This window comes from Doryrhamphus excisus, unplaced genomic scaffold (genome assembly GCF_037039965.1).
Source record: "Doryrhamphus excisus strain RoL-2023G ecotype Guam unplaced genomic scaffold, RoL_Dexc_Guam_v1.1 HiC_scaffold_24, whole genome shotgun sequence".
NCBI lineage: Eukaryota > Metazoa > Chordata > Actinopteri > Syngnathiformes > Syngnathidae > Doryrhamphus > Doryrhamphus excisus.
In genome coordinates this window covers 942,407-1,065,421 of record NW_027621862.1, presented here as the reverse complement: position 1 = coordinate 1,065,421, position 123,015 = coordinate 942,407, and the positions used below count along the sequence as shown (strand labels likewise).

At 42.3% G+C, this 123,015-nt stretch overlaps 15 protein-coding genes and 1 long non-coding RNA gene across 28 annotated transcripts; 8 read left to right on the top strand and 8 right to left on the bottom strand.

Annotated features, from left to right (window-relative positions):
* Nucleotides 1-4,598: 4,598 nt before the first annotated feature.
* Nucleotides 4,599-45,471, bottom strand: pald1a (phosphatase domain containing paladin 1a). 2 transcript variants are annotated; one of them, XM_078788754.1, is made up of 21 exons: nt 44,731-45,471; nt 41,023-41,272; nt 30,733-30,930; nt 30,456-30,558; nt 28,950-29,129; nt 28,720-28,884; nt 28,477-28,637; nt 28,308-28,383; nt 26,730-26,884; nt 26,558-26,657; nt 26,373-26,477; nt 25,154-25,249; nt 24,937-25,071; nt 24,121-24,237; nt 23,860-24,039; nt 23,600-23,797; nt 22,514-22,654; nt 22,370-22,441; nt 22,142-22,282; nt 11,296-11,451; nt 4,599-5,879 (listed from the first exon to the last, which is right to left on the bottom strand). In XM_078788754.1, the coding sequence occupies exons 3-21, from the start codon at nt 30,915-30,917 to the stop codon at nt 5,721-5,723; spliced, it is 2,625 nt and encodes an 874-aa protein (XP_078644880.1). In that variant the 5' UTR covers nt 30,918-30,930; nt 41,023-41,272; nt 44,731-45,471; the 3' UTR covers nt 4,599-5,720. The 2 variants fall into 2 exon arrangements, with proteins under 2 accessions (XP_078644880.1, XP_078644881.1); XM_078788755.1 differs by lacking the exons at nt 41,023-41,272; nt 44,731-45,471 and adding an exon at nt 37,111-37,307.
* Nucleotides 42,799-46,977, top strand: ndr2 (nodal-related 2). Its single transcript, XM_058061064.2, has 3 exons — nt 42,799-43,170; nt 44,736-45,478; nt 46,825-46,977. Exons 1-3 carry the CDS (start codon nt 42,945-42,947, stop codon nt 46,975-46,977), a joined length of 1,122 nt encoding a protein of 373 aa, XP_057917047.2. The 5' UTR covers nt 42,799-42,944.
* A 533-nt stretch (nt 46,978-47,510) lies between these two features.
* Nucleotides 47,511-50,081, top strand: lrrc20 (leucine rich repeat containing 20). 4 transcript variants are annotated; one of them, XM_058061060.2, is made up of 5 exons: nt 47,511-47,646; nt 49,057-49,131; nt 49,227-49,376; nt 49,465-49,632; nt 49,712-50,079. In XM_058061060.2, exons 2-5 carry the CDS (start codon nt 49,062-49,064, stop codon nt 49,846-49,848), a joined length of 525 nt encoding a protein of 174 aa, XP_057917043.2. In that variant the 5' UTR covers nt 47,511-47,646; nt 49,057-49,061; the 3' UTR covers nt 49,849-50,079. The 4 variants fall into 4 exon arrangements, with proteins under 4 accessions (XP_057917043.2, XP_078644838.1, XP_057917044.2 ...); XM_078788712.1 differs by having other exon boundaries at nt 47,586-47,646; nt 49,053-49,131; nt 49,712-50,080; XM_058061061.2 differs by lacking the exon at nt 47,511-47,646 and adding an exon at nt 47,954-48,092 and having other exon boundaries at nt 49,712-50,080.
* A 391-nt stretch (nt 50,082-50,472) lies between these two features.
* Nucleotides 50,473-54,131, top strand: ppa1a (inorganic pyrophosphatase 1a). 3 transcript variants are annotated; one of them, XM_058061054.2, is made up of 12 exons: nt 50,473-50,916; nt 51,044-51,154; nt 51,232-51,296; nt 51,592-51,645; nt 51,714-51,833; nt 52,085-52,171; nt 52,230-52,356; nt 52,427-52,554; nt 52,641-52,726; nt 53,581-53,650; nt 53,757-53,796; nt 53,876-54,131. In XM_058061054.2, the coding sequence occupies exons 2-12, from the start codon at nt 51,094-51,096 to the stop codon at nt 53,902-53,904; spliced, it is 867 nt and encodes a 288-aa protein (XP_057917037.2). In that variant the 5' UTR covers nt 50,473-50,916; nt 51,044-51,093; the 3' UTR covers nt 53,905-54,131. The 3 variants fall into 3 exon arrangements, with proteins under 3 accessions (XP_057917037.2, XP_078644850.1, XP_078644849.1); XM_078788724.1 differs by having other exon boundaries at nt 51,040-51,154; XM_078788723.1 differs by lacking the exon at nt 50,473-50,916 and having other exon boundaries at nt 51,001-51,154.
* Nucleotides 54,132-54,186: 55 nt separating this feature from the next.
* On the top strand, nt 54,187-57,847 carry sar1aa (secretion associated, Ras related GTPase 1Aa). Its single transcript, XM_058061057.2, has 7 exons — nt 54,187-54,273; nt 55,521-55,593; nt 55,704-55,823; nt 55,942-56,007; nt 56,103-56,206; nt 56,278-56,409; nt 56,482-57,847. The coding sequence occupies exons 2-7, from the start codon at nt 55,527-55,529 to the stop codon at nt 56,596-56,598; spliced, it is 606 nt and encodes a 201-aa protein (XP_057917040.1). The 5' UTR covers nt 54,187-54,273; nt 55,521-55,526; the 3' UTR covers nt 56,599-57,847.
* Nucleotides 55,310-56,768, bottom strand: LOC144895248 (uncharacterized). The gene is made up of 2 exons (XR_013625740.1): nt 56,126-56,768; nt 55,310-56,036 (listed from the first exon to the last, which is right to left on the bottom strand). It is a non-coding gene; the product is annotated as an uncharacterized LOC144895248 (long non-coding RNA).
* A 436-nt stretch (nt 57,848-58,283) lies between the features above and the next one.
* LOC131109259 (testican-2) lies at nt 58,284-75,938 on the bottom strand. The gene is made up of 11 exons (XM_078788674.1): nt 74,513-75,938; nt 74,086-74,417; nt 64,591-64,645; nt 62,598-62,712; nt 60,909-61,017; nt 60,721-60,835; nt 59,840-59,959; nt 59,303-59,521; nt 59,147-59,209; nt 58,938-59,075; nt 58,284-58,621 (listed from the first exon to the last, which is right to left on the bottom strand). Exons 2-11 carry the CDS (start codon nt 74,311-74,313, stop codon nt 58,479-58,481), a joined length of 1,305 nt encoding a protein of 434 aa, XP_078644800.1. The 5' UTR covers nt 74,314-74,417; nt 74,513-75,938; the 3' UTR covers nt 58,284-58,478.
* A 912-nt stretch (nt 75,939-76,850) lies between these two features.
* ascc1 (activating signal cointegrator 1 complex subunit 1) lies at nt 76,851-80,969 on the bottom strand. Of its 2 annotated transcripts, none has more exons than XM_058061043.2 (9): nt 80,727-80,969; nt 80,539-80,641; nt 80,374-80,471; nt 80,119-80,297; nt 79,919-80,052; nt 79,739-79,858; nt 79,540-79,664; nt 77,980-78,047; nt 76,851-77,910 (listed from the first exon to the last, which is right to left on the bottom strand). In XM_058061043.2, exons 1-9 carry the CDS (start codon nt 80,872-80,874, stop codon nt 77,794-77,796), a joined length of 1,092 nt encoding a protein of 363 aa, XP_057917026.2. In that variant the 5' UTR covers nt 80,875-80,969; the 3' UTR covers nt 76,851-77,793. The 2 variants fall into 2 exon arrangements, with proteins under 2 accessions (XP_057917026.2, XP_057917027.2); XM_058061044.2 differs by having other exon boundaries at nt 80,760-80,966.
* A 102-nt stretch (nt 80,970-81,071) lies between these two features.
* Nucleotides 81,072-82,480, top strand: anapc16 (anaphase promoting complex subunit 16). The gene is made up of 4 exons (XM_058061063.2): nt 81,072-81,216; nt 81,408-81,552; nt 82,048-82,122; nt 82,192-82,480. Exons 2-4 carry the CDS (start codon nt 81,411-81,413, stop codon nt 82,299-82,301), a joined length of 327 nt encoding a protein of 108 aa, XP_057917046.1. The 5' UTR covers nt 81,072-81,216; nt 81,408-81,410; the 3' UTR covers nt 82,302-82,480.
* Nucleotides 82,481-84,101: 1,621 nt separating this feature from the next.
* Nucleotides 84,102-86,836, top strand: ddit4 (DNA-damage-inducible transcript 4). Its single transcript, XM_058061055.2, has 3 exons — nt 84,102-84,266; nt 84,387-84,561; nt 85,978-86,836. The coding sequence occupies exons 2-3, from the start codon at nt 84,390-84,392 to the stop codon at nt 86,463-86,465; spliced, it is 660 nt and encodes a 219-aa protein (XP_057917038.2). The 5' UTR covers nt 84,102-84,266; nt 84,387-84,389; the 3' UTR covers nt 86,466-86,836.
* Nucleotides 86,837-87,986: 1,150 nt separating this feature from the next.
* dnajb12b (DnaJ heat shock protein family (Hsp40) member B12b) lies at nt 87,987-94,204 on the bottom strand. Its single transcript, XM_058061045.2, has 8 exons — nt 93,548-94,204; nt 93,240-93,396; nt 91,947-92,092; nt 91,724-91,891; nt 91,579-91,649; nt 91,052-91,161; nt 90,813-90,985; nt 87,987-89,187 (listed from the first exon to the last, which is right to left on the bottom strand). The coding sequence occupies exons 1-8, from the start codon at nt 93,678-93,680 to the stop codon at nt 89,066-89,068; spliced, it is 1,080 nt and encodes a 359-aa protein (XP_057917028.2). The 5' UTR covers nt 93,681-94,204; the 3' UTR covers nt 87,987-89,065.
* Nucleotides 94,205-94,834: 630 nt separating this feature from the next.
* scd (stearoyl-CoA desaturase (delta-9-desaturase)) lies at nt 94,835-102,085 on the top strand. Of its 2 annotated transcripts, none has more exons than XM_058061047.2 (6): nt 94,835-94,969; nt 95,185-95,480; nt 97,054-97,184; nt 97,256-97,461; nt 99,523-99,755; nt 100,702-102,085. In XM_058061047.2, exons 2-6 carry the CDS (start codon nt 95,216-95,218, stop codon nt 100,899-100,901), a joined length of 1,035 nt encoding a protein of 344 aa, XP_057917030.2. In that variant the 5' UTR covers nt 94,835-94,969; nt 95,185-95,215; the 3' UTR covers nt 100,902-102,085. The 2 variants fall into 2 exon arrangements, with proteins under 2 accessions (XP_057917030.2, XP_078644799.1); XM_078788673.1 differs by having other exon boundaries at nt 94,856-94,969; nt 95,149-95,480.
* Nucleotides 102,086-104,809: 2,724 nt separating this feature from the next.
* On the bottom strand, nt 104,810-114,902 carry sec31b (SEC31 homolog B, COPII coat complex component). Of its 4 annotated transcripts, none has more exons than XM_058061021.2 (27): nt 114,753-114,902; nt 113,997-114,096; nt 113,795-113,918; nt 112,991-113,186; nt 112,825-112,920; nt 112,616-112,756; nt 112,145-112,287; nt 111,956-112,055; nt 111,540-111,701; nt 111,323-111,475; nt 111,009-111,239; nt 110,871-110,945; nt 110,002-110,094; nt 109,817-109,928; nt 109,568-109,746; nt 109,377-109,503; nt 109,157-109,302; nt 108,547-108,720; nt 108,346-108,474; nt 108,045-108,249; nt 107,578-107,970; nt 107,448-107,486; nt 107,077-107,135; nt 106,857-106,982; nt 106,659-106,778; nt 106,510-106,581; nt 104,810-105,803 (listed from the first exon to the last, which is right to left on the bottom strand). In XM_058061021.2, exons 2-27 carry the CDS (start codon nt 114,073-114,075, stop codon nt 105,624-105,626), a joined length of 3,654 nt encoding a protein of 1,217 aa, XP_057917004.2. In that variant the 5' UTR covers nt 114,076-114,096; nt 114,753-114,902; the 3' UTR covers nt 104,810-105,623. The 4 variants fall into 4 exon arrangements, with proteins under 4 accessions (XP_057917004.2, XP_057917003.2, XP_057917005.2 ...); XM_058061020.2 differs by having other exon boundaries at nt 104,811-105,803; nt 106,857-106,985; XM_058061022.2 differs by lacking the exon at nt 107,448-107,486 and having other exon boundaries at nt 104,811-105,803; nt 106,857-106,985; nt 114,753-114,901.
* Nucleotides 114,903-115,040: 138 nt separating this feature from the next.
* ndufb8 (NADH:ubiquinone oxidoreductase subunit B8) lies at nt 115,041-116,608 on the bottom strand. Its single transcript, XM_058061056.2, has 5 exons — nt 116,468-116,608; nt 116,119-116,245; nt 115,834-115,933; nt 115,587-115,742; nt 115,041-115,194 (listed from the first exon to the last, which is right to left on the bottom strand). The coding sequence occupies exons 1-5, from the start codon at nt 116,595-116,597 to the stop codon at nt 115,102-115,104; spliced, it is 606 nt and encodes a 201-aa protein (XP_057917039.2). The 5' UTR covers nt 116,598-116,608; the 3' UTR covers nt 115,041-115,101.
* Nucleotides 116,609-116,968: 360 nt separating this feature from the next.
* gpx9 (glutathione peroxidase 9) lies at nt 116,969-118,067 on the bottom strand. The gene is made up of 5 exons (XM_058061058.2): nt 117,854-118,067; nt 117,688-117,781; nt 117,490-117,620; nt 117,290-117,420; nt 116,969-117,213 (listed from the first exon to the last, which is right to left on the bottom strand). The coding sequence occupies exons 1-5, from the start codon at nt 117,983-117,985 to the stop codon at nt 117,156-117,158; spliced, it is 546 nt and encodes a 181-aa protein (XP_057917041.2). The 5' UTR covers nt 117,986-118,067; the 3' UTR covers nt 116,969-117,155.
* A 647-nt stretch (nt 118,068-118,714) lies between these two features.
* Nucleotides 118,715-121,291, top strand: fbxl15 (F-box and leucine-rich repeat protein 15). Of its 2 annotated transcripts, none has more exons than XM_058061053.2 (4): nt 118,715-118,848; nt 119,077-119,230; nt 119,712-120,217; nt 120,517-121,291. In XM_058061053.2, exons 1-4 carry the CDS (start codon nt 118,808-118,810, stop codon nt 120,698-120,700), a joined length of 885 nt encoding a protein of 294 aa, XP_057917036.2. In that variant the 5' UTR covers nt 118,715-118,807; the 3' UTR covers nt 120,701-121,291. The 2 variants fall into 2 exon arrangements, with proteins under 2 accessions (XP_057917036.2, XP_078644856.1); XM_078788730.1 differs by having other exon boundaries at nt 118,733-118,848; nt 119,074-119,230.
* The last annotated feature ends 1,724 nt before the right edge of the window (nt 121,292-123,015 follow it).

Here is a 123,015-nt window from a genome sequence, read left to right as displayed (position 1 = left end):
AATCTTATCAGACGGTTGTCAAGGGAGACTGCTAACAGCTAACAGCTAATGTTTACATTTAGGTAATCTTTATCAGACGGTTGTCAAGGGAGACTGCTAACAGCTAACAGCTAACAGCTAATGTTTACATTTAGGGAATCCTTATCAGACGGTTGTCAAGGGAGACTGCTAACAGCTAACAGCTAATGTTTACATTTAGGGAATCTTATCAGACGGTTGTCAAGGGAGACCGCTAACAGCTAACAGCTAATGTTTACATTTAGGGAATCCTTATCAGATGGTTGTCAAGGGAGATCGCTAAAAGCTAACAGCTAATGTTTACATTTAGGGAGTCCTTATCAGACGGTTGCCAAGGGAGACCGCTAAAAGCTAACAGCTAATGTTTACATTTAGGGAGTCCTTATCAGACGGTTGTCAAGGGAGACCGCTAACAGCTAACAGCTAACAGCTAATGTTTACATTTAGGGAGTCCTTATCAGACGGTTGTCAAGGGAGACTGCTAACAGCTAACAGCTAACAGCTAATGTTTACATTTAGGGAGTCCTTATCAGACGGTTGTCAAGGGAGACCGCTAACAGCTAACAGCTAATGTTTACATTTAGGGAATCTTATCAGACGGTTGTCAAGGGAGACCGCTAACAGCTAACAGCTAATGTTTACATTTAGGGAATCCTTATCAGACGGTTGTCAAGGGAGACTGCTAACAGCTAACAGCTAATGTTTACATTTAGGGAATCTTATCAGACGGTTGTCAAGGGAGACCGCTAACAGCTAACAGCTAATGTTTACATTTAGGGAATCCTTATCAGATGGTTGTCAAGGGAGATCGCTAAAAGCTAACAGCTAATGTTTACATTTAGGGAGTCCTTATCAGACGGTTGCCAAGGGAGACCGCTAAAAGCTAACAGCTAATGTTTACATTTAGGGAGTCCTTATCAGACGGTTGTCAAGGGAGACCGCTAACAGCTAACAGCTAACAGCTAATGTTTACATTTAGGGAGTCCTTATCAGACGGTTGTCAAGGGAGACTGCTAACAGCTAACAGCTAACAGCTAATGTTTACATTTAGGGAGTCCTTATCAGACGGTTGTCAAGGGAGACCGCTAACAGCTAACAGCTAATGTTTACATTTAGGGAGTCCTTATCAGACGGTTGTCAAGGGAGACTGCTAACAGAAAACAGCTAACAGCTAATGTTTACATTTAGGGAGTCCTTATCAGATGGTTGCCAAGGGAGACCGCTAACAGCTAACAGCTAACAGCTAATGTTTACATTTAGGGAATCCTTATCAGACGGTTATCAAGGGAGAGCACTAAAAGCCAACAGCTAATGTTTACATTTGGGGAGTCCTTATCAGACGGTTGCCAAGGGAGACCGCTAACAGCTAACAGCTAATGTTTACGTTTAGGGAGTCCTTATCAGACGGTTTGCAAAAGGTGTCTAGTGTGTACATCCTTTAGTGTGAACACCACAGTCTCACACTAATCACCTCCATGCTGTCATTCCCGGGATGGTCAATGTGGAGCAGGTGTGGCCCCCGCCCCCGCCCCCAGGGCGTCGATGAGAGGATTGAAGAGTGATCCAGCGTTGGGGGGGTTGGGATTGTGTGCATTAATGTGAGATGGAAACTAACCACGATGGAAAACATTAAAACGTCTTGTAAGAGCAAGTTTTGATGCTCTTTTTCCATGCACACCACGCAAGGGGGGTGGGGGGGTGGGTGGGGGGGGGCAGGATGACATTCCACGATGTAGCCTAGCGTTCAATTAGAAGGCAAAATGACTAGCTGCTGCTCACAGGGCGGCCACGGTCTCCAAATCAAAAACCTCCTTCAGCATTTTAATGAGCTGCAGTACAAGTACGGACATCTGTTTGGATCCCGGTTTGATAAGAAACCGGGGGGGGGGGGTGTTATCATCCATAGGGAAAAGCAGGAATGCTGCAAAAGGGAAGACGGAAAGGAATTGACGGATTGGAGATGAGGTGAGGAAATACTTCTCTTTAAAGACATTTTATGAAGGGAGCAGGTCCTCATACTTAAGGAAGCAGGTGATCGTATTCGGAAACCAACTGAGCCAGTACTTTGGCGACAGAGGCGAGGAAATACCTCCCTCTAAAGGCACTTAACATAGGGAGAGCAGGTCCTTATACATTTAACTGACTGAACTCCACCTGGGCAAGCACTTTGGTGACAGAGGTGAGGAAATACCTCCCCTCATAAAGTTTAAACCCAGCCGAACTCCGCATGAGCAAGCACTTTGGCGACTGAGGTGAGGAAATACTTCTCTTTAAAGACATTTTATGATGGGAGCAGGTCCTCATACTTAAGGAAGCAGGTGAAACATTTGGAAAACTAACTGAGCCAGCATTTTGGCGACAGAGGCGAGGAAATACCTCCCTCTAAAGGCACTTAACATAGGGAGCAGGTCCTTATACATTTAACTGAGTGAAATCTACATGGGCAAGCACGTTGGCGACAGAGGTGAGGAAATACCTCCCCTCATACTTTAAACCCAGCCGAACTCCACATGAGCAAGCACTTTGGTGACAGAGACAAGGAAATACCTCTCATAAGAGAATGAGCCAGTACTTTGCCTCTCTCTAAAGACACTTTGCATAAGGAGCAGGACCTCATACTTTAAAACCAACTGAACTCCACATGAGCAAGCACTTTCATGATAGAGGCGAGGAAATACTTCTTTAAAGACTTTTTTATGTAGGGAGCAGGTGCTCACACCTACTAAAGAAGCAGGTGATCATATTTTGAAACAGACTGAGCTCCACATGAGCCAACACTTTGGTGACAGAGGCAAGGAAATACCTCGGGTGTAATGAATGAGCCAGCACTTTGCCTCCCTGTAAAAACACTTTGCATAAGGAGCAATTTTTAAAACCAACCAAACGCCACATGAGCAACCACTTTGGTGATAGAGGCGAGGAAATATGGATCGTTAAAAGGGACAATATTATGGAAAGATATAAAAATGTGTATGGATTTACAATCCACTATCAATATGCTATTGTCTAAATAGCTGGTTGCACTCGAGCATTGCGGTGGTCTTGGGCTGCACGAGTGCTGCCAGCACTGGGCAGCTACGGTTCAACATGAATTCCAACATAAACGTTAATATTTTGAAGCAGGGATAGAGGGAAACTGGGCTGAATGGCATAGAAATAATAATAATAATAATCATCTCCAAGATGGCAGATAAATAATAATAATAATAATCTCCAAGATGATCAAGGGCCCTGCTGAGGAAACTAGAAGCGTCAGGAGTGGACCAGAAGGTCTCCTCCACACCTGAACCCCAACCGGGGACCTGTTGGAAGGGTGGTGGAGCACATGGTGGAGGTAAGAAACTACAATTCCAAGAGGATCAAGGCCGTGCTCATATTACTTTTAATGTTTTGATCATTTCAAAATTGTGACATCCACATCAAATAAACAACATAAATACGCTAAATAAATTCTTCAAGGTCGGGAATTTATGTTTCCCCTCGATGAACCGCAGCGACCTAGCGTTGGGGCAGCATGAAAGCAGCCCCAGACTCATTGACTGATCAAGTATCTCCAAGGTTGGCTCTTAAGATATAATATCATTCTTCAAAGTACCAGGTTATGTTGTTATGAAGTATTTTTTTTAAATATGGTGCCAACCAAAGTTTTTCATTAGCATGGTCAGCCAGGTGTGGAATTCCCAGCCTCCAGTGGCCAGCTTTCATTCTGGAACCAATTTCCCAACTAAGTTCAAGATCAAGGTTTCTCCTCTTGGTTTTGTTAATCACGTAAGATTGCCAAAAAAAAAAAAAAAAACGTAGAGGAGCATCGTTTAGTCTTCTGAAATTCGCAAGATCCTTCTCAATGGCGCTCTTTGTCCGTCCTAATCTTGGGATCCTTCGGAACGTCCATCTTGAGTTTCACATTGGGAGAGGATGAATTTGGGAAGGATTTCAAAGAGGAGAAAGTTGGTGGCGAGGTCGTGGGGGCGATATGGCATCCCTTCTTCTCCTCGTGTCCTCGGCCTTATCTGGACTTTGGAGTCAAGTTGTCCCCGCGTTGAAAGTGAGTCGACTTTCTCCGGCAAACTTTGACGGAGACTATTCCCATTTGCAATAATCCAGGAGAGGCCCCCTCTGTGACGTGATAACATCCAGACAACTTCCGTACTCTCCGAGATAAGGCCGCTATGCGCTAACAAGACGGGAAGAGATCTGGGATATCAGCCTTTCAAAGCAGCTTTTAATCACAATGCCCCCCCACCACCACCACCACCAATCCCCATACTCCTTAAATGAAGACCTGTCCACTTCAAAACGCGACTCAAGATTAGCCGTTTGATCCACCTAAGCTTCTTATTACTGGATAGCGAAGAGGTGAAGGATGTCCGTCCCAACAATGCATCATCTGTATCCACCGTTGGCGTGGATACAACATGAAGAGGCCGCCCGGATATACAAGCGGCTGCTTAGTATATCTGGAGCACCAGATGCTGAGCAGATAAGTCGGAAAGGGGGGGGGGGGCACGAAGGAAACCAAAAAGACCTTACTTGGCTCCAGCGCCAAATAGAAAACAGAAGAGGGAAAACACAACAGCAGAAACGGTTTCATCTATTTGATTTATTTCAGCTCTAAAAAAAAAAGTCGAAGTTAGATCAAACAATAATAAAAAAAATACTACAACTAGAACATGACATGGCTAAGTACAAGTAATAAAACGAACATCTTTCATCAACATCATACGGTCAAACGTCGGAATATGGACTAAATAATCAATGCAACGTGGAAAAGGAACAGAATGAAGAAACATTAAGACACATATAACGACAAAAATCTAAATATTACGAGAAAATATAACAGAATTTTACAAGAATAAGTCACAATAATAAGGAATAAAAAAAGGTTGAATTTTACATGAATAAAGTTGTAATATTACAATATTACAAAGTAAGATTATTAAGCAGGATAAGCATGGAATTACAATAAAAAGTTGAAATATTATCAGAATAAAGAGTCGTAATTTAAATTTAAAAAAAGCGTGAATATTATGAGAATTAATCCATACATTTATGAGAAAAAAAGGCAGAATTTGTATAGTACAAAGTATAAAGTCGTAATATACAAATAGCAGAAAAAACATGACAAAAATAAGTCATGCTACAGAAAAAAAAGTTGCCAATAAAGAGTAGTACTACGACTAGCATAAAAACTACATTTGGTGGGAATTAAGTCATAAAATTACAATAAAAGATAAAATTGTATTATTGCAAGAATGTTAGAATAAAAAAATTAGCTTAACAAGAATCAAGTCATAATATTACGATAATAAAGTCATTTTTTCAAGAATATAATTCAAATAATCTTGAAGCATGAAGATAAAAAATGATCATATAATAATAATATATAATAATAAAAAATGATAAAATTGATATATATAATAATACAAGTAGCAATGATTCAGCGTCCAGTGTTGGCATCTAAACGCTTTTAAATAGAGTGTGTTTTTCTCTGTGGAGTGAGACCTCTCACCACGGAAGCAACCTTCTCACCTGCATATCAAGAAGATAAATATGACTTTGATCAAAACGATCATTCGAGACAATTAAAGGCACGGCGACTTCTACTTTGAAACTATTTGACGGCGCCATTTAAGAAGCATGAAGTTAAGTCTTTTATTGTGAAAAGCACAGTACTGTATCGTGTGGTTCACAGTGATCCCCCTTCACAGGAAGTCCCCCCGGAAAGGAAGTGACGGAAGGTTCTGCTGCTGCCAGCGCCAGCGCAGCCGGGCCAGCGGGGTCAGTGGGGCGTCCCTCGGGTTATTGAACTCGCTGAAGCTCAGCCGGTTGAGGATGTCGTAAACTCCGGCCCGGGCGGCGACCTGTTGCGGAGACATGACGGCACGCCAACAATGGGAAAACTTGGGAGACACAGAATTCCAAATAACTACCTAACTACCCGATATTCACCTAATCAACAATACCAGTAGGGCTGCACAGTGGAAAAGTGGTTCACGTGCAGGCCTCACAGCTAGGAGACCCGAGTTCAATTCCACCCTCGGCCATCTCTGTGTGGCGTTTGCATGCATGGGTTTTCTCCGGGTAATCCGGTTCTAATATTACTAGAGCCCTCCAGACATGAAATAGCACCCCTATAGTCACTTTTACACTTGTATTACCCGGTATAGTAATGAAATAAGACAAATAACTTGTTTCATGTGGTTTGTCGTAATTGACTCCAAATTGTCGCGGGGGTGCTGGAGCCTATCCCAGCTGTCTTCGGGCGAGAGGCGGGGTACACCCTGTGGAGTGGCTAATTGACCTAGCATGTTTTTGGAATGTGGGAGGAAACCGGAGTACCCGGAGAAAACCCACGCATGCCGAGGGTGGAATCGAACCATGGTTTCCTAGCTGTGAGGCCTGTGCGCTAACCACTCGACAACGTACTAATATTATCAATAAAAACATTAGATACAATATTCCTTCCCTTTCACGGTGGATTTTTCCCCTCAGTGTGAGCCACTTGATGGGAAGAAATGAGTCGGCACATTGGAGCTATTAAATCAGCGGCTGGGACTCGCAGCTGAAGAGCGTGGATGCGTCGCCGTTAACCCGGATCCCTTAACGTGACTCATAGACTCCGTGGGTCCAGCTGTCTAAACCGTGGCATCAGCTGGGAAGCCACAAGCAGCCAAAAGAGGCGTTGGGGAAGCAAAACGGGCGGTGTACCATTTCTACATGTGACGTTTGTACTGTATTGGGAGCGGCGTTTATTCTTCTCAAACGAGCCTTGCAGCACGAAGGTTACAAAACACTGGCACGTGTGCCACGTGACCGCCGTATTGAACGGCGGCAAAGGCAATGTTTGCTATGGATAATCTGATTCTGTGACCTCAATTACCGCCACCCTTGGATGTTTTCGTATTTGATCCAAAGGGTAATCAACGCGTACAGATGTACCTGGACAAGGGTATATCAAGCCGCGGTGGAGTAGTGGTTAGCGTTCTGGACTTCGGAGCAAAGCCCTGGGTTGGAATCTCCACCAGTAAACATCATTGGTATTCATCCGGAAGAGCATCCGGAATATAAAGTGCTCAAGCCAAAACCAGTATGCGGATCAAAAGTTTCCGTAATCAGTGGAAAAAGCCCATCCATCCATTTTCCTCCGCCTATCCGGGTCCGGGTCGCGGGGGCAGCAGTCTCAGCAGGGAACCCCAGACCACCCGGCCCCCGGCCATCTCCTCCAGCTCCACCGGGAGGACACCAAGGCGTTCCCAGGCCAGCCGTGAGACATAATCCCTCCAGAGTGTCCTAGGTCTGCCCCGGGGCCTTTTCCCGGCTGGGCATGTCCGGAACACCTCACCAGGGAGGTGTCCGGGAGACATCCGGACTAGATGCCCGAGCCACCTCAACTGACTCCTCTCGATGTGAAGGAGAAGCGGCTCTACTCTGAGCCCCTCCCGGATGACTGAGCTCCTCACCCTATCTCTTAGGGTGAGTCCAGCTACCCTACGGAGGGAACTCCAAAAAAGCCGAAACAAACCAACAAGACCATGGCGTTAAAAAGTCAAAGTCTGCAGTAAAATATCCATTTTCTGTCATCCTGATGGCAAAGGCAAAAAAGTTTTCTGTCTTTGACCAAAATAGGATCGTTGGATCAACCCAAGCACGGCCAAGAACGGTTGTTATAAGACAATAATTTTATATTTCTTCAAAAATACGGAGGATTTTAGAACAAAAAGCTTTTGCTAAGCTAGCGGAATTGAACAGATGTCACTCAAAACACAAGCCGATCCTCGACCCGAATCACTGGTCCTTACTGGAAGTGTGCCGATCTGGGTTCTATGCTGCTGATTCCGATCATACATGAGTGAAATCATCAAAGGTGTCAGGAAAATTCCAAGGTACCCTGACTACCAGGGTGCCCAAATTCAGGTTTTGAGTACGGACTTCAGTCTGCTTGGTGACGGATGGGTCATTCAGCAGTACAACATTGACTCGGTCCAGATTCCAGACTTGTAAAAGAAGGACTGGCATTGGAGTTCTTGGGCTTTTCATCAAAACTCCCGTCTTTCCCAGCATTCTGGGTCACCTCATAGGCACCTCATACTGGTTTTTGGCTTCTGTGCCCCACATCCAAAACAGCTGGAATGACCGGCAGACCACGTCTTCTGCAAGCATCCCCGGAATGCAGCGTACACAAGTCCCGCCATGGTTGTCGTTTCAGGATGGGCAAACATTTCAGTTCCAATCCCCCCTGATGTTTCATGTCGCTACACGGAACCAAGTAATGATGTTCAGTGTCAATATTTGTCCGACAGCAACGCTAAATCTACAGAGAAGCATTTGCTTTGAAGATAAACATATCTACATGTGGCCCAAACCCTGTGGGATGCCAACAGTGGGGGGTACTCATATCTACATACAGTATACGCTTTGCAGTATCGCAGCGATAAAATGATATTTCATAAAGCGGCCATCAAACACGAGGCTGCCGACAGCTGCTTTGTGTACATAAGCGCTGGCGAGGACGCCCCACCGCGCCCTCACGCTTCCCTGTGTCATTAGCAATCCCACCACGGTCACTGGTGACGAGCTAACGATTGTGCCCTTGGGCAAATTGGATATGATTGGTTGGGAGGGGAGCCAGGTCCTGGAGCCACTGGGCCGGGAAACACAATACTCTATGATGCTTAAAACTTCAACTTTGGACTGAAGTTGAACACATACAGATGTTCTTCAGTGTGCATTTGTTCGTAGTTTGAAACGTTGTTGGTAGTCCTGGTGTGGGTTTTTATTGTGTATGACCAGAATCCAATCACTGGATTACTCATACTTTGACCGGATCAAAACCAACCAGTCCAAAACCTTGCTTAAGTCCCGGTCTTGTTGATTTTGATGTTGAATGACCGCAGTTCAATCTTTCAGTTCACCACTGACCACAAGATCACTGGTACTACTGTATGACTATGGCGTAAAAACCAGTTCAATACCTATTTGAATTCCTGGGTTCCTTTATACAACCTTTAGCCTCTGAATTCCTTCTACGACTGGGACCAAAACAACCAGTCCAAGACCTTGCTTAAGTCCCGGTCTTGTTGATTTTAATGTTGAATGACCGCAGTTCAATCTTTCAGTTCACCGCTGGCTAAAAGATCACTGGTACTACTGTTTGACTGTGGCGTAAAAACCAGTTCAAGACCTATTTGAATTCCTGGGTTCCTTTATACAACCTCTGGCCTCTGAATTCCTTCTACGACTGGGACCAAAACAACCAGTCCAAGACCTTGCTTAAGTCCCGGTCTTGTTGATTTTAATGTTGAATGACCACAGTTCAATCTTTCAGTTCACCGCTGGCTAAAAGATCACTGGTACTACTGTTTGACTGTGGCGTAAAAACCAGTTCAAGACCTATTTGAATTCCTGGGTTCCTTTATACAACCTCTGGCCTCTGAATTCCTGGGACTGGGACCAAAACAACCATTCGTAGAGCTTATTGGTGACATGGTTGTCTTCCATTCGGCCTTAAAAACAGTTCAAGTCCTGGTCTTGATTCGGATGTTGTGTCATCAGAATCCAACACACTTTGACCTGGGCCAAAAACACACAGGTCCAAGGTCTAAGACCTTGTTGGACACATTCATACCTATGGACGATTTGGAGTCGCCAATTAACCTAGCATTTTTTTGGAATGTGGTAGGAAACCAGAGTACACGGAGAAAAAACACACGCAATTCCCAATCTCCTGACTCTGTGGCCAACATGCTCCAAAAAAAAACCCACTAAAAATCTTCCTTGACAGACCTCTTGGTTCTTTATCCAAAGACTTACCTCAGGATGACTTCTACTTTGAATAAGACCAACACAACCAGTCTTAGAGCTTGCCGGTGATTGGACTTAAAACTCTTTCCAAAACTAGTCCAATGTTTTGTTGCTTGACTACAAACCAGCTCTTAAGAACCCAACCACCGGCTTCTGGATTACTTGTACACCAAGTCCAGGTTCGTGTTGTCCAAGAACTTTCTATAGATGTTATACACCTAGATCTACTGGCTTCTGCCAGGTGCCTTCCATCCAGCCAGTAGTCTAAGAAGGAACACATGGAGGTGCCCGAGGGAAAGGGGGGGGCCTCTGGGTAAAGGGGGCTATGGGTTACTGTCAGCTGTTTCTTCAGAGTCAGAGCTTTGCATTAAGTGCTGGAAAATGAAGACGAGGTCATGTTGCTAGAATTGCTAAATTTCCCACCAAAAAGGTCAAGCGCATAATACCGGCATTAGAAACAGAGTCAGGATTTGAGTTTCATGTCAATTTAGTCCGTCACTAATTGGCCCATCAGCATGGAATTGAACTTCTTCAATTTCCCAGAAATCTGGATGAAGCTAAATTTAAAAAAACGGTCTTATCAGATGATTATAAGAGTCAGATGCTCATTATTATTATTATTATTATTATTATTATTATACATTTACCTCGTGTAAGGTACTGATCCAAATCAGGAAATGCATATAAGTCAACTTTTCAAGAGGGTTCATTTATTTAGGGGGGGGGGGGCCAAATTACTGGGAACCACCGTTGCGCATATTCGGTTTTCATAACAGGAAGGACGTGCCTCCATTCACTGAGCATATTTCCCTGACAGCTGTTTTCTCAGCAATTGTTCCAGTCCGTTTTGGAATTCCGTGCCGCTTTTATTCCTCATCGAATGAAAAGGGACAAAGAGATATTTTTTTTTTGCATTTGGTGAATTTCAAAAATTCCTTGCATAAAGTAAGCCATGTTGTTATGAAAATGAGGTCAAAGGGTCGTTTTGGGTGGTACGGTGATACGATTATTATTCTTTTAAGATCATTTTTATTGCAGCGTGCATTTGTACCATTTACTACTCCTGTCTATGGAAAGCTCTTAAATTCTTGGCTTTACTATAACGAAAAGCACAGCTGGCCTAACAATTAATGTACACACACAAAGAATCAGGACCAAAAAAAAATAGAATGAGAACCACAGCTAGAACATTCCTGGAGGAAAGCAAACCAGCGTGGATGATTTAAGCACGTTCTCCTCCTATGATGAAACAGACATGGTGGACAAAACTGAAAGGCTGCAAATTATGGACACCTTTCACACCTTCTGTACCCTCTTTTCACCAGAAGGTGTGCAGATGTGACCTAAGCATAAACTCATTTGCAGCCTGTATATCAACTTGACATTTCAATGCAAGCTAATGATGGCGGCTACAAGGATGAATTCAAGCCCAACATCCAAAAACAGGGAGAAATAAAATAAAACGGGAAGTGATACCTGCTCCATCCAGACGCTGAAGGAACGTTGATAGGAGGTTTTCTTCTCCAGGTGCAGGTACGTGTTGAAGAGAATGAGGTAAATGTAGCGTTCCAGGTACTGCAGGCTCTTGAGCAGAAGTTGATGGCATTCCTTCTCCGACTTGCCACTTTTGATCTAAGGAAATTGAAAATGCAGAATTGTGTTATGCAGGGGATTTGGGAATTCTACTGTGTTAAGTTTCGTGTACGTTTCGAGACCCAGGAGTCAAATTCTTTCATTGACAGAAAATTTGTACTGCATTACGCAATACTTGAAGGTCTGCTTCTCAACCTTGACCAGGGGTCTCAAACTCAATTGGGGGCCACCTGAGCTAGGTTCTGGGTGAAGCATCAGGTTTTCATCAGGTTTGGCCATTTATTTGATATTTTATCATCATAGTATTGAATATCACGTTCATTCATTCATTCATTTTCTCCCAGCTGGACTGGTGGCCAGCCAATCACAGGGCACATATAGACAAACAACCATTCACACTCACATTCATACCTATGGACAATTTGGAGTGGCTAATTAACCTAGCATGTTTTTGGAATGTGGGAGTAAAACCGGAATACCCAGAGAAAACCCACGCATGCACGGGGAGAACATGCAAACTCCACTCAGAGATGGCCGAGGGTGGAACTGAACCCGGTTCTCGCAGCTGTGAGGTGTGCACGCTAACCACTCGACCGCCGTGCAGCCCGACACCGAATATAAACAACATAATATACAGCGTAAATACAAAAATACAATACAGTACTTCCAAATATTGACTGTATTTTTATCCTGTATATATTATTTTATTGTTGTTCTACATCAGGGGTCTCAAACTCAATTTACTTGGGGGCCATTGGGGCTCGGGTCTGGGTGAGACTGGGCCGCATCAGGTTTTCCAAAAAAAAAAACAAAAAAACGCATTTATTAAAAACTGGAAAAAAATAATCAACTATCTTCAATGCTTTTGCTTCTGCTATACCCTACACTTTTTCAGTACTTTGGTTCCGGTTTTCTACACCAAAATATCTGATAAAACATTCCACTGTTCTCAAATATCTTCATTTTTCTTTTTCTTTACACAAAATAAGATAATAAGAATAAAGACAATAAATCAATCAATCAGTAATAAATAAGTAAAATAATAAAAAAAACGTAAGAAACCACATACAGTTTTCGGTTCAGTATTTTGCTATTGGACCCTGTTGGACAATGAGTTGAGCGAGCAAGTTTGAGTGACTCTCACCGCCCCCCCCCCCCCCATAACTTGACCTTTCTGCCATTGACCTTAGAAGGGGCGCACTAAGGAGGGCTCTATCTGCCTGACATATGGCGCCAATTACCATTTGATGGGCTTCGCTGGGGATAAACAGACCGATCCATATTGGTTCTTCCAGGTTAGCACAAGCGGCCATTCATCACATGTTGAACACATACACACCTCATCCCACTCAGATCCTAAACCAAACCCCAAAGACCGGTCTGGAGCGTACGGGGAGCCAACGTACAGACAAGGAAATGTCAATCAGACATGCGGTCCGTCAATCAGGTTCAAACTGCAATGTGGACAATATCATATCATAATATTTGTTACACAGAAATGTGTCCAAGCTTATTCAAACACACAAAAAAAATCATAATTATGAGAACCTAAGCACAGAAACCAGTTACCCACTGAGTGACAAGTGGCTCATTTGATAAGGCGAGCGTTTAAAATGCATCAGATCGGTTCCTCTTCATTAAAAATGATACAAGATCCAACCCCAAGACGGCCTCATCATCAATGCATTATCTATTCAATATGTAATATAATAGTCGACGATATCAGATGGGATTTTTCTTTCACATCGGTTTCCTGACAATTCTCCTCACGACTCGGCCATCAATTATTAATCTTTAGAAATCTTTATGGCTCAAAGCAGAAATACGAAGAATCGGACGAGCAGAGGAAGAGACAAAGTGAGCCTTTATGATAATAGTTTCTACAGCTTCTACACCCCTTGTCCTTTTTCCACTTGCTCGGCCACATTGTCTTAATTAAAGTGGAACTCGAGGTGGGTTTCAGGAGATGGAGGCTTTTGGCAGGAGAACCACGGTACTGTACAGTGTAAGCAGAAACAAATGAATGCAACCCTGTAGCTTGTGGTTAAGGCTCTTGTGCGTCACGACCTCTGGAAGAATGTACATCTAATTATTTTAATAATTGAACCGCCAAGCAAACAAACCGGCTTACAAAAAAAAAAAAAAGTAGTATTTTGTGTCAGTAATAAGAAGAGCATTTAAATAAAAGCCGCAGAGGGATGGAGACCAGGTTCATTACAAGGCTGCGTTACGCACGTGCCTGCCAAGGGAGCGCATGGACATCCCAGGCTACCAATCAAGCCATGACAAATATTTCCTGTGTACAAAAACACCAAAGCGGGGAAAGGTTTGTTTCCCCGTCACTGAGCGTTTTTGTCTCTTGGTTATAAATTGAATTGTGTTCCGATTATCGATAAAAAAAAAAAATTGTGTGCCAAAAATCCATCACATAATTCCTATGTCGTTAACAGTGGCCATTTGTATTGAAGATATTTATATCCTTAGTGACTACCTTAGAACTGGAGAACAGGAGGTAGCAGAGATGAGGATGCTGAGGTTCTCATTGGGAGTGACCAAGATGGATAGGATCAGGAAGGAGTACATCAGACGGACATTACATGTTAGCCGGAGGTAGCAGAGATGAGGATGCTGAGGTTCTCATTGGGAGTGACCGGGATGGATAGGATCAGGAAGGAGTACATCGGAGGGACATTACATGTTAGCCAGAGGTAGCAGAGATGAGGATGCTGAGGTTCTCATTGGGAGTGACCATGATGGATAGGATCAGGAAGGAGTACATCAGACGGCCATTACATGTTAGCCGGAGGTAGCAGAGATGAGGATGCTGAGGTTCTCATTGGGAGTGACCGGGATGGATAGGATCAGGAAGGAGTACATCAGACGGACATTACATGTCAGCCGGAGGTAGCAAAGATGAGGATGCTGAAGTTCTCATTTGGAGTGACCGGGATGGATAGGATCAGGAAAGAGTACATCAGAGGGACATTACATGTTAGCCGGAGGTAGCAGAGATGAGGATGCTGAGGTTCTCATTGGGAGTGACCGGGATGGATAGGATCAGGAGGGAGTACATCAGAGGGACATTACATGTTAGCCGGAGGTAGCAGAGATGAGGATGCTGAGGTTCTCATTGGGAGTGACCAGGATGGATAGGATCAGGAAGGAGTACATCAGAGGGACATTACATGTTAGAGGCCTTGGAGATAAAGTCCTTTAGGCCAGACTGAGATGGTTGGGACATAGTCAATATATTGGTAGAAGGATGCTGCGTTTATGGCACAGAAAGAGTTCTAGATCTTCCAGAATCTGTACCTATTCAAGCTGTATTTCTTTGGATTTCGGGCTTCCTGTGAAAACAGTTTGTTTTAATTTATTCATAGTTTTTTTCTGTTATACATATTGGGCTGCTGAAACACTCATAAGCATAAGGAGTAAGCTTGTTCAGATTCATCGGTATGGTGCTCAGCGTACTTCAGGGACATTTGTTTTGATACTCTTCATAGGTTAAAGGAAATTAGTGCAAGTATGAACATAGAACAAAACAAACGTGCTGCTTTGGAAACGACTCTTGCCTTGAAAGCATTCTAGCTACGCCGCCCCTAACAGCATCCCTGATGGGAGCAGGCAGGCTGAGCGCTTTGTGCGTCAAATGCGCCCTCTTCCTGCATGTTAACTATAGAAACACTTCTAACAGTCTAATCACATCTTATTAGAATCTTCCCATATCAATCAAAACGGGAAATTGAGATGGCGAGGTTTGATAGAGGTTGACTGGAATCAAAATAGATTCCTATATATGAATCTCCAGGTGACCTGGAGGTTGCACAGCTTCAGTCTCACAGATTCACTTCAATTTCAGACCACCTGTTGCTTCTAAAGACGCAATTTGTTGCGAACGCTGATTGCTACCGACACTTTTGACACAAGTGGTTCTTTCCCTTGGCAGCTGCTACAAACTAGCCTGCGCTAACGATATGATACATTTGAGATTTCTATGCAGGAACGGCGTGACGAGCAAAGGGCGGTTCAACACGACCAACAACGCTGTGCATCTGAAGCAACACCACAAAAGGACGGAATGACGATCAGTGCGAAAACATCGGGAACGTTTTTTCCAAATGTAATCTTCTCTGGGACTGGGGGTGTCCCGGTTCTATCCTCAGGATCGAGATCGGTACTGGGTCAGTTACACTACCAGAAATGTAGTACTTTGTGTTAGCTGCTACAATAACAATATCACTGTAGCTCCATTAATATACAGGTCAGTTATGTAAATGCATTGTTAGCTAGCTCATATTAACTTGTTTTCTGGTATTATAATGCACAAAATAAGGGAAAAAAATATGTGAATGATGGCCAAAATTCCAAAAGAAATTCCCCTTTAATATTTTGACTTGGAAAATTTCCATTTCTGCGTCTTTTTTGAAATACATTTTCCAACTATATCAACATTCTTCTTGAATATTTTCTTCTCGGAAATCCCTCATTTAGTTAATTGTTTTTTATTATGATGACTATTATGATGTTACTTTGCCTGTTGCGAGATAATCCCAACCTGCAATAAAAGCCTGCTGTTTTGGCAATCAAGTCTGGTGCGTGTTACTTGCGACATTACTACAGTTCATCAACATATTCCAAGGCCTTACATTTTTGTTTCAGCCATTTTTATGCTTAAAAATGTTTAATTTAGGCCAAGAATACATTAAATATGCGTATTCTTTGACTATTAGTCGGTTGTAGTCAAGCATGAAACTGTGATTATTTACATTAAATTTTTGCTATTTTTTAGAATGTGCATCGGGCCACTGTAATACTGTTCAATTCCAGATGTACTGTATCAGTCAAGGATCGCAGGATGTTAAAGACTGTAAACAATTGCTGGGACATACTGTACTAGCATCACTTAATATACAGCTATGGAAACTCCCCCCAAAATAAATAAGCGCAGGAACACAGCAGCTGACTGATGACCCCCCCCCCCCATCCCGACCAAACACCTGTCTCACCCAAAGTCCCTAGAGATGATTATTTACCCTCGTACGTGCTGCCACACACTCGCATAAATAAACACCCACGTGAAACACCCACTTCAAGACCTTCCCCTCCTCTCCGGACTAAAAGTGACTAAAAGGCTGCACCTGGCAACACGCTGCGGCCTAAACTGCCGCCAGTCTTGGCATGTCCACGCAAGGCTGGGAAATGAAAAATAAGGATATCCAAGTCCACGGCTCGCTTGCCTCCCACACAGTCAACACAACGTTTCCATCAGCTCGTTTCCACTCGACTTTAACATTTATCAATGGTCTGAAAATCAATCAAGCATTGATTAGGGACTTGGTCCTAAGCTGCTAAAACCTTGCCTCACATCAATCAAATCAACAACCTTTACCCTTACCCCTTAGAGAACATGCTTGCAGCATTCTCCCATTCCCACTAAATATTTTTCCACCCCCCCATCCAAACCATGGGGGCCCGTCTTTGGACATACTGTGATTTGCCCCCATTCATTCTTAATTTGGCGTTTCAGCAGCAGGGGAAAAGGCATTAGCATTTTTTTTTTTTTTTTATTAAACAGCAGAGAAAGAGCCTAAAGCGGCGCCAAGGCCAATGAATGAAAAATATGCAATTTTCCACTGCGTTAAACAGATCGAGCACGCGATTTTTACAAGTGGCAAAAGATGTTGTGGCAAAAGATCTTGTGACAATTTCTCATTAAAATGTCTCATGGGAGCTAGCCCTGATACGATAATAAATTAATTGACCAACTCGATAATTTTGCCGGCCTCAATATATCGCCATGTGCAAGCGTGTCTGTTTTCCTCGTCTCTGGAGTGAGCCCTTTTGTCAGTTATACAATTTCTTTGTCTCGGCGGATGGAGGCGGGGCCGCTAGCATACACACAGTGCAAAGGAATGCAACATAATGCAAGGTAACGTCGTAGAAATAACGTGAAAATCCCGTCTCATCCTCGTAGACCCAATCTCGTGTACCGTCTGGTCTCGTGACACCCTTACTTAAAATTACAGCACAGGGTGTCCAAAGTGCGGTGCAGGTAGTCTTTTTTGCCCCGCGGCACATTTTGGAAATACACTTTAACAAGAAAACACAAAAAAAAAACACAGCAGAAAGGAATAAAAAAGAAAGAAAAAATAACAGCAAGAATAAAGTCAAAATATTAAAAGAAAAAAGTTGTAATCCAACAAGAAAAAGTCCAAATATAATATTATGAGGCCATTTTCGTCGCAAAATTATAAAAAAGTCATAATATTATGAAAAATAACAACACAATAAAGTTACATTTTTTTAAAGCATAGTCATAATAATAAGAAAATTTACAAGAACAAAAATAAAAAAAGTTATTATATTATTATATTATATTATGAGAAAAAAATAATAATATTAGCACAAAATCATTAATATTATGAATTACTGTACGTGGGCTCCAAGTGAGACAGCGTTTTGGCTGCTTTAGCTGCCGTTTGACGAATGATCGCATTCGCTTTTAAAAACTCAGATGTTTACTTATTTGAGTTGAGTCAACACACAGCCATTAGTACTACTACTATCTGGCAACACAAAAGCGTAAACCTCGCTTTGAGCCTTTCCTGTGCGTCCTTGAGAGATACTTCAATAGAAATACTATGTTAGTGTGAATGAGACAATGAGAGGAAATTGAGTGTAACAAGAAAGCCAGATCGCTGCAGCAATGATCTCAACCTTTCACGACCCAAGCTGTTAGTTTCACACTCACATCCCGGTCTACTCCATGTGCAGGAAGATTGACAGGTATATATTTCTGCAAAGCGTACGGCGATATGATGGTAATATAAAAAGGTCTTCATAGCGACAGCCAAGAATTTCAATCAAGTCCTTGACTTTTGGTGTTATTGCAATTTCTCTATTATCTGCGTACTAATCCTATGAATTCCATTCAGGTCGTCAAAGTGAGCATAATAGTACGGCATCACGATGAAAGATGTCAAAAGAAACAAAATATTTCGGGTGGATGTAAGATGCATCAGCCATATGGGGTGGGGGTCACGCCTGGTTGACAAAGCAGGGATTTGCACTCCTGGGAGGCGCTGGATGGTTGGGGTCTCAGGGAAAATATAGAAATATATTTTTCTCTATCAAAGACACATTTTCCAACCACTGTCAGAGGAGAAGAGAAGGGGGTGGGGTTTTTTTTCGGAGGGGGTGGGCTGTTCCGTTATATGAGAGTGGTGGCGAAATTTTCCCCTCTTCTAACAACATCTGGCACTGTTTATCACCTGGCCTGCTGGTTTGGAGCCAAGAGGAATGGAGAGGGGGGGGGGGCTGGGGGTGAGGGGGACTTGTCATCATGTGGCCCTGGTGGAGGGGGGGGAACTAAATCAGCCTTAAACCAAGCTGAGGTTGACTGGTAGTTAATTTCTTGTCAGTTCCAATGACCCGGGTCAACTTCCTCCACCGTTTTCGGTACATTTGTTCACTTCCTGCTTTCCTAATATATTTTAAGTTTTTATTTTTGTAATTTTTAATATATTTTTTGTCACGTACCAGGTACGAGGTGATATAGTATATATATACATATATAGTTTGATTCCACTACTGAAATGCTATGGCTTTTTAACGTAGTATTGGATGACAATTAGCTAGTTTTTAGCTACAATCACAAATAGCTAATTTAGTTAAATAGCTTATTTTTAGCCTTATGTATTTTTTAGCTGTTTGTAGATTCACTTTATCATTAAGTATTTGTGATTTTAGAAATAAGGAGTTATTATGTTCAATGTCGGCGGCATTATGAATTATCCTTACTGGCCTTTTTTGCAGTACATTTAGCCAGTGAAGATTGCTTTTATAGTTATTAGCCCATATTTCCACACAATAAGCAAGATACGGTAGAACCAGAGATACGTATACTATAACATAATGCAGAGGGGTTACTTTTTCATTATGTTTACATCCCGTCTCTAAGACTTCCCAGTCTCACCTCCAAAAAATACGTGTTCATTCATTCAGTCCCGCCTCCACGGTGCAGAGGGGTCATTTAATTCCACGTATCCACGTACCAAGCACTCTCAGAGAGATGCAATCGGGGCTTTATTACAACGGCACGGGCCGTGAACGTAGGCGAAAAGCGAGCCGGCCCGAGACAATGAAGCCCATTGATAAGCCGGGAGAGTCGGCCCGGGGTGCCTCCACCGGCGTTCTGAGAACAGCTGACGGCGCACAGAGGCGCAATGATTACAGTGTGTGTTACAAATGGATAAAGCAGAGTCTCTGTCCGGCGAAGTCCTCACGGAGCCTGAAGCACAGATCTGCTTTTGTTCTCTCGCAGCTTTGTTTGTTTGCACAGAAAGGGCAACTTTGAGAAGACGCTGGTGTGTTATGACTACATATTCAATATAACACCATTGCATCATGCGGCACACCAGCCGGCCTTACACATAAAAGTGATACAGTAATCCCAAGTTCATTGCGGTTAATTGGTTCCAGACCCAACCTTAGTAAGTGCATTTCCACAAAGTCTCAAACATGCGGCCCGCGGGCCAAATGTGGCCCGCAGGACACTAGTTTGAGGCCCGCGCCTTGATATGAAAGTTTAATGTTAAAGTTTGATATGGATGCTGTATGGTATCATGTACCCAGAAAAAATTATTACGTTTGATTCATGTTCATGTTAAAGGTTAAATAACTGTTAATAGTTATCCTCCCTGTCCGTGTGGAAGTGGTAAGTTTTTGGCTTTTTAAGTTGAAAGGAAATAACTTGAGGGCTACCGTTTAGGTGGCTAGCTCTCTAGTTTGCGAGTTAGCATGTGTCTCAAGACCCTGCAGTTGCGCAATATGTTGTAAATAAAAAGAGTATAAATGTGACTATAGTCGTGTTTTGTCATGTCTACAGGGCTCTAATAATGCTTTGTTCATTTTAATCTGAAAAAATCATTTGTCTACCCAACTATATGTGGTTTCTTAATTTTTTATTATTTGCCGTTTTATTATTATTATTATTATTATTATTATTATTATATTTATTTATTTATTACTGATTGATTGATTTTCTTTATTCTTGATCTTATTTTGTGTAGAAAAATAAAAATGAAGATATTTGAGAACAGTGGAATGTTTTATTAGAGCTTTTCTTGTAGAAAATCGGAACCAAAGCAAAGTTTATTCATTTTTCTGTTTTTAATAAATGCATTTTTTGGGGGGGGGGGGTTTGAAAACTTGATGCGGCCCAGCCTCGCCCAGACCCTAGCTCCAGTGGCCCCCAGGTAAATTGAGTTTGAGACCCATGCTCTATATATTTTATTCATTGAAAACCTGTTTTTGACTTGTTTTGCATGCAGTTTTTAACATCATTAAAGCCCTCCACACATAAAATAACACCCCTATAGTTACCTTTATATTCCTATTAACCCAATATTGTAGATTCAGTGGCAATTATACAACCAAACACCTTAAAGTTATAGTATGAGAAATTTCAAGTCACGACTTTGGTCTTCCTCCACGCCTCCTACCTGGCAGCATCCTTCTACCAATAAATTGACTATCTCTACTCTGGACATGTCCCAACCATCTCAGTCTGGCCTAAAGGACTTCATCTCCAAGGCTTCTTAACATAAAATGTCCCTCCTTCCTGATCCTATCCATCCTGGTCACTCCCAATGAGAACCTCAGCATCCTCATCTCTGCATTTTCGCTCTTCATTTGGCTATTTATGCTTGAAAATGCATAATTTAGCATTTTTTAAAAATAATAATAGGCTGTACAAGCACAAATGGATATTTGAAAAACCGTTACTTTGATCACCGTGAAACCGTGATATTTGAAAAACCGTGAAAAACCGATATTTTGCGAGTACCTGTGTGATGATAACCATAGAAGCAGAAAAAAACACTTACAGACATCCCACTTTTTCCCTGAAATTATTTTTCAGGGCATTTTCAGCCACTATAGAGACAATTTATAACAGTACACGGATCAATACTAGCAATCATTTTCTACTTCTATTGCTAGTTTTGTCTCCGGGTGCTACAAAGGGGTCAAAAAATGCCCGTGCATTCACAAGGCGGGGGGGAGGATAAATAGTTTTTCTGGATATCTGACCTTTTTTTCCTCATTTTCCAAGACCGGAAAATTGCTCATTCATTTTCCATGTTTTCCAAGATGCATAGGAACCCTGACCTACTAAGATGGAGGAAACCATCTGGCTTCTCAATGTGAGCAATTCCATATCTGTCATATGACTAGTAGTTTTATCATACAGGAGGGTTCGTTTTTTTATACAAGTTAAAATTGTTAATAAAAGTTTTATGACTTTAAGAGTTTAAGCCCGGTTATTTCCTCAAAAGAAAAGATCTTCTGAAATCCCATCAAGCAGATTGCAATCGACCACGTGGATCTAAATGAAATGACAGCGAAACCTCAGGACAGATACTGGGATCCACTTGTGCACCCTGCGACAAGCATTTCATTTCCTGCTCTGCTTCTTTTGGCTCATTCTCCCGCAGAGCCCCACAAGGAATTCCATTAAGTTACATCATAATCAATTTTTCCACGCTCGGCAGCCCCGTCGCTTGCTGAGAACGGCACATTCCTGTCTTTCGTGTGCGCTGGCGCCGAGTCGAGGTGGCGAGGGAGGAGAGCAAAATACGTTTCCTGTCCCCCTCTATAGGGCGTTGCGTGCAGTGGCGCGTATTCCACGGAAGTGGGGAGTTGAAGCGAGAGCGAGAGAGCGACTTACCTGTCTGTAGGTGCAGATGATGATCTCCCTCAGGTGGTAGTGCATGGGGGTCATGGTCTCGGAGACCGAGTCCAGCGCCATGTCCACCTCGCACTTCATCCGGTTGCCGTCGGGGAGGAGGCGTACCAGTTGCATCACCACCTGCGCACAACACATAATTAGTTATGGCATAGGAAATATGTTTACAATCTTCTAATATGTTATTAAACTGGTACAAAAAACTTGTACCTGAAACTCTCCTTTTGTGTACTTGGCATCAGGGACGCTGACTATCTCATCTTCGGTGAATTCCGGAAACCCCTGCAGGCAAGAAAATACACATTTTAGTCCAATTTGGCACTAATGTGAGCATGGACGGTGTAGGGGTCTTACGTTGAAGTGCCACAGAGTGAGAACAGAGACCACCATAGCAGTGGTGGTCCGGCCTTTGCCGTTGGAGCAGTTGAAGACAAAGGCCGAGCGAGAATCCTCGGCCAGGGCACTCTTCATGGCGTCCAGCAGCTTGTCAAAATCCTGTACATGTACAATACTTCAGACTCTAGGGGTGCTATTTCATGTCTGGAGGGCTCTAGTAGTGTTAAAAAAACAGGTAAACAAGTTTTCATTCATTCATTCATTCATTTTCTATCGCTTATCCTCACGAGGGTCACAGTGGTGCTGGAGCCTATCCCAGCGGACTGGTGGCCAGCCAATCACAGGGCACATATAGACAAACAACCATTCACACTCACATTCATACCTATGGACAATAGGTCAAGCCAAGCTAAAACACTAACACACATCAAACACGTCATTTGTCTTATTTTATTACTATACTATACTGGGATAGGCTCCAGCCTATAGTCCAAGTGACTATAGGGGTGCTAGTTCATGTCTGGGAGGCTCTAGTAATGTTTAAAAAAAACAGGTAAACAAGTTTTCATTCATTCCTTTTCTATACCGCTTATTCTCAAGAGGATCACAGGGGCGTGCTGGAGCCTATCCCAGCTGTCTTCAGGACGAGAGGTGGGGTACACCCTGGACTGGTGGCCAGCCAATCACAGGGCACATATATGTAGACAAACAACCATTCACACTCACATTCATACCTATGGACAATTTGGAGTGGCTAATTGACCTAGCATGTTTGTGGAATGGGGGAGGAAACCTACACAAGGGTATTAACCCACGCCAAGCTAAATCTCTAACACACATCAAATGAGTCATTTGTCTTATTTCATTACTATATTGGGTAATACAAGTGTAAAAGTAACTATAGGGGTGCTATTTCATGTCTGGAGGGCTCTAGTAATGTACAAAATGCTTCAATTGGATGCATTTGTGATTTAGCTCACAATAAATAATTATAATGAGAATGATGTATTTATTACTTGATCAATGTACTGATTGGCAGTATCCTTGGTATTATTATACCTGCAACAGTTTTTTTTACATTTGTGTCCCTCTTAACTTAATTACCTCCTCCCGGGGGGCGCTGCAGTCCGCCAAAGGGATGCGTTTGTAGACAAGACCCTGCGTGGAGTTTTTGTGCTGTGTGAAGATCTCCTTCACCGTCAAGACGCTTTTGAACATCTTCATTTGCTTCTCCTGCTCCAGCGTCACCTCCAGCCACTTCTGGCCTTGCATGATCTCATCCTTCAGGGAGCTCTCCAATTTCTGAAAGCAGGTGAAAGTGAGACGCCTGGAAAAGCGACAGGTGGGAATTGTCCGCTCTTCACCTCGATGACGTGCAGGTCCGAAGACGGGATGGGAATGTGCTGATCCAAGTGCGATGGCTCCCTCTGCGTGAAGATCTGTCCGTTGCCTTCGAGGACCAGCTCCTCCTGCAGGTTGACCCACAACACGTGACTATGCTTCCTCTTCTCGTCCATCAGGTGGGCCAGCACGGCTCCTGTGGCCTGCCGACGGCAAGGAACACACGTTATCCCTGGACCCCTCAGGACCTATTAGGGAGGATTCGAGCAGCTCTGAAGCTGCACCTCTGATGTCGGTTGCGCCATTCCGTACACGGGCATCTTGGGCACTCGTCTGAAGTTGACCGCCTTCATCTCCTTCACCGTGCTGAGGACATCGGGTGCCAAGTACTCGTTAGCCACCTGCCCGGACACAAAAAATACACGTTTCGATTCAACGCTTATCCTCACGAGGGGTGCTGGAGCCTATCCCAGCTGTCTTCGGGCAAGAGGCGGGGTACACTGATGGCCAGCCAATCACAGGGCACATATAGACAAACAACCATTCACACTCACATTCATACCTATGGACAATTTGGAGTGGCATGTTTTTGGAATGTGGGAGGAAACCGGAGTACCCGGAGAAAACCCACAGAGATGCACAGAGGGCGGAATTGCACCCTGGTCTCCTCGCTGTGAGGTCTGCGCACTAACCACTCGACCACCGTGCAGCCCCACAAAGCCACTTTTCCACTTTTATAAAGTGTAATACAAGTGTAAAAGTGACTATAGGGGTGCTATTTCATGTCTGGAGGGCTCTAGTAATATTAAAAAAAACAGGTTTTCTATGCTCTAATTGGATGTAATTTGTGACAATTACCACTCGGCCACCTATAGTAAATATTAATATTATTATTTCACATTCAGAGTACCCGGAGAAAACCCACACATGCAAACTTCACACAGAGATGCACAGAAGTTGGAATTGAACCCTGGTCTCCTATAGCTGTGAGGTCTGCACGCTAACCACTCGCGAAAGCCGCCATCATAAGTCCTAATTTGATGAGACTAATGTTGCATTATTACAAGCAGAAAGAGTGAAGGATCGTAATAAATACTCGCCAGGACACGGGCTCCTCTGGTGACCAGCTGGGGCGGTGCCGACAGCTCGGAAAGGTCCATACGGGCCAGGAGGCGGTACAGCCAAGCGTGGCAGCACATCCACCGGCTGAAGTTGGACACGAAGGCAAGAGGATACTGCAACGTGTAGCAATGACTTTAGCAGCTGATGGGAAATACTTTGCAATCAGCGGCGAGTCCTTCGCCGCCATCCACCCACCTGCTCATGGAGGTATGCGTTAAACACAATCAGGTAGAAGTAGCGCTCCAAGCTCTGCCTGGCTCTGTTGAGGAAGTAGTCTTTGGTGCTGTTTCCCTGAAGGTCAACACAGAAGATTGTGAGATGCCGGTTTGGAGTATGAATGGGTATGAGCATAAAAAATACATATAAAAACAAATATCAATCCATCCATTTTCTGTACCACTTATCCTAACAAGGGTCGCGTGTATGCTGGAGCCTATCCCAGCTGTCTTCAGGCGAGAGACGGGGTACACCCTGGACTGGTGGCCAGCCAATCCCAGGGCACATATAGACAAACAACCATTCACACTCACATTCATACCTATGGACAATTTGGAGTCGCTAATTAGCCTAGCATGTTTTTAAAATGTGGGAGGAAACCTACACAAGGGTATTAACCCACGCCAAGCTAAAACTAACAAGTCATTTGTCTTATTTTATTACTATACTGGGTAATACAAGTGTAAAAGTGACTATAGGGGTGCTATTTCATGTCTGGGGAGCTCTAGTAATGTTAAAAAAACACAGGTAAACAAGTTTTCATTCAGTGATTTTCTACCGCTTATCCTCACGAGGGTTGCGGGGGGTGCTGGAGCCTATCCCAGCTGTCTTGGGGAGAGAGGCAGGGTACACGCTGGACTGGTAGCCAGCCAATCCCAGGGCACATATAGACAAACAACCATTCACACTCATTCATACCTATGGACAATTTGGAGTCGCTAATTAGCCTAGCATGTTTTTGGAATGTGGGAGGAAACCTACACAAGGGTATTAACCCACGCCAAGCTAAAACTAACAAGTCATTTGTCTTATTTTATTACTATACTAGGTAATACAAGTGTAAAAGTGACTATAGGGGTGCTATTTCATGTCTGGGGAGCTCTAGTAATGTTAAAAAAACACAGGTAAACAAGTTTTCATTCATTCATTTTCTACCGCTTATCCTCACGAGGGTTGCGTGGGGTGCTGGAGCCTATCCCAGCTGTCTTCGAGCGAGAGGCGGCGTACCGGAGAAAACCCACGCATGCACAGGGAGAACGTGCAAACTCTACACAGAGATGGCCGAGGGTGGAATCGAACTCGGGTCTCCTAGCTGCGAGGCCTGCGCGCTAGGGTTAACTATCGCTCCCCTAATTGGTGACTATGAACTCGTGACTGATGTGTCCCTCAAGTCCTGGTTAAGATGAAGTGGACCAACCTGAATCTGGTAATCATCTCCAATGCCCTCCAACTTGCTCTTGTTCTCGTATATTGCTTCTTTTATGTTGTGCATTTCCGAACACAGCGCTATAGCCTGGTCCACCTTTAAGGAGGAACACATTGTTAGCCTTTTTTATTACAAAAGTGTAATCCCAACACAATAGTTTTTAGCTTGGTGTTCACCTCTTCCACTATTTGCTGTCCGTTATGGAGTCTGCTGATGAGAGACTGGATGATGCGGAAAATCGGTTTGGGCTCTGAAGACGCAGACACCTTCTCAAGTCTGCATGAAAAAAAACAAACAAAAAAGAATGTTTCACAAGTGTCGTATGTTGACATGGTGATAAGTTCTTACTGAGGCGGCGGACACGAGTCGCCCCTGAGGTGGTTCATCACCAGGGTGCCCAGGATCATGGCCAGGGTGGTGCGCCCAACGCCCACCTGGCAGCTGAAGAGCAGGGCGGGTAGCTGCCGCGTGGCGTCGTGTCCCAGAGACAAGCTGGGGCTCTCCTGGGAAGGAAAAATAATAATTAATAATAATAGTTTTTGTTCAAAAGTAGTACTATCGATAAGAACCATATGTTTGATTTAAAGGAAATATCCATATATTATAGTACATGCTGCTTGTGGAAATAGTACCCACTTTTGTATGCAGTGGCAATAATTGAATTGTCTTAATACATTCGTACACAGAAAAAAGACAAAGTGCAGAAGAGAACAGCAAGAACATCTCGTGTGAGCGAAGAGTACAAAGGAATAAAAGGACTAAATAGCAGATTTGTGCTATAAATAACTCATATGACACAAAGGAAAAGATCCAAATGTACTAGAACAGGGTACAGCCTGAAAGCTACTTTTAAAAAAAGTCCCTCGTACTATAAATGTATTTATAAATAGAAGTATTTAAGTATGTCCTACATATACGTATATAGTATATCAGGGGTGCATGCACACACTTTTTTTGGCTATATGTTGGCTAAATCATCTACCTCTAACGATAAAATTTATTCATTCATTCTCTACTGCTTCCTCACGATGGTGCTGGAGCCTATCCCAGCTGTCTTCAGGGCGAGAGACGGGGTCCAACCTGGACTGGTGGCCAGCCAATCACAGGGCACATATAGACAAACAACCATTCACACTCACATTCATACCTATGGACAATTTGGAGTCGCTAATTAACCTAGCATGTTTTTGGAATGTGGGAGGAAACCTACACAAGGGCCAAGCTAAAACTCTAATACACATCAAACAAGTCATTTGTCTTATTTCATTACTATACTGGGTAATACAAGTGTAAAAGTGACTATAGGGGTGCTATTTCATGTTTTGAGGGCTCTAATAGTGTTAAAAAAAAAAGTTTTCATTCATTCATTTTCTATACCGCTTATTCTCAAGAGGATCGCAGGGGCGTGCTGGAGCCTATCCCAGCTGTCTTCGGGGCAAGAGGCGGGGTACACCCTGGACTGGTAGCCAGCCAATCACAGGGCACATATAGACAAACAACCATTCACACTCACATTCATACCTATGGACAATTTGGAGTCGGTAATTAACCTAGCATGTTTTTGGAATGTGGGAGGAAACCCACACAAGGGTATGAACCCACGCCAAGCTAAAACTCAAACTTTACATCAACCCACATCAAACAAGTCTTATTTTATTACTATACTGTGTAATACAAGTGTAAAAGTGACTATAGGGGTGCTATTTCATGTCTGGAGGGCTCTAGTAATATTAAAAAAAACAGGTAAACAAGTTTTCTATGCTCTAATTGGATGTAATTTGTGACAATTACCACTCAGCCACCTATATTAAATATTAATATTATTATTTCACATTCACACTTGACAGATAATCAATAAACAGTGAAATAAAAAGATATAAACAGTGAAAATGTGTCATAACGACAAAGACAGACAGGTGGACTCACCCTGAGTATGTTTACAAAAGCGTCCAAGTCTTGTTCCAGTGGGGCTCCCTCTACTGGCAGTGGTAATCTGTAATACCTGAACCAAACAGGAAGCCAGATTTAAGGTTTAACGTTTTAAGACGTCATTTAGGAACATATGGACAGACTCAAGAGGAGCAACGTAGACCACCTGTAGGCTGGCATGGTGAACACGGGCCTCTTGTAGACCTCCTCGGTCACGTGGATGTCCTCCTCGCACGTGATGAGCGTCTTCTGAGGCTCGTCCTTGAGGTACTCGATGTCGTTGTAGATGTAGAAGATGTTGTCGTTGAGCTTGGCAAAATCGTGGAGCTGCGGAGGAAAAGAATAAATAACCGTTTTGTCAGATTAGCAAATAAAACACAAATAGAGTAGAAGGAACTGAGTTAGTCACCTCCTTCCTGATGGTGAGCTCCAAGCTTTCCACCTGCTCCTCTTTGTCCAGACCATGAAGGTTCTCATGGAGGTTTTCCTTCCTCCTGGGGGTGTAAGGGGCAAAGTCGTCACCCTTGCGCAGGAAGACCACAGGCTCCTCTCGCACGCAAAAGAATATGACCTCCTGATGAAAAAAAAAAAAAGGAACATCAAAAGTCTGTCTTCTTCCTTAATGTCACATGACTCCACCTCATGTCCTTGTGCTTGGAGCCTCTGCAGAACCTGCTTGAAGCCATTCAGGCTGGGCTGACCCATCCCATACAGCGGGTAGGACCCCTTGACCTGGCGGAAGTTGGGCGCCCCGTAGGTACTGGTGGTACTGAGGACGTCCGCTTTGCTGTACACATCCTGCACCATGAAGTACTTTCCCTTGAAGGAACACAAGATTACAGAGATCCATCATGGTCAAGTCTCTGCCGCCCTCTAGTGGCTTCTTAGCGACCTGCAGCTTCTAATCAGTCAGGCTGTGTGTGGCATGGTTGATTTTTTTCTTCATTGCTTTGAACTTTTTAGTGAGCGGGATATGTTGCCAGAGTGACTTGAGTTCAAACGCACCCATAAAGTAATTGCGCGGTGTAATTGTGGGGTTGGAAATACGTTAATTATCGTGCTTTTCTCCTCGTTTTTAGTACATTCCCCAAGGGTGCGCAGAAAAACGTGCAGCGTTAAAAAGAAACACTGGGAAACAGACAAGAAGACCATCACTATCATCAAGACTTTACTAAGAAAAAACAAGAAACAAATCAAAGAACAAACCAACAGGGTTCTAATAGTGTTAAAAATGTTTATTAATAAGTAATCCTACTTTGTGGAAATTCACTTATTAAAACTGCTATAAACGAGGGACTACTATATAATTAATTACATATGACTTGCATACATATATTTTTTAGGTTTGCCAACAAACTCTTACTTACTCTCCATTATACGTCTATTAGGGCGAGTAGTTTTGCTTTATTTTGGTTTTATTTAGTCAGTGACTTTATACTTGCTACTGCTAACACAAGAAAAAGTACGGCAAGCGTAGACAAATTAAGCCTGATTTATGTCGTCTTTGACATAACCTGAGTGTTAAAATAGCTTAACTTAATAAAATATGTTTTTCGTCATTTTTCTTAAGCCGCTGCTGCCGCTTCCCAGTGGCTTGACTCGAACTTTGGCTCTGTCCACATGGAAATATTTTAGAGATTTTTTTTTTTTGGTCAAGTGACATCATCGTTTTCAAAACGTAGCGGATTTGCTTGTCTGTATGTAAATGACAAACGTTAAAAATGTTAATAAAATATCATTTCAGAACGCCATTTTTATGTACATGAAAGGATGAAAGGACAAAATACTTTGAAAATGTTTCCATGTGGAAACATAACTTTGACATAACTGGAGTGTTACAGTAGCTTAGCAGGTGTGGAAAAGATGTTTTTTCGTCATTTTTCTCAAGCTGCTGCTGGCACCTCCCGGAGGCGTAGCCGTGATCGGAAGTGACTTGTCATTGCGGTGTTGGTGGTGGTTTTTTTTAGGTGACATCAAAGCACTGATAAAAGGGTGACAACATCCCTGCGACAATGCCCCCCCCCACCCCATAAAACAGCGCATGACAATGTTCCTGCGGCCCATTCAATTTGAACGAGGTGACACGACTCATTCCACGGCACGGTGTTAAGTCCTCGCTTGTTTGCGTGGTCGTGGGTATTGTACCTGCACCAGGTAGTGCTCGGGCATGGCATCCGATATCCGCCCGACTTTGTAGTTGCTCTTGCGTATGTCATCGTGAATCTGAAACTCCTGCTTGCAATTGTACCTGCATGGACACCACAGGAAAGACGCATAGCGGTCCATTCGATTATCATGGACTGTTGACAAAACCCGTAGTGACAAATGAGATGATAACAGGGGGGCGAACGCTACGGTGGCGGGGGTGATCAAAGAGGATTCGCACCCGACTGAGAGAACGCAGATTAGGGGAGGGACTTACGTGATGACGACAGGTGCAACCTTGTTGGTGATAATGGACTTGGCTTTGTTGTTGTGGACGTTGACCGTCTGAAAGGGGTTGGCGCTGAGCAGGGGCCGGCTGTCGGCCATCGTCCCGTTGCCGTGGACGCTCTCAGGCGGCGACGTGACGGGCGGCGGCGCTGCTGCGCTGGCAGTCGTACCCATGCTCCACACACAGCTGTAAGGATGGCGCAACAGGAAGCGATTAAGAAATGACAACAAAAGCTAGAAAGAGCCTTGACTGCTTTGATTGCAGTCGTGTGGAAAAGTGAAGAGGATTTGTGGCGCCTCCTGGTGGTTGTCATCAAAAATACCAAATTCCGTGGCTTAACACCCTAAAGTTACAGTGGCTGTTTTGTATAATGAGAGCGCTATTTATGACCTTCAAGATTATTACATGAAATAACATCCCTATAGTCACCTTTACACTCATATTATCCAATATAATAGACCTAATAACAGAAAGACGTAAATAAATAAAGAGGTAAAAAAGGCAATAAGTTGGAATTTTACAACAATAAACTTGTAATATTATAAGAAAAATAAAGTCATTTTTGAAGCACAGAGTTGAAATATTAAGAAAAAGTACTTCATATTTTTAAGTTGTAATGTTAGTTCGATTCCACCCTCAGCCATCTCTGTGTGGAGTTTGCATGTTGTCGCCGCCCCTAAAATACCCGTTCAGTCCGTTCAGTTGCAAATGCTTTGTTTTGATTGGCGTTTCTTTTTGTAGGGCGGGACTATCTGCGTGTCTTATCCTATCGTCGTGCCTCGCTCTGTGGGTGGGTGGGCTTAGCTGACTGAAAGAACGTAACCGAGAAATTGACCGACACTGTCTGTGACCTCGTTCATTCTGTTCACAAAAAAGAACTAATTCTTTTGATCCGTTCGTTCATGACCGATACATCGCTACTCATCATGTGATGTTGCGCTGTTGCGTCGGAACAAACGTAAACATGAGTGAACGGACTGACTCGACACAGCTCGACACATAACAGGCTAACGACCAATTGGCTGAAATGAACGGATCTTTTTACTGAATGATCCGGTTCACTGAAATGAACACTTTTGCCCACCACTACTATATGTGCCCTGTGATTGGCTGGCGACCAATCCATAGTGTACCCCGCCTCTCACCTGAAGCCAGCTGGGATAGGCTCCAGCACCCTGCGACCTTGGTGAGGATAACAGTAGAAAATGAATGAATGATTCACCTTGTTATATTATATGGTTTAAAAATGACTCGCTATAATAATGCTATTAAAAATAACACATTGTAGCGCTGTAATTATTATACTGTGCAACCGTCAAACCGTGATTTTTTTTCCCAAGGTTATCATACCGTCAGAATCTCATACTGGTCCATGCTTAATTCCAAGGATCCATAAGTCCATAAGTAGAAGTAATCCTCATCCATATACCAAAACCAGCTTCTATCCAAAGGAAAGTAAATAAAATATAATGCAATCCCCTTCAAACGTGTCATCTTACGTGAGACTAGCATTTCCCGACCCTTTCCTGCGCTGCTTGTTGTCTGCCATGGTCCCAAAATGAGTGTGAGAACTTGGCATGCCATCCATACTGAAACCTTCCCTCTTTTTTTTTTTTTTTTTTTGCCCACCCACATCCCGAGCGACTCGGAAGACATCCCTTTTTTTTTTTTTCCTTAAGATATCCAAAATGCCACAAAACGTTACTTGGCACTGAGCTTTTCAGACGCCAGTATTTGACAAAGGGGGGAGGAGGGGTGGGCCATTCATGAAAGACGTTCAAAATCTGTGCTGGGGAGGGGGCGACCGACCGCGAGGGAGAAAGAGGTAAATCTGGTGGCCACATGGCAAAAATGTCAGCTCAATGGACGATACAGCAAGGAAGCTTTCATGCACACTCAGTACCTCCAAGGCAAAATGTACTTTGATATGAAATCATCATATATGAATATTCCTTCTGCCTTGGTGGTGATTAATATCGTGTTTATGTAATAAATACTCCCTCTGGGCACCTTCGAGGCTTCCATTAAAAACACTTTTTAAACATTTCACAGCCATGTCACGATGAAAACATGCATTCTGTAACGTCGGTATTAGAGTTGCAACAATTAATCGACGAATCAATGATTAATCGACAACTATTTTGGTATTCGATTAATCTTTTTTATTTAAAAAATGTAAAAATTAAAACTATTTGTGTTTGGTTCATACTGATTTGGTCCGCCTATGGCCTACTCGAAGGCCGGGATGTCGTAGTTAGCATTCCGGACTTTGGAGCAAAAACCCCATGTTCGAATCTTCACCAGTAAGCATCATTGGTATTTGTCATTGATTCCATTAAAAACACTTTTCACAGCCATTTCACGATGAAACCATGCAATCATTAATCAATAAAACCATGATTAATCGACAACTATTTTGGTATTCAATTAATCTTTTTTTATTTATTTAAAAAAATGTAAAAATTAAAAGTATTTGTGTTTGGTTCATACTGATTTGGTCCGCCTATGGCCTACTCGAAGGCCGGGATGTAGTGGTTAGCATTCCGGACCCCATGTTCGAATCTCCACTGGTAAGCATCATTGGTATTTGTCATTGATTCCATTAAAAACACTTTTCACAGCCATTTCACGATGAAACCATGCATTCTGTAACGGCAGTATTACAGCTGCAATAATTAATCGATAAAGCCATGATTAATCGACAACTATTTTGATATTGAATTAATCGTTTTTAAATTAAAAAATTAAAAAATCCAAACTAAGTACTTGTGTTTGGTTCATACTGATTTTTTTTGTCTATAGCCTACTTGATTAATCGAGACAAGTTTCTAATTAATCGACTTTAAGTCGCAATATTATGACAAACGAAACAATGAATAAAGTTGTAATTTATGAAAATTTAGGTCGCAATCTCATGAGAATAAAGCAAAAAAAAAATACGATGGGAGGTTAGCATTCTGGACTTAAGAGCTAACACCCTGGGTTCGAATCCCCATAAGTCATAATTACAAGACAATAAATTGCGTGTCGGGATGCAACCTAGGCTTTAGCAGAAGCTGGCGCTCTGCTGATGGTTCTAGTTTGACAGCTCAAACAAAAAAACTTTATTATTAATCAGACGATTCCTGATGGGAAGTTGCTACTTTAGAAAAAAGTGCGGCGTATAAAGCTGACCTACGTACCAAAAACAGATTCACCGTTAAGTAGACTATGCTTGCACCTTGCTTGTTGACTAGAAAATGACAATTGAACATCCTGTGTTTGCACTTTGGGACAACCGCCGCTGATTTTAGCAGCCAAGGCCCGACTGCAGCGAACAGCGCAGCAGCAAGGGCGGAGGCCTGGGTAGAAAATAGCCCTGAGTCATAAACATCCTCCTGTAGAACCAATGAAGGAAACTTATCAGAGAGGCCGTTTGTCCCCGCATATCGACCGCAGCGGTGTTGCACGGCTCACGTGGGGCCAGTAAAAACTTCCTCTGGTAATATGGAGTTAGATTCACACACAAAAAACTAAAAAAAAAAAATCAAGCATTGCTGTGGCATGAATGGAGTAAACAGCACAGCTCAGCTCTTGAGTGAAACCCTTTATTCCTGATGGAATAAACACCATGGCGACAGGACCCTCCTGCCAGCATCGCTCCATTCAGGGAGCCCCCCCCCCCACATTTAAATTCACCCAGCGTCCCAAATTTGGTTGCGGTGTCGTCTTTGGACAAAAAAGGGGCGCAGGCAGGAAAGAGCACACAGCTGCAGGATGCATCTGTTGGTGGGCTGAGGAAGGATGCAGTGGACTTATTCAAAGATGCAGAGCTTGGAGACACGCGCTCCTCAATCTTTCCACGCCGCTTCCCGTATCAAAACTGGGAAAAAAAAGTCCTCATTTTCGGCCATATTAGCAGTTTAGACAATAACCAGCTCGTTACACAAATGGAAATAATGCGAATCACGAGACACGCCATTCACAAAACAACGCACGAGATTGGGTACACAAGAACGAGTATTAGTATCGATATCAACATTTTACATTTTTATGCCTTTTTGTTCAATTTTTCCACTTTTACTGCATTTATGTTTATTTTATTTCTGCAATGAGACACATGACCAATTCAAAGTTGCATCTTCTCTGAAGAACAGCAACATAGTAGCCTCAAAAACAAGTGTCCAATAACCTGAAACCAAAGATTGTTCAACATCATGATCTAGGGGAAGGATACAAAAAAGCTACTTCAGAGATTTCAAGCTGTCAGGTGAAGAAACGGAAAACCACAGGCACAGTTCTGGACTGGCAGGCTAAGAAAAATCTCAAATAAGCAGAGGAGAAAGAAAACTCAAACTCAAGCCACAGACCAGCTCCAAAGACCTACAACCTGATCTTGGTGCACATGGTGTCACTGTGCATCCTTGAACTATTTAGTGCACTTTGTCAGAAGAAGACTTTTCTGCATTTGGACAAGCTAGCTTGACGATAAGCGGTAGAAAATTAATGAATGAATGAGTTCTCCTATTTTGTGTGGAAGTGGTAACTTTTTGGCTTCTTATTTTGTCTTTCCCCACCCTCGGCCATTTTTGTGTGGAGTTTGCATGTTCTCCCCGTGCATGCGTGGGTTTTCTCCGGGTACTCCGGTTTCCTCCCACATTCCAAAAACATGCTAGGTTAATTGGCCACAAGTATGAATGTGAGTGTGAATGGTTGTTTGTCTATGTGTGCCCTGTGATTGGCTGGCCACCAGTCCAGGGTGTACCCCCCGCCTCTAGCCTGAAGACAGCTGGGGTAGGCTCCAGCACAACCGTGACCGTCATGAGGATAAGCGGTAGAAAATTAATGAATGAATGAGTTCTCCTATTTTGTGTGGAAGTGGTAACTTTTTGGCTTCTTATTTTGTCTTTCCCCACCCTCTGCCATTTTTGTGTGGAGTTTGCATGTTCTCCCCGTGCATGCGTGGGTTTTCTCCCAGGTACTCCGGTTTCCTCCCACATTCCAAAAACATGCTAGGTTAATTAGCCACTCCAAATTGTCCATAGGTATGAATGTGAGTGTGAATGGTTGTTTGTCTATATGTGCCCTGTGATTGGCTGGCCACCAGTCCAGGATGTACCCCCCACCTCTAGCCTGAAGACAGCTGGAGTAGGCTCCAGCACAACCGCGACCGTCATGAGGATAAGCGGTAGAAAATTAATGAATGAATGAGTTCTCCTCCTATTTTGTGTGGAAGTGGTAACTTTTTGGCTTCTTATTTTGTCTTTCCCCACCCTTGGCCATTTCTGTGTGTAGTTTGCAGGTTCTCCCGGGCATGTGTGGGTTTTCTCCCGGATATTCCGGTTTCCTCCGGAACATTCCAAAAACATGCTAGGTTAATTAGCCACTCCAAATTGTCCATAGGTATGAATGTGAGTGTGAATGGTTGTTTGTCTATATGTGCCCTGTGATTGGCTGGCCACCAGTCCAGGGTGTACCCCCCGCCTCTAGCCTGAAGACAGCTGGGGTAGGCTCCAGCACCCACAGCGACCTTGTGAGGATAATCTGCTTTCAGGGGCAACAAAGGAAATGAAAAAGAGGAAGGCTATTTACATTTTTAACGATAAAAAAACGATGAATTGAACACCAAAACAGATATCGATTAACGGGATAACAGATTATCAATCAATTCATTAATTTTTGAAGCTGTAGATTTAGCCTTTGAGGGCCTAAAAACACACTCGGATCCTAAAGTAGACAACCACGAAACGCAAGGCACGTTTTTACCTGAACATTTTTTTATGCCTATGCCCTTTTGAGAGTCTAAAACTGGCCAAGTACCTTGACAGGAAACACTCGGCTGTCGTCGCTGCAACTTCCTCTTCAGTTAGTCGAACATGAGCGTCAGGACATTTCAACTTCTTGAACTTCAATATGGACGCCGACAAGGAAATGACCTCAGCGTTTCCTTCTTTTTCGGCCCGAGGCACATTCCGTGTGGTTAAAGCGATACAAAATATGTATTTTTTTTTTATATAAACACACAATAACAACTATACCACTGCTATGAATATGACGTAAATCACTCGGTAGTACTTCCACGTGATGTCTTGACAGCTCAATGACAAGCTGCTAAAAAAAGGGGCAGACGCGTCTATTTTTAAAGCCGTTGCCTGTAATTTATTTCATTTCAACGCGGCAATTTTCTCCCAGCTATGATTTGACTGCAAACATTCCTGCTAGCAACCACCTGATATGTTAAATATGGTACGCTAAATACTTTAAAGAGGCTTTTGGGGGGGGGGGAAAAGCACCAGTGAAGAATATAATCCATTTATCAGAGTGGCTACCAAAATAAGCTTCTCGTTAGTGTTAGTAAACGACACAATAAAAGTATCAATGCTGTACCTAATAATCAGCTGTAGACTCCATCATCCGAAAAACGTTAGAATTTAGAAGTGGCTTAAAAAAAAATGGTGGTCTCAGTCGGACATCCTTGCTAGTCGCGTCCCTGTGTTGAATCCGCAGGAGGCGGTCTTGTCCTCAAAAAGCTGCGTCAACGGACGGATTCCTTGATCAGGAGGAGGGGTAGGAAGGCGCAGCATTTTTTTTTTTTTTGCAGGTGTTGCAGCGGCGTGCGTGTTCTACCGAGTGTGTGCTGGATGTGTAAAGAGGATGTGGGGGCGGGACCCACACAAGGCTTACTCATCATGCCGGTCGCTGTCCGTCCAATGACGGCACAATGCCTCCCACACATGGCAGAACCCTCAACTAGGAATCTCAAAAACACTTCCATTAAATCCAATCCACACCGTCAACGTGGACAACAGATGACAGAACGTCAGCCTAATCTGCAATGATGCTCTAATTACTCAATTCGTTAGGGGTTAACACATGCCACGTTAGAGGCAAACAGGCTTATAGCTGGACAAATACTCCACTTTAAGCCGCCCGAGCTTGGAGCGTCTCCCTTTTCATTCCGCTAAAACATCTGGCTTGAAGATCTCAGCGGTCTTGACGCTATATGACATTTTGCTAGCAAAATCTGGATGTAGATTTTCTTCCTTCTTTCCTTCCGAATGGAGACTCGGTCTTAGAAAAAGCTACGTAATCCATGTGAATCAATACGACGAAAGAAAGCAATCACCCTAAGTGCTTATCCACCCTCATAAAATCACAACAAAGGCCATCAGAAGATACAGTGATCACATGTAGTATTCTACGCTGGTCACTAGGTGTCAGTAATGTTGCTATAATGACACACAAACACGAGACTTAATTGCTGCAACAACAGGCTTTTATTGCAGGTTTGAATTATCTCACTATAGAAATTTCTAACCCAACTCAATTGCTAAAACTCAACTCTGAACCCCTGACGTCACTTCCTGTTCGCCATCCCCGCCCACTCAGCTCCCCTAGGACCGAAACCCATATAAAGCATGTCTATAATATTGGTTATTATGTTTGTAAAGGTGACCATAGGGGTGTTATTTCATGTATGGAGGGCTCTTATAATGTAGAACTATATTTAGAGGTTTTGCTATTTAATAGATTGCTATAAAAAAAAATAAAAATAAAAATAAAAATAAAAATAAAAATAAAAATAAAAATAAAAATAAAAATAAAAATAAAAATAAAAATAAAAATAAAAATAAAAATAAAAATAAAAATAAAAATAAAAATAAAAATAAAAATAAAAATAAAAATAAAAATAAAAATATTAGGAAAGCAGGAAGTGAACAAATGTAATAGTTACTGATTGTAAAAGTACCCGATGGAGGGGTAGGATTTAATAACTGGAACCGATTATGGATGCACTCAATTGTAATCTGATGCATGTTCAAATGAAATTAAACTATTACCATTACCATACTCTAACCACTAGGGATGCTCCGAGATACCGGAGTGTCACTGCGGTAAAAAGTCACATTTGAGTCCCGGATGACGAGAAGCTAGGCGGAAAACTATGGCTTATTATTTCTAGTTCCATTATTTCCATTTTAGGGGGAAATTGTTTCAGGTTGGAGGAGAACAGGCCTAATAAAAAGGATGCACTGCATGACAAAACACATCCTCTTGTGAAACATATCTGGTGTGTCTCAGAAGGGGAACCAGGAGCACATATTTCACAATAAATTGCTGTTTTGAAATGAATACCAAAGTACCAAAAAGCACATTTTATAAACAACAATCCCTTGCATGTGCTTAAAATGGCGCATTAATGGATGCGTTATTGACACAAAAAAGGGGAAAATGTCCATGGTTACAAGCAGGCACATTTTTAGACACCATATTCACTGAGGGTGTCACAAGACCTCACTATATTAAAATGTCACAAGATTTCTCATTCCCAAAAAAAACACCAGCATGCTCTGCTAAACTAAGCTACCTTTCACGCCAATTAACCTAGCATGTTTTTGGAATGTGTGAAGAAACCCACGCATGCCCAGGGGAGAACATGCAAACTCCACACAGAGAGGGCCGAGTGTGGAATTGAACTCGGGTCTCCTAGCTGTGAGGTCTGCGCGCTAACCACTCGTCCGCCGTGCAGCCATATTATTAACATGTGTGGCTTTAATGTTTTTAGGCTTTTATAAGGTTTTATTTGATTTTAGAATTGCATGGATCAGAGGGCTGCACGGTGGCCGAGTGGTTAGCACACGGGCCTCACAGCTAGGAGACCCGAGTTTGAATGTTCTCCCTGTGCTTGCGTGGGTTTTCTCCCACATTCCAAAAACATGCTAGGTTAATTAGCCACTCCAAATTGTCCATAGGTATGAATGTGAGTGTGAATGGTTGTTTGTCTATATGTGCCCTGTGATTGGCTGGCCACCAGTCCAGTGTGTAGTCACCTGAAGACAGCTGGGATAGGCTCCAGCACCCCTCTTGTGAGGATCAGCGGTATAAAAATGAATGAATGAATTGCATGGATCAAATACCCTCAAATGTGGACCATATCTGGCACATGGCCAGGTTTTGAGCATCCTTTAAACAGTCCTTGTCAAATAGTGGTGCACAGTACTGCAGTACTAGAACAAAGTGTAATTGCACATCAACTGCAGTAGATGTGGTGGCGCTCTCATTGTCCTCGTGTTCCCAAAGAGTATTACCTCTACTTGTAGGAGTTTTATGTACTGAGCAGTAGCATGAAATATGAAGTACAATGAAGAAACATTACAACATGACATTTTTTTTAACATGAATAAAAAGAAAGAAGAAGAGATATTCAGGAAATATGACAAAAACGTATGTAGCACTTGGCTGGGAACATAAAATACTACTATATTACTACAGAAACTACTGCTTTAAAAGCACTTGACAACATTTCACGGGAGTTTCTGTTCAAGATGAAGCAGGAATAAAAGCTCAATCATTTAAGTTGATCCCGGGGCTCGTCAATCTTGACGAGTTTCACACGCTCACGTTTGATTAATTGCTAGATAGACGCCGGTTTCGGTTCTGCCGACCCCCGTATTTGAGGGATTTGAGGAAAAGTGATACGTACATTGCCCAACACATCAAAAGAGGTGATCTGTCTAAATACTGTAGTAGTTTTCTCTGGAAATACGACCCCTAAAATGCATCATTTTATATGACTTATGGATAATTAGTTACCATGTTTTTCATGCAATCTTACTAAAATTTCATACACACATGTGCTTATCAGTCCGATAAAAGTGTGTATCAAATTTTTTAATAATTCATATAAACACATTGAAGTTTCAGTGGGTGTTTTTCAGAGCTGTGTAAGAAATTTCAAGCCAATAACTCCATAATGGATTTTAATAACAACACCGCCATATGGTGTATTTGTCTGAAAAATAATAGCACAAGCAACACAGTAGGGGTGCATATTTTGACATATTTACAGACGTTTCCGTGCGGCGCTTCAGTGGTAGAAGAGTCGGATGTATTAATTTTTATCAACATATATGAATTAAATGTAATTAAATGACAGATATATTAATATTTCTGTGATAAGGATGCATGTGAGTGATGTTTAATTGCAAATAAATGGGAAATTCGAAATGTGTTGTGTGCACATGCAAAGTAGAGGTGAAAGGTCATGGGGTGGTGAGGGGGTGGTGAGGGGGTGGTGGGTGCCCAAACACATGGATGCCCCCATTGCTTTTCCTTTTCCACAAAGCACTTTCCTTCTCAGGAAAATAGCCAAGAAGTTACAGCTAACGCACACAACCAGCGTAATATCATCTTAATAGCAATGAATTGTGTTAAAACGCTTGCTACTAGCATCTGCAAGCTAGATGCTACTTAGCTTCAAAGCGTGTATGCAAACTTTCCAAAAACAAGCGAACTCACCATTGCAGCTCCCGGCGTGGGGAAAAAAACCCTCGAAAAAACACAGGATTTGGGATTTCAACTGGATGGAGCTTTTGTCGTGGATTTTCTTTTTACGTTCCCACCCCCGGTAGTAAAACACTCATTGATTTTTTTTCGGGTTCTTCTCTGCAAAGGAGTAAAAAAAAAAAAAAAAAAAAAAAAAAAAAGACTTGGGCGAGTGGAGTCGATGTGCGCATGCGCTAAAGAGGCGCCTTCAGGGACGCTGTTGCTAGGGAGGAAAGCAGAATATTAAAATGACTTAAAACACATAAAACAAAATGAGTGTTAATTAATAATTACATTGCAAGGGGGTGCTAAATATTACGAGTTGTTGTGCTAAATATTAAGTGTTGTTTCAACAAATTATTTAAATTATTTGTACAAATTACTGTTTATGCTGTACATTGTTGTTCATATTTGATGTCATCTATTTATTCTCAACATTATTATTATTATTATTTATTATTACATTATTAATTTTACTGCTGTGTTATTGTGCAATGACAATAAAGGAAGCATCTATCTATTGTTTCAAAATTAAATAAAAAAAACACAAATAAATATTGATATTGAAATGAATTTGGTATTTGATTTTTCATTGTATTCTGCAAAAAAAATTCAGCACATATTATGCATTCAATGCAATTTTATTTGGATTTTTATTCCAATCTTCAGACAAATATTTTATACAATTTTGTAACAAAAAAATGAAACCAAATCAACATGCTATACCATGTGTGAAATAATAATAAAGTGTGTTTTATTTATTAATAATCGAATCTTTCTATGCCATAAATACAACAAAACAATATCTCGTTGCGCTCCGTCCACCCAGTCACCGCTGTTGTGTCCTTGGGCAAGGCACTTTACCCACTCTGGTGTATGATTGCGAATGGATGCAATCTGAATTTTGGAAAAAAAAGCAACAATTATTAATAAATAAAGCATATTTTATCATTATTTCACACATGGTAGGTTTCACATGTATAGCATGTTGATTTAGTTTCAATTTTTTGTTCCAAAATTGTATAAAATATATGTCTGAAGATTGGGGGGAAAAATATCCAAATTAAATTGCATTGAATTTATAATATGTGCTGAATTTGCAGAATACAATTAAAAATCAAATATCAATATTTCTTTGTGTTTTTTTTATTTAATGTTGAAACAATAGATTGATACTTTCTTTATTGTTATTGCGCAATAACACAGTAGTGAAATTGCCAACAAAATGTCGTTACCTGGCTTTCATATAATAATAATAAAAAAAATTAATAATAATAATAATAATAAAAATAATAATAATGTTGAGAATAAATGAATGTTTGGTGGTGTTTTGAGACCTTGTCGGCGCGTATTGGCAGCCATGTTTCCTCCATCGGACACCTGTGTCTACAGACGTAGTTTACCACTATGAAAATCTCAAATCTAATTCATTATTTGATTATTTTTAAATCTCCAATGTCTTAAATATGTTTACTAAGGCCGCATAACAATAATAAAATGTGATTAATTCAGTTTTAAAGACGTATAAATACAAAAAAAAATTGTTTTTCCTACATAATGTTAAATATGATTTGTGCAAGCTGCATAATAAATATTAGTGTCCTTTATTAGCCCAATGCTGGTCCCTAATAATCCACAGCAGATGCAGACTCCGTGTGGGAAAGCCTAACAATTAGCGAAGGTACACATCGTTGACTGGGGCGTCTTAATTAGCAGCTGAATGGCTGATGAGCTGTCAGGTAACACGTCTTGAGGACGCACGTCAATTTCCTTTAATGTTCTCGGCTACTTGCTGGACATGAAAGCAGGGAGGGGTGGTCGTCTGAGGGTATATAAGACACCCCTAAAAAAAATGTCCCGCATTGGAAGGGGATCGTCTTATTTGCGGGGGATTCATGGAGGCTTGGAAGTCGTTGCTGGTCCTCCTGGAGGTGGTGGCGCTCCTCCGGTGCCGGGACGGAGCCACCGGGCAAGGGCAAGTGCTGCACCGCTTGGCGCTGGTGGAGCGCGGCGCGGGGCATCACTTGCCCAGCTATATGGTGCACCTTTATCGGAACTTTTCTCGCCCCGTGGATGCTACGGAGTTAAATGCGGACACGGTGAGGAGCTTTATGGCGAAAGGTAATATTTTACGCAATTTATGCACTTTTTTTTATTATTTTAAAGTAACACCACCTTGTAACATGTTAAGGGAGGGGGGGTTTGTCGGGGGGGCCAGACGAGCTCAGTGGGCTTCAATCCACATCCCACTCAGCATAGGGGATCAGCGTGTGAAAAGACTCCTGCTTTTTCTGCCTTAATTCACAAAGCAAACCTCTTTTTTTCTCTCCCTTAAATAGCTTAAATGTTGATTGAATATCTCGCCAGACGCCCCCCCCCCTTACAAATCTCTTACCAGGACCAAATCAACAACTTCCCTTAGTTCTTTTTTCTTTCTTCACACTTGTCCTGATTAGATTAGCTCCGTGGATTTGTAACCGGTGGCACACAAGCAGCATCTCACATGGATGCAAGGTGTCCGGAATCGAACCTGGGTTTGTTTGGCGAGGATATGCACAAGCCAGCATGCAGGGAGAAATGGATGTTTTGGGTGGGGTTTTTTTTTTAAGTGACTGCTACAATTGTGTCCAATCTGTTCGTGGGTTTCGGCTGTTAATGATAGAGTGGATTAAAAGGTTTGATCATGTGGTGCCCCCCCCCCCTTTTAATCACCCCCTCCCTTTTTTTTGCATGCAGCTAGTCAAATGTTTAAAAATGCTTTAATCCTTTAGATTAATTTCAGCCACACCTGAGTCCACACCTGGACCCCCCCACCCCCTCCACACCCCCCCCCTTATTGTTTATTTCTATTAAATAATTTTTATTTTTATATTTTGTCCCCAGAGGGAAGTCATTTTTGTTGTTATACTGTTTAAAATATTTACAATTGTTGGAGTACAATGTAATATTTTAAATAATTATTTAAAAATAATTTACAATATGCAAATAAGTTTTGTGATTAAAAAAAGCAGTATTATTTATTGCATTCATATTATTACCATTACATATGTGCTGATATTTTTTTAAAATTATTGGAGTATACTACAATATTTTATATATTTTTATTTTGTATATTTATATTACAACAAGGTATTTTGTGATGTGTACAAATATGTAATACATATTTGTTTTTATGAACTTTTTAAAAAATATATATAATTAGTATTATAATGTTATATTTGATTTTTTTTCATCCCCAGATTTAAGTTATTATATTTGTATTGTTGTTGTGTTAAAAAATACAACACATTGTTGGAGTATATTACAATATTTTGGTGGTATTTTGTGATTTAATATCTTTTAAAAAAATGTCATTGTCGGTATTATATTTCTTTGTGTTGCAAATATGAATTTTTGTGACTTTAAAAAACATTTTTTCCACCAGAAGGAAGCTATTATATTTGTATTCAAGTTAATGTTTGTTGTTAGATTATTTTACATATTAATATGTATAAAATCTTACAATATTTTGGGGATCTTTTTTGACTTTATTGTCAGTATTACATTTACTTTAATTCAAAAATATAATATATATTATTTTATATATTTATATATGACATGACATTGCTAGAATTATTCGAGGTACATGTTGAACATATTCCATTCTCAAACACAGAAAAACGATTTCTGTTTCTTCCTCACTTTAGGGTTGGTGCACAAGCATCGGCACTGGGCGGCGACCTTTGACCTCCACGCCCTCCTGGCCGACCACCAGATCCAGGCGGCCGAGCTGAGGATCCGCCTCCCCCGGGGCGCCTCCAACGTGTCCCTGGCGGTGTATCACCAGCGCGGCCAGGAGTGCCCGGCGGCGTGCCAGGAGGAGCCCCAGCAGCTGGTGGGCTTCCTCACCGAGGCCTCGCTGCTCTCCTCCTCCCACAGCTGGAGGGTCTTCAACATGACGGACCCGCTCCTCAGCTGGCTCCGGGAGAAATCCACAACCAGGGTTCGCCACAAAAGAGCGTCCAGGAGGAGAAAGGCAGCGCTTTCCGCGTCCGGGAAGGAACAGGAAGTGAGCGACCGGGCTTTGCTGGTTATCTTCTCCCGCACGGCCTCGGACCAGGACTCCAAAGCCAAAGCCAGCTTGCTCCACACGGCCGAACAGTCCAAGTTCTTGACCCTGGCTGAAATCAAAAAGCCGCATTGGCCACCGAAGAGGAGGAGAAGCAAACGAGGACAGAGGGAACAGATGGGAAGAAGCCTTCCGGCATCCAAAAGAGGAAGTGGGGACAAGTCTCTGTGCCGCAAGGTGGACATGCAGGTGGACTTTAACCACATCGGGTGGGGATCCTGGATCATTTTCCCCAAAAGATACAACGCTTACCGCTGTGAGGGGTCCTGCCCGGGACCACTGGGCGCGGACTTGAACCCAACCAATCACGCTTACATGCAGGTAAGTGCTAGTTTGCTAGTTTGCTATGCTAGTTTGCTAGTTTGTAGCTAAGCTAAATCAGCTTATTGTGACGTATTCTAAAAATAAGCCGAAATTAGGGCTACACTGAAATGACAAAATAAAAGTTTATCAAACATTGGAATGTCGCAAGACATCCGGCTAATGCTAACACTAATGCTAATATATTTGCTAAACGTAGTGATACCTCGGTTTTCATCATTCATTCGTCCAAAAGGTCAAAATCTGACTTATCAAAAACGGAGAAAAAATTTTCAGTTTCACAAACAGAACATTTGGCCCCGTGGCAGGTTATATTGTTTGGGCGCTCCATTTCACACAGATTAATGTTGAACCAACGGCGGCGACCAAAAACTGAATATACAAAAACCGAGATTCAACTGTAGCCATTTTATGCTATTCTCTAACTACCTTACTTTCAACTTTAATCCAAAATGACAGAACAACAAACTACTCTCTACACACACACACAACACAGACAGACATTCTTCCAGGAAATAGAAATAATCTGTTACCAAAACGGAAGTTTGATAAAGCTAAAATTATCAAAACACTGCAAAATAATGTAAGTATTATATGTTATCATGGTGACAGCATGTTTCCAAAACCATAAAACCTTAGTGGAGGTTTTTCAGCAGGGTTCTCGGTGGGATATGTGTCCCATTACGTGGATTAATTCGCTGCCTATGAAAGACCCGTTCATGGCTTACATTAGGATTGTGGATGATGGCTCAAAATTCCCCCAAAAAGTGTAGTTTTCCTTTAAATTCAAGAGCAGAGTACAACAATGACTGCCATTTCCTGTGGGCTATTCGTCAAATGTTGGAGTTTTTCCCCCGAAATTGTTTTTTAGGGAAGGAAAATGTGTTGAAAAATCAGTAATTAATAAAGAAATAAAAAGAACAAAAAGACTGAGACAAGCAGCTTACCAAGATGGCGCACAGAATGTCCAAAATGGTCTTAATTCAGTCCATTGTTTATTTAGGCTAATTGGTCCCAGATCTGACTATACGTGAATTTCCGCTAAGTAGGATTCCTTACTTTCATTTACCTGTTTACCACCTTATAAATACATTTTTAAAAAACATTATTAGAGCCCTCAAGGTAAGTAATAACACCCCATAGTCACCTTCATACTCGGCTCGGTGGACCGAGTGGTTAGCACACAGGCCTCACAGCTAAGAGACACAAGTTCAATTCCAAGGTCAAACCGTCACCAGCTTTATTCACGCTCAAGTGTAAAAATAAGCTAAGCATTCAGTTAGCTTAGAGACGTATCCCCCTCCAAAATAAGTAAACCCAGTCTTGTCGTCTCTTTGTCTTGCCAGAGTTTACTGAAACATTACCACCCGGAGAGGGTGGCGTCGCCCTGCTGCGCCCCCACCAAAATGAGCCCGCTCAGCATGCTCTACTACGAGAAAGGCGAGATGCTTCTACGCCACCACGAGGACATGATTGTGGACGAGTGCGGCTGCCAGTGAGAACGCCGTTCCGCGGAAACGAACTTTGAAAAAATACTTAGCTCTTTGTTGTTGTGCCACGCACTGTTTTGTTAGCGACTGATCCATCGACCGAAATAGGATGAATTAAGTATTTGAAGATGTGCTGAAATACAAATGTACACACCGTTATCTCCTTTTAACTTATGAAAACATGTTGTTGAATTTTCCAGCACTATTTTTTACATGTATCTGTAAATGAATGTATATTTATTGTGAATATTAAAAAGGGTGTATTTATGTACATGTTGTTCAATGATTTATGACAGCACCAATAACTTCCAAATTAAATTATTATTTCAATATTATTCATATTTTTGAAATAAAGATTTAAATTAATTATTTTGTGTATTATCGGGGAAGCAGGTGGTTGTTTGGAACTATGATAGTCTAGATGGTTCTGTTTTTTTGTGTTTCAGCCCTGAACAATGGCTCATTGCTAAAAATGCACACATGACCACTAATTCAAACCAAAGCATTGTTGGGCAGAAAGTCCAGAAAATGCTCTAAAGTTGAAACAGAGGGCTAGAAGTGCTCCATTGTATTAAAATCCTTTGACAACAAAACAAAATAACACTGACTAACCAGAAATGAAGTTAGTTTGGACCCGGAGCTAAAGCAAGTAGTAGAGAAGTGGATCCGGACTGTGAGGTAAGACACACAATTCACTTCCTAACGGATTTAAAATAAATAACACTGTAGTGCCTATAAACATTAGACTCAAGCGGTTACATTGGAGAGTCATACAAGCGGTCAGTTTGCGCAAATGATATTACAGTGTATGGACAGTCGTCTGCAATTCCCCTGCGCAGGTTTGATGCGCATGATATAACTAGCCCATACATTTTTTATTTTGGTAGTAGCCTAGCTTGCTCATGCTGTCTACGACAGCCACGTTAAAATAAAAAAAGGCTATATTATTTAAAACGCGATTAAACTAAATAACTTAATTAGTCTTATTTTCTAACGAGTCGGTTAACATTTAGCTATCCCTTCAGAGGTGGACTAAAAATACACCCACGCCTAATTTGTCAAGCTATCTGCCAGTGGCTAGCGTTAGCTTCCGGCCATCTTCCGGGTTAGAGCAGAACTCGTCGGTAAGTGTAGTCTCCCTATTTTAACGACAAATACTCATTATTATTATTATTGTTATGGGTATATTTGTGCAGCGTACAGTTACTCCACCGATAAACGGTGACTTTCTTAGCATGTAACTAAGTTTGTACACACACACTATATCATGTGCGGTTGTAGCTAAATATAGTCGTGTAGCAACAGTACTACACTGAAGTTGGCTTCCCATTGGCCACTTAAGGGGGAATTTTTAAGGTGGAACGGCCGGATGATCTATTTTAATGTGAAAACATTTTAGGTAAAACACTTGACACCCACTGTTGTATTTGTGAAACTATTATTAGATTTGCAATACAAGCACTGTAAGACTTTTTTTAGCACCTGGTCCATATTAGACGTGGTCCAATTTGAAAAACATTAGGGCTAGACTTCTCAAATCTGGACTGGATTAATCTAAAAAAAAAAACAAAATGTTGATAAAAATACAGTTTGTGATTTGTAAAACCTTTATTCTATTTGTGAAAATGCAATCTAGTCACATGTAGACGTTTTTATGATATGCCGACTGCCTTCTCATACATTCTACACAATAGTGGCCTCTGCTGTACAAAAAGGGTACTGACTAAGTTAGTGACGGAGAGGTCATATTGGGGTCATTGAGTGTAAAGTCTCACTTGATTACGCACCCCAATCGTTTTTTGTGACCGGCTTTGAAAGCCGTTTATCGACACACCCTGATCAGTTTCCCCCCCGATATTGATCGGTGGCCGTTTTGTAAGCTAGCAGTCTGACTCTGGCTATGAGAGAAAGAACTTCCGGTTTGATTGGACTTGCTTCTGTATATGTGCGTCACTTTTGCTGAGGTTTTATGGATACAGAACTGTAAATGATGATATAATACAACCATAGAATAGGCATAATATCTATAATTAATTGCTCATAATAAATATTTATCTAATTCTATATTTAATTTCATTTGGGAGACAGAAAAAATGGCGGAGGCTGTGGTTAATGTGGCCCGCAGGATCAATGCAACAGTCGAGGAAGGAAGAGAATATCTGGGTAAGACTTCCATCATCCACGGTTGATTTCTAATTTAACCAGCAGGTGGCAGCAGTGGACTACAAATTATTATTGTATTATTTTTTTTCCCTCAGATTTGTCCAACTGTAAGCTCATTTCCTTCCCTGATGGAGTTTTCAAGGTTCTGAGCAGCGTTTCCGAGAACATTCGGGTCATCACATTAGCCGACAATGAACTGAAGGCCCTTAACAGCAAGTTCTTCTCCACATTCACGCAGCTGAGAGGTTGTTGGTTAAAAAATAGAAGCATTTATATGCACTGAGAAGCAAACCACTTGATTTAATCCCTGTGTTTAATTTGTTTACGTTGCAGAATTGGACCTGCACGGCAACGCTCTCACCAAACTCCCTGACTCTTTGGAGGAGATGAAGCACTTGACCAGCATCAACCTAGCAAATAACAACTTCTCTGTGTTTCCGGGTAAACTAACAGAAATGCCCACTTTGGAGAGGATTAACTTGGAAGAAAACAGCATCACTGGTAATCAAATGAAGTGAAGGCAAACAAAGTATCCGTTTACTCTCCTCATATGATGTCATTTTGGTGTTTGAATCCACAGAAGTCCCGCTGGAGAAGCTAGCCGCCATGCCCGCGCTGAAGTGGCTCAACGTGATGTCGAACCCTCTAGACTCAAACACGCAATCCGCTCTCAAATCTCCACAAAAGTTTGACGTCTTGTCAACAAAGGAGTCCTAAAAACGATGTTTACACGGGATGTCCGCATCCTGTGCGCGCAATGAGAACACAACCTGGCATCTGAAGCATGGAGATTTTTTAGCTTTTTTTTAAAAATATTTATAGGCCCAGATTGACTTTTGGGTGGGATATTATGGGATGTAATCGCCTACTTATTATTTTGGGTTGTATAAAAGTTTTTCTTTTCCCAATTTATAATTTGGCATGTTATTTGTTGCTGTTTTTCACTCCTGCATTGGATCTGCATTCTACCGCTTATCCTCACGAGGGTCGCGGGGGGTGCTGGAGCCTATCCCAGCTGTCTTCGGGCGAGAGGCGGGGACTGGTGGCCAGTCAATCACAGGGCACATATAGACAAACAACCATTCACACTCACATTCATACCTATGGACGATTTGGAGTGGCTAATTAACCTAGCATGTTTTTGGAATGTGGGAGGAAACCGGAATACCCGGAGAAAACCCACGCATGCACGGGGAGAACATGCAAACTCCACACAGGGATGGCCGATGGTGAGAATCGAACTTAGGTCTCCAAGCTGTGAGGCCTGCGTGCTAACCATTTGACCCCAATGAATACAGCATTTTTTAAATATCATTTTTCATGCTTTGGGTAAAAAAATCCGATACGGATATTGGTGCCAATAATTACGGACATCTCTAATTATTATTTAATATTATTTTAACTATATAGTTTTATTATTAATCAAAGCATCCTTCCTCATACATGCCTACAAAACAAATGGTAATATGGTAGTTCTGCGATGACATATTTAGCATTTATAGATGCTAAAATATCAAAGACCACAGCATAAAGGACGTGACCATGTAAGTGCGTCTGTTATCAAACAGCTGCAGTCAAATTCCACCGAGACGAGTAGTCCAGCTAATCCACTCTGTTAATTGGTTTACAGCTAACGCCTGTTAGGTACCATCTGTTTTTGTCACCAAAAGGCCCCCGGAGAGCCTTGTGGCACCGACATAAACAATGTGAAAATATACAAGCATGCTAGGATTGCTAAAAACATGCGATCCGGGCAGCATAGTGTGGCTGGAAGTGGAAACGGAGGTAATAATAGCATTGTTGTTTACATTTGATTTATACGCTGTTGTCTTCACATGCGGCTTGTTGTCGGCTTAAGCAAGTGTGTGTGTGTGTTTGTGTGTGTGTGCGTGGTACTCACTCACTCAGTCAATCTGTAGCGCCTTATTCTTGTCGTCGTGAGAGCAGTGAAAGGTCACCAAGATGAGCTTCAGCACCGAGGAGCGAGGTCGACCCAACACCAGCGACTACAGACTCTTCTTCAGTAAGACCCTTTCATCAACTTAACAACGGACGTTTCCTGTTTCGGGCATTTGAGTGACAAATGTCTCCTTGGCACAGAGAACTCCGAGGGCCGATACATCTCTCCTTTCCACGACATTCCCATCTATGCAAATGAAGCCCAGGTGAGCCCCCTTACCCCAAAATAAACACATATTCAGGTTATTGTCAGGTAATATTTTCATAATTACAGCATAGAACAACCTTCTCTGTACAGGTTTTAACATTACTAGAGCTCTCTAGATATGAAATAACACCCCTATAGTCACCAAAAGCAGTCATATTACCTAATATAGGAAATAAGACACAAATAAGACATAATATATAGACTCACACCTTAACAATGGGAGAGTACTTCCTGTGGTGGCTATTGTCTAATCATTGTAAGCTAATAGTGAGCTATTTGTATTCATCTTGCAGAATATCTTTCACGCCGTCGTGGAAGTTCCCAGATGGACCAACGCAAAGATGGAGGTATTTTTGATCCTGTTTTAGTTTCATTATCAATAATAACATTTTTTCGATGTTTCTATGGTTTCCAGATCGCCACCAAAGATGCTCTCAATCCACTGAAACAGGACATGAAGAAGGGCAACCTCCGCTACGTGGCCAACGTGTTCCCCCACAAAGGTTACATCTGGAACTATGGCGCTATCCCCCAGGTACGTCATCCCTCCCTGTCCTTTCTCTCCCTTGTGAGGCAGTGGAGCGAAAGGATTCTGTCCTAGCGACACGCCACTGTACATGCCGGTTTATTTCCAAATCCTCCATAATAATGCGGTCATCATAAACATCATAAACACCTTATAGTATAGTGAAATTTCTGCTTCTATGGTTATCGTCACATGTCTAGTTTGACTTTTGAGCGAAAGTGTACTATTGTATTACCATGATGTAATACTGCTTCGGTCAGACATGGGAGGACCCTCACCACCAGGACGCTGACACGGGCTGCTGCGGTGACAACGACCCCATCGATGTTTGCGACATCGGAAACAAGGTACAAAGCAACGAGGGACATCAATTCAATTGCGGAGATGGAAATTGTTCTCTGTCAGGTGTGCTCCCGAGGGGAGGTGATCAAAGTCAAGGTGCTGGGCACGCTGGCGCTGATCGATGAGGGCGAAACGGACTGGAAGGTCATCGTGATCAATACGGACGACCCCGAGGCGGATGACTTTAACAGTAGGAGCGACAACAGCGACGGTGATCTCCGGTTGCTACGTTTCTAGTTTGTCCTTCATCGTCTCGGCAGATATCGACGACGTCAGACGACTGAAGCCCGGCTACCTCGAGGCGACGCTGGACTGGTTCAAACGCTACAAAGTCCCGGACGGCAAAGCTGAAAATCAGTTTGCCTTTAACGGGGAGTTCAAGGACAGGGTAAATGTACCGTGCATCGTTTTGTCTCAAGACAATGCAGTGGAATGAGTGTCTTACGTTGTGCCCCCCCCCCCCCCCCCCCTTAGGATTTTGCTATAGAAACTGTGAAGAGTACCCACGAGTTCTGGAAAGCTCTCGTGTCCCAAAAGACCGACACTGGCGACTTAAACTGGTAACACAGTAATGCCACTTGGCATTTATACTTCTTTTTTTTACCATGTTGACACTGCGTAATGTACCTCAACTCAATCACTTTAATTCAAAGAATTGTAGCAGTTTACTTGAAACTTTTTTTGTAAATATTAGATTTTATTCAATTATAATTTTAATAATAAATAAAGACATTCTTTTAATTTAATGACATATTTTTAATTGAAAGAAATTTAATAATTTATTTAAAAATATAAATGCATTTAATCACATTTTTCATTTATTATTTAACAATGTATTTAAAATAAATTCTAAAAAATATTTTTTTTCATTCATCATATATTTTTAATAGACATTTTACAATTTTAAAACTATTATTAGCAAATCTAAAAATGTACTTTTTGATTTTTTATCAACAATTAAATAATTTTTTTTGATTTGTTAATAATGTAAATGTAAAGTTTTTATTGCAAAAAAATAAAAAAAATTATGAAAATAAACTAGCCGGTTTTTACACATTGCAATACTACATTTGACCTCAGGAGGCGACAGTGAGTTATTATCCTGCTGTACTATTTTTCATGTTTTTGACTGACTAAACTTTCTTTAGTCTTCTAATCTACCAATTTTGAACAGTAATTTTACTACTAGATTATTTAGCATTATTCAGTTAGTGGGGAAATGCTGCCCCCTTCAGTCTGATGTGTGTAGTGCATGCATGCAAATTCCTTGTCAGCCACTACTGCCGCCTTTCAACCTGACCAGGCATTTATTTTTCATTTGATTTCAACATTACAACACAATATTTTTACAATAAATGATTAAAGATACATTATTTATATATAATTAATATTTAACTGTATTTTTGTCGCTCAGTATGAACACAAGCATCTCGGACAGTCCGTCTTGCTTGTCTGCCCAAGACGCCGCCGCTGTTGTTGAGTCGGTGAGCCAAGTGCACTCACTTTCCGCAACATTAAGTACACTAATCTAATGTGATCCAATATAATATACAATATATAACATATATACGCTATTTTAATCCTTCACAGGCGTGTGCCTTTGGAGCTGAAGATCCCATTCCTAGTTCAGGTCAGTCAAAAAGTACAAAATGCAGTTTCTGTTTTGGGTCCTTTTTCAAACTAAATATTTGCTTCCCTTTTTTTTCCAGTCGACAAATGGTTCTACTATGAAAAGTAATGACATTTTGAATGGAAATCAATTCATTCTTTGTTATTCCTTCAATTGATTTCTACCATTAGCATTACCATTTAGCATCAATGTGTTATGTATTCAATTCTGTTTTAAAATATGCTTTTCTGCACCTATTTTAACGCTTGTCATGACAACAAAGTGAAATGCATCATAACAATAATGTAACAACTGCGTTTGCCATCACTGATCAATAAATGTTTCCTTGTACTTTATGACGTTGCACTTTCATTAAACCAACACGCCACGCGGGGGCGCTGCGATGGCAAAGTGACTCATTTTATCAAACGAAGAAGACGACTCAGCTCGTCTGTTTCCAAGGAGACAGTTGACAACCGTTCCCGTTCTGGGTTGCTGGTAAGTCGCCTGTTAAATCACTCGAAAGAAACGTTTAACGAGTATTACATTTTACGAACTTAAAATCTAAATGGGTGATGATATAAACAGTCTGATAGTCAAAAGACCGACATAATTACCACACTCGCTTGTAGGCGGCGTCAAAAGTAACAATATATGTCCAAAATATATGTACAAAGCTTTACAGCATTAATTAAAAACATTGCAAATAAAAGCTAGTACTTGTTTGGAACTACAAACATCACCAAAGTGCCGATATGAATGAAGTCCAGTGCTAAAGCCTTAAACGAGCTAGTTTATGTGGCGTTCGAATAACATGGGAAATTCAAATGACTAGTATGTTGTTAATAGGGTATTTTGCCTTCCAAAATGGAGGAGCCGTCCAATAAAATGTGTTCAATTTGACTCTGCCAATACAAAGGGAGGACAGATGACGTCACACACCCTAAAGACGAACAACGTACGTTCCAACGTCCGTTTAAGACCAGTTCAAACACGTTAGCGTTTATTTTGACTACTTCTGATAACATAACATGTAGAAAGTCAACAAACCATACTGGTGCTGGAGCCTATCCCAGCTGTCTTCGTGTGAGAGGCAGGGTACACCCTGGAGTGGTGGCCAACCAATCACAGAGCACATATAGACAAACAACCATTCACACTCACATTCATACCTATGGACAATTTGGAGTCACTAATTAACCTAGCATGTTTTTGGAATGTGGGAGGAAGTCCTGGAGAAAACCCACGCATGCACAGGGAGAACATGCAAACTCCACACAGAGATGGCCGAGGGTGGAATTGAACCCGGGTCTCCTAGCTGTGAGGCCTGCGTGCTAACCACTATGCAGGCCCGAAATAGCCATTATTTATATATATATTTTTTGGAAAACCGCAACAGAATAACGGGCAACTTAGATAAAATGTGGTTGTTTGGGAATTGAGGGTGGAATTGAACTTGGGTCTCCTAGCTGTGAGGCCTGGGTACTAACCCATTGTGCACCATGCAGGCCCGAAATAGCCCTTTTTTTTTAAAAAAAACTGCAACAGAATAATGGACGACTTAGATATAATCTAGTTGTTTGTGGAATTGAACTCGGGTCTCCTAGCTGTGAGACCAGCATGCTAACCACTTATCCACCACGCAGGCCCAAAATAGCCATTATTTATATTTTTTTTTGGAAAACTGCAACAGAATAACGGACGACTTGGATATAATCGAGTCGTTTGTGTGGTTTGTGTTTCAGAACAAGATGCCTGCAATGTCGGTTTTAGTCTACTGGGTCTCCAGGAGGTTTCATAACGTTTTGAAGTTCCTGGGTAAGCATTGTTTGGGTGTCTTTCTGCCAACAGATACACAAATTGTCCCAAATTGTAACGTCCTTGAAGGGTTATATTCATGTTTTGTTTTTTTTTTAACGTGACTGCAGGTCTGTACAAAAAGACAGGCAAGCTGGTCTTCCTGGGCCTGGACAATGCGGGCAAAACAACTCTACTGCACAGGTTGAAGGATGACCGACTTAGTCAGCACGTGCCCACACTGCATCCAAGTAACATTTGCTTTTGCCAAATAGCACATATGGAGCTAAATATTGTGCAATATTAGTACCATGTACGATGTATACGTAGGTGTACCTAATGAGTAGTTGATGTTTTTGCTCCTTGAAGCGTCTGAAGAGTTGACAATCTGCGGCATGACCTTCACCACCTTCGATCTGGGAGGACACGTGCAAGGTGAGTGTAAGACGCCGACCTTTGGTACCCTAAACAGAAGAGAAATCCATGTGTTAAGGGCATTTTTGTACTTTATAAACGTCCTATGTGAATAGCTCGAAGAGTGTGGAAGAACTACCTGCCTGCGGTGAATGCCGTGGTCTTCGTGGTGGACTGTGCGGACCACGACAGGCTGGAAGAGTCCAAGATGGAACTGGACGTAAGCGTGACACTGGCGTTATGCTAACAACAATTAAAGCGACGCTAATTCCGCCTTGTTGCGTTGGCTAGGCCCTGCTGGCGGACGACACCATCGCCAACATGCCCATCATGGTGCTGGGGAATAAAATCGACCGGCTGGAGGCCATGAGCGAACGCGGCCTACGAGGGGCGCTCGCTCTGGACATGCAAGTCACAGGAAAGGTGGGTCACACCCGAGGATGACTTTGAGCGTCTGCCATGTTTTTTTTTGACGGAACGTGACGTCCCCAACAGGGAAGTGTGATGCCCAAGGATGACAATGCGAGACCCCTGGAGGTCTTCATGTGTAGCGTGTTGAAGAGACAAGGCTACGGCGAAGGATTCAGGTGGCTGTCGCAGTACATTGACTGATGACTCGGCAGCTTTTGGACTCTTTGGAACAATATATGCATCATTGTATTATTATTATGATTATTATATATGCATCATTGACATGAACACACAACAAACACAATCTAATAATGCGGAGTACTTGGAACTGCACACTTCATTCATAGCAATACTGTCCAACAAAAAAACTCATATTTTTCTCTCCAAATTAAATAGGAAAAAATATTCTAATAATTTTATAAACATATATATACATCATATAGTAAAGATATCCAATAATTATCAACCCGATATCACCCTAAAAATGTGATATCAGTCGACATCGGGATTGGATTTTTTTTCCCTGATCATGAAAACCGATATTTAAAAAAATTCAGTATGTGTTCATTCCATCACAAGAAATATGTCATGTTACACATATCGGTCTTGGAAATTGAGAGTTGGACAATATGGCCATAAATGCTATTAATATTTAGTTGAACAGAAATACAAATACAAATTATTGCTGTCTAACCATAATTTTAAAAATATATATTTAAATCCAAAACATGAGAAAAATTCAGATTAAAAATATATATTTAGTTCCTAGTTTTTAAAATACACAGTATAAAAGTAATGGAGTAGTATAAAACAATTATAAAATGTATGTTTTACTTTGTATTGAAACCACTCGTGCGACTATAATTACAAATATTTTAAATTAATACATGTAAAAAGTATTAATTTAAAATATTTGTAATTATTTTAAGTGTATAATTTTTTATTATATTTGACAGCTTCAATAATCTAAAAATATGTTACATTTTTATCTGAATATTCATGTTTGGGATTGGGAAAAAAAAAACAGAAACAGTATTCACTATTAAAAATAATGAAACTAATTTGTGGTTAAAAAGAAGCCAAACATTTGAATATAATTACACTGTATGGGCAGTACATTTCTAAAATATACGTATAATGTATTAAAATCAGTATGATGATGCAGCAGATGCCTTCCTAAAGTAGCAGTATAATTTAATTTTACATTACGAAAATGTTTTTGTCTTGCCTATAGCGACTGTGATTAGCATAGAAGATGCAAGCGCAACACGTGATACATCCTGTAAATGAATATCCATAATATATCCAGCATGCTTTGTGGACAAGGTCGCATCCTCTCCTAATGAAATGCAGGGATTTGCCATATAACGACTTTACAGGCGATGTTGAGAGTTGTATTATGCATGTAAGCTCGTGTAATGGATGTAAAATAAATGTAAATATATGTAAAGCTGACTTGAGTTGATGCGAAGCTGCACTTAAACAACACAGCAGGTCAAAGGTGCGTGTTGTGTTCAGATGCCAGAATACAAATTTTTTTTTTTTGGGCTACAAACGCCTTAGTGTTGGTTTTTCTTGGCCAGAAAAAGATGAGATGTGAATTAAAAGCAATGACCAGAGGCGGCGCTGGCTTCCATGTTTTTTTTGTTTTGTTTTTTTTTTTAAAAAACAAGTTTATTAAAGCGCTCAGCCTAGAAGGTACATTCTTAGCTTCACTAGAACATGCAACACCACAAATAGCATACATGGACAGCCATGTTCCTTTAGAAGGACAACATAGTCTGAACCTGAAGTACGACGTACACTGTAGCTGAAATACACGATTATCTTCCGAAGCTAAAGAACCACTACGATTGGACTCCGTAAGTCAAACAATATTCAACCTATTTCGTTTTCAAAGCACCATGTTTAATTATGAAGCAAAAATGGCCACTGCAAGTTGTGTTTCCGCGACGGTGTAGCGCTTTAGAGCTTTTACAACAAAAGAGAAAAACTTCCAGTCACCTCATCGGAACGCCGCCTTGGGAGCCCGATCCCTGAACGAGGTCAGAGGCTCCAACTGGGATCTCAGTTTGGGATCTCTACCAGATATACCCTCCGTCGTCAACTTCCTCTTCCTCCTCTGCCTCGGCACCGTGGTCCCCTGCCTCGTCTTCTTCTTCCTCCTCGTCGTCCTCCCAGCCCACTCCGCTCCCAAAGTCACCAGAGTATCCCAACACTTGATCTAGGAAGAAACAGCCACAAGGACGTGTATCTATTCTATGCTGCTATCGCACTATTGGCCTGTACATGATCAGGATCCATTATTAAATTAGTGTATGTATTCAGAATGTATGGAAAACATTAACAGTAAAACTGTTTGAATACTGAAAAGCTGAAGCAAAACTGAAACGCTTCGAAAAGGTCAGAAAATCTAAATTTAAAATGAGCTGAAGCTGGACTGAAATGCTGTGGAAATATGCTACAATGTAGAATGAAACGGTAGTTTGAGCTCAAATCAGGAATCGAACCAACCATCGCTGGTCCCTTGCTGTACCTACCGCAGTCTGGCTTGCCACGGATCCTGGTGGCCATCACCTCGCCGCCCTGACTGTCCACGCACCAGCACTCCCCTGCAATTTGGTCGCACTGCAGCTCCCTGTAGTAGCCGTCCTCGTCGCAGCTGGGGACGTGCATCCCTTCGCACACACGCACACACGGTCAGGAAGTACAATAAATAGCAGTAATATGAAAATAATAACGTGTATACCATGCTTCTTTTTCGACATATCCTGCATTTGGATCCTTTCCAGCTCAGCGAGGCATGGAGGTTCTGTGATAAGGAAATACAAAATGTATGCAAAGAAGCCATTTTCTGCACACATCTCTACCTAAACGTTGGCGTAAGTCCACGGCTTTGACTCACTTTCCCTCCAGAAGCAGAGGCACCACTCGGCCATGGAGACCTCGCCGTCCTTGTAGCTGTCGCAGGAGTTGAAGAAGGCGCGTATGCACACTTCGTACTTGTCCAGGTTGATGGCCGCCAGTTCGCTTTGATCCAGTCGGAGGTTGGCGTCGGCGTCCAGCTTGAGGAACATCCAGCCGATGGAGTCCTTGCAGCTGGCTAGCAGGCTCTTATCCAACGCTGCAGAGATGGTTACTCTTTTGTGAGAGGTGACACATTGAGGGATACGACAGTACTCCCCCGCTGAGGAGAATATTTTTTAGATTTTTAGCTAAAAATAACTATTAACAGAATAAAATCATTTAAATGTCTCACAAAAAACGTTAATTTCTTTTTTATTTGTTAAATTTCTAGTACATATTACTCTTTTAGTCTTAATTAACCCAAACGACTAAGTACGCCCCTGCAACTCTGTTGCCAGAGAGACAACGGAGGTAGGCAAAATGTGTAAACAAAGATGGCGGAATAGTCAAACTGCAATGCAATCACGATATCAACCTGAGGTGGTGCGAGCGCCCAGTTTGCTGGAGTTATTCTGCTTTGCGTTTCCGTGCAGGAGCTGGAACCAATCTCGAAGACGGTCCCCCAAGTCGGCCAGGTCCTGACCAGTGCAGCTCTCTGATTGGGAACAGGGGGAAATATTGAAAAACATTTGCTCACTTCACTATAATTTTTATTTTATTTAAATTTATTTAAATTTATTTTATTTAAATTTATTTTATTTTATTTTGAATTTATTTTATTTAAATTTATTTTATTTTATTTTAAATTTATTTTTTTATTGTATTTTATATTTAATTTAATTTAATTTAATTTAATTTAATTTAATTTAATTTAATTTAATTCTTATCCTCACACGGGTTGCGGGCTATTATTTTATATTATATTTTATCATATATATTTAATAATATTCATAATTTTATAATAAAAATGTGATTCAATTATTCTACTTTATTGTAATAATAAGGACAAGAAGGAAGGGGAGTTGGTTAAAATAAGGTGAAATATTTCCGAGTACGCAATGAAATACTACACACCAGCAAAATATAGCCACAAACATAAATATGTGAATATTGGATCTGATGAGACGATGCTGGTGTCCCTAATGTTTTGTCCAAGTTTGCCCAACAGCGATGACTCCATGCAGTCTATTCTTCAGCGCTTTAATTGTGATGACGCTGATGAAATGGAGAAAGTACACTTAGTTTTTGTCCTCTGATTGATTGATTGGCATTTAGACAAAGTGTACAATCGATACTGTTTGGCTTCAAGGATGGATGATGTGAACACTCTAAATAATTAATTACACACAGTCTCAAGGGTGACATTTAGCTGAGAGTAAAGCAAAAAAAACAACAAAAAAAAAACTGGGCTCTTGCCATGTTTGGCGTCTTCCTTGGTGGAGGTAACGTGGGCGGCGACGCAGGGGCAGAATCCGGTGCACATGACCGTCAAGGCTTTCCCCGTGAGGCAGGCCTGATGCTGCAGCTTGCACTGCAAAAAGATGCCAAATATCTTTCAAGGCAGGAAAAAATACTTTTTTTTCTGAGTGGGTTTGCTCTTTGACCTTTGAGGCGTAGTTGTGGCCGTCTGAGCCGCACACGGGGCTGGAGGCGGCGGGAGGACAAGGGGGGCAGGTGGTGTCGCCGCCCCCCAGCTGCTCTCGCTGCTGGGCCCTACAAGGTGGAAAAGACTCGTGACAACATGTTCACCAACTGTTGTGATGATGGAACATGGATTTTTGGACTTTTTTTAAATGTAACACTATAATTGCTCCAATCAATGTCAACGCACCCACATTCATACCTATGGACAATTTGGAGTCGCTAATTAACTTAGCATGTTTTTGAGAAAACTAATGCATGCACATGGAAAACATGCAGGTCGTAAAAATACAGTACAGGTCATAAAATACAGTAAAAAAGGGCCTATTTCACACATAATTGCAAATGGGGATTAATCATGATTAATTAATTTGAAAAATTTAATTAATTTGAGAAAAATTTAACAACCCTAATTAAAAGTAGTTATTATTTTAATTATTAAAATTGAATATATAATAATAAAGAATAATATATAGAGTTATTATGGAGGCACGGCAGTCTAGTGGTTAGCGCGCAGACCTCACAGCTAGGAGACCAGGGTTCAATTCCCACCCTCGGCCATCTCTCTGTGGAGTTTGCATGTTCTCCCCGTGCATGCGTGGGTTTTCTCCGGGTACTCCGGTTTCCTCCCACATTCCAAAAACATGCTAGGTTAATTAGCCACTCCAAATTGTCCATAGGTATGAATGTGAGTGTGAATGGTTGTTTGTCTATATGTGCCCTGTGATTGGCTGGCCACCAGTCCAGGGTGTACCCCGCCCTCTCGCCCGAAGACAGCTGGGATAGGCTCCAGCACCCCCCGCGACCCTCGTGAGGAAAAAAGCGGTAGAATATAGAGTTATTGTGTTTAAACTGTGTGGTTATTTAAAATGTTATCTGTAATTTATGACTTATTATTTGGATATTGTATTTTAATGCATCGTTTACTCTGTTTTTACTCAACTCTATTTTTTTTCTCGACTGTAAAGTGTCTTTGAGTACTCTGAAAAGCGCTATACAAATAAAAATGTATCATTATTATTAATTTTTTTTCACTTATTTACAAGATTTTTATTTTGTGGATATTTATATTGTAGCTTTGATTTTTTTGGTATTTATTTATAATTTAATAACCATGGATATCACATATGTAAGTCGGTCAGGGCCTCTTAAATAAACACCCCAGCGATAATTAGAGCCTTTATGTTATATATATATTATATATATGTATATATGGTAATAAAACAGCGACCCTGTATCTCCGGGTGTCAATCAACCATGCTCTTCATCCAGCTCTCTTGGCTTTCATCTATCCACTTTTTTTTTTCCTTCTCCTGACAATGATGTACAAGCGGGACTGCGGGAAAGACTAGCGATGATTCACTCCATTAATTCTCTTCACACGGGCTAAGCTAGCCAAGGCTTTGTGGAGGAAGCTGCCGCCAAGGTTGCCGCCGCTTCCTGTGCGGGCCATTTGCTTTGTGGCCACATTATCGGCGTCCATTAAGGCGACTCGTGGCTTTTTGTGTGTATAATGATATCCCTCATGCCTGGAGGGATGAGTGTCATCGGTAGCTTTTCAGGGAGATCTTCTCCACGGGCGACAAGCAGTGCTACGTTAGATTTTCACTAATAGCCGTGCAGGCGCCGCATCACTAATTGGATAGCCGTACCTGTGCTCCAATTTCTTGCGACTGACACACACGGCCCTCTGGGAGCCCTGAGCCACGCACACCTTCTGGCGACTGCACTTGACGTTCTGACACAGGTCCTTGGTGGAGTCCGCGTCTGCAAGGTCAAAACAACACAAAAGGGAGAACGCTAGTTTTTCCACAACGCTATGAAGCGGTGGGCATGCACGGAGATGTCCATGAGGAAGGAACGTTTTCCTTCGTGGAGCCTCTTCTCTTAAAAGTAGAGCACAGACGTGCTCACGTTTTGTGCTCATAAATATGCTGTAGTGACAATAACATCATTAAAAAGTCCCTTTTGAATAATAGGGCGCTTTTCATTTGCAGGATGATGCAAAAACTGTTCGACCCATTTTTTTTTCCCCCCACAAAAAAGAGGCCCATTATTGGGAATAAATACATCAAAATACAAAATACCACAGTATTTTATGAGCTGAAAAAGGAAGAATCCAAATTGTCCACAATAGTAATTAATAGTTGCCGTATTATTATAGCTACACATGAATAGTGGCAAACAAATACTTGCATAATTGTGCACACTGTTGCTAACTCCTCAGTACGAAAAGTAGCTATTGGCTGACCAAGATCAATGGCTAATTTGCATATTATTTACATGTGACCTAACAAATGCTGGAGTAAAAAGGCATAAATATTTATTCATTCATTCATTTTCTACCGCTTATCCTCACAAGGGTCGCATAGGGTGCTGGAGCCTATCCCAGCTGTCTTCAGGCGAGAGGTGGGGTACACCCTGGACTGGTGGCCAGCCAATCCCAGGGCACATATAGACAAACAACCATTCACACTCACATTCATACCTATGGACAATTTGGAGTCGCTAATTAGCCTAGCATGTTTTTGGAATGTGGGAGGAAACCTACACAAGGGTATTAACCCACGCCAAGCTAAAACTCTAACTTCTTATTTTATTACTATACTGGGTAATACAAGTGTAAAAGTGACTATAGGGGTGCTATTTCATGTCTGGGGGGCTCTAGTAATGTTAAAAAAAACAGGTAAACAAGTTTTCATTCATTCATTTTCTACCGCTTGCGGGGGTGCTGGAGCCTATCCCAGCTGTCTTCAGACTGGTGGCCAGCCAATCCCAGGGCACATATAAACAAACAACCATTCACACTCACATTCATACCTATGGACAATTTGGAATGTTTTAGGAATGTGGGAGGAAACCGGAGTACCCGGACAAAACGTACGCATGCACGGGGAGAACATGCAAACTCGGGTCACCTAGCTGCGAGGCCTGCGTGCTAACCACTCGGCCGCCGCGCAGCCAAGTAGTAATTCAGTGAAGATTTATAAATATTTACGTTTTAGCGGATGCGTAGAGCTCCACTATGCTGTCAATGTGCCGCGGCAGCTGACTGTGCACTGAAGGCTTTTTTTGGGGGAGGGGGGGGGGCTCTCAGCAGTGCTCTCCAATGATTTGTCGCTTTTGAGAAAATGTCGCCAATAGGGTTTGATAATGTTGCCTGATTTAGTGCCAAAGTTGGCAACACTGATGGTTGCCTAATTAATTAGTTAACTCATTAATACATAATACGTAATGATGCATACTAATAGTTACCCTATAATTATGCATCTACTCTACATATAATAGTGCACACTAATAGTTACCTATAAAATAGTACACATGAATCGTGGACCTATAATTGGGCACGCTAATAGTTGCACACTAAAAGTAGGAATTCTCCATGGAAAAGTGTTAAACTTCTCGGATAATTTTCCCGTCCTCGTGCACAGCTTAATCCAAGGGAGCGAGGAGCAGCCCCCATGGAGGTAAAAGACACCTGGTGGGAGTTGGGAGCTGAGCTCTTGGCAACAAAGGCAATTATAGTCGGCTTTTCACACTTACGGATGTGACCGAACGAGGAAGTCTTTCCCAGCGCTCGTCTTCACTTTTACCATTATTGGGTTACATTATAATTATATTTTTATGACGCGCTGTAAATCTTACTTTCATCAGAAGCAGCGCTTTCCTCCGCATTTTTGATGTAGTCGTCCTCAACCTCCTGTCACGGCGATGGCCCCCAGAGTTTCGAGAGAGAGAGAGAGAAAAACAGAAGCATGATTAGAGACAAAATAACACTTTCATGAAGGCTGAGGAATGATTTACAGCAGTTATGGTGGCCGTTAGAGAGGAATTAATGAGATGGCTCGCCTCCACTGCAACGCTCTCAGGGGACGACACTCGGCGAGGATGATGAAGGCCTATTAATAAGGTAGTGTGATCACATACGAGGAGGACAAACATGCCTGCTAAACATTCAAACAGATAAACGCCGCTACTACTACTACTACTACTCGAAGCTGGAGGATTTCATACAAAAGGTCACGGATGGTAAGTCATGATTATGTCATCAGCGATGGTTTGCTTTTTAACTGACTCACCTGGTAAAAAAAATAAAATAAAGCTTAAAAACAAGAAATTGTGTGACAAGCATATTCATTCATTCATTCATTTTCTACTGCTTTTCCTCACGAAGGTCGCGGGGGTGCTGGAGCCTATCCCAGCTGTCTTCAGGCGAGAGGCGGGGTACACCCTGGACTGGTGGCCAGCCAATCCCAGGGCACATATAGACAAACAACCATTCACACTCACATTCATACCTATGGACAATTTGGAGTGGCTAATTAACCTAGCATGTTTTTGGAATGTGGGAGGAAACCTACACAAGGGTATGAACCCACGCCAAGCTAAAACTCTAACTTGACATCAACCCACATCAAACAAGTCATTTGTCTTATTTTATTACTATACCGGGTAATACAAGTGTAAAAGTGACTATAGGGGTGCTATTTCATGTCTGGGGGCTCTACTAATGTTAAAAAAAACAGGTAAACAAGTTTTCATTCATTCATTTTCTACTGCTTATCCTCATCCTGAGGGTCTCCTCGCTGTGAGTTCTGTGCACTAACCACTAGACCACCGTGCCGCCCTGACAAGCATATTTTTAGGAATATTTTTAAAGTAAGAAAAAAAATCAATTGTACAAGAAAAAATGTGTGCAAAAAAGTGTCAAAATAAACTTTGTATTTTACATTTAAAATTAATATTTTTAAATTAAAATTTTTAGATCAAATTAATTTTTTTTATAAAAGTACAATCATTTTAGAAATGAAAAAAAACTATTTCCTGGAAAATAAATTATTATCAGAATAAAGGCACTAATAATGCACACAAATATGAGGAAATATGAGACAAAGTGTGTCACGATATTTTGAAGTTTTAAGTCACAAAAAGGGCATTCTCAATCTCAGAGCATTCAGTTTTTGGGTGTGCTGGAGCCTATCCCAGCTGTCTTCGGGGCAAGAGGAGGACTGGACTGGTGGCCAGCCAATCCCAGGGCACATATAGACAAACAACCATTCACACTCACATTCATACCTATGGACAATTTGGAGTGGCTAATTAACCTAGCATGTTTTTGGAATGTGGGAGGAAACCGGAGTACCCGGAGAACGCGCAAACTCCACAAATAGATGACCTAGGGTGGAATCGAACGCGGGTCTCCAAGGTGTGTGGCCTGCACGCTAACCACTCATCCACCGTGCGTTCCTTAGTCTGTGTTAATGAAATTAATGTGTTACCTGGATTTGGATAGAACCGTCTCAGTCATATTTTGTTAGCTCACCTATTTTGAGTTGGATTAACATGAAAAATAAACAAGATCAACTAACACAATTTTTTTTTACTTAGGGCTCCATGTTAATTGTATGTAAATTCTGCTGTTGACCAAGTGTAACATGAAGACAGGCCACTATAACTCTTGTAAAATCCAACCTTGAGTGAACAGAGGGGACGGCAGCTTCTCTCTGGTCCTCTTTTACAGCGCTGGCTGGAGTCCAAGGACATACAGTGAAGAAAATAAGTATTTGAACACCCTGCTATTTTGCTATTTCTCCCACTTAGAAATCATGGAGGGGTCTGAAATTTTCATCGTAGGTGCATGTCCACTGTGAGAGAGATAAACTAAAAAGAAAAATCCAGAAATCACAATGCATGATTTTTTAACAATTTATTTGTGTGATACAGCTGCTAATAAGTATTTGAACACCTGAGAAAATGAATGTTAATATTTGGTACAGTAGCCTTTGTTTGCTATTACAGAGGTCAAACGTTTCCTGTAGTTTTTCACCAGGTTTGCACACACTGCAGGAGGGATCTTGGCCCACTCCTCCACACAGATCTTCTCTAGATCAGTCAGGTTTCTGGGCTGTCGCTGAGAAACACGGAGTTTGAGCTCCCTCCAAAGATTTTCGATTGGGTTCAGGTCTGGAGACTGGCTGGGCCATGCTAGAACCTTGATATGCTTCTTACGGAGCCACTCCTTGGTTTTCCTGGCTGTGTGCTTCGGGTCGTTGTCGTGTTGGAAGACCCAGCCACGACCCATCTTCAATGCTCTGACAGAGGGAAGGAGGTTGTTCCCCAAAATCTCACAATACACGGCCCCAGTCATCCTCTCTTTAATGCAGTGCACTCGTCCTGTCCCATGTGCAGAAAAACACCCCCAAAGCATGATGCTACCACCCCCATGCTTCACAGTAGGGATGGTGTTCTTCGGATTGTACTCTTCATTCTTCTTCCTCCAAACACGCTTATTGGAATTATGACCAAAAAGTTCTATTTTGGTCTCATCTGACCATAAAACTTTCTCCCATGACTCCTCTGTATCATCCAAATGGTCATATGCAAACTTAAGACGGGCCTTGACATGTGCTGGTTTAAGCAGGGGAACCTTTCGTGCCATGCATGATTTCACATCATGACGTCTTAGTGTATTACCTACAGTAACCTTGGAAACGGTGGTCCCAGCTCTTTTCAGGTCATTGACCAAGTCCTGTCCTGTAGTTCTGGGCTGATTCCTCACCTTTCTTAGAATCATTGAGACCCCACGAGGTGATATCTTGCATGGGGCTCCACTCCGATTGAGATTGACCGTCATGTTTAGCTTCTTCCATTTTCTAATGATAGCTCCAACAGTGGACCTTTTTTCACCAAGCTGCTTGGTAATTGCTCCGTAGCCCTTTCCAGCCTTGTGGAGGTGTACAATTTTGTCTCTGGTGTCTTTGGACAGCTCTTTGGTCTTCGCCATGTTACAAGTTAAAGTCTTACTGATTGTATGGGGTGGACAGGTGTCTTTATGCAGCTAACGACCTCAAACAGGTGCATCTGATTCAGGATGATACATGGAGTGCAGGTGGACTTCTAATGGGCAGACTAACAGGTCTTTCAGGGTCAGAATTCTAGATGATACACAGGTGTTCAAATACTTATTTGCAGCTGTATCACACAAATAAATTGTTAAAAAATCATGCATTGTGATTTCTGGATTTTTCTTTTTAGTTTATCTCTCTCACAGTGGACATGCACCTACGATGAAAATTTCAGACCCCTCCATGATTTCTAAGTGGGAGAAATAGCAAAATAGCAGGGTGTTCAAATACTTATTTTCTTCACTGTATAAGACATCAATACTAAGCCTCTACTGTGTGACTTTCATTATCCAGTAAAAAAGTATGGCATGGTTTCTCTCTGCTAAATACATCTCACGCTACACACACACACACACACACACCTGCTGTATACCTGTCTGCTTTGACCGCATTGTGATGCAACGTAATGAATCGTTTACAGGAGGGAGGGGCCTAAAAGGCAGTTTGATGCATGGATTAGTGGCTGACTTTCACTTCGGGATGGTTTTATATGACATAGTCAACACAATGATAATTGATAAATATGATATAAAGTATGTATCTCCAACTAACAAAACATCTTCACAGACACTGGACTGGTGGCCAGCCAATCACAGGGCACATATAGACAAACAACCATTCACACTCACATTACTAAATCATGTTGAATATTTCAAGTTAATGGCGATTTTAAAAAGTAGGGATGTCCAATAATTATCGGCATGATATCAGCATAAAAATTTAGATTTTTCCTGATCATGAAAAATGATATTTTAAAAACACGTGTTCATTCCACCACAGGAGATATGTCATGTTACACATATCGGTATCAGCTCATACCTCACACAAATAGATTTCCAGATATAGGTGTTATCTTTCCGCTTAAATTAAATTAAATTAAATTAAATGTTTGCTGCTGTAATGCTAACATTTGATGTTCATTTAACTTTCTATTCATAGAATAGTGAACATTTGCATATTTCACACATATTTGCTATGCTGAGGTTCTTATTGGGAGTGACCAGGATGGATAGGATCAGGAAGAATTACATCAGAGGGACGTTACATGTTAGAGGTCTTGGATATAAAGTCCTTTAGACCAGACTGAGATGGTTGGGACATGTCCAGAGGAGAGATAGTCAATATATTGGTAGAAGGATGCTGCCAGGTAGGAGGCGTAGAGGAAGACCAAAGAGGAGGTTTATGGATGTAGTGAAGGAGGACATGAGGGTAGTTGGGTGTGAGAGAGACAGGGTAGGATGGAGGAGATTGATTTGCTGTGGCGGGAAAAGCCGAAAAAAACACATATTTACTATGATTAATCATAATTAATTCATTTGAAAACTGATTCATTTGATTAAAATGTTTAATCATTTGACAAAAGATGATATAGTGCACACCAGTGCAGGACAGTGCTTGTTTTTGTCAGCATTTTTTCTCCCAAAATGTAAAAAAAATGTTTGTTTTTATTGAAGTTATTATTCCATTAAGTTAACATTAAAGCGCCATAAATTGAAGACGACGCATATAATTCTCCATTTCTTCCATTTGTTTTGTGTCTTTTCCGGAAATGACTTTCTTCAGGCTTCCGATTCGCTAAAAAGCACCAACTGTCTGCAGTTACAGCGCCACCTGTTGATCTGGCATGCACATGGCAGCTTGGTAATGCAATTTTAGGTGTTATATGACCGTGGAAAGGCTAATGCTATGTTAATATTTGCGTGCGTTCTTTCGACGGGGCCGCCACAGCGAGCGAGAGTGAGAATCGGGAGCGCTTATCTTGCACGGGCAGCAGTGTGACAGCAAGGACGCCTGCCTGCTTAGACCTTGGCCAAGGTTACAAAGCTGACACTGTTCAGCTCAGGCCGGGGCCAGGAGGATGGAGCCGGGGGGGGGGGGGGGGGGGGGGGGGGGGGGGCACTGGTAACACAAATACCAATATAATATTCACGGGGCTGCTTTTTGTGATTCATATCACACCCGGCACCTGTTCCAGCATTTGTCAACGAGGCTGTAAAGCGGCGAAGGGAGCCTAATGGAGCCTGACCATCCAGATGCTGCTGGGACCGTTCGCCGCTATTAAGACGGCAAAGCCCCCCCCACAACCGACCCTCCTCCATGTCCACAGGGACTCTCGGCGTCACCACCACAGTGTTGTGTGAATACAATCACGCACACATCACATGCGCACCCGTCTTGTCAAAATCAATAATAAGACTCGATTGCAACAAAACGTTACGGTATTACGGGATTAAAGTCACCACAGGAGCTGGATCCAAAATCGATCGTCTGCGTGCAGATCGAAGGCCCGCAGGCGAAGGGAGCGCGTGTTGCTTGGCGGTCCTGCAATGCAGCATGGGAGCGTTTAAACGCACACTGAAGGGCATTGGTCCCGCTTGCTGAGACGGAGATGAGCAGACTGCCTGGCAGCGTTGAAACGGTCTTCCTTTTTACTGCTCAAATGCACTCGGAAGATGCACAGGCTGGACGGGAACACCGGTCACAACATTAGGTACACCTGCAGAGTCAACACCGTTCTTCGCTTTTGATTATACCAGTGGTTTTTAAACTGGGGTGGGATATTCGGTTTTGATGTTACTATTTCAAAAGTTGCTAGCTTAAAAAAGGTAATAGATGAATTAATAAATCAGTTTATTCTTTTCACTAGTTTTAGAATATTTTACACTATTATAGAAATGATTACTATAAAATAAACTAGATGAATACTACAAAATATATTAGCTATAATTTTTGGATTTTTTATATATATTATTCGCATTTGCACTATTATTATTATTATCATTAGTAGAAGTACTTTTTAGTAGTAGATGTCACTTTGCAGGCAGGTTTCAAAATGTCTGCAGTATTATAGTTAGAATTTACACAATCATTTATATATAATAAAATATACAAATGTTACATGATTAAATGTAGAATTTTTTAAATTTGATTTTTACAAAATATTTTCATTACTTTCTCTGCGAATAATTATTGCATCTTTAAGTTCAGGGATACTCATGGGTGCCTAGTTCGGGGTGATTATTCAAATTAGGATTGTTTGGCCTCGGCAGGGTTTTGCACCCTCCTGAGTGAACTCCCACGGAGCTAAAGAAGATAAAGTGAGTACAAGCAGTACAAGCACAATAATAAACATATCATGAAAGTAAAACTACAAGCATTAATACTGCATAATGAAGGCACAATTTGTGATGCCGCGCTTGAACGGGATCACATTAAATGTCGCTTGTACAGGTGTATCACGGCTGAACGCGCCGAGAGATGCAGTAATTGGACAAGAGGAGGAGGACGACGGGTAAGGATGTAGAGAAAGGGATGAGGAAGAGGAGGAAAAGTGGATTTCTGCCGGCTGCTAGCTTACTGCTGCTGAGCCGAGCAGAACCCTGGAACGATGAAGATTGCACAGCTCGGTCGCCCTCTGGTTTGCAAAACAATGATGCGGAAAGAGGTAAAGCAGATCTTCGGCTGTCTCAGGGGGGGCGGGGGGGCTTGAAGCTTATGCAGGGCTGCTGCTGAATACAACATGAGCTCCAGACAAAATACCCCACTGGAAACACGAGATGTACAGAAACATAAAAGCTCAACGTGAGCTTACATCGTCTTGTGTTGGATACTTTGCTCGATATCGAATGGGTGCAGAGAAAAACAAACAAACCCAGCATCATCAATTGGGGGCTCCCGTATTTATGATCTGTATCCAAGAGGAGACTGAGGGCAGCAAGAAAACGGAACCCCTATATTGAACCCCCCTCTGACCAGCTGACACAGCTGAACTACGGCTCAGTTCACAAGCTAAGCTAAGCTATTAGCATGCACGTATCCTGCAAATTGCGTCTTCCAGAAACGGTTCCGTCCACTTTGCATTCCGGTGCGTTCACATGCATGCGTTCAGTCTGCGGCCGTTCGCTTCGAGACCAACAATGCACCGTTCATCGGAGGCCAACTCCACGACTTTGATTGCCTCAAGTGATGGATGCATTTATTAGGAGTGACGAGTGGCTTTTAAGGCCTAAACGCATCACTGCAGATAAAATCCACATCCTCAATATGCATGAGGTGAAGGAGAATAGTGCTCTGAGCTTCAGCATTTGTTACCTTGATGAAATCCCCCAAAATAACATTACAAGTTCATCATTAGTTGTTATCACTGACAATGCTAACACACTTATGTCAGTCCAAATAGCATCCATGTTAGCATGTTAGCAAACCCCCGCCCTCCCAAAACAGCCAGTTTAATTACGGGATAGGAAGATTTATTAAAGTGCGCCATTGTGGGGAAATATCACAGGGTTTATTTCTGGATTAGGAATGAATCGGGAGCGTGGGGATTGGAAATTAGCGCATGAGAGGAAGAGTTCAAAGTGTGTATTCCCCGTGCTTTCCCCGGGATCTGTAGACCACGGCTTGTTGCACTCAGTCGAGTTCAAAGCGGATCCCGCTTTGATGTGATTGGCGGGCGGAAACGGGAGAAGAAAAGAGAGCCTTGTTGGCTTGCCGCCGTGAGTGGAGATGTTGTTTGTCCACAGAGGGGGGGGGGGGGTAGGCTTCCTTGGAGGAGGAAAAATGAGGAACGGCAGATCACGACGAATGTTCTGAACTCCTGTTTCAAGGCCATTGTTCTACCAAGAAGAATAATGCAGTCCACATGATACCCGGATGTACCTTGCTAATCACCCTCATACTGTGTCAAGGACGTCCATGCGTGCCAGGTGATGGAGATGTGTTTGTGTGTGTGTGTGTGTGTGTGTGTGTGTGGTGGCAGACTGCAAAGTCATAATGAAATGACCTTAATCAACCAATAATAAATTATAACAGTAATCTGGCTACAGTAAATGACATTAGTAGTACCAGCATAGAGTGTACTTTTGTGACAGTCAATAAAAGGCCAGTTAAAGAAATACTAGCATTCAATGCTGCAATACCTTATTGACCAATTGTCACACATCGCTACAAAATACTCAACAAACCGCTTGGGAAGATGTAGTAACCAATGCAAGTACTACAATCTTTTCTAATGACACCCTTATTTTGTTTACACAATGTGTGGCAAAGAACGCTCTTATTCTGAAAGGCGGAAGTGGCCGTTTTTGGTTAAGACGAGCTTGGAGCAACAATAAACGAATAATAATCGGACTTGCACGACGTCAACAGGCATCGTCGTTTACATTTAACAAGCGGTAAAACACAAGACGATATAAACAAACTCATACAGCCTAAACTAAGCTAACCTCACTAGCTTTCAAAGTTTCTTGACCAACTTTTCCCGGTGTTTCAAGTCGCTGCTTCAACATGTTTAGTTCCAAGACTGGGCGGGTTCGTCTTTGTGATGAGATTCCACCATGACGGAGGAGTCCACCGGAGAAATACTTGCCAAAAATCACAGAATTTTGCTGATGTTACGTCAATTTCTGCAAGATTCTGCATTAAACAGTATATTTCATTTTTATTAAGCAATTCCGGAAATCGCAGGGCCCTAAATTAACGATATTCCAATGGGAAGTGTAATGCTGAAAATGTTATTAAACAAAGTCAACAACTGCCCCCCCCCCCCAAAAAAAAAGTTCCACATGTCCAAAAGGAGTAGGAAGAAGCAAAGCTTATTAAATCCTACCCCTCCATCTGGTACTTTTACAATCACTAACTGTTACATTTGTTCACTTCCTGCTTTCCATAATACAGTTTGGGTTTTGTTTTATTTTGTCCATATAGTATTAAGATTTCACATGTTTTACAATTGCTGTTTTAATATAGAGTTTCTATGAAGTACTACGGAGCTTGTCAATACACAAAATGTTTCATTCTTGGGCCGGTTCTGACGGGTTTTATCACAAGTCATCTACTGTGACTTCGCCATGCTCTGCTTATGCGCAATGACAAAAAAATCAAAATGGGTCCTCCATCTGTCTCATATACATGGTTAAAATCTGATTAAACACCTCCATCAAAGTGGTCTTTCAACCTAGCATGGGATTACGGGGATGAATTTTCCCCCAAAATGCTGAGGGACAAACTCAACAGGTACAGGTACAGTATGGTCCGAGCTTATTGTACTTCATTTGAGGAGAAAAGTTTGTGTGTATTGTGCGCTATACAATGTATGGCTGATCAATAAGTACAGTCTGAAACATGAATCGCCTTCTTATACAAGCAGAGAAAGTGATAGAAAAACTCCAGTTTACATCTCCAGACTCCAATTAAGTGTCACAAACTGGACACGAGTGAAGAAAAAGGCACTCACGTCTCTGAAGCGATTCCAGTGCTTGCTCTTGCTGCTGCTGTACTGCGAGACGGTCGACAGCCACCGCTGGTCCATCAAATTGGCGCCTTTGGCTGCCGCCTCGCTTCCCCCCCTCTCCTCTTGATGCTCTGCCTCCTTCCCGACTCTGTCAGCATCCAACTGCAGGGAGAAGGAGCCCAGCAGCAGGCAGAGGCAGGCGGCCGTGAGGGAGCTACCAGCCGCCACCATGGTGCTCGGGGACTGGAGACACGTTCCTGGTCCTGGTCCTGGTGATGCTGTGTAGATGCTGATGCTGGAGGATACTCGGGCAAGACTGCTGCCGCCTCACCGCTCTGATTAGAAAACAGGAAGGAGGAGGAGAAGCCCACAAAGGGGGAGGAGCGATTACATGCCGTCTTCATTTCTGCTGACTTGCCGTCTTTATTACCTCCTCCAAGGATGAGGCTTTGTTTGGGTGCCACTTCCTGTTCAACTCTTCCTCTGCGGCGCTAATTTCCAACCCCCACACTCAATTCATTCCTAATCCAGAAATAAACCCTGTGGTAGGTAGGTAGTAATTCATGCAAGGTTCAGGTACATTCATGATAACATGTCATACTTGTGTTTAGTAGTATTTTGGTACTTTTAAGTTACTAGTACTTCCTTCCTGGGAGCAGTGATTTCACATAGCTGCATAAAAACAAACACAGGAAGCAGAACTGGAGGTAGCAGAGATGAGGATTCTGGGGTTCTCATTGGGAGTGACCAGGATGGATAGGATCAGGAAGGAGTACATCAGAGGGACATTACATGTTAAGAAGCCTTGGAGATAAAGTCCTTTAGGCCAGATTGAGCTGGTTGGGACATGTCCAGAGGAGAGAAGGATGCCAGGTAGGAGGACATGAGGGTCGTTGGTGTGAGAGAGACAGGGTTGGATGGAGGAGATTGATTTGCTGTGGGGATCTATTATATTATATTATAAATCCTATTATATGCATTCTTTGCTCCGTCTTTTATCTGTTTGTATATCTTTACAATGAACACAACATTGAAAGACATACTGTATGTGTTCATGGCTCACATAAGGATTGTAGATGGCCAATTTTCCTTGAAGTTGCATTCATGGTCATGTATTTACTATAATATGGCAAAAGTCCAACACTTTTTTCTTGTAAATACTCACTGGAAATGTGGTTTGTAATTGAATCTGCAAAAATCAGACACTCAATTAAGCGGTAAATTCGAATGGAATGCACAAGGATAATTTAACTAATTAACTTCAGTTAAAAAAAAGGAGATGGTCCAACAGAGTGCACCCAAAGACCCCCCCCCCCCCGAGGGTGGTAAATGAGGTTCATTTTAGTCTGAAATGAGCTCAATTTCACCCACCATTTGTTCATTACGACTCACCTTCATTCCTATTCTCGTCTTTAGGATTTAGCCATTGTACGATACCACAAATACATCTTCCTGATGCTGCACTGTATTTTCTTTATACGTACCTCAAATGAAGAATTTCCGTCAGACAGGGTAGCCACATCTGAGAGAAACATAACTACAGTATAGAAGCTAACAATCGCCAGATGATTACCATGTCACGGTGCTTGCTTACTCATAGCAGTACGGACAAATGTCTTTCTTTCAGTATGTGCAAAAAGGTACTCCACGAGTGCATTTTTCAACTCTGAAGTACTTTTTTTCAGCTTTCACAGAACCGAAGGCTGTAGTGATGTACAAAAAAAATGTCTATGGAATTTAACACTGAAAATTAATCTATTCTATTAACAGTAGGGGTGTGATGAGACACTCGGTTTACAATACAAGACAGGATTTTAACATTAAAAAAATCAATTACATACCTTTCTGCACACTGTGTGTATGCTACCGGTCCCGCCTCCACCCACCAAGACAAAGAGACATGCCGTTGTTCTATGAAACCAATGCACAGAGTGAACGGTCGTCCTGCCTGTTTGGAGGTGAAATACGAGGAAAACAGACACACATGCACATGGCAAATATATCGAGGCTGGCAAAATGATCAAATTTATTGTTATTGATTTTAATAGCCAAATTCCTGTGATAGTTTTTTTTTCTGAACGGGAAATCTCGCAAGATCTTGTGATCTGATATGGAAAAAAAAAGTCTATGGAAATTACAATGGGGAGCTTGAGGAGGCTTTGTTTCATCCTCAGCGATAATTCGATTTGCAGCCGGTTAACCAAAGCTTGATTTTTGGACTGTGCTAAGATAAGATTTTGGACCCTGATGAAGGGGATTCTGATTCATGTTTGACTTCAGTCAATGCTGGGTTTTCTCCCGGCACCTCAATGAGCTAAACAAGCGTGCCGCTATCTGAATGATGAAGCACTGACAACACATTTTGCATCCCATCGCCTCTGCTTATTCATCAAAGCCTTGCCATTTTATGATTAGTGTGATATTTCAAAGACTTTTTTTTTTTTTTACACCGGAGAACGAGGCGCCCTGCCATACTCCACTAATGATGACATTCACCTTTATGACTTACCATGTTTGATCAGGCTGGAATGCGATCGTCAAGATTCAAGCTTGTTAAGAGAGAAGAAATATATAACAGCACGGCAGCAGAGGGAGGCATCAAAGTGAAATGTCATCCTGCTGCCTTAGTGCTGTCAAATCATCGCCTCTGCATCCATCACTTAGCTGACATCGGCTTAAAATAGTAAAAAGCCGTTGTTGGGCGAAGCCTCTCTCGCTCTCTGTGCTTAAAGGCTCGCGGGTAAAACAACAGGCGACCTTAAACGGCATTTCGCTAACAACCGGTGCTTTTACTTTTTTTGGACAAATCACACATCTTTAAAAAGGTCACATTCTGCAGGAAGCAGATATTAGTTATTCATAATAAAGCTTTGGCCATTGCAGAGTGAGGGTCTGCGTGCCCGAGTGTGACACTGATCGAATAATTTGAAACAGGCTCTGTATTAAAATGGGACATTTGGAAAGGTGGCATTGAATTGAATATGCAAATTGACTCCTGGTTGATGAAGTTAAAGCACAAAACAAAAAGGTGATGTCTAATCAAAAAAAAAGTTCTGTTTTTGCAGTAATATATTGTATAAAAGCTATTATTATAAAATTATAATGGAATATACTCATTTTTTATTATTAATTTCACTACTTTTCACTGCCTATACTCAAAGTGGGGTACACTAATTGTAATAGCGGGTATGTAAATAAAAATGAGCAACAATTTGCACAATTTGCATGTGTTCCTTATATAAACAAATATGTAAGTTTGATGATTATTTTGTACATTCGTCTGGAAAATGTGCTGCACGGTGGAAGAGTGGTTAGCACGCAGGCCTCACAGCGAGAAGACCCGGGTTCAATTCCACTCTCGGCCATCTCTGTGTTAGCTTCATTGACGATAGGCGATAGGTATGAATAGTTGTTTGTCTATATGTGCCCTGTGATTGGCTGGCGACCCCCCAGCCTCTCGCCCGAAGACAGCTGGGATAGGCTCCAGCACCCCCCCCCTTGTGAGGATAAGCTGTAGAAAATGAATGAATGAAGTTCTAATTCTGACAGCCTCCATACAATTTGTTGATTTACAAACAGAACCAAAAACAAGAACGTTGCTGCCCCCTACTGGACAGAACACTAAGTGCAAACATCCGCTGTGTGACAGCCCATATTGTCCGATTCCCTAAACTCCACTCTTGGAACACGCAGTCTGTGGGCCGTGATACCTCAGGAGAACTTGATGCTTCCTGCAGAGGCGTAGTAGCCCGTGCAGTCCGTTGAGTATCTTTGCGACAGAGACACCGTGTTCAGCTCCACGTCTCCAAAATGATAGGCTGCGAATATCTGCACAAAAAAAACCAACATGTCTTCCTAAATGAATATATTACAGCATATTGGTTCATTTGCTCTAACCTTTAAAATGTTTCTGCCGTCAAAAGCCTCTCGTTCGTACGCGGTTTGTCTTCCCACCTCTTCTTCCCCTGGGAAAAACAGCAACAGCAGGCACGGAATCAAGGTGAGGGTTATTTCAGTGTGTGAAATAGAGGCCATATTTGATCTGGATCCACATGCTGGTAAACATGCGGTGTAGCTGCTCAGCCCAGGACGTGCTTGGGAGAGATGGAATGAGGGAGGCGGCGAGGAAGGGAGGGCTTGATCCTTGGCCAAAATGAATGAGGTCTTTGTCGGTACTGGTAAACATAGCCGCGGCTGCCACAAGTGTCTCTTCAGGAATTTTGTTGTTGAGGATTCAGCAGCACGGAGACGTTGGAAAACATGTTCAGCAGCAATTGCACAATATGTTTTGTGGCCTAATGCAAATGGCTTTTAGCTTGTTTTTGGTTTGTTTTACCTGTGTGACCTGTCAACACCAGCATGCAGTTTGACTCTTCAATATACGTATGCTTCTATGCTCTCCAATTTGTTGCATTTTGCTGGTTTCACAAGTGTTGTGAAAAAAGCAGGCTTCACTACACGTCTTTAAATAAAGCTCTGCCAACTATCCGTCAGTCAGTTACAGACGTGGGAGCTGCAAGTTTGATCGTTTTGTTTTTTTCGTCAGCGAATAGGCTAACCAAGGATGATGTTGCTGTTAAAATGTAACCGTAATGTTTGCACCTGAGCGCACCTGCTATCGCTAGGCTAGTGATGCTAACATTGTAACATCCTCCTGTCCTTTTTCCTCTCTTATCTAATAAATCAACAACAATTTTGGTCTTCAATTAACCATTTTTTAATAAGAAAATGTAAATATCCTATTTTAAATATTCTTAGTCATTCATAAAAGCGGGCCTATTATTTTTGTTTTTTAGGCAAAACAATAGCTTTGACTTTGGAAAACATGGACATTTTGGTCAATCTAGGGCAGGGGTGTCCAAAGTGCAGCCTGGGGGCCATTAAAAAAAACAACAGCAAAATGGGAAAAAGAGCAGTAATTCTACAAAAATAAAGAAAATAAATGGATCATATAGTAATAATATTAAGGGGAAAAATGCTTCAAATAAATAATAATAAATTATTTAAAATACAGTTGCAATATTTGGAAAAAAACACATTCGGTAAAAGTTAAAATATTACAATAATAAAGTCAAAATATTATTAGAATTAAGACAATAATATTTCTTAATTAAGACAAAATATGCATGAGAAGAAAGTTAAAACCTTAACTTCAAAAGCTGTTTTTTTTACTTTAAATATAAAAAATGTCTAGGCATTTCTACCTAAGTTGGTTTTAAAAAAATTGGGGACACCCCCTGGTTTTGGGCCTAATCAATTACTCGATTAACAACAAGCTTTAGATTAATCACCTCTAAATAGCCCTAAAAGTGCTGAGGGTCCAGCACACTATTGGGAGACCTCAGAGACTTAAAGTGGGATCTTTTAAGACCATATTTGGTTGGATGGATTTATTTGCTTATTATTTTTATGTTTCTGTCTTATGAGTTGGCTGGTTTGAGTTTATGCGAACTTTACCCGTGGAGTCCTTTCTGAACAACGTGTTCATCACGGTGGCGTGCAGCTTGACTCGGTCCCACTGTCTCACCATCAGCCCCACGGAGACAAAATACTCCACCAGGCGATCCGCGACAACCTGCAAACTGTGAAGTAGTTACACCTACTGAACTTGTCAACGTTCATAAAACTCAACAGGAATTTTAATTAGACGCATTACTTATCAGAGCCGTCTTTGATGTTGACTTTAGCGTACAGGACGTCCACCATGGCCGGATCGTCGTTCATATATTCCAGCCCCCTGACCTCTAAAGGCATAGGCTTACCTCCTGTGATGTCCCTGGTGGAAGAAGTTCATGTTGACTTCAGATTCGTCACTCAGAGTGTTTCATAGCAGTACCTGATAATGTTTTCACACTCCTGGAGGTGCGTGCACGCGTTCCTCACTTCCGTGTCACCCAAGAGCGTGAGAGTACCGATGGTCAGGTGAAGCTTTGCAGGGTTCTGAAAGATGCTCTCATCCACTCTGTGATCCTGCACATTCAAGCACTGTATTTCAGGCACTGTATTTCCAGAATGATATACACTTTATCCTAGTACCTGTGAACACTTCTCCAAGACGTCATCTTTAAATCTCAGGAATCCGTCTTGGATTTTGGGATCGTTGATTGGGAACGACAAGAAATGCGTAAACGGTTGCTTCTTGCGGAAATTGTCGACTAGGATTTCAATTCTCGTGATGGCAGATGAAACCGCAACTTTGTGTGAGCCTGTAATGACTGTCAAAAGGAGAGTCCCGTGAACGCAACATCTTAAAACACACTTGGATTTACAGCTTTGGTTTTTCATCCTCACCAATCTGTCCTTCCACTCCTTGTTTTGGGATGGTAATGGATGTTTTGGTGTCAGACTCCAGGCGTTTTCGTGTTTCTCCTTTTTTCCCAATGATGTATCTGTTAGAAACAAACGGAAATGATTATGTAGAACACTATCACAACATGTACTTTTTGCATGACTCACTTGTATAGAACACTTGGCACGTCAATGGCACTTTGGAAACCGCTATCGGTCTGTTCAATTACATGTGTGTCACATGATTCCTCTGTGTCAAACTCCTCGCTTTCTAAACACACAAAAAGCACAAATGTTTACATTTATTCTCACTTTATTTCAGTTCAGGAATGACAAACCCAACAACACTGACTCGCCTGGTCCGAAGACGCACGGATAGATAGATTTACCTGGTGGTCCAGGATAGGAGAAATCCTCTTCTTCTTCATAGTGCTCTTCTTTAGTGATGTTCTTTCGGTATAATCTGCCATGTATATTTACCAGGGGAGGTCGTAAAACATCCATGTTGGAAATGTGTCACTAACTACATATGCTAGCTTAGCTCGTGAAGTAGAATCAGTTGCTAGGACGTTTTAGTAGATCTACAAACCAAGATGGAGTAGCCATTTTGAAAAGCCTTCCCGCCATCCACATAGCTGTTAGATCTATACACGGTCGCACTTTTGGGTTGTAAAGCGGAAGAAGCACGTGTTTTGACCAATCACGGGCTACTTAAACAGAAAAAAACGCACTTAAAAGACTTCAGCCGTAAAACCTCCAGTCACTGTCGTAAACTGTTGCAAAGGAATCCAAACAAACATCATCAAGCAGGCGGATCAAATCAACGTTTTAAGCTTTTTTTTGACGGTAAGATATATTGCCAGCTAACATGGCAACTGTATTACCTGTCGTGTTATCGACAGGCTGATTTGCTAGCATTATTTCAGAATAGCTATCAAAGGAGGTAGCTCATGCTAAGTTGTTATCATGACAACGCTTTTGCATTACTTGCGGAGCTTCAATTATAGATATTAAAGTGACAGGCACAATCTTTTAAGGTCATGGCGGCGTCTTCTTCGTCCTCCTCGGCTGGAGGCGTAAGCGGGAGCTCGGTGACCGGCTCCGGGTTCAGCGCCTCGGAGCTCATCCCCCCCAGAAAGGTGCTGTATACTTACCCCAAAGGGGCCGGTGAAATGATGGAAGGTATGTGTCTAAATACTGTATGCGCGCATAATACAATAAAACATAGTAGTTATCCCTCGCTACATCGCCCTTTGAACATTGATCCCTTACTTATCGCGGTTTTTTAAAAATCAATGCATTAATAATCTCTGTTTGTGGTTGAATACGTTATGTTAGTTATGTCTTATTTTCTCTGATTGTAATATACTGGGTAACACAAATATAAAGGTGACTGTAGGGGTATTATTTCATCTCTTGGGGGCTCTAATAATGTATAAAACATATTTATAAGATTGTTGACAGGTTTTTTATGTCATAACTACAAATTCAATGTATTAATTTTGAATCATACTTTGTAGAAATTCACTTATCATGGCCAGATTTGCATTAACCGCGATAAACGAGGGATGACTGTATCAGTTTTTACACAAATAAATGTATCCCACTAAACTTCATTTTGCCATCACTGAACTTTTTCTTCATCTGCTCAACTTTTTAAAAATTATTTTTTTTTAGATGGCTCTGACAGGTTTCTATGCGAGTCTGTATTCAGCTACCAAGTGGCGTCGGCACTCAAGCAGGTCAAACACGGTAAATAACACAAAAAAAAAACATGAAATGTATTGAGTTTCATGAGATTTACCTTCTGGTTCTCGGCAGACCAACAGGTGTCCCGGATGGAGAAACTAGCGAGCTTGGTGGAGGAGCTAGAAGCGGACGAGTGGCGGTACAAACCCATCGAACAGCTCCTTGGATTCACGCCATCCTAAATAACTTGGGATAAAAAAAAAAAGAATGTTTTATTCAGCTAATATATGTGTCTTTTTAATGCCAATATGAGTTGAAATATGTTACTGACACAAACTGTCCACAACAACTACGCATTGTTCTCACTGCCACTTGCTTTAACACGACAACAACATGTAAATAATAAAATCTTACTGGGACATTCCTTGTGTCAGCTGGTCTTCAACAACTATTAAGACGTCATAGGACATCATAGACGTCATCAATGAACAAACAGCGTCCCCCCCCTCCCCCCATGTTTTGCCGATGTGAGGCTTCATTTTTCTTCCAACAGACAGGGGGGAGGGTGCGGAGCGTACGGAATGTCCTGTCACAGGAACGGATTTGGAAGGACGGCCCACTGAACTTGGCAAAGACACGCCTCTGCATGGGGAGGCGTGAGGGGGAGTGGGGAGTTGAAAAGTTTGTTCCAAACTGGACATCCAGAAAAACACTTTCTAGGAATTAACACCACAGAAACTAGGACAGGATGTAGAGTTGAAATCAAGTTCATAGCATATACAGTGTTGTTTTTTTTTAGAGATTTAGACATCATCCATAAAGCAGAGTCTAGGATGAAGTGTAGCATAAAAAAGGTAAAGATAATGCTGCATTTAAGAAAAAAAAAACCCTAACAGTAAAATATGGTGGTGGTAGTGTGATGGTCTGAGGTTGTTTTGCTGCTTTGCTGTGATAAATAAAACCATGAAGTCTGCTTTCTAACAAGAAATGCTACGCAATGACCATCTGTACGTGACGACAAGCTGAAACCAACCAACACGCCAGCAAGTCCGCCTCTGAATGGCTGAAGAAAAACAAAATAAAGTCCTGAATCTTATTGAGATGCCGTGGCAGGAATTTCAACCTCCATTTTGGCTAAATTACAACAATTCTGCAAAAAAAAAAAAAAAACTCACAGCACCGTTAGAGACTCACTTCAAGGGTCCTTAGGGGGGGCTCAACGCATTATTTGATTTTTGACTATGTCACCCAAGGGTGGGGAAAGCTTGGTTTGTAGGACATATAAATATTTTCTTAAAGGGGGGGGGGTTAAGATGTCTTAAGACATCCTGCTGCAGATGTCTCAGAACACAGTGTGCTTAGCAATGTGTTTATCTTGTTCCATAACCATAAAAAAATGAGTGCAGTACAAGTTAAGCCACGCCCAGTCACGTGGACCCAAGTACTGGCGACCCCTCAAACTTCCTGCAAAACAACACACACACACATACTACTTCCTCTTGCAATGTAATACCCTGCATCGTAAACACATCAACAAAAACATCTGATAATGTCATTCTTATGTGGATTTTTTTTTTGCAATGTCATTGTTTTTTCATATGTAACAACTGTTATGTGAATTATCATGCATATTTGTGTGTATTTAGGAAGGGGGGGAGTGCATTGTGTTGTTTTCTGCTGCAGCATTTGCAGAGAAAAAAAAATCTGATGTAATGGTTTGGAGCAAAACAGATGACGTAATGCTAGCAGTCTGGTCTTTTCATACGTACGTTATCGTATGCTAGCAACCACACTAGTTTATCGGCGTCGGACGTTCATCTAAAGACTTTTAATAGTTCCCCGACAACACCAGGAAAGTCCCAGTACCTTTCCACAAAAGAGGGGTCTGCTGTTTATCGCTACTAGCCCCCCTTATGTCATTTTTTTTCCGCTTCTTTTCTCCGCCTCCTCTCCCGGAAGCTGCTGCCATGTTGCCAGGCAAGATAGGACCCTGACGGCGTGCCTTCTCTTTTTCATTGGCTGGCAGCTAAAAACAAGGGCGTGGCTTCCGAGCCTCTATATAAACATTGTTGCGGCGCAAGCCAGAAGCCGCAGAGCTCGACAGCTGGAAGAGGCAGCAAGAGAGAAGGAGGAAGGAAGGAAGGAAGGAAGGAAAGAAGGAAGGGATTGTTTTGCAGACAATAAATTAATCTGATTTCTATTTAAAGGTAAGCACTTTCATTCCTTATTTATATGCATGCAACAAATAAAAGTAAAAAAAAAGCCCACCAAACAAGCATGTTCTTTGTTCTTCAATAACATCTGAACAACTTGTCCTGATCCCTCAGCTGATGCATTTGGCCAACTTAAAGACCCTGGACAAGTCATCTCCGTGTCCAGTAGAGAGCAGTCCAAGGAGGTTGTCGTGGGGCAAAATGGTGCAAAGACTGGCTGACTTGAGCAGCAGCAGCAGTATGGAGGCCAAGTCCAACAATAGCAGCAGGAGCGACCTCTCCGACTCAGGTGAACAAAGCATCCTTTAAAGCAGACCTGGTCCTCGGACCAGCTTGCTTCTGGAAAACCACTGACCTGACGTCTATGTTTAGCAATGTAGACAGCTAAGAAAAGCAAATATCAAGTGATAATACCCAAAAAGGTCACTGAGTCGCCATCAACGCAAGCCTGGAGTTTGTTTAGCCTTGGAGCGTCTTTAATTCTACTGACCATTTTACTGCAGCGGTCTTGTTTGGCTAGCGGCCGATGTTGAATATCCAGTTTTAAACAAGCAATAGGATGGGAATGGCTCTACATCTTTCATGCTACTGTGGAACATTCCGGATAGTTCCTTTTGTAACATTCATCCAAAATGACATAACGACAAACGTCATTTTCAAATTCCAATTGACCCAAAGACAAACATTAAACTTCAACAAACGTTTACACTTTAATCCAAAATGACAGAACAACAAACGTTTAAACTTTAATCCAAAATGACAGAGCAACAAACGTTTAAACTTTAATCCAAAATGACAGAACAACAAACGTTTAAACTTCAATCCAAAATGACAGAACAACAAACGTTTAAACTTTAATCCAAAATGAACGAACAACAAACGTTTAAACTTTAATCCAAAATGACGGAACAACAAACGTTTAAACTTTAATCCAAAATGACAAAACAACATATGTTTAAACTTTAATCCGAAATGACCAAACAACAACCATTTAAACTTTAATCCAAAATGACCCAACAACAACAACAACCATTTAAACTTTAATCCAAAATGACCCAACAACAAACTTTTAAACTTTAATCCAAAATGACGGAACAACAAACTTTTAAACTTTAATCCAAAATGACCCAACAACAATTTTTTCAACTTTAATCCAAAATGACGGAACAACAAACTTTTAAACTTTACTCCAAATTGACGGAACAACAAACTTTTAAACTTTAATCCAAAATGACCCAACAACAATTTTTTCAACTTTAATCCAAAATGACGGAACAACAAACTTTTAAACTTTACTCCAAAATGACGGAACAACAAACTTTAAAACTTTAATCCAAAATGACCCAACAACAAATGTTTAAACTTTAATCCAAAATGATGAAACAACAAACGTTTAAACTATAATCCAAAATGACCAAAGGACAAACTTTGAATCCACAATAAGGAAATCATGAACTTTAATCCTTTGGTCTTAAAATGACCAAACGACTTTTCTTCTTACTAGTTGGAATGCAGCAATACTCTATTTTGAGTACCTGCTGTCCTAATTTTGTCTCTAGGTGACGTCACAGAAAGGAACATAATTCCAAAAATGCTTGTAGTTGAAAAAACATACCAGTAATTGCCCGCGGCCCGGTGCTTGGAGACCTTCAAAGTTGTGTTTTTTTGTCCGGTGCACGGTACTCATTCATCATCCCTCCGACAGCGTCCGACGTCTCCGGTGACATGTCCCCCTCCATCGAAGACCTCTTCTACGACCCCATGGAGGAGACCATCCTGAAAGAAGTGGTAGACCTCATTGAACGTTGCCTGAAGGAGGCCAAAGACTCGGACTGCGCCTTGAGGTGCACCAAGCTCCTCATCCCAGAGAAACTCCTGGAGCACATCGGGCAGGAGCTCCTCCACCTGGCGTCCAGCGAGCCGTGCGGCCTGCGGGGGGCCCTCATCGACCTCTGCGTGGAGCAAGGGGCGCTGTGTTACGAGAGCGTGGCCCAGCTCTCGGTGGACCCCTACCTGGTTCCCACCTTTCAGCTGACTCTGGTGCTGAGGTTGGACTCCGGTGGCCTGTGGCCTAAAATCCAAGGACTTTTTAGCCCCAAATCTCCCTCGCAAGCCATTAAGCTGAGCACCGGATTCCGCGTCATCAAGAAGAAACTTTATTGTTCCGAGGAGCTTCTCATCGAGGAATGTTGAAGGGACGTGGAAAAGGGCCTCCTACTCTTACTGTAACTGCCTTCTGGAAGGTGGAAGGATGTCAGACGGTACAAGAGTCACATCCATGCATTCTCCACGTATTTTAAGTGTACCTCAGTTTCTATGGAAACCACCACCCGATGATGGCAGCTAGCTATATGCTCATTTCTTTTGTATCAATTGATTGTACGCTGAGCAAACAGCTTCTAGTGTCATTCCCGACCTGTGTGGACGTGTCCTTCATGCTTCTCTCACAGTTTTCATTTCTTATTTGATATTCAAATGTTCACCACATTGCACTGTTTTTTTTTTTTTTTTTTTTTTGGTATTTTCATAGTCGCCAAAAAATAATAAATTATTTTTTTAACAAATTAAGTTGTCATTATTCCCTGTCATGGATGATGTTTAGTTTAAACAAATATTTAGATATATTTTTTTATATATTGCTATATTTAAAATTGTTTAACTCCACACAGAGATGCCCTAACGTGGAATCGAACCGAGGTCTTAGTAACATGCTAACCACTGATCCACCGTGTAGCCTAAATTATTATGAAAATATTATTATTCATTCATTCATTTTCTACCGCTTATCCTCACGAGGGTCGCGGGGGTGCTGGAGCCTATCCCAGCTGTCTTCAGGCGAGAGGCGGGGTAATATTATTATTATTATAAAATAAAATTAAATATATTATATTATTATTAAAATATTATCAAAATTATTAAAATAAAGTTCATTCATTTTATACCGCTTTTTCCTCACGAGGGTCGTAGGAGCCTATCCCAGCTGTCTTATTAAATAAAATAAAATATTATATTATTATTAAAATATTATCTAAATTATTAAAATAAAGTTGAAAACATAAGTTAAAGTGGCTATAATGAAACTAAAATATCAAAACATGAGCACAAAAAACTATATACAGTAGAAACACGCAGCAATACAAAATTATTAATATAAACAAGTTAAAAATTAAATAGCCCAAAAGTATATAAACATTACTCAGTATGACGCAGTGTAGTTTTACATCACTGCAATCTTATAGTAAAATTAAAACATTTACAAGTACAAAAAAAAATTGTCCATAGGTATGAATGTGAGTGTGAATGGTTGTTTGTCTATATGTGCCCTGTGATTGGCTGGCCACCAGTCCAGACAGCTGACAGCTGGGATAGGCTCCAGCATACCCTTGTAACCCTAGTGAGGAAAAGTGACATAGAAAATGTATGGATGGACAAAAAAAATGTCTAAAACTACCAAAAATAATAATAATAATAATAACTCATAAATAGCATATATTTTTCCAGGAACACACATAAAGGAGGAAACGTGACACTGCAGTTCCTCCCCCGTCACATGCCGCACGTCTGCCAGTAACGTGAACGTGCAGCCGGCAACGTTCTCAATGCCGCGGCGCTGCACCGTACGCTTTAACCCTCGCTCACCCTCCAAAAGTGCTGACGGGGCGCTTCACTAAACACAGCGTGTTTGTTCAGCGGCTTCCAAACAAAACAAAAGCAGCCATTCTGGAGGAACAAGTTGGAGGATTTTCCTGTTTTTTTTTATTTTTGGTTTTGTGTGATTTCTAACCCAAAGTAACAAGAAAGAAACAAATACTTTGAAAAAGACACATGCAGGTAGATCTGGGTAAACGTGAATGAAGCAGGAAGTTGCTAACAACAGGCATTAAAATGTATCAATATAGCGAAGAAACAAGGGTGTCAGAAACATGATCTCAGGGGTGTCCAAAGTGTGGCACAGGGGCCATTTGCGTTAAGCAGCTTATTTTAAATGGACCCAATGGTTCCAAGATGGATTATGGCCACAAACGCACGTGAATGAAGAAGAAATTACATTTATGCTAACAACTATTAGGCGTGATATTGTGCAAAAGTGCCTTTTTATGTGTGGTCCTGGTTTGTTTTTAAGGTAAAAAAAAAAAATCAGGCTTCGCTACACATGAAATAAAGCCAACATGTTGCAGCTGAAGACAAAGTGGGAGCTGCAAATTAGATGACTTCAGCGACAAGGCTAGCGTAGCATGTTGCTGCTGGTAAAATGCAGTGTGGATAAAGCTAAAGTGGCTAAAGTGCAGCCCAGTGCTTCGTGGACACAAACAGCTCATTAACATTAAAGATACAAACACAAAATGGCTTCTTCCCAGTTGGGATTTTAGACTGTAGATTTTGGACACTTATGTAAAAATAGAACAATATGGCACCTTAAATGCTTAGCACGCTTGCTTTGTCCTACGCTGGACCGGACACCCCTGCTGGATACAATAAAAGGATGTGGAAGTGTTGTAATGCAGCCAACAAGGCGTGGGTAATACAAAGTGTGTATTTTCACATTATTACTGCATAGTTTCCAAGGGTTAGAAGGTGCAACTTAAGCTTAACCTCTCAGTAGCGTCCACGTAGACCTGGAAGAGGCTTAGCCCTCAACTAGCGTTAGATCATTGCTCGTTCAACTAAAGCTGGTCTAAGTTCTACAAGGTAGTAGGATAGTAAGACTTCAGTGGAGGTGGACTGTTAGACCTGTTAGATCTGTAAGTGGCTTCCGGTAGACGTACGTACGGTATGTCAGGTTTGAGGACGCCTCAGCCGTGTAAGGAAGCGGTGATCTCGGAGAGCTTGGCGCAGCTCGGCGTCCTCGCCCTCTGCGCCCTCTGGTAGAGATCGGTGTCGCCGAAATAGCGAGCTCTGTAAAGCATGCCTTCCTCTGCCAAGACAGAAGATAAACACTGAATGCATGGAGATAGTTCAATGTTCAATGTTGGCATGTACAGTATTAGTACAGTAGAGGCCAATACCACACAAGACACCTCATTAGGTACACCTGACTGTACAATGATCATCATTTCTATAACATCCAACGACCATCCAACGTCCATCCATCTAATGATCCATCAACCCAACCAACAATCCATCCATCCAATGATCATTCAACCATCCATCCATCCATCCAACAATCATCCAACCATCCATCCAACCAACCCTCCATCCATCCATCCATCCATCCATCCAACCAACCAACCCTCCATCCATCCATCCATCATCCATCCAACCAACCATTCAAGGATCTATCCATCCAACCAACCAACCAACCAACCAACCAACATCCATCCACCAACGACCATCCAACATCCATTCAGCCAACAATCCATCCCCCAACCAACGATCCATCCATCCAATGATCATCCAACCATCCATCCATCCAACAATCATCCAACCATACATCCATCCAACAATCATCCAACCATCCATCCAACAATCGATCCATCCATCCATCATCCATCCAACCAACCAACCATCATCCATCCAACCAACCAACCATCATCCATTCAACCAATCAACCAACCAACCATCATCCATCCAATCAACCAACCAATCATCATCCATTCAACCAACCAACCAACCATCATCCATCCAATCAACCAACCAATCATCATCCATTCAACCAACCAACCATCATCCATCCAACCAACCAACCAACCAACCAACCAACCATCATCCAACCAAGCAACTAACCATCATCCATTCGTCCAATCAACCAACCAATCATCATCCATTCAACCAACCAACCAACCAACCAACCATCATCCATCCAATCAACCAACCAATCATCATCCATTCAACCAACCAACCAACCATCATCCATCCAACCAACCAACCAACCAATCATCATCCATTCAACCAACCAACCAACCATCATCCATTCAACCAACCAACCAACCATCATCCATCCAACCAAGCAACCAACCAACCATCATCCATCCAACCAACCAACCAACCAACCAACCAACCAACCAACCAACCATCATCCATCCAACCAACCAACCAACCAACCATCATCCAACCAAGCAACCAACCATCATCCATTCAACCAACCAACCAACCAACCATCATCCATCCAACCAACACCAACCAACATCCATCCATCCAGCATCTATCCCTTTTTCTCAGCTTATCCAGGTCCAGGTCGCTGGGGCATCAGTCTCAGCAGGCTGGGCATGCCCAGAACACCTCACATTCGGCATTCAGACTAAATGCCCGAGCCTCCTCATCTGGCTCCTCTCGATGTGAAGAAGCAACGCCTCTACTCTACTTTGTTGCTTGGAACTACAAGCTAAAATGTGATTGCGTCAATGGCACCATGGATGAAGACAAGAATGGCCTAGACAGTCATTGATTTGCATAATTCATAATAAATAAGATCAATTAGATTGCATTCATGTTTTACTGATGGGTTGAAAATGTTTCCCAGTTCCGACGATGGAGTTCCTAATGTGGTGTCCAGTGCGTGTTAATGGCCTGTGGTGGCCAACATGGCTTCCCAGTACGTACTTTGCTGTTTCTCCTTCCAGCAGTTGTTGCGTAAGTTGGAAATATAATCGTCCTCCACTGTCTGCTCCAAGCGCTTCAGATTCCCGCCGTTGAACTCTTTGGGGAACTGCTCGCCAACGTAGTAGGGCACCTTCAGGTTCTCCGTCAGCCTCTTCTGCGTGTAGCCAGCTGACCTAAGAAGAAGCAGAATAAAGAGTTAAAAAAAATGATTTCCTATCAACTGGCCGCATTTAACTCACGGGCGAAAGCTGAGGCTGTAGGCGGGGCTGTTGACCATTATTTGGCTGAGGGCGGACACGATGACCAGGATGAGGATGGGCATCACCTGCACGAAGACAGCCAGACCACCCTGTGGGGAGACATTTTTTTGAGTGCGCATATTTGGAGATACATCTTTTTCAGCGGATGTGGACGTAATGCAGTTTAATAGAGCACAGCATAAACACAATACAAAGATATTGTGGAAAATATGCCCCCTAGTGGCTAGGAGCAGCCTAGCAATGATGTCAAAGCCCTCAAATATGGATTTTTTTGTTGAGAAGGGTAAGTGAAAATATTCATCCAAAAATAGAAAACATGTTTCAAAATTAATTTAAATTAATTTATTTGAACTTTAGGTAAATAAATGTATGTATAATATAATCCATTTATTATGATAAGATTATAATATAATCCACTACTTTAAACTACACTAGGCTGTATGACTCAATGTCTCCCCCTAGTGGGCAATATTGCACATTGCTCCACTCCAAGCCAATTTACGTACATCTCTCTGTCTTTCTCGTCGTTGCGGCCTCTGGTGTCTCATCCTCCCGTTTGTGTAGGTGTGTTGACTACCTGGATGAGAGACAGGTAGACACTGGTAATACTCAACAGGTGACCAAAGGTGATAGGCTATGATGGAGACACACTTGCAGTGTAACCTCCTCCAAAAAACATATTAAAGAGGTCCTCGGGTGAAATGTCCGCATCGATGTCGCCCGGGCCGTGTCTGGAAGGATGCTTCCTCTCCTCGCCGCATTCGTCGTACTGTCGTCGTTTGTTGACGTTACTCAGCACGCCGTACGCGTTCCCAATGGCTGTTGGAAGAGAACATTTAATGGCATCATCCTAGGAGACAATATTCCAGTTTACCTTTGAATGCCTCCGTGGCACCGGGAGCGTGATTCTTATCCGGATGGAACTTTAACGCCAGTTTCCTGTAAGATCTTTTCAGTTCGTCCTCGGCGGCATCTTTGGGGACCCCGAGTATCTCGTAGAAGTCTTTGCATTGCTTGATCCTGCACACAGCAGACAGCATCGAACCACTGCTAGTTGATATATATAGATATACATAAAATAGTAATACAAGGGACATATGTAACATTGTTATCATACCATTATATATTGTTATTCATTTGGGTGCTGGAGCCTATCCCAGCTGTCTTCGGGTGAGAGGCGGGGTACACCCTGGACTGGTGGCCAGCCAATCCCAGGGCACATATAGACAAACAACCATTCACACTCACATTCATACCTATGGACAATTTGGAGTTGCTAATTAGCCTAGCATGTTTTTGGAATGTGGGAGGAAACCTACACAATAATACCTACCAAGGGTATTAACCCACGCCAAGCTGAAACTCTAACTTCAAACAAGTCTTATTTTATTACTATACTGGGTAATACAAGTGTAAAAGTGACTATAGGGGTGCTATGTCATGTCTGGGGGGCTCTAGTAATGTTAAAAAAAACAGGTAAACAAGTTTTCATTCATTCATTTTCTACCGCTTATCCTCATCATGAGGGTTGCGGGGGTGCTGGAGCCTATCCCAGATGTCTTCGGGCGAGAGGCGGGGGAACACTCTGGACTGGTGGCCAGCCAATCACAGGGCACATAGAGACAAACAACCATTCACACTCACATTCATACCTATGGACAATTTGGAATGTTTTTGGAATGTGGGAAGAAACTGGAGTACCCGGAGAAAACCCACGCATGCACGGGGAGAACATGCAAACTCCACACAGAGATGGCCGAGGGTGGAATCGAACTCGGGTCTCCTAGCTGTGAGGCTTGTGCGCTAACCACTCAATAACTACAACAGTAAATAAAAACATTCAATACAATTGTAAAATTAATAATGCTTAAATAAATAAATATGGTATTATATGGTATATATGGTATGAACAAGGGGAACAAGGCAGGAAGCATGAAGTTGTTCATTGCTTTGTGTGAATCCCATGAACAAATTAAGTAAGTTTGATGATTATTTTGTGCAATAAGAGAGTTTGTTTCATCATGAAGAAGTCATTTATATTGGTGTTCCAATCTTTGCACATCATAGTAGTGAAAACAATTCCACCCAAAATGATATTAAATGAATATTCAGATATTATTCAGCATGTAATACTGATGGGTACACAGGTAAATATTTAGCTAGATACCTTCTGACAGCATCCACCTGGTCCGCCGTGTAGGTTTTCTCTTCAGGTGTCCTGGTGTCATCACTTTGGGTCTGTCTAGGTCTTGGTCCTGAGTCTCCGTTCAAGTGTACGTCTTGTCTGGGGGTGAAGCCGTTCTTGGAGATGAGGTCCAGCAGCACTATAGGAACATTACAACAACATAGATGTTACTATAATGTGTTTACGGTTAGCCTGCTAGCTGGCTGTGCTGCTACCAAAGGCCCTATAGCTTTATCCTCCATCCATATCTGCACATAAGCAGGTGATGCGTTCACGTGTCATTCACTCACCCCTCGCTTTCTCCGTAGGGAAGAGTTTCTGGGCCTTCTCCAAGAACCTTCTCGCCTTCTCGGGCTGCTCGCTGCTCAGCGCTGCGTTAGCGATGTCAATGCAGCGATCAGCCTCATCCCGGTTCACCTCCATGGCGGCGGGGTGGAGGAGGGCTGCTGCTGCTGCTGCTGCTGCTATAGTGATGCTGATGATGCTGACTTCAGCTGGACCAGGTCTCCACCAACAAGACGGCAGATAACGTCATGTGGGGGCTGCAGCTGCACGGTCAATCCGCGTAGTGTTTTTTTTTTTATACCCAAAAGCTGGACAGACAGTAATTAAATAGGTTGCAGCAGCACTGTTAGCATCACACGGACTGAGAGCTCGGGTGTGCTAGCCTACTTTGGCCACTAGAGGGTGCAAATGTCTCTTTTTTAAAGAATGACGGTCAGCACTACATTATTACTATTTTTATTATTATTATTACATTTTATTTACATTTATTGTACATTTTTGTGCAGCTATTTGTGGACAAAAGGTCCTCTCATGGAGCGAAGTAAGGAACCAAAAAATAAATAAATAAACACAAATAAACAAATATAAAAGAAAGAGATTATAAAAGTAAGTCAGCAAAAAGAATACGTGATAATTTTTGTTAATTTATTTCGGCTTTTTCCAGATTTCTGGGTCATATTTTGGCTTGAGCACTTTATATCAAGTTCGTTATTATGAGGAAGTCATCACAGGTTGCAGTGGTTTCATGTCAATACTTCTAACAGCCACAAGAGGGCAGAAAATATAGCATTTTTTTTAGTTCTCTTTAGTTCTCAGCTGTATGTAAGAAAATAAGTGTTTTGTTATTTAGCTCACATTGTTACATTGTCTTACGTAAAGTACGTTTATTTATGAGCTTGACAATTAATAAGTAAATCGACTAATTGTATTGACTTGGTATCGATAACAGAATTTGCAATATATAGTCCATCCCTACACCCGGACAGGCTCGTGCAAGTGTACCTAAACTTGTATGTCCATGACGTGAGTGGGCGTCACTAACGTCTGCGTGATGGTGGGCTAGTGTTTCTGATTTAAGTTATAATTTAACTCACTTGTTGCTTATTTATGTAATTTTAAACGTGAGTGGAATTTTTTTAGCGAGGGACGGGTTGAGGAGGGGGGGGGGCACGGGATCAGGTCAAGATAATACATCTGGAATAAGAGGTGGCGAACAGCAGATGGTGGGGCAGCCAATTGGAAAGCAGAAAGTGGGCGGGACGTGAGCGCCGATTGGCCAGCGAGCGGCAAAGCGCTTCAGTGTCTCATTTTGATGCGCTCGCTGCGGACCGGACTCATCTGTCTTTCTTGTGGCCGACACACAGCTGTACGGCGTGGTTACAGCGCAGCTTCACAGCCGTTGAAAACTCTCCACGGCGCCGTGTTTGGTGAGTTTTAAAAAAGCGCCTTTCATGCTCTTTGATGCGGCTGCTTGTCACATTAGGACGTTACGCAACTGAGCGATCTTCCACTTAGCATCACCGCTGTCTATGTAGCCTCCATCCAGCCTCCATCGCACCGCTAGCCAAACAAAAGCGCCGGCCTTTTTCCTGCCTGACGTTTACAGGTGTTTGTCTTTCCCTGCGTGGCGGTGTGCATCAAGAACACCCGACAAGGCCCCAGACACCACCGCGATGACGGAGGCGGAGGAGAAGAAGCAGCAGCAACAGCAGCAGCAGCAGAAGAGGAAGAAGCAGGAAAAGGAACGGACATCCAGTAATGGAGCCCCGGAGGCCTGCAGGGAAGATGTTTTCGACCACACGTACAAGGAGAAGGAAGGCCCCAAACCTCCGCTGCTCATCGTGTGGAGGAACGTCATCCTGATGACTCTGCTGCACACAGGTGCCGCCTACGGAGTCTTCCTCATCCCGGCAGCCTTGCCAGCCACCCTGCTCTGGTGTAAGTACATCAGATGATTGTTTACCTGACATGACGTCACCATGGATGACTTCTGCATTGATTGTCATGAAGTTTCATGTCACGGCGTCCTCTCTGCCAAACTGTCACAGTTTTCGGACGCACTTTATGTTTTTAAAGTGTAAAAATAAGTCAACCGCAACATTGTCAACATGTTCACTCATTGGGCAAACGATATTATTAACTCTCACACAAGTGGAAAAAGAAGCTGAGCTCTAAATGCCCCGCCATTAAAGCGATAGTATGACTTGACCCACTATTGGTCCCGTGAGCCCAGTCCTGGTCCTTAAGTCCTACCTATATTCCATCCGGTCTAACCGCTACACTACACAGAAACAAACACTAATGCAAGATGGTGCATGGTGGCAGGGCGTGGCGCACCCCGTGTAGGGCTAGTTTTGTCCAATTTGGTAATCTGGTAGACTGGGCTGCGCCGGACATGGACATGACGGCGCACCAGGGGGAAAGTGTCAAAAAATTCAGCTTCGCACAGTGACAATTTTGTGACGAAGCGGTGCACTGAAAGCTTGCCGGCTCCGACCTAGTCTACTCTCGGCGCAGGCGAAGCGCGCCCGGCACAGTGGTAGTTGAGAGGTGCAGAGTGCACACGTCACCAAAATCTCACAGGCAGGTTTTTTTTTTTTTTTTTTTTTTTTTACAGTGTCGTGCACATTTCAATGCAATAAACAATCACAGCCACCAATGTACGACTTACTTGAGTTCACATGGCAGCCATCTTTTTACATGTGCTTGAATGCAACACTGCACATCAGAGAAGATGCTCACTCTCTTCTGTGTTGCAGAGTGAACACTCTTGTCATCCAGCCTGTTTAGCACACAACTTCTATATCAATTTATCAAAGGATGAGGATGATCCAAGAGCCACTGCAGGAAGTACGCTGTCAATACTAATGCTACATGTCATATATTTGTCTACTATATTGGGTAATATGAGTGTACAAGTGACTATAGGGGTGTTACTTCATGTCTAGAAGGCTTTAATAATGTTAAAAACTGATTTAGAAATCAGTTATTGGAGTGCATTTCCTACAAAAAACGAGCTAAAGTAAAAGAGAAAAATACACGCAGTCGTTTTGATGTATGCTAAAGACTTGCTTGTGAAGACTTGTTGCTAAAAGTAACTGAGCACGGGTGAATTTAGGTACGAGATTTGCCGACAGTTCGTCATGCATGATGGCGGTTCAACCTCCCAAATGAGAATGTTTTGCATGAAAAGCTAAATAATTGTTGCTATTTTTCTCACTGTTCAGTGCCTTAATATATGTAAATACATGCTAGCGCGCAAGAGTCAGTACAAGATGAAAGTGCAGCTTTGATTGGCTGTCAGAGATGTTCCTGTTGGCTCTGCTGGGAAATATCAAGGTTGAAAGGTACACATAATGTATACAGTGTGAATAAATGATGCAATAACCATGCGCTCGGGCATGAGTCAGTCACAGTGCCGTGTGACATGCCTTGACTCGCTGCTTATTTAATCGCATGTGAAATGCTAAGCGCTAAGGATGACATGATTGTTATGCGTGTTTCTCCGCAGCCGTGCTTTGCTTTTTGGTAAGCGCTTTAGGAGTGACGGCAGGAGCTCACAGACTGTGGAGTCACAGGTCGTACAAAGCGTCTTTACCGTTGAGGATCTTCCTGGCCGTGGCCAACTCTATGGCCTTTCAGGTAAGCCTAGCCTAGCCACCACAGAAATGACCTCTCTGTTATAATCTTCCGTTTTTGACTTTGACCCTCAGAATGATATCTTCGAATGGGCCCGGGACCACAGGGTGCACCACAAGTACTCCGAGACGGACGCCGACCCACACAACGCCACGCGGGGCTTCTTCTTTGCCCACATTGGTTGGCTTCTGGTGCGCAAACACCCCGACGTCATTGAGAAAGGACGCAAGCTGGAACTTAACGACCTGCTGGCTGACAAAGTCGTCATGTTTCAGAGGAAGTGAGTATGCCAAGACCATCTCGCTGGTTGGTAGTACGAGACCAATGAGGTTCACTAGCAGTCTTCACCAGAGTGGATGATTTATACGGATGTTGTCGCCGTCTTCCTGTCAATGAAGGCAAGGCGACAGCGCCATCCCAACTTCGTTCGGACAATATCACGGGTGTGAAAGAGTGCAAAGACCCCCTGGTCCCGGTCTATGGTCCTATGGGCGTGTTTCTGCATCTGTCACAAAGGCTGATAAGGATCTCCGATGGCAAAGCTTTCTGTCTGTATATTTGTTCTTTGTATTTGAAATATGTAGAAGTGGAATAAAAAGGTCGTAGGTTCTAAACTATGCTGAAGGGGACATTTCTGGGCATGAACTTTCTGCAAAAGAGAAAACCACAATATGGATTGGAATGGCGAGAACACCATTGGGACAGAGGACAACAAATGGAACCACCGATGCAACAAAGAGGCAATTGGGATTCGGAAACATGTCCGTAGAACCATAAACCGTGACGAGGGGGCTTTAGTACACTGTCACAAGCAAGATGGAGGCGCCTTGTGTGGGCTTTCGATGGTGCTTCAACTTCCGGTCAAGGTCAGCACTCGTGGTCCATTTGTTGGCAAATCTCTGTACCGTACCGGATGTGCAGATTCCGGGGACTGGGAAGAGGTTCATACGTGGCCCTGATCCGCCACATGACGGCCCGTTTGATGGTTCTGATTACAACAGCCTCCCATGTCGTCCAGCTCCCTTGCTGTTGCTGGTTGACGGTCTTGATTTTGTTACCCTCCTCCAGACCAGGTCTTTGCTTCCTTGTTGCCTTGGACCACATCTTGGGTGCTCATCCCCATCCAAGGCCGGGCTTGCCTTACTGTTGCAACCTGACAACTTGTTGTTTCAGGCCGGTAATAGGCTGGTTGACAGCCGGTGTGGACTTGGGTCCACTTGGACTTGGACTCGAGTCTCGCCTTGTCCTGTCTGTAGGCCAAGCTTATATATTTCAGTGGTTCTCCCAAAGAAAGCCGTGGTGGAAAGGCATTGGGGAACCAACTACCTCCGAATGTCGGTATAGTGTGATGTGTTCACTGGTACAAGGTGAACTGCTAACACTTTAGCCTTTAGCTTCCCCAGTAGGAGGCTCTGGTTGATCTTGTTTGAGCCATCCAGGAGTTGGGAACCAATCGAGGCAGCCTTGTGCTTGTCAGACAGATCAGCAGTCTAAAGCCTTTCAAGTTGGTCCTCCAGAAGTGGGGTCTTCTCAACGTCCACTGAGAAGCATATGTTGTCTCTTTGTACCCCTTTCCTGATGGAAGGACTATGCTAGCATCTCTTCTAGCCTTTTCAGGAGTCTGGAAGTCAGGAGTTGTTGTCCTGACCGAGATCTGATGCCTCTGATCATCTCCCTTCCACGATCAGATTATTGATCAATGTAGCCCATTGCTATCCCATTTTCCGGTTGAGATATCCGTGGTTGTGTAGCACACATGGAAATTATCAAAGTATTTTGTTAATACCACTTACGATCCTCTGTCTGTATTGCTCTTTAAATATGAATCATGGAATCGATGAACTGCCACACACGTGAATATGGCTGACATTTGCGCTGGAGCACTTCCACCCCCCTGCCTTCCTCCCCTGGTGCAAGTCCTAGTTCTTACGTTGGAAGTGTGCTTATTTGTGCCTATATTTCCAAGTTTTGTTTTTTACCAGTCTTACACTGTACATACTTTGGAGTTGCTTTTAGTTGCTTGGAGTTAATATGAACCAGCTAACAAGTCACATCACGGATGCCCTCACAAAAATGTGTGTGCGTGCCAACATGTATGTACAGTATAAAGTGTACCGTCTTCTGTACTAGCATAGCCAATGTTGATCATGCAGAGACTGCAAATGTTTATGCAGCAACTAGCGGGAGTCGGTCTGGTTTAGCAAGGTTCAACAACAAAGCACACTGCCATTGACACACAATGTGGAAGTAAACCCGCCCACACACACACACACACACACACACACACACACAGAGAGTACGCACACACTACTAACAGTGCCCCATGTCTCCCTCTCTGCAGGCACTACAAGTTATCGGTGCTGCTGATGTGCTTCTCCGTCCCCATGGTCGTGCCGTGGTACTTTTGGGGCGAGACCATATGGGTGGCGTACTTCATCCCGGCGTTGCTGCGCTACACGCTGGTCCTCAACGCCACCTGGCTGGTCAACAGCGCCGCGCACATGTGGGGCAACAGGCCATACGATAAGAGCATCAACCCCCGGGAGAACAAGTTTGTCACGTTCAGTGCCATAGGTAGGAAATAATACATATATATATTTAATAATAATAATAATAATACATGACTACATATGACTACAGAACAAATGTGTCAAAGGATTCAGTTATTACCCTGCAGCTAGCGCCAAAGTTAAGAAGTAAAAAGAACATTCTGAGCCGGAACACCCCCCAAAACAAACAAAATATATATAAATATGATCGGTCTGAACCAAAAACTACTAAAATATCATTGTGAACATGACCCCCCCCCACTAGCTTAAAGGTACCAAATACCACCCAGAAGTTAATAATACAATTCTACACAAGTGCCCAAGCCTTACTTACTTAACCGTTTAAAGCCAATGTGAACATTACACTTGTCAACACTTAGCGTTAGCGAGCTAATGCTAACAGACCAACAGGAGAATGCCCAACCGCAGAAGTAAACAGCAACTAAATGCCGCCCAACAGAATAATCTCCCGGTCAAACTCCGCTATTACGGCATATGAAAGTATTTGTTCAAATTAATTTTTCCTAAAAAAAAAAAAAAAAAAAATTATTGATGCCGTTCGGAATACCGTATTCAGGTTCGGCTCCACCCGTATAGCATAGCTAGAACCCTAACATACACTTTTCCATCGAGTTGTCTTGAACGCAGCATAATCGTAGGATTGGACAGTAGCGGTTTGGGGGGAGGGGCTTGGTAATAGCTGCGTTCAGAGCCCTACCGCATGGCTACAATGAGTTTGTGTTTGTCTGGGTCCGGAAAATATTTTTTTTCGTTGGTCATACTGAAACGCACGGTGTCGGAATACTTTACTTTACTGACGCATGGCTTGGATGCAGCTTCCCGGCCATGGAAACCCATTCCATTAGGATACCTGATTCTGAGACAATACTTTTGGTAATAGAATGTACTTTAAACGGATATTTCCAATGTGCAAATCTCAAAATAATCGAAATTGTTGTATTTCGTCGCAGGCGAAGGATTTCACAACTACCACCACACGTTCCCGTACGACTACGCCACCAGCGAGTTCGGCTGCAAACTGAACATCACCACCTGCTTCATTGACTTCATGTGCTTCTTGGGCTTGGCCAAGGACTGCAAGAGGGTGTCCCACGAGATGGTCCTGGCCCGGATACAGCGGACGGGTGAGAGTAGCTACCGCAGTGGCTAAGCGACTCGGGCCGCCGAGTCGGGCCTCTAGCGGCTGCAAACGGAAAAACCTCCACGAGTCTTTTTTTTGACGGTGATTCCATCTCAAAGTCAAGTCAGCTTCACGAGGGCCTCGACCACATTTTCTGCTTGTTTTGTGTGGTTTTTGTAGCTTGTAACTAATTTGTGAAGCCGGATCATTACAATAAAAAAAAATAAAAATAAAATAAAACCCCCAGCCTTTTTTAAAAATCAGGCTTAGGTGTTGCATATGTTTTGAATTTGAAGTGAATTCATAAAAAACAAAAAAAAGTTAGTCATTGGTCAGCCATGTTGTTAGGTACTCTTCGCGAAAATCTTTTGTCGCAAAATAAGGACTCATTCAGTTCATCTAGTGCCAACTTTGTTATTTTTACACGGTTGATAGTTAGTGCTTTGTGGACGTTTTTTTTTTTTTATTTTTATTTTTATTTTACCGTGGCTTCGCTTCCTCTCAAGACTTTTTATGCAACATCTTGCCACTCGATGTAGCAGCCGGGTCATGTGACCGTGCCATCCATGCATGATGATAGACGATGTACGTGTTGTCAGCGAGCAGAGGTGGTGGTAGCGACTCAACCCCCCCCCCCCCTCCCCCCCTCCCAGCTATATGAGCATCAGGTTTGCGCAACGCTTCTATGATATTATTATTTATATGTATTGTTTTCCTGAGCGGCTATTAATAAATAAGTGTCGGTCTGATCGGACCCGCAAAAGCCTTCTAAACCTTTTTCGAAGCTTCTATCTCAAAATTAAACCCCCCCGCACACACCCCCCCCCCTCAAGATGTGTCAGGAAACTACCAAATGCCTTATGACTTGCAGCCATTCTCACACTTAATTCTACAAAATATCCAAAACAAAGCAAAACGAGCTCCGTGTTTACAAGCTGAGAAGCGTTAGCATCGTTGATATTTATTTCTAATTAAAAACGTGGTCAAACACTGAAAAAATGACAAGAGGTTCGTTCTACGGCAAAAAAAAAAAAAAACGCAAAATGACCCACCTGACCCAAAACTTTATGCTAACTTCTTAGCCGTGCGAACCTCTCCCCTGGAAAAATCATCTTGGTTCTCGTAGAGACAAGAAGGATCTAAACGGTTGTAAATGGTTGAATTGTTTTGTCAACTGCTCAGTTCTATAAATAAAAGTTCACAATATTTTCAAATAGACTTGTCATTCTTTTTTTTGAGGGGTGTTTTGTTTTGTTTAGCTACAGCTAAGTCATTATTTAATACCGGCGGTTTATTGGCGCTGGCCTGCTAAGCATGGAAGAACTAAAAATGGCCCGGACGGTTTGCAGAGGACAGAGAGGAATGTGAGGGAGGGCAGGAAGGTACGCTCTTAGATTTTTTCCACTTTTCTGACATATAAATGTAGCTAGAATGTTGCATTCTCGTGTTAAATGATGCTAACGTTCCAGATAATTGAGTTTGTACAAGTGGAAGTGATACATTAAATAAGTTTGGGAAGGATCTGAACGCTTGGTTTCAGAGTTTTTTTCTAACATCGACTCACTGTGACATCACAGGGAGCCGGGTTTCCTTATATGGTCTTTCCTGGGTAGCGCTGTGCTCACCATGTTAGCGCGAAGTATGACCAAACACAGTGGAGTGGATGTACCTGGAGGCGGGATGTGGATGGAATGAATCCAAAGAAAAAGTGCAGATTTCTATGAAAGTTAGCATGTTTAGCTAACTACAACTCAACACAAAAGGATAATAGGTCCACTTTACAGAAAAACTGCACTTGTTTTGGAAGTTTTGCCCATCATAAGTGAGACATGGACACACGTTTCTCTTTTCTGTGCGTTCTAAAGATATAAAAACAGCTAAAAAAGGCAACACATTATGTGAAAAATGCCAATAAGGAATCTTTCACATAATGTGACGTTCATAAAAACCTGGTTACACTGTTTACCTAACAATTGTTAGAAATTCTTACAACCGGCACATTAAGAGTATTTTGCCGTATTTTGGTCATTTTCAGTACTTCCTGGGCGCATTGATTTCACATAGCAATCCAATCCAAAATATCAACTTTTTAACTTTTCAATGATGGCTAGCTTGCTAACATTTATTGTTATGATTAACTGTCTTGGCTTTACTAGTTTTCGTACTTTCTTATCCTACTACAAGATTTTTTTGTGTTTTTAAGTAACTGCCACAAATAATTTTGAGTCCTTCCTTTTGCTTGATATGGACTGCTTGGTGGTTACTGTACATGATTACATAGATTAGAAATTATGGAGAATTTTCATAGAATGCATTTTCCTTGCTAATTAATTGAAACAACCTTGGCTAACGTTTGCATTTAATTTGTTTAATTTTGCAGTGTTTTTAGTGCTTTTGATCCCTTCCAGGATTCCCAGTGCAGTCCGGCAGACGCATGACTCAGGATTCTGGGGTGTGGCGTGATGTTTGGGAACATTGCCACCCCCCCCACCCCCCCAACCACCTCCATGTCTGCATGACCGGAGGTTACTGCAGTTCAACTTTCCCCAACACACACACAAATCATGTGAGATCACACAGCGTCTGACTGCAAGCAGCCAATCAGAGACAAAGTGCTGACTTGTGATCCCGGCCGGCACCCAATGGCGACAGAGGGGGGCGCGTTAAGCACCTGTGTGCTAACACGGTGAATGGGACATGTTTGCGATGCAACAGTCAGCACTCAACTATCCTGCGAGGGAACACACAAGGTGGTGCGTTTAAGGGCCCGTCCAAGAACTGGGGCGGTTGGAAATTTAAATAATGCATCTTAAGAAGACAAATAGTTGGAAGTATGAATATCACCCTTTATGAGTGCCAAATAAAAATACATTATTTACTCTCAACCACATAAAAAAAAACCATGACAGGATAGTACGTGTGTTTTTTTCCTTGCTTAAAAAACATTTTTTGATTAATTAGCCAATTTATTGGCAATGGTAATGGTTTCATTTTACTTGAACATGCATACAAGTTACAGTGGAATACACGATGTAATACAATTTGCAGTTATCCTAACTGATATTTCATGCAGTACATTTTGCGAGTGTAATAAGTTAGATATGTTTTATTCAGTATAATATATATATTTTTTTACAATTACAATACAATTCATACAATGCATTTTTATTCTTATTAGGATGAACTAATATTTATTATTAGGATTTCAATTGTGGCTTTTTAAAAATAATATATATATATTATAATATTAAAGTAATTATATTAGTTATATTAATTATGGCGATAGCACCATTTTATATTATATATACACTATTCAACCCTTTGTATTGACTCCTATAGAGCAGTTACATACAATAACCCGCACGGAAAACGTCTTAGATTTGGCAGAATCTGCACCAATTCCAGCTGGATTTCCTTTGACGGTCTGTTTGAATTTATTCCACCCACGCCGGGCGTGCCCACTCTGCTGTGATTGGCCACACATTCCGCCCCTCTGTGATGTCACAAAGGAACGATCGTACCACGCCTTTTCAAACCGAATGTTTTGAGTCATCTTAGATGTCTTTTGGATCTCACTTCCAAATGCAAAAACCTCGTTATGTGAATCTTTGGCAATGTTTCACACGAGAATACAACATTCTAACTACTTTTTCAGGTGAGAAAAGTGGAAAAAGAATATCAGGTTCCCTCCTTTGCAGTTTCCTCCCCTCACATCTGGCAACACTGATGACCTGGTTGACTTCTACAATAACACTCTGTCCTCTGTCTCAATTAACTATTAATAATTATTTTAAAATGCTACAATACTATATTTAATGATGATGTAGCATGTGTGTATGTATATATATATGTATATATATATTGTAAGTGTATATATGAGAAAGAATAATGTAACATAGTATGCATGTCTGAAATAAATTAAGTAAGAAATAATTAAATTAAATTAAGAAAGATAACACGAGGTCAACCAAATGGCCCCATTTGCACCCACTTTTGTTACCAAATAGAGTTCCACCTTAATGCAAATATTTGACAGTCTCATACTGCATCGCAATAACGCTATGCAAACCTTTCATGCAGAGTAGTTTGGCCTTGGAATTGAAGGTACATTTTATTTTGGAAAAAAAACAGTTAAATAAGCAACATGGATTGTACTGTATAAACATCTGTGCAACCAAAAAAAAAAAAAACAAGCACACAAGGAGGCACTTTACTGCCTTCTGCTGCCGTGATAGAGCAAACTAGCCTGCGACCAATCCCTGACTAGAATGATTTAATATTTATGGGATCTGTTGTAAGAATGCTTTACATAAAAGGAGAAGACACGGCCGCGATAAAGCAGAGGTGTTGAATGAATGAAGAGTCGTCTAGCAATCATTCACCCAAGCCAGTAGTGGTAAATAAAGGGGGGGGGGCTAAAGGACGTGATGGCACAGTTGACTGAACTTAATGACAGCCGGTGAAGAGCATCAGTCAATATATTATTTTTTTTTTTTTTACCATGAAATATTTGACTACATCTCTCGCAAGGGTTACAAGGCATGTACCACCTCGTTAGAAAAGTGTTCACATCCAATGTCTGATAATGTGGACTACAAAAACGCACCCATCGCTTGAAGCACGCATTTTGTACATCGAGTAAGTTTTTGCAGCATCCCGGCTTTCTGAATACATTCATCTGCCCCCCCCCACCGCGCCCGTTTTTTTAGGAAACATGAGTGAAGAAAGGGAAATAAATAGTGAAGCGGTCGGTTAGACGCCCAGCTTGTTGGCGATGGTCATGACTACTTTGAGGATGGGCATGAAGGCGGAGATCTCGCTGAAGTTGCTGCTGCTCACCACCTGCGTGTGGACCTCCAGGCCACGCTGGTAGTTCTGGCTCGCCACGCAGCGCCCGATTTCGTGGAGGCCGTTCAGGATGTTGTGGGAGAGCTGGGGGAGACCCGGTGGAGAGAAGAGATTTGAGGGACAGTCCGGGTCGGTGGCCAAAAAATGTCCCGGCTCGAGGATTAAATTGTGTGGAAAATTAGCCGGCTTTTAGTCGGCTTTTTCAAAAGAAAACTGAATCCGGTCCGTCATCCACGATCCTTATGTGAGACAAGGACTCTTCGAAGACAATCCAAACAGTCCAGTTGCGATCCATTCGGTGCCGTGAGAATATTAGGACTACATTTTGACAGCTATTGTCAAATTGGACCCGTTGTCAACATCACCAAAATTGAAATTATACCGTAGAACCCAAGTTAACGTCCTCCCTGGTTAGCGCATTAACTTCATTTTGGTTAATAACCAAAATTTTGACTTGGGTTGGCCCACTTGTGTAGCATCTAAAGTACAGTCCGGTTTGTTTACGCCACCATCTTGGATCACACACACACACACGAGATGAAATAGAAAAATACATACAACAATAAAAGCTAATTTTCGAACCTTCACTCACAGTACTGTGCGGGGTGTAATTGGAACACCGTTCATTCCTTTTCTACCGCTTATCTTCGCACCAATATGAATGAACTCTTCAAGACAAAACACTCACAATGTAATCTCTTTGAATGCAACACGAGTAGCAGCTATGGGAAAAGAAAGTGTATACTTTCCACCTTGTAGCGTTTGGCGACACAATGTGGCATTTACTTACCGACTGCTCTCTCAGCTTGTCGTACAGGCACCCCAAACGCTTGGCGGCATCATCGAGCTTCCTTTTCGTTTGCTGTAAACGACATGCGTTCGTAAATAAACACCACATGTAATGCGTCTCAGACAACGTAACGCTTTAGGAGATTTTACCGGGTCCCCCGCTGCAAGCTGGCACCGTTGCACCAGGCTGTCGAAGGTGGATTTCAGCACCATGTGTTCGGGGGGGATCTCCTTCTGCTCTACTCTCTCTGCTGGAAGCTGCTGGAGGAGCTGAGGAATGGGGGTGGGGGGGTAAGGTGTATGTAAGGTGTAATTTGCTCTGATGATAATACCTTTTCAGACACCTACCTGCACGCTGGGCTCCTGTGGGGCTCCAGGGGGCACCTGGGCGTGGTTGTGTTGTTGAGGGGCCTCCCCTGGGAAGCCCATGACGGGGGCAGTGATGGGGGCGGGTGGTGTGTAGTTGTCAGGAACCTGCTTTTGAACGTGGAAGAGTTACTTGAATAGAAAAATATGTATTTTCTTTGAAATTGCGAGGAGATTTTTTTTTTAGCAGATATCAATATACCTTCTTCTTTCTGGGTCCCCCTCGTACCGCTGGGGGGTCATTCCAGCCTTCTTGGGGCACTAAAGAAAAACACGTAAGTATTTCATGTGGGACCTTTCCCTGCCAATCTCATTGCTCACACACAAGCAGTCAGAGAAATAAAATTAAAAGCATTTCTGTTAGTCACAAGCAATTAAAAACAACAACAGCGACCTCTAGTGGATGGTTTAAAATGCCTCAATTCATGCCTTATTTTCTGATGTTCATACTTTTTGCAGCAATTAAAAGCAAAAAGCATACATGAGGCCGGAAAAATACACAATGCAGCTAATAAAGAAATAAAAAAGAACTGGTGTATTTCCTATTATGCCATAGGCATTCCTAACTGTCACCTTGGTCGTCACACTGAGAATTGAGCCAAGGAAAGAATCCTGCAAGTCACATTAGGCGGTAATGATGTGTGAGGAATCGGATCAGAAAGAAGAGCTCATAATTACATGACATCAGCAACATGGCACCAACCTGAAGGTGAAGGAGCCACGGCAGAGCCTGCAAAGGGCTTTGCACCAGGAGCTCCGGGTCCCCCTTGTGGGTAACCTGATCCGATAGGGGCATAGGGACCGCTCGCCATGGGGGGCATGGGCCCGTGGTTGTGGAGGCCCCCGGGGTACATGGGTACCGGCGCTCCGGGCTGGGAGCCGGTCGGCAAGGGACCTGGCGGCATGGAGGTTGGAGGCATAAAGCTCGTCGGAGGAACCCCTGGGCTGGGCATGGGGGGGAGCCCCCCCGGAGCTGTGGAGGAGGGCTGTAGCGGAGGTCCTGATAAGTTGGTGGCAGGCATAGAGGGGCCAGGGGGGGTGAAGGTGGAGAGTCCGCCCATGGGTGCAGGCTGGAATGGCTGATGAGGAGCGAAACCTAGAGAAGGCACAAGAATACTGTAAGCACACTAAAACGGCAACAATGAGAGATTAATTAACTTCTAGCCACACCTGGGGCTGTAGATGGATTTTGGGGGTATGTGGGTCTCATGGCCGCGCGGGTCCCACTGGGGGGTAGCATGTAAGAAGAGGGCGGCAGGCCTGGCTCGGAGCTACTTGGAGGAACTTGGGGCTTGAACACCGCTGATGTCGGCATGGGTGACTGCTGCTGCTGCTGATGTTGATGATGATGAGAAGGAAGGGGCTGATACTGATCCTGAGGTACCATCAAGAAAGAAACATGACAGGCAGAACAACACTAAGTATGTTGGAGCCATTCCACGGGAAAAACTGTCCCACTCCAGTCCTTTACCATAATCTGTGCATTCTGTGCAGGAGTATGAGCGGCAGCATTGGGCTTGGCTGTGTTGGCAGGCTGCCGTCTGCCTGCAGCCTCTCCTTGAGCGTGGAACAGTCTGTTTCGCAGCATTTTGATCCCGGTCTGGGAAGACGGAAGGCACAAATGTTCAAAGCAAATGCGGGAAAAACGGAGACAAGTGGCTTGAAAACTCACTTGATTGGAGTTCTCAGGAAGGTAGGCCATGGCTGTGGCCAGGCTGCCCTCTGCAGCCAGGATGCCGGCGTAGCAGGTCAACTTCTCGGCCAGGATGGGGCTCTGGACCGCCACCTCGCTGTTGCGAAGGCGCTCGATGGACTTGCGCAGCATCATGACTTTTTCTACCAGATCCTGGGCAACAAACACACAACAGAAGTCAGAGCGGGGTATTAAAAATTAATTAAAATTAACAGCAATAAAAGGCGATGCAGTCATCCCTTGTTTATCGTGGTTCGTTATGTCTGTGAAAACCCACGGTGAGGCAGCATTCAGCCACTATGGCCCCCCCACCTGTGGAACAGCCTGCCTGAGAGCCTCAGGACTGCGGAGACTGTTGATATTAAAAAAAAACGCACCTTTTTAATCAGGCTTTTAACTAATATTTTTTTAACTTTTCTTATGTTTTTATCTTTTTAGTCCTATTTTATGGGGGGCTTTCTTAGTATTTGTTTTTCCTTTTAATTGTGGTAATTGTTTTTAATTCTGTAAAGCACTTTGTCTTTGCAGGAAGAGTGCTATACAAATAAAATTGATTTTATTTAGATTTACATTTTTTTTTAAATTTTACCTCTAGACCAAGAGGAGAGGAGCAGTCCCTGTGCAAGGCCCAGCACTCCGCCATCCTCTCAATGTTTCCAGAACAGATGTAGCACAGACAGGCCTGCAGACAGCGTTTCTCCGTCCCCTCTCGCTCCAAACGGCCCCCAAGTGTATCTATCAACAAATACAAGGTGATACAAAGTCACAGTCCCGTATAGTTCCTCATAAAAAGACGAGCTGCAACGTACCGCACAGATGTGCAAATTCCTCTGGGTAAGCGTAGGTGAACAGGGCAGCCAGAGCCTCCTTCCAGTTGTCCAGCTCACAGCTTTGCACAATGTCTCTCCAGTTCTGGGTCACCACTGACGATATAAGCTGCACAAAAGTAACAGTTGTTAACATCTCGCCTGCGGGTGAAACAGGATCATTCAATTCTCACCATGGAGATGCTGTTCTTTTGCTTGCTCAGGTACTTCTGCTGCGTCTTCTTGAGCAGCTCCTCGCCGCCGCTGATGGACAGCAGGATGGCTTCAGCGTAGCGGCCATCGCTCAAGCACAAATCCACAGCTCCCTCAAAGTTGCCCACCAGCAGCGCTTGGCTTATCAATCCGTCTGTGTCTATGGGAAAAGGACACGACTCATTAAGACATCCGATCGCCGCATGGAATCACAAGGGGTGGATTTTTACCGCATGAAACCGGGATGTGGAAGTTTTCTTTTGGACTCTGGTTGAAGAAGTCAGCAGGTGAAACAGAGCCCGATGTCGTGCCATCAGCGGCTGCATCCGCTTCTTCAGACCTCTGTAAAAGTACGGAGTAAAAGTGTCGGTAACTTAATTCAAACACTAAAAATGGACGTGTATGAGCTGCAGACCTGAGCAGAAAGCTGCAACATCTTTTTGGCCAAGTCCTCGGCGTCCACGGCATGTCCGTTGGCTTGGAAATTCTTACCCAGGCATTTGGAGATCTGGCAATTGGATTCAAAAGATGCTTATTTCCACCATTTGGGATTATTTGTAAACAATGATACAAAAACATTTATATAATATCATTTACTGTACAACTGTGGTTCCCAGACGATTTAAAGCCATGTAGCCCTTCAGACATTTGATCTGAAGCCATGGACCCCCTAGTCCTGTACACTTTATAAACATAAAGTTTAACTTTAACTTTATTTTAACTTGAAATATTGACAATAATTCATTCATTTTCTACCGCTTATCCTCATGAGGGTCGCGGAGCCTATCCCAGGTGTCTTTCAGGCGAGAGGCGGGGTACACCCTGGACTGGTGGCCAGCCAATCCCAGGGCACATATAGACAAACAACCATTCACACTCACATTCATACCTATGGACAATTTGGAGTTGCTAATTAACCTAGCATGTTTTTGGAATACCCTGAGAAAACCCACGCATGCACGGGGAGAACATGCAAACTCTGCAAAGAGATGCCCGTGGGTGGAATCGAACTCGGGTATCCTAGCTGCATGGCCTGTGTCGTATGTTGATGAAGTTTCACATGATCACTGATAGATCAGTAATCATCCTAGAGTACATATCTTTTATTGCAGTGTAATGTTGGCATCATTCTGTTTGAATATGTTGAATTTCAGCTTCACTTTTTAAAAAAATGTAGTTTAATCTTGGAGATCAAACACTCTTAATTCACAATATAATCATCTAACTTACATATTTGTTCATATAATGCACACAGAGAAATGAACAACTGAGACAACAGAATACCTTCTTTTCCAGGTCATCCTTGCTGAAACCCAAGAGTCTCAGGAATTTTATGCGAACCTCATCTTCAAAATTCACCTGCGGTAAAAAGACATGAGTGAATTTGCTTGTGTCCACATCTTGGGAGCCTGCGTGACCTACCAGGAGGAACTTCCATATGTCCTGCTCGGCCTCCGACTTGGCAGTGTGGATCTTGGCCTGGCAGTAACTGTTGAAGGAACCTGACTGCAGGGCCACCTGGAGCTCCCTGGAGCGCTGCAGGAACTCCGTCTCCGTGGTGACCTGGCTGATAAACACCTGTCTGGGGGAGCCTTGGGGGCTCTGCACTGGGGTCGGCTTTGGGTTGTCAAATGTTATCAGCTTACCGCCGAACTGAGACAAAAACAAATACTGCATCAGCCGTGCCTTTGCATGGAATAAATACTATTAAGTACTTTTTTAAGCTTTACGCTTACCGCAAAGGAGGCCCCTACTGGCCTCCGCACCCACTTAGGGGGCTTCCTCAGAGGGGGGACAATGGTGTCCTGTACTGCAGGCTGAAGAACCTGCAGTGGAGGAAGAACCTGCCCCGTACCAAAGGGATCCATTGTATCAAACGATGAAGATATCTGTAAATAAAGAGTGTTAAAACGCATCCCCTGGGGAGTAAAACATGCCGACTCTGCTTGCAACCTTATCTGCGGTGCTTTGCTGCTGAGCCTTCAAGCTCCCTCCCATCACAGAGTAAACGGTGATTCTTCCGTCGAACGAGGCAGTCGAGAGCAGAGCGGGGTTCCTGGGACACCACTGGACGTCGAAGCACCACTGGTTGGTTGTGGGAAGCTCGTAGATGACCTGAAGGGAAAACATTCTGTTGTCCTAAAAATACATTAAACCTCAATATTCCCGGGAACAAGAACGTATCCTATCCATTCAGAGCCATCCCAAACTTCTTTCATGGCTCACTTCCAAATGTGCAAACCTCATTATCTGAAACTTTAGCATCGTTTAACACAAACATTTATAGGTCAGAAAGGTGGAAAAAGCATAATATGTCCCCTTTAAGGTGGCCCCACTGTATAAAAGAGCAACTGATTAAGTTAATATACCTCTCCAGTGTTGGGATTCCAGCAGAGGATACGGTTGTCCTTAGCACTACTGAGTAGGAGCTCAGAGTCAGCTTGGCTCCAGGAGATGGACAGAATCCCTCTGAAGGAAAAACAGCAGTCAGTCAGTCTTTTTATGCAAGATTTCTTTATCCCCTCAACTTCGGCCAAACACAAAAAGCACCGCCTCACCGCGTGTGATTCTCGAGCACTTTGAGAGGTGAGGTGGCAAAACGCAGGTCCCACATCTGGATGACGGGGAGGCGGTCGTCCTCTGAGGCCAGCACCAGCTGAGTGGCCACATCGGGGTGCCAGAGCATCCCGGAACAGTGCATCTGGACACAGACAGATTTCACATCACTTATTTGCACAAACTTTTCTCTCATGTAGGTCTGAAGTGGCACTGGGCCAAGAAACTGTTGTATTCCACGTGACCACGGAACCAAGTGTGGCACTAGACCACCAGATCCATCAGTTATGAAAAAGCCTTTTTCGGATTACTTGATCAAAATCAAACATTTTCAGTTGAATACTTGATTCCTAAAATATTCCATAGCTTCTGAGTTTAGCCTGTATACATAGTACAGATAAATTGAGAAATATTGTCATGTATTACTCTTGTGACGTCCCGATTGATGGATTAACTGCGTTGGAGACACAAACCCTGTTGCTGTGGTCGCTGATCTTGATGATGGGCTCGTTCTTCCTCAAGTCCCACACCACGGCTTTGCCACTGGGGTTGGCAGAGGCCAGGATGTGCTGCACCTGCCGGTTCCAGGACACCACGCTGATGTCCTCTGTGGGCTGGAAATACGACAAAGGAGGCGGTCACTTGAAGTTCTAAAACAAAATTGCACCAAGGATATTTTCACCTGTGCTTTTGCTCCTGGCGTCATAGGACTGCTGAAGTTGTTCAGGTCCCAAATATAAATCTCGGAGTCGTTCGCTCCGGATGCAAGTAGATTGCTCTGAGGGAAAAAAAATAAGCGGCAGTTACTCACGACAAGTCAGAAATGACTGTTTTGTGTAAAAACAGACCTGGAAAGGGTTGAAGTCCAGCGCTCGCACGGGTCCTGCGTGTTTGTCGCACTGTCCCACCACGGCCTCCGCTCCGGAACCCACAATAGACTCGGGGTCATAAACGGTTAACGTGCCGTTTTCGCTACCACCGACCAGCCTGCCTCCTGCGCCATCTGCTCCCATTCCGAAATTAACCCATACAAGACTGTGCAACCTATGGAGAGCGAGAGATCACATTGTTAACCGCCAGGGTTTCCAATCATCACCTCGTCAAAAAACATTAGAACTGACGGCTGTGGCTGTAGGTGACTTCCTGATGCACAAGATGGCAGTTGCTGCATTTGAAGTGATAAGATAAGTGATAAGATAATAACACGTTTAAAGTTTAGTAGTGATATAATGTTATTATATCTAGCAGGAAGTGTGCCTCCTTTAATATGGTATGTTGTATTTTTGACCATTGGTGTTTGGCGACACCTGGTGGACACAATTATTCACTGGATGAAAAAAAGAAATCAGAACATGCATATTACTAAACATTAGAGCTGCTTTCTATATCAAATTACAACTACACTAATGGTCAATAGAACATCTTTTTTCAGCCTCCAATATCGGTATCGCAACTCTCCCAAAAATCCCCCATGAGTCAGACTCTAATGCAAGCATAAAAATAAGTTTGATGCCACATAAGGTTGCTTTATAGGGTCTATGGCCGTCATCACACTTGGCCTATTTGCCATCGCTGGTTTCCTTTCAGTGGTGGCGTGCACAATGACAGCTAACTTCCAAGATTTTGTGCCACGTTCACAGCACACGGTTTACCTGTTGGGGGTGCACAGTGAGCCTTTTAGCTTCATGTCCAAGGAGGGGTCAGCAAAATCCATCTCAAATATCTCAAGGGCCGCTGTGGTGTTGAAGGAGGCATCAAGCTGCTGTGCTGATGTGCCTGTAGAGAATGAAGTACTCAGCCAACTTGTCGGGGCAAGCGAGTACTCGGAGAATTATGCAGATTGTGGTTTTGTACCTAAAGCCAGGCAGATGGGATGGTGCCCGGCTGGACTCCAAGCCTGCTGGGCAGTCCTCTGGATCTCCTTCAACCTCATTTTTCCTGTACAGTACTGCACCTTTTAACGGTAGACAGATAAATGACACAATGTGATGTTTTAATGACTTATTTTATGTTTATTAGAGTTATTAATGATCTGCACCCGCAACTCATTGTGTTGCTCGCCTTTATGTGATTAAAGAGCTCACACCCACTCTTGACAGCCAAGAGGGGAATTCTGCAAAAATGCTGACCAACTGGCGAGTGGTAATAATAGCTACAAAACGTCTGATATGCTAATAATATCACCCCTCGTCTTGTAAGTGGGATAATTTCTGCCAACGACCGGAAAATGCATCCTATGATTTCCTACCATAATTATGTAGCATTAGCTAAGATAACCTAGTATCGATGCTAGTTAGCACTAGCTTCTCACACACTCGCTAAGTGTTGCACATAACGTCCTTTTGTCGTCATTCTCGGAAACAGGATATTATCACTGACACACTTATTTGAGAAATGTTTCACATATTGTGTATAGTAGCGAATACAGTCGCAAAGAGCTAGCATAATTCCAAGCTAAAGCTGAACAGACTTTGCGGCTAACGACAAGCAGTCTAGCAAGCTAGGAACCAACACCGATTGCGATTGCGCAATGAGAATAAGGACTAGTCCGTAAATGGGTGTTTACTCGCAGCAGAAAATGCATTAATAATTCATTTGTCTGCTACTTACAACCTGAATCCAGCCCGGAGAGCCCACACCAGCGCTGACTTGACGTTATCCACAGCCAAGCTAATAGTTTAGCCGCAGGTATCCAAGCCAAGCGTTGCCGTGTCGATCTTCAGCTACGGTGGCCGACTTGCACCAAAATTTGTTACCCTGCTTTAACGCACCACTAAAAATATGACGGTATGGTTATTATTAAATCTTATTATTTTTTTTTTTTTCAAACTAAGACCATTTCGTAGGTTCATCCTGAACCCCAACAAAATTATTAACATAAATAATGACATGAACACATAATTGTTAGCATTTTATTCTTGACAGTAATATATGTACACGTAGACTAGGACTTTAGCATTTATATTTCATAATGCTTGACTTCTTCTGGCTGTTTTTCAGGATCTCCACCTTTCTCCAAGTACAGGTCATTGTAGGGATATTGCTTCGGTGCCTGGAACATTAGAGAAAAAGCATAGAATCAATGTGTAAGTAAAAACTCAGATATTAAAACAACAATGCACGCTGTCAATTTTAATGTCTGCAAGTTGAGGTATGTATTTTATATAATTTACTGACAAAGACACCGTTCATGTAAAATGTATTAGATACAGGATTGGCACTGAAAGTTTTTTGATGCGAGAATCAAGAGTAATATGTTTATGCCTAGAAATTAAATTTTGTTGTACCACTTTTGACTAAGTTACAACTTTTTTCTTACACTACCAGTTTTTGTTCTTGTAAAATTATGTAACTTTCAAAATTTCTCATAAAGCCAAAAAAGGCCAGCATTGTTAGTCCAGTTATGATAGTAAAATTACAACTTTACTTTCTGTCTTTACTTACAACAGCTTGGTAACTGGGAAATTTCTCCCCAAGGTAGAACATGAACAACATGAAGCCGATGAAACCGAACAGCTGCTTGCACATGGTGGACCAGGATGCTGGTGTGGGAGATGTATCCACACGGTTCCTGATGAACGTGTCGAAATGCCAATGTATCTAAACGGGGGGTAAAACAGCGAAAGCTTGACTTCTAAACACAGCTTCAATGTGTCAAAAAATGCAGGATGTTAAAACTGCAATTTTTTACCGGCTCCCCCCAGTTCCTCCTCAGGTCCGGGTGGTCCCATTGATACCAGGGGTCTCTCTCATGCTGTGATCGGTCTGGAAGTTTTGGATAATCACCATACCTGCAAAAACACAAACAGTGCACTGTATTTGTAGCTTAGGTTTGTCATAGAAAACATTCATTAACATTATATTGGTTGAGGTTGAGTCACCAATATTAAGATGTATCATAATCAAACTTGCTACTAGAAAAACAAGTGCATTAAATGCGACTGTGCGTGATAGAATTCGGCAAAACAAACCGTACCCCTCTCCATTGTCAGGATGAGGCTCATAGTCGTCAACAGTCATGTTGTACTTCTTTGCTGCAGCAGCCCTCTCCTCGGCAGTTTTCGGGTACGGGCCAGGTAAGTCATCCTTGGCAGCACCGGAGGCTAAAGCAATAAAAATGAACACATACACTATGATTCAAGACGCATTCTGACTATAACTTTGTCTGCCTTCATCCCCATCACACTGTAGCCTGCCAAGCTAACTGAAGCAATGGTTAGCATGTCAAGGTTACGTCTATTTAGCATTTAAAACTTACCATAAAACTCATATATGTGAGTAAAATAATTAAAAAACACACGGATAAATGCGACACCGCAACTGACCTGCCCTGGATCCGGACAGCAGTCCTGAAATACCGGGCCCTCGCCCTTTTGAAAGAACTCGGGCCCACTGTCGGAAACCAACGACAGCCATGTTGTTTACTGGCTGCTGTAGCGGAGGAGAAGTGCGCATGCGCGGAAGAAGGCAAGTACGGGTCTTCATGAGGGCCATAATCTGTATAACGATATTAAGAAACATTATATTATAACTTTCACTTTGTGTTGTTTAACCAACAAACTTATATTAATTGAAGTTAAGGTCTCAAGCTCAATTTTGAATACACATTGAAATTAATGTATATTTCATTTTAAACTGGATTCTCAAAATCCAGAAAGCTTTCTGTGCGGGTCATAGTGTGCTCTATAGAGTCCACATCTCAATACAAAGGGCCGAAAAATGAGCATAATAGGTATAATGCGTATCAATTAACCAGTTTCCTGTCTTTTTTATTATTATTCTCTGTTTCTTAAGGCTAATTAAAGACAAAAGACATTTTTTATTCATTCATATTTATTTCAGATAGAGACACCAACATATCAAACAGTGGCTGAAGGAAAGTTTTTCTTCAGAGTGAATGCACGAAAGCTCCGAGTCCCCTTCCTATTCCCATCAGATCCATCTCAGTTGCACACGTGCATTGGCTGAGGGACCGTCACTCCGCCACCGCTGATAAACCTGATGAAAGTCCATCTACACAAGCTGTGCAATATCCTTCTCCACTTTATCGATGGGGCAGTGAAGTTCATACCTGCAGCAAAGTGAAAACACCGATCCGATCTGAGAATGCACCTATAGGACGCCTTTAAGAAGGTGCACAGCCTTACCTGCGGAAGGGCTCGCCCTCTGCGGTGATTAGAAACTTTTCAAAATTCCATCGGATGTCATTGACGGTGATGGGTGACCAGTAGAATTTCTTTAAGTCTCCAATGACAGGGTTGACAAAGGGTAAATACTCCTGGAAAAACAATTAAATATGAATTATGAATACAGATGAATATTACAGAGTAGAAAAGCAGTACAGTACCTTCAGGAAGGTGAAGAGCGGCTCTTCGTTTGCTCCATTCACCTCCACTTTAGCGAAGATGGGAAACTTTGGCACAAATCCCCCTCCGGGTCTCACGTACTTAAGGATGTTTAAGGTTTCATGATTTACCTCTGAAAAAAATAAACAAAGAGGACTGTAACGTTGAATGAGTGTCCAGAGAGTGAAGTAGGTGCCTACCAGGGGATTGAAGGCCAAACTGGTTGCAGGAGAAGCCCAGCACAGTGAAGTTAAGGTCACCAAACATTTCCATGAGTGCATTCAGTCGATGGTACTAAGAGATCATACAAACACGTGAACACGCATGTAACAGGGATTCCTTGTAAACAACACTTCAGCATATTACCTCCTCTATGGTCGACCCTCAGAAGGTGGCGACGTTCACGACGAGAAGCACCTTCCCCCGGAAGTTGCTGAGTGGAACCGTCACTCCATCCAGCGTCTCAGCAGAGAAATCATAAATTGATTTATAGGCCATGTTAGGATTTTAGCTTGTATAAGGGATAGCGCTCGGGACAGAGTGAGCTGTTCACTCAGCGATCCTCACTGACATAACATGGGTCAGCAATTGTTCAGCATGGTTGGCTTCATTGTTGGGGCTGGAGGTGGGCTAGCTTTGTTTAGGAGGGCTGGGACTTCCACTTAGAATGCAAACAGAATGAAAATAAATGCACGCTCTTTTAGTGGTTTTGTTTTCCATATCGGAAGTTACTGAGAACCCTGGAATTTCTCACTTTAGATGGTTTCATTTAGCATATATCACTTTGTTTTGGTTACTAAGGTGATTGTTTGCAACATATTTAAAGAAATAAAAATAAATAGATTTCTAAACCTATTGTCGGCTATGGAAATGATACAACTGAGGTCAATAACAAGCTTTTTATTGTGAGCCAATAATGGCTACTGGTGCATTCACGGCCACCCGGAACGCTCAGACTCTAGACTCTAGAACGCAACATGTCAAAAGGAACACATCAGGGCTACAATATATAGTTTATAGAAGGTCTATGACTAAAGTTTTTTATAATGATTTATAGATTTATAACGAATAAACAAAATAATCACACTCCTGACACACCTCAAATGTTTTTTTTTTTTTTGTTTTAATTTAATGGAAGCAAATTAAAGACTACCGTACACCTGACACATATTTGGCATGTAAGCTCACTTTTTGAACAGTAGGTGGCGGTAATGCAACTCTAATCAGAATACCAAAGAAGAAGAATATCTAGACGACGAAGAAGAAATGTTAATACATACACTACAGTAAAGCTGTACTTTTAAAAACAGCTTTTGATAAATGATTCAAGCTGAAATGGAGGACGAGGAGAAAACACGAACGTGAGTGATGAACTGGTCATCTTTAAAAGCATTGGCTGTCACATTAGCTTAGCCTAAACGTCAACTTTTCTTATGTTTAAAAGCTAGTGTGAAAGTGTATGCTAATTAAAAGGCTAGCTAACTGGCTAGCTAGCAAGTCTAACATTCAGCACTTATTTAAAAGTGTACCTTCTGAAAGTTTGCAGTGAAAGTTCATGTCATAAAGTAATGCTTTTACTCCTCCAGCAGATGTCGCCTTTTGGATTTACCCTGGGAGGATGTCCTAGTCGTACATATTTTATCCTGTTTACCCGTCAGACAGCTTCTCAGCTTGCAAAGAGTTAGCAAGAAGTTCCGAACGCTCATCCACCTCTATTTCGCCAAATGCAGGAGTTTTGATCCAGTAAGTGTATTTAACTTTATAATTACAACATTCACAGTAAAACCAGAGCTGGTTAAAGTGCTATGGGACAGAGTTCCCAAACCACTGGGCCGTAAAACACATTCAGGCGCAACAGAAAATAAATTAAATGTATTTGTAAATTGAAATAATGTGTTTTTTCAAGTGAAAAGTGAAGTTTTCTCACTGGGGCAACTGGAATAATTACAGAATATACTTAACATAAGATTTTGTTGGTTTAGAATGTATTAATTTTTTTATTAGCAGGTTAAAGACCTGGTGGTGCCATCAAATAGGTGAAAAGCAGCCCTAAGATGTAATATATAAATAGGTACAACACAAAAAAATTATTTGTATTTCATTCACTAATAATATTATTCAAAAATGGCATCGGCAAAAATGGTATTATTTATTTAATTGGACTATATAATTCGATTACTACAGCTGTAGGGAAAACTTGTAATGAACGTTGCACTTTGCACAGGTTCAACTGTCCATTCCCAAGGAGGCCTTTAGCGTCATGTTGAAGGACAACACAGTTCTACAGAAGCTGTCCCTTCAGAGTTGTTCCCACTGGCTGACAGACGACGAGCTACTCCCGGTCCTCAGCCAGAACCAGCGTCTCGTCAGCGTGGACATGACCGACTGCGTCCGTCTGACCCGCCGCTCTCTGGTGGCTTTGTCTTTGACCCGCTGCCTACACCTGCAGCATCTCACTCTGTCGCAGTGCAGCTTCGTGGACGGCCTGTCCCTGCGCAGCCTGGCCGACTACTGCGGGGCGCTGCGCTCCGTCGACCTCACCGGATGCTGCCAGCTGAAGGACGACGCCATCTGCTACCTGGCCAAGAAGTGTGCAAAGTTAACCTTTCTTTCTTTGGCTGTCAATGAAAATATCACAGATGAGTCTGTGGAAGAGGTGGCCAAGAACTGCAGGAGCCTCGAGCATCTGGACTTGAATTGTTGCCTGCGTGTCAGGAACCAGTCCATAAGGTAAAACTGTGGTTTTTGTTTCTTAACTTCAACATTACACTCACAGCATGTCATCTAATGCAATAGCAGACCTGCCATCATGCGTGCACTTTTTGGCTTTTTTTGTACTCGGCGCATTTAAAATTTGACTTTTTCATACCATGGTATAACTTGAAAACGGTAACTGGCCCATGCCTGCATATAAGGTACCCTCAATATAAAATAAATTGATTATATATTATTATTAAATAAGTAACGCATATTATTACTAAAATGGGGGTTTAGGGACCCCTGATCTAATGCTAATGCTGTGTTCACAGGACCCTCGGAGAGTATTGCCCCAAGCTGCAGTCCTTGAAAGTGAAACACTGTCACCAGGTGACGGAGTCCAGCTTGGAGCCTCTACGCAAGCGTAACGTGCGCATCGATGTTCAGCCGCCACTGGAGAGGGTGCTGCTTTCGCACATTATGAGATACACTCCTTTTGTCAATCTACAGGTATAAAGCTGTAATTTACACTTGTTGATCATGTGTATGTTTTTGGATTCCGGAAATGTACTTTTTGCTCAGGTTAAACATTTTTAATATAATCTTGACAAAAACTCAAGACAACCCTTGTGAGGATAAGCGGTAGAAAATGAATGAATTTAGTTTCATTCCTTCCTGACCCTCAGTGCACCCTTTTCTCTGTGCACCATTGTTTTAATGTGCCTTTTTCACAAATGACTTTCTTCTAATTTGTCACTGGCTGTATTGGCATTAAGGCTCGGTGTCGCAGTGCCAGTTTCTCCTTTTTGGCATGCACATGACAGCATGCCAATGAGATTTCAAAGTATCTTTTAAACCCTGTGATGCAAGGATAGCTGAGAATACATAACAGAGCCAATCATAAAGAATAGAAATACCGTGGGTGTCTAAAAGATGCTACAATAGTTGCTTGGTGAAGTCCTTTTATAAAGCTTTGGAGAGTTTATTTAAAGTAAGATTGGATACAATATCCCACTACATTACATTAAGCTACAGAAACGTGCATCAAATGCAAGTTGCAACTACCCCCAAGGAAGATTTTTAGTTTCGATTACTTGTTATGTTGGTTTGACACAAAATAAAATAATTATAAAAAATAATATTTGCTTTTTTGCTACTCTTCCCTTCGTACTTGCAAAATGTTTGGTCATATTTGCCAGAAAAACGCTTTATGCGACCACAATTTACCCCTCAAAACACCTAAAATGGCAAAAAACCCAAAACTGTGTTGTTCATGTGTCCTCCAGCCAGCAGAGGTCAGCGTTCAGCCATAGTCACAGTTTCAACTTTGCTGACACTATGCTTTCATGCTGGCCCCTATAATGCAAAAAGTGACTTTTTGGGGGTCTTGCAAGATAAGTAATAAGTGACACAATCAGAAATGAGAAAAATCTATCTTCTCCCTCACATTTTCTGCTTCTTTAAAAGAAGAGGCACTCAAACAGATGCTTGAATTTTGGATTTTCGGGATGAGCTAAGCCTTCACTACACGTCTTAAAATAAAGCATTGCAACTATCTGTCAGTCATCTACAGATGTGGGAGCTGTTAGCTTGATTGTTTAGTTTTTCTTTAGCAAATAGCCTAACCTAGCATGATATTGCTATTAAAATGGGACTAGCAACTGTTAGCACTGTAGCTCACAAGAGGTACAGTGAAAACGTAGGTAAAAAGTGGATGAATTGCAAAATAGACATGGACAAACACAGATCATTAGCATTAAAGCTACAGCCATGTTCCCAATCGGGCTTATTTCTCAGACCTGTCCACATCGGAATCATCTTGGGGATTAAAAAAAATTCACAAAAAAAAAAAAACCTCCCATTCACAGCGGTGGGGTCCTGGAGATGCCACTCTGAATTAGCCCTCGGCCCAATTTGTTGTTACTTCATTAACCGACCCGCAATTTTTATTACACTGGTGGGTGGCAGGTTGTGACCCCTCAACATGCTTACATTTGCCCGCTTCTATTTCCTGGAAATAAAAGTCTTTCCAGAGAGGAATCCTTTGCTCCATGATGCTTTGGACTCATCAGAGGAGATTGTAGGTGGCTTGGTTCCTATCTTCCTCCACAACGCCACTAATATCCACAGGGGAGAAAGCTGCATCTACTAGATGGAGCCGTGGAGATCAGTTCACCAAATAGAGATAAGGACTGTAGTGGATCATCAGGAAGTCTCGGTGTTATCTTTTCGGTTCCTTAACAATCATTTAGCCTTGAGTACATCAGTCTCAGTGAGATGGTGGAATCCCTAAAGTTCTGCTTTTGTACCCTTGACTTTACCGGATTACATGGAAAAGAAACCATGACCCCCAAAAAGTTGCATACGGGTCAGAATGCTGAGAATCATAATTCCGCAGACCCTTTTATTACAGACAGTTTTCCCCGTTGAAAGGTAGTCCTTAGTCCACATTAAGAGGCCTGGTGGGCTCCTTGCCAATGTGTCCGGGGTCCGTCAATTAAGCAAACACAGAGCAATCTGTGGCCGCTGAAAGAGATCCTCTGGGCCAGATCCCTGAGCCGAGAGACGTCCTTTTGTTCCCGGGCATGTTTCACATAGTTTCCAAGCCCAGATAAGCGCTACCTTCATGAAACCGTGCTTTATGTGTGCCCACTGTAAACGGGACAGGGGAGCGCTGTTGTCGAAAAGGCAATCCCAAACTGCAGATTAGGTGGTCCTGCGTGGGGCCAAGGCAGGGCAGGGCCATCCATGTGCCCACCCTTGGTCCTTTTCTCCCATACAAAGCAATTTCATTTCATGAAATTTGATTTAAATAATAATAGTAATACATT

What these genes read in the sequence shown, in the direction of transcription:
- pald1a (XM_078788754.1), bottom strand. Translation starts at nt 30,917, where the DNA reads ATGGGTACGACTGCCAGCGCAGCAGCGCCGCCGCCCGTCACGTCGCCG. An exon ending in TCCAAGCACAAGGACATGAG is followed by an intron (nt 28,885 to 28,949) that starts GTGGAGTCATGT and finishes TTTTTTCATCAG; the next exon opens with GAGGTCATATTCTTTTGCGT. An exon ending in GACAGCAAATAGTGGAAGAG is followed by an intron (nt 26,478 to 26,557) that starts GTGAACACCAAG and finishes TCCTCCTTAAAG; the next exon opens with GTGGACCAGGCTATAGCGCT.
- ndr2 (XM_058061064.2), top strand. Translation starts at nt 42,945, where the DNA reads ATGGAGGCTTGGAAGTCGTTGCTGGTCCTCCTGGAGGTGGTGGCGCTC. An exon ending in GAGGAGCTTTATGGCGAAAG is followed by an intron (nt 43,171 to 44,735) that starts GTAATATTTTAC and finishes TCCTCACTTTAG; the next exon opens with GGTTGGTGCACAAGCATCGG. An exon ending in CCAATCACGCTTACATGCAG is followed by an intron (nt 45,479 to 46,824) that starts GTAAGTGCTAGT and finishes TTGTCTTGCCAG; the next exon opens with AGTTTACTGAAACATTACCA.
- lrrc20 (XM_058061062.2), top strand. Translation starts at nt 49,062, where the DNA reads ATGGCGGAGGCTGTGGTTAATGTGGCCCGCAGGATCAATGCAACAGTC. An exon ending in GGAAGGAAGAGAATATCTGG is followed by an intron (nt 49,132 to 49,226) that starts GTAAGACTTCCA and finishes TTTTTCCCTCAG; the next exon opens with ATTTGTCCAACTGTAAGCTC. An exon ending in CACATTCACGCAGCTGAGAG is followed by an intron (nt 49,377 to 49,464) that starts GTTGTTGGTTAA and finishes TTTACGTTGCAG; the next exon opens with AATTGGACCTGCACGGCAAC.
- ppa1a (XM_058061054.2), top strand. Translation starts at nt 51,094, where the DNA reads ATGAGCTTCAGCACCGAGGAGCGAGGTCGACCCAACACCAGCGACTAC. An exon ending in TTTGCGACATCGGAAACAAG is followed by an intron (nt 52,172 to 52,229) that starts GTACAAAGCAAC and finishes GTTCTCTGTCAG; the next exon opens with GTGTGCTCCCGAGGGGAGGT. An exon ending in CGAGGCGGATGACTTTAACA is followed by an intron (nt 52,357 to 52,426) that starts GTAGGAGCGACA and finishes TCGTCTCGGCAG; the next exon opens with ATATCGACGACGTCAGACGA.
- sar1aa (XM_058061057.2), top strand. Translation starts at nt 55,527, where the DNA reads ATGCCTGCAATGTCGGTTTTAGTCTACTGGGTCTCCAGGAGGTTTCAT. An exon ending in TCTGGGAGGACACGTGCAAG is followed by an intron (nt 56,008 to 56,102) that starts GTGAGTGTAAGA and finishes CTATGTGAATAG; the next exon opens with CTCGAAGAGTGTGGAAGAAC. An exon ending in AGTCCAAGATGGAACTGGAC is followed by an intron (nt 56,207 to 56,277) that starts GTAAGCGTGACA and finishes TGCGTTGGCTAG; the next exon opens with GCCCTGCTGGCGGACGACAC.
- LOC131109259 (XM_078788674.1), bottom strand. Translation starts at nt 74,313, where the DNA reads ATGGTGGCGGCTGGTAGCTCCCTCACGGCCGCCTGCCTCTGCCTGCTG. An exon ending in CCTCTGCTTCTGGAGGGAAA is followed by an intron (nt 59,210 to 59,302) that starts GTGAGTCAAAGC and finishes TCCTTATCACAG; the next exon opens with AACCTCCATGCCTCGCTGAG. An exon ending in CCGTGGCAAGCCAGACTGCG is followed by an intron (nt 58,622 to 58,937) that starts GTAGGTACAGCA and finishes GTTTCTTCCTAG; the next exon opens with ATCAAGTGTTGGGATACTCT.
- ascc1 (XM_058061043.2), bottom strand. Translation starts at nt 80,874, where the DNA reads ATGGATGTTTTACGACCTCCCCTGGTAAATATACATGGCAGATTATAC. An exon ending in AGGAGTGGAAGGACAGATTG is followed by an intron (nt 80,298 to 80,373) that starts GTGAGGATGAAA and finishes TCCTTTTGACAG; the next exon opens with TCATTACAGGCTCACACAAA. An exon ending in GTTCAGAAAGGACTCCACGG is followed by an intron (nt 78,048 to 79,539) that starts GTAAAGTTCGCA and finishes TGTTTTTCCCAG; the next exon opens with GGGAAGAAGAGGTGGGAAGA.
- anapc16 (XM_058061063.2), top strand. Translation starts at nt 81,411, where the DNA reads ATGGCGGCGTCTTCTTCGTCCTCCTCGGCTGGAGGCGTAAGCGGGAGC. An exon ending in GGCCGGTGAAATGATGGAAG is followed by an intron (nt 81,553 to 82,047) that starts GTATGTGTCTAA and finishes ATTTTTTTTTAG; the next exon opens with ATGGCTCTGACAGGTTTCTA. An exon ending in ACTCAAGCAGGTCAAACACG is followed by an intron (nt 82,123 to 82,191) that starts GTAAATAACACA and finishes GGTTCTCGGCAG; the next exon opens with ACCAACAGGTGTCCCGGATG.
- ddit4 (XM_058061055.2), top strand. Translation starts at nt 84,390, where the DNA reads ATGCATTTGGCCAACTTAAAGACCCTGGACAAGTCATCTCCGTGTCCA. An exon ending in GAGCGACCTCTCCGACTCAG is followed by an intron (nt 84,562 to 85,977) that starts GTGAACAAAGCA and finishes TCCCTCCGACAG; the next exon opens with CGTCCGACGTCTCCGGTGAC.
- dnajb12b (XM_058061045.2), bottom strand. Translation starts at nt 93,680, where the DNA reads ATGGAGGTGAACCGGGATGAGGCTGATCGCTGCATTGACATCGCTAAC. An exon ending in TGCCACGGAGGCATTCAAAG is followed by an intron (nt 91,892 to 91,946) that starts GTAAACTGGAAT and finishes CTCTTCCAACAG; the next exon opens with CCATTGGGAACGCGTACGGC. An exon ending in TGGAGGAGGTTACACTGCAA is followed by an intron (nt 91,650 to 91,723) that starts GTGTGTCTCCAT and finishes TCTCTCATCCAG; the next exon opens with GTAGTCAACACACCTACACA.
- scd (XM_058061047.2), top strand. Translation starts at nt 95,216, where the DNA reads ATGACGGAGGCGGAGGAGAAGAAGCAGCAGCAACAGCAGCAGCAGCAG. An exon ending in CCAACTCTATGGCCTTTCAG is followed by an intron (nt 97,185 to 97,255) that starts GTAAGCCTAGCC and finishes TTTGACCCTCAG; the next exon opens with AATGATATCTTCGAATGGGC. An exon ending in GTCGTCATGTTTCAGAGGAA is followed by an intron (nt 97,462 to 99,522) that starts GTGAGTATGCCA and finishes CCCTCTCTGCAG; the next exon opens with GCACTACAAGTTATCGGTGC.
- sec31b (XM_058061020.2), bottom strand. Translation starts at nt 114,075, where the DNA reads ATGAGGTTGAAGGAGATCCAGAGGACTGCCCAGCAGGCTTGGAGTCCA. An exon ending in AAAAGAACAGCATCTCCATG is followed by an intron (nt 109,504 to 109,567) that starts GTGAGAATTGAA and finishes ACTTTTGTGCAG; the next exon opens with CTTATATCGTCAGTGGTGAC. An exon ending in TTCCTGAGAACTCCAATCAA is followed by an intron (nt 108,475 to 108,546) that starts GTGAGTTTTCAA and finishes CCGTCTTCCCAG; the next exon opens with ACCGGGATCAAAATGCTGCG.
- ndufb8 (XM_058061056.2), bottom strand. Translation starts at nt 116,597, where the DNA reads ATGCGCACTTCTCCTCCGCTACAGCAGCCAGTAAACAACATGGCTGTC. An exon ending in GGAGGAACTGGGGGGAGCCG is followed by an intron (nt 115,743 to 115,833) that starts GTAAAAAATTGC and finishes CCCCCCGTTTAG; the next exon opens with ATACATTGGCATTTCGACAC. An exon ending in TTCCCAGTTACCAAGCTGTT is followed by an intron (nt 115,195 to 115,586) that starts GTAAGTAAAGAC and finishes CTAATGTTCCAG; the next exon opens with GCACCGAAGCAATATCCCTA.
- fbxl15 (XM_078788730.1), top strand. Translation starts at nt 118,808, where the DNA reads ATGATTCAAGCTGAAATGGAGGACGAGGAGAAAACACGAAC. An exon ending in GACGAGGAGAAAACACGAAC is followed by an intron (nt 118,849 to 119,073) that starts GTGAGTGATGAA and finishes TTACTCCTCCAG; the next exon opens with CAGATGTCGCCTTTTGGATT. An exon ending in GTCAGGAACCAGTCCATAAG is followed by an intron (nt 120,218 to 120,516) that starts GTAAAACTGTGG and finishes CTGTGTTCACAG; the next exon opens with GACCCTCGGAGAGTATTGCC.